Source organism: Myotis daubentonii, chromosome 8 (assembly GCF_963259705.1).
Source record: "Myotis daubentonii chromosome 8, mMyoDau2.1, whole genome shotgun sequence".
NCBI lineage: Eukaryota > Metazoa > Chordata > Mammalia > Chiroptera > Vespertilionidae > Myotis > Myotis daubentonii.
The window spans coordinates 83,325,115-83,447,010 of record NC_081847.1 but is presented as its reverse complement, the minus strand read 5'-3'; the positions used below and the strand labels follow the sequence as shown (position 1 = coordinate 83,447,010).

Below are 121,896 nucleotides of genomic sequence, written 5' to 3'. Positions count from 1 at the left end.
AGCCTAGCCTACCCGCCCACATTTTTACAGCTGGAAACCAGGGAAGGGCCATGTCTTTCCCATCCACATGCAGGTGAGCGATGGGGCCAGGACTAGAGAGCCCTGATTGGTGGATCGAGAGACATAGATGGAAAATGAGGAAAGCGACAGACAGCATCTGGGGTCATCTTACTTGAACAAAAACGAGGGATTTAAACATTCATTAACCTAATGTAAACTACGGACTTTAGTTAATAATAATGTATGGATGTTGGCTCATCAATTGTAACCATGTACCACACTAAGGCAAGATGTGGATAATAGAAGTAACTGGGTGGTGGTGGAGAAGAGACTGTATCAGAACTCTGAACACTCTGCTCAGTTTTCTGTAAGCCCAAAACCGCTCTAAAAAGTGAAGCCTATTACTTTTACAAGTAATTCCTTAATATGGGTTCTATTTGCAGTTGATGAAAGAGAGCCATCCTCCGGTTCACTGACCCACACACGGAGACCAGGCTCTAGGTGCTGAGTGTTGAATTGGGCTCTTCCAAAGGAATAAGAAATCCGTGCCAACCATCGAAATCACATTCCTTCTCCCCTACAGGGAAACGGAGGTGCCCTCCAAGGCAAAACACAAGAGGTTACGTTTGAGGATTGATCAAGAATGGGAACTTTCCCCTTTAAAAACCATAAACCAAAGTTTAGGAAACAGGTTAATTAGATGTTTGGTTCACAGCATGGAACAGATTCTTTGAGAGATAAAGAGGTTGAAGAAAAGAATGCATGAGGCAAGGAGAGGAAGGAGGAGGTGGAGGAGGAAGCAGAGGAAGAAGAAACGGGAGGGGAGGAGGGGAAAGGGAAGCAGGTGAGAGGGAGGGAGGAGGAGGAATGGACGTGGGGAAACAAACATACCTGCTGGGCCTCCGATAATGGACAGAGACCAGGTCTGTGAGAGGCTTTCTCCAGACACACCCGGGTCTGCACAGAAATAAGCACCCTGCACCAATGAGGTGTAGTTAGCAATGCAGGTCATTTTTATTAGTTATAAATAAAGTACAAAAAATCCACCAAAAGTGAATCTAAGCATTTACACGATTCCTAATGTCTCCGCCTTTTCATTGATGCACTATTGCTTTAATATTCATAATAAATATTCTTCTAGCTTTCTGCTATAAAATAGTCTATGTAGCAAAATGTTGCACAGCACAACAGAACAGAACAGCAGGAGGATTACAAAAAAGGACAATCAACACTGAAGATAATCCTTTCACTTACCAGGGGCAACCAAATTACCCCTGGAGGGCCCGGTGAGGCTGGCTCCACAGCTGAGAAATGAGCTGCAGCCAAGGCCAGGGGTGGGGCTGGGGGAGGGGAAGGCTGCGGTGAGGAGTGGGGGGCACAGGCCAGCCAGGGCAAAGGGCCCCTTCCCACTCTGACCCTGCAGAGCAGCGTAAGGCATGTCCGTCCAGGAGCCTTGCCAAGAGGGCAGTGTCTGCCAGGCCCAGCAGTGGTGGTCTGCGCCCGGTGGGGGACTCCACAGGCCCTCTCCAAGGAAAGCAGGAGAACACGGCTCCAGGGCGGAGGCAGAAAGGGAAGCTGGCAGGCAGCAGGCAGGAAGCCCAGGGAACGAGACCCATAGTCCAGCCGGAGCAAGGTTGGGGCTTAGGGACCATGCGCGGCCCAGACACTTCTCCAAGCCTGGCCAGGCAGTGTGGCGAATGGGGCATCCGCTTCCTCCCCCATCAGCACCATCCCAGGGGCCTCACCTGGAGGGTGGGCTGCTCCATTAGGCAAAGGCAGTGATGTCAAGAGGCAAGAGGCAAGATGGGCTGGAAAGGAGGGGAAGGAGGAGAGGAGGGAAGAGGCAGACATGCGGGAGGCACAGGAGTGGATCTCCCACTCTGGGCCAGGCTTCTTCTGGGGGCATGGACCTCCTCTCTCCTTTAGCTCAAAGGCATCTCAGCTCACAGCTGTGCCAGGCTTGGAGGCCACCTCTTCCCCGAACCCTCCCCTAGCACTCCTCCTGGGGCGGTGAGACTGGAGCCCACCCCCATCCACAGCAGCGCCCCTGCCCACAGCCCCCTGGAGCAATGGCAAAGAGTAAAGGGGAGACACTAGGGAGGAGGAACCAAGTGTCTAAAATCTGCGCCCCAATCTGTTGTCAAAGGTGATGCCTCAACAATAAAGTCTCCAAGAGATGCTAGGATGGGGTGCCAATTCTAAACACCATAGTTTGGGGCTCACTCCATCCCCGTAACTAACAAGACATGGATTTCAGCTCACTTTCCAAGTGACCGCCAAGCCTTGTGAAAGCACATGCCCCATATCCAGTGTCCTGCCTCCCCGTCACTCCAGGACGCTGCATATAAAAGGACGGAAACCCTCTGGATAGCTCCTTCGAGCAACTCCAATGGGTACATTCTCTGTCTGCTCTGTTCCTCTCCTCTTCTTTCCTTCCTTCCTTTCTTCTCTCCTGAGAGGGTGACTGAACACAGCGTGATAGTCTCCCACCGGATCTGTGTCATTCTCTCTGAGTCCCAGGGACCCTGGAGACCCTCCAGCTCTCCTCCAGCCCCCCGCCCCCAAACCCAGAAAACTGAGACACAGAGAGGCCAAGGGATTTGTTCAAGGTCACAGAGAAGGTTACAATAGAGCTGGTCTGAAAACCCGAGCCTCCTAATCTCCAGGCCAGCGTTCATTCTAATAAACCAGGCTCCTGCTGGTCATGTCCAAAGGGAACATTCTGGAACCAGAGGGATTTGTAGCCCAGGTGGAGAGAGTGACCTCCAGTGCCCCCAGGGCTTCCTCAGAGGAGGGAGGCAGGGTGGGCTGAGGCGTGGGAAGGGCAAGGGAAGAAGGGCAGACAGGTTAGTGATGAGGAGTCAGGGGGACAAGGGTAGCAAGTGAAAGGATTATCCCAGTCTGCTGACAAGTGCAAATTATATTAATATATGTGCTAAATACAGTCACTATATTGGAGTTTTTCACTAGATCACAGCATACAGAATCAAAGGTTTGCATTTCATATGGAATGTATCCAAAGAGGCCAGCACCACAGTAGGACAGCTTGCAATCACACACCCTGATATTTGGACGAAATAAAGTTCGCGGAATTTTATTTAAAATTTTTTTTTTGTATTCGTAGTTGTTTGTCATCGTACCAATGCATGCAAAGCATTCCACTCCCAGAAACAACGGCAAAATGAGGTAATAGGAGTAATAAAAAAAATTAGTATCCTTTCTAAATAAATAAATTATAATTAAAAATGCAAAACAACTATAAAAATAATTAAATAAGAACCCACGATATCTACAAGTTAGTCATAAATTATGATTGTTAAATATAAGGCATTTAAACTCACAAAACCCTGTAAACTAGCAACGTGCCATGTTTTTTGTTTTTTGTTTTTCATTTTTGTTTTTCTATCAGCTGAAATCGCTCTAGCATTTGCTCTACGCGCGCGCAGGAGATGAAACACGAGGGTGGGGGGCGACCTGACAGACGTTGCTACAGCCCCACGCGGGGAGTGTGTGTCCCGCCGGCCGGCGGGGGGGTTTGGGGGATTTCTTCAGGAAAAAAAAATCTGGTGCTTTTTCTTCACCATTGAAAAAACTGTGCTTGTTCATTAGGCGTAAAGGGTTAAGAATACTTGCACGGAGGCTGGGAACATTTGCAGAAGAGGAGCTAGGGTCCCGCCACAGGTGGTAGGCGAGGGCTGCAGGGCCCAAGGGGGTCCCGGCAAGTGGAGGAGCCCCATGGCCCATCCTCTGTCCGCACAGGCCAGGCTGTGGTGTTGGTTTCGAGATGGGTGTCCTCGGTGGACCCCCTGCGGCCAGGGCTGCGCTGTGGCCAGGAGGCCCAACTTGATCCTGGGGCAGCTCTTGCCCCAGAAGGCACTCATGCGTCTCAGTCAAGAAAGGGTCTGAGTCCCTTGAGTTGAGCAGAAGGAGGAGGACAGGGGGTCTCCTCCTGGAGGTGGTGGGTGTGAGATGCTGATGCCCGAGCCTGCCTCTTCTCCACTTTTCCTGGCTCCTGGACCAAGGGGGAAGGGGTCTCGAGGGAAGAGAAGCACAGACACCCTGAACTCCCTTTTTGGCCAGACAGCTGCCCCGATAAAGGAGCTCGGAGGTGCCTGGGACCCTGTCACCTCCTGTGCCCACCTGCAGGGTAAGAGGGCCCCAAAGAGATGAGGTGACAGAGGCTTTAGGCTCTATCCCCAAAGCTAGTGCTGATCTTTTCCCTCCAGGTGATCCCCACCCACCCCAAGCAATGCCTAAAGTTAGCCTGGGGCACTCGGGAGCCTGCAGACAACTGGGAGGGGGAGGAGACTACATCCCACTCTCAGCCTCTGAAACAGACATCGGTGCCCACAGCAAGTCATTTCAACAGCTCAGTTGGCACACAGCTCTAATGACTTGAATGATGTATTAATGTCAGGGAGGGTCAGAGAATGTGAGTGTTGGAAGGAAATTTAGCAAGCATCTAATCCAACCTCCTCGTGTGGCAGCAGAGGAAACTGAGGCCCAGAGAGAGGAAGGCCGGTTTCTAGCACTACCCACTTTGTCAGTGAAGAGCCAAGAAGGAACCAGGACTCCAGCTCTCACTCCATCTGGCCTTCCCACTGACTCCCTCTACCTACTGGCCTTTCAAACTGGCCTTAGACAGAACAAGAACCCAAGACTATGAGGGGAGTGACCTTCCCTAGACCACCCTGGCTACCTGGGGGTCAAAGCAGGGTGGAGAGAATTCCCAACTTCCAGGGGGAACTAGTAACTAGCTTTCCCCAAAATTCTGCCTCGGAAGTACTTTCCACTTTGTCGGGGTCTCCACCTTTAGCCTTGGAGACACTGTTCACACACTGGAATCAGTGAAGGGGACAAGGTCATGCTCATTGCCATTAACCCAGAATCAGACTATTCACCATTTTTGCACTATTCTTTGTGTCTTAGCTCCTCAGCTACAGTGTAAGCTCCCAGAGGAGCTCATCATGTTCTTTGCTATCGCCTGTCCCAACACCTGCACTGGCAGGCGCTCAGGAAAGATGGCTTAGCCTGCGGAACATCCTTGTGCAACCTCCCACCAGAAGCCACCTCCCCCACTCTGCCTGTAGGTGTCCAGAGTAGCCATCCCTCCACCTGACAGTTCCCATTGTGCTAGAAGGTTCCACCTCAAGCCAAAATCTGCCTCCCAGTCATTTTTACCCATTGGTCCTGGTTTTACCCTTTGTAGCAGCAATGCAGACTCAATTTCCTTAACCTTATGGAATTCCTTCATATATGTGATAAATATCCTGGACCCCCTAGTCTTCTCTTATTGATATGAGGGCATTGGGACTTGGGTGTGGGGTGGGCCTTTGGGGGCAGTGCAAATGAGGGGGGGGAGGAGGGGAGGGGTAAAGGAAGAGGGCAGAATCCCAGCTGAGCTGGGGGTTTCCTCTTATAGATAAAGAAAGTTGGGTTGGGATTGGTGGATTTGGTGGAATTTGGTAGATTTTCCCATCTCCATCCCTCTGTTCTCCCATGTCTCTGCTCTCCTTGAGATTCAGAAAAACTGCAGGGTGGTGCAGAAAGACACACGATATGGTGTCACCTGGAACTTCAGGTCTGCCTCTCCTACCACCACCACCCCCCCCCCCCCCGCCATCCCTACACCCCAAGGAGGTTCCCAAGAGAGAGCGCCAATGTGTGGGCAGATAGTATTAATCCTCACAACAGCTAGGTGAGGTAGAGAAGTGGAAATGGAGATGCACTGTTGTTCTCCTCACTCTAAGGAGAAGGAAACTGAGGCACAGAGAAAGAAAGGGGCTTGCCCAACATTATCAAAGAGTCGTAGAAAGAGCCAGAGGCTAGGGACACAGTGCCTCCCAAACCCAGCCAGCAGGGTCTCAGCCCAGGACCTTCTCCAAGGGTCTCCATCAAGATTTGAGCCATCCCTAAGGAAGGTCAAAGTTCTCCTCAAGGTCCACAGTATTTGGCCTCAGCCCTTGAGTGCTAGCTGAGAGCACTTTGGCCAGGACCAAGTATCCATCACCTATGCTATCTTAGCTTCATCATCTGGTTAATTTTTTGCATAGGGAGGCAGTGGCCAAATTGCCTCTTTGTGACAGGGCATACGCAGGCTGAAAGGAAGAAGTTGGCCTGGTCAGGGGTATCCTGGCTCTGAGGAACCTGGTGGCTACTTTAGTTGAAGGCTGGCCCCTCCCTGGTTCAGTATGGAACCGGGGGGATAGCTGGAGCTCAGTGGATGGGCTCTGGAGCTGGGGATCCCTCCTTCAAGACAGAATTCTTCTCTTACCTGCTCAACCTCTGCCTTCCCAGCTCCACCTGAGCCCCTCAAAGGCCCATCTAAGACCCCCATCTGCTCCTTCTCTAGTCCTCCCCGTTCCCAGATGGCCCCTTCCATGCTCCATGCATTGTAAACATGAGAAAAAAACAAAGCAAAGGGAAAAACCAGAATGGAAAACAAAACAAGGACACCCCCATCCCCCTCCCTGCTTCCCAACCTGGGTGAAAAAAATTATCCTTTTTTCATCGTAAACAAGATTTGGCTTTTTTTTTTTTTTCATTTCTGATTCCTTTTCCCATTTCTCTCTTAAAGATGGGAAGATTTGGGCTGTCGGTTGCTTCGGTCAGGCACCAAAACAAGAAACTCAATGAGAAATATTTGGTGCGAATTCGGTAATAGCGACATGTCCACCACAAGATGACTAGAGCACCACACACAACATTTTTCTTAAGCTAACATGCTCTGGCTGCCATCCACAGAAATAGCTAGAGACCCCTACATGGTTTCTACGTGGTCGAGAGGTATATATACAATCCTTCAAAGGGCAGGATTGAGGGGCCGGTCTATCAGCTAGGACCTTCAGGATCACGTCTAGATTCTCAGCAGCATGGGCCCCCCCTTCCCACCCCTGCTCTGGGCACGGCCAGCTCCCTCCCTCCCGCGCAGCAAGGCAGATGGGGACAGTCACCATTCTGGATGGGTGGGTCCTCCCCCACCCTTCCTTTCCCTCGGACACGGATACCACCAACTCCTCTTTCCACAAAATGTGCTTGCAGGCTTTTCCTCTACGTCAAATGGCTCAGAAGGCAAAGTTTGGCTGCAAGGGCTATGGCCGTGGGGGGACCTGGTGAAGGAAAATGGGGCATCCATTGGCTAATTCCTTCCTCAGCTGTCAGCTCCCAGTTGTGTCTCAATGTCCACCCGGCAGATGGGGCATTTCTTGCTCATGGCGAGCCACTGGTCCACGCAGAGTTGGTGAAAAAGGTGCATACAGGGTAGGCGCCTGGAAGAAAGGGGGAGAGTCAGAGGAATGGCTGAGGGGAAGAACCCCAAGGCTGTGCCAGGAGTTGAGGGATAATAGCTACTCAAGCGACCAGGAGACTCACACCCAGGGCTCCTGGGGGACAGGCCAAAGAGGGTCATGGGAGCTCTGCCATGGAGTGAGGCTGTGGCTGGGATGGGAAATCACGACAGGAAGGAGAACCCCCAAATTCTCCTTCTGCATGCAGCCTTTCAGTGTAGCCTGAAACAAAGCCATGGCTTTGTCTTAGACCCATCCTGGCTGAATATCAGGTTGTTCTCTGAAACTTAGCATCTATAAGTCCATACTCATAGGCACCACACATCTAAAATGTTCCACACCCCATCATCCTAGAACAACCATGAAACACACTTGGCGCACGCGCACGTGCGCACATACACACACACACACACACACACACACACACACACACTCACTCACTCACTCACACTCACACACACAAGCAAGCTCCACCCGACACACAGCACATGACTGATCACCAATACCCACGAGGAAAAGGAGATGGAATCCAAGAGGCTCGCCTCCTACCTCACATCTTCTCCATCCTCCAGCATAGACAGACAAATTGTGCATTTCTCATCAGTGTCTGACTCCTCCCCCTCTTCCTTCTTGCCCTTGCCATTCTGGGGTCTTCTCTGGGAGAAACAAAGGAGGAGCATGTTATCTAGAGCAGACTCACCTGGTGGTCTTGGCCCTTGCAGGCTCTTTCCCCACCTCCCTCCCCCAGTGAGGCAGTCTCTTTGTAAGCTCCTAAGTTATACCTAGACTTCTATGCTCTTCCCAGGCCCTTCTCCCTGCCTAATCTCCACCCCTCCTCCTTGCTGCAGAATATAGAGGGTTAAAGCCAAATGAACTTTATTATCGTTGTTCCAGACAATTCATGTCCCAGGCATAAACTTTACACTGCCCTAGGAGCATAGAGTTTGGAAAGGAATTGGATACCAATGAATCAATCCTTTGCAAAATGTTGGCTGTGCATAAACAGCTTCACCTTTTCTGCTTTCCCTTATCCTGTTTACTCTTCCTTACACCCTTTCCAACCTAGATCCCTGTCTCCAGCCTTCTCCTCCACTTTCAGGTCCAGCATGCTTCATTCATCCATCCATCCACGCATTCATTCATTTAGTTTTCCTTCCTTCCTCCCTCCCTGACTCCTTCTCCCCTCCTTCTGTTCCTTCCATCCATCCTTCCTTCCTTCCTTCCTTCCTTCCTTCCTTCCTTCCTCCCTCTCTCCCTCTCTTCCTTCCTTTATTCCTTCTTCTACTTACAAATGTCTATTATGAGGAGCTGAAGATGGGCTCTGGCTTAACCACAATGAGTATGTTCCTGCTCTAAGATTCTCAATGATTGTCAAGCTTTTAATTCTTAGATTTTTAAATTTTTATTTATTTGTCATCATATCAGACTATATTTTTAGAGCAGTTTTAATTTACATAAAAATTGAACAGAAAATATAGTGTGCTCCCTCTTCCCTCTGCCTCTCAACATATGCAGTTTGCCCTATTATTTCCATCTCGCCTTAGTGTAATGCATTTGTTGCAACTGATGAACCAATAGTGATACACTACTGTTAACTGAAGTCTTCTGGTTTACATTAGGGTTTACTCTTTGTGTTAAATAGCCTTTCGTGTTTTGACAAATGCATATTGTCATGTGTCCACCATTACATACAAAATAGTGTCACTGCCTTAAAAATAGTGTCACTGCCCAGGGGAATCACCTATTCATTCTTTCCTCCCTCTCCTGAGGCCCCTGGCAATAACTGATCTTTTTATTGTCTTTAGTTTTGCTTTTTCCGGAATGGTATGTAGTTGGAATCATACAGTATGCAGCCTTTTTATGCTGGCTTCTTCCACTTTGTAATATGCATTTCCAGTCCTTCATGTCTTTTTATGGCTTAATAGTTCATTTCTTGTTATCATGAAATAATATTCCATTGTATTGAATGAACCACAGTTTGCCCATTCACTTATTGAGGGACATCTTAGTTGCTTTTAAATTTTTTAATTTAATCTAAAAAATTTTAAACTTAGATTCCTGGCAACAATTCTGGAGAATCTACCTCTGTAGGCTTAGGGTAGAGCCTGTGAATATGTGGCTTTAAAAGCTCCCCAGATGCTCTTAATGCTCATGAGAATTGAAAATGCTGCTCTGAATCCTTAGTTGTCCATTTGTCTACATGTGAGACTGGAGTTGGGATTCTATTCTAAGGCAAGTCTTAGCCTTCTGTGTAGGCACTCCCCTTGCTCCCCCCACTCAGATACTAACATTCATTTCCCTGTACACCTTCCTAATATACCAACTCACAAGTCCACATGCACACACATACCCAGCCTCGTCCCTTATTAATAAGAGGCCACCATATCCCCTCCTAGTTACACCTGACAGAGGCAAAGGATAAAACCTGGGAAGGTATTGCTGCTTCAGAGCATCTAATCAGAGAAAAGGCTTCTAGATTTTGGAGTGTGCCCCTCTGTGGACAACCAGGCCAAAGTCAACCTATATCCTCCCCCCCCTCACCCCTACTATACATGCTGGCCTGCTGGATGACTCACCTTCTTGTACTTGTGGGGGAAGGTGAACCTCTCAATGGTGTTCTGTACAGCTCCTCGAGTCACATTTCCCAACCTGTCCTCAAGCTGCAGCAGCTCCTGCAAAGAGAAAAGTGTGGACATGTGCACTCATGTGCAAAGGCACACGTACACATGTGATGAGAAGGAGAGACACTGACAGATGTTAGCAGGAAGCATTCACACAGCCATTCAGAAGAACTAGTCTGAAAGAACAAAATATCTTTACTTGCTCTCATTTTCTTTCTCTTCCTCTCAACCCCAAGGCTCCTCCTGCCCCACTCACTCCCTACCCACCAGCAGGGGAAAAGGAGAGAGGACACGATAAAGGGCAGTGATGAATGATAACAGCTTCTCCACCAACCCCACTGGAGCCAAGCTGGCCAGAGGATTCCCAGACAGAGGGGGCAGGCGTACCTCATAGCTCTCCCGCACAGCAGAGATGTGTCTGCTGGGGTTCAGTCCCTGGAGAGCAAGGAAGTGAAGCTGAGGGTAAGGGTAGTTTCGGATTTCATGGACAACCTGTTGGGGAGAAAATGCCTCAGATAGGATTCAAGCCTTCATGATCCCAGCGCCCGACTCCTCCTCCCATAACCGCCAATCTGCACCCCCTGAGAAACTGTGGCAGAAGTGTCCTTTTTCCTGCTTCTGGTCTCCCTCACTTCCACAAGAACCAAGCCTCTGCTGGGCCAGCCCCAGAACGAATAACAAAATCAATAGGTAACACCTGGCCTGATGGGGCATTTACTCCATGCCAGGTACTGTTCTAAGCCCTTCGGATAGTTAACTAATTTAATGATCTCATCGGATTTGTAATGAGGATGCAATTACCATCCCCATTTTACTGATAGGGTAAATGAGACTCGGGCACATTTAGTAAGTGGCCCAACTTATACAACCAAGCGGCAGAACCACCATTTCAAACCCAGGCAGTTGTGGGGAAGTGGGGGCAGAGTCAGTTCCCTCCCCCTTGACTCCACATTGTCTGACCCAGGTGGGGCAAGTGAGGGCACAACATTTAAGGGGGCATTGTGATCGAGACAAATAATAATTGCAACATTTTTTTAAAAAATCAAAATTAATATAAAATATCTGTAATGAACAAAATGTCAAATTTTTCAATACAGAGAGGATCTGCCCCTGTACTTGTTTGGTGCTGCCTCACTCACCTGGCCCCGACCCAGGTGTGAGTCCGAGGGCCAGGTGTCCAGCATACTAGTAGCTCCTCGTCTTAGTCACTGTATGGCCCTGGCCTGCTACTTAACCTCTCTATGCCTCGGTTTGCTAATCTGTAAAATAGGGATATTACCTCTTCTTGTGGAGTTATCGAGAGGCTTAAATAATTCATTTAAATTGCTTAGAACAGTGCCTGGTATGCAGTAAGTGCTCAATAAGTGCTAGCTTTAATTCTCGGTAAATGGTGCTTTATAACAGGAACCATAGGACCTCAGGGCTGAAAGACTGCTGAGATTACTGGCCCACGCCCCTCATTTTACAGTCAAGGAGACTGAGGTGCTGAGTGGTTAAAGGCAGAGGCAAGGACTGGCAGGCTGGAATTGTGCTTCGGGGAAGCAACGTGAAGAAGCTGCCTGGGAATAAGACGATTTTCAGTCCTTTGCTACATTATTATTGTTGTTGTTAGTTTAATGAAACATCTTCACCTTCATTGCGTGCAGCTTGCAATGCCCCCAAACGGAACCTGATCCTTTTGCAGACTCAGCACCCGGCAGCGAAGAGAAGCCCAGCCCCTGCAGGAAGCTGACTGGATCCGCAGCCAGGCCACCCCTTGGGTCTCTTATGTTCCTCACACCAGTCCTGTGAGATGGGCCAGGCAGGTGTCTTCACCCCATTTCATCCCATTTCACAGGTAAGTGAACTAACACCCAGGCAGGCACTGACGCTGAGAAATGAACTAAGCGCAGTCGTACAGGGTCCAGAGCCCACCCTGCTTGCTCTTAGCCCTGAGCCTTTCCCCACACCTGCAACTACCCCCTTCCACCCTCCATTGCCCACCCAGGCCTTTCAGCAGTACGAGCTTCTCGTGCAACAGGTGCTCTCAAGTCAGGGAGTAAGAGTCGGGAGGGGAGGGGAGCAGTTGGCCTGCCTGGGAGCGAGACACACAGAGGAACAGAGCACAGGGAGTAGGACACCAGGGAGCTGCAGGCCTCAGCCCGCCATGTCCCCCAACAGGCAACAGGAGTCTGTTCCTGGCAGAGCCCCCTCACTCACCATCTGCGTGGAGGAGGAGTTTCTGGGAAAGTGGTGCATTCGAGGCGTCGCTAGGTAATGCTGATAGTGCTGAAGGATGGGCCGCACCTGGAACTGAGCAGGGCTCAAGCTGGCGTCCACACTGAGATCCCTGCGGGGACACGGCCACATGAGCCACGGCGGGTGCGGGGCCAGGGGGGGGGGGAGTACTCAGCCATGGGGTTACCGAAGAGACCTCAGACATCAAGCCCATGGTGGAGAACCAGAATCACAAACAGCCAGAGCTGCAAGAAGCTGGACCTCAGTCACCCGTCCCCTCTCTTTACAGACGGAAATGAGACTCAGAGAAGTAAGAGCTCTGCAAGGTCTGAAGGGGCTAGAACAGCCAAGACCTCATATAACCTTTTGAAACGAGTGCACCTAAGCACCCTTCCAGGACACAGCACGCCCCCTGAGAGAAATGCTAAAAGAAAAATCCAGATAGAGCTGGTCAGGGATGCGGAGCAAAGACAAGGTCCAAATATAGTGGAGGGGGTAGAGGCCATACTTCAACCACTTGGAGCAAACAAGAGAAGAGGACCTCAGTTTCTGTGAGTCGGGACCTGTTACCCTGGACCCCATCCCCACCTCGCTCCTAAAAGTATAGGAAAATTTATTTTACTTAAAAATTGATCCATTAATGCAACTGAAAAGGAACCAGGGCTCCTTGGGGAAATGGATAATTTCAGGTCTGGAGCATAAAATGTGCAAAATGAGATTGAGTGAAACATTTTATCGTAACTGAAAACACTACCAGGGTCATGTCAAAACCATCCAGAAGAGGTGGACACTGGCCAGAGTTTGGACAATTTGCATGTCCATGAGCATAAATACAATAGATTGAAACACATCAGACAGGTACAAATCCACAAGGTGAAGTGACCCTAAAGAAGACTGGTCCCTTTGAAGAATGCTAAGGAACCAACTCTGCATTTTGAAAACTAGTAAATAAAGTGGTGGTGGTGGGGCGGGGCGGTGTGGGGGGCCGACAACCATTTATCTTGTCTTTGTTCTATTAACTGTACTTCAGGGTAGCCAAGTAGTTGATGAAGGGAAATTTCTCTTATAAAATTTTTCTGGCTAATAAATGAGTAAGGAATGATTGAACTCCTTTTTTTATGTCCTAAAGAAATAAAGGATCTGGCAGGCAAGGATCGTCAATGGCTACTAACATCTCAAAAGGAGAGACAACCAGCTTCTGCTGGAAAAAACAACACCACCTTTAAAGTATTTTTGCCAAAAAGTAAGAGCTGGACCAAAATCTGCTCAAACCTTGGCCTGTGGGGAAATAGGACACCGAGGAACATTGTAAGCGATACCACCAGAGTGTGACCAGCAGAATCCAGATCAGGGGAACTACAGAAAAAATACCTGATTTCTGCTTCCAGCCATGATACATCTATAATGTATATATTCCTAGATTTTCTATATATACTAGCCTGGATCCATGAAACAACTCCTGATAAGTATGTCCTTTGGGAAATAAGTTGAACTCTTTTTTTTTCCTTAAATATGTGGGGTGACATTGATCATATAGATTTTAGCTGTAGATTTCTATGATATCAGATCTGTATATTGCACTGTATGCCCGCCATCCAAAGTCAAATCTTCTTCCATCACCCTTCACCCCCTTCACCCCTCAAAAGTTAAATTCTTGGAGCCAGTCAGAAGCAAACTTAGAAATTTAGTAGTCCAGCCCCTGTTCCTTTCTTTCTTTTTCTTTTAAACTTCTCCTGAGGATATTATTCCATTGAATTTTTTTAGAGAGAGTGGAGGGGAAGGAGTTTGGGGAGAGAGAGAGAGAGAGAGAGAAACATTGATGTGTGAGAGACGTATCGATTAGTTGTCTCCTGCATGAGCCCCAACTGGGGCCAGTGGTTGAGCATGCAACTGAGATATGTGCCCTTGACCAGGAATCAAACCTGAAACTCTTCAGTCGGCAGGCCGGCGCTCTAACCACTGAGCAACCGGCCCCTGTTTCTTCAGACCTCTCGTTGGCCTGAAAATTGGCCTTTCCCATGTTCCTTGGCTAGCCAGTTAGCGTCACCAGGGTTTCTGACCCTTGTCCGAGCTTATCCCCTGACCTGCATCGGTGAGGGAGTTCCACGGGGCACCCTCCTGTGGCCGAAACTCTGACTCTTTGCAGTCTCAGGGGACCCAGCCTAGTCAAAGCAGCAAAGACACGTCCAGAGAATTCTGCGAAAGCAAAGTCGCAAGGAACTCGGAGCAGAGTTGCTCCAAATCCAAAAATGCTGGGTGGAGAAGCACCTCGGCCTTCGGGGAAAGGGATGATCTGCCCGGGTTGGGCCTGGAGAGGCTCTGGGATTCCCTCTTCTCATCTCATCAGAAGATGCCTTCCTAACCCCAGGATCCCTGAACAGCGGATGCTGCTCGGACCCCAAAAGAGCCTGGGTCGGGTCTTCGGCCCAGGAGACGTCAGCCCTTGGAGAAGAGGTGCCCGCCGCCTTCCTGCTGTTGCCACTGGCCTGTGAGAACACGGCTGAGTTTTGAAAGGAGTCATAGAAACACCCCAAAGGCCTGAGCCACCGGGTCGCTCAGAACAGTGCCCTGGAGATTTCCATGGACATTGTCTCAAAGCACCAGTTTTATCAGCTGCGTCTAAACATCAGCCTCAACTTTGTCTTCCGCTGCCAGTGGCCTTGGAGCGTGGAGCAGTCTGGTTGCCCCGCTGAACCTTATGTCCTTTGCACGGAGCTTGCTCAGAAAGTGTGAGCCGGGAGGCTGTGAGGCAGAGCTGCCTGCAGCAGGATAGGAGGAGGCTCTTGTCCTCGCCCACCTTCCTTCTCAGGTCCAGGTGCCTGGATGTCTCCGCTGGGCAGGGCCAGGGGTGGGCGGTAGAGCCGGGTGCTGTCTGCACCGGGGGCCAGAGTTGGAACCACAGAGCCAGGATTAAGTCATAGAGGGAGCATGATAAGGATGGAGACGCTAGAGTGGTGGCTCAAGGTCAAGGTCAGGTTACCGGGCCACGGCCAGAAAGGGAGCATGCATCCTGGTTGAGAGAAGCTGCTTGAGTAGAATTAAAATATCCTCAAGGAAGAGGAAAAGGCCGGGGCTAGACAAGGACAGGTGAGGTGTCTTAATTCCTGAAATAATTTAGGGCAGAATTCAGTGGTTTCTGATGCTTCTCTAACGGAAAAGGGGGTGGAGAGGGATTGCAGACACACTCTCCCCACCTCCCCTCCAGGGCTCCTCGAGGAGGTAGGAGTAGCCCTCCTAGAATTCATTTCCTGCCATCTCATTTCCAGACCGCGCTTCTCCTGGCAGGAGAGGCCTCCCTGGAAAAGAGGGGCAGGATGCCATCAGCATGATCACAAAAGGGCCTCTGTCACTCACAGGAAGCTGGCCCTTGTGGAGCAGAGCTAATTACAAGGGGGGAGAAAGGGTCGCCTCCTCCTCTGGAAAGCGCTTCCTACTTGGGAAGTGGGGACTGAACAGGGAGAAAGGGCCCAAGAGTGGGCTCAGGTGGGCTCAGGACGGGCCTCCCAGCGGCCCCTGCTGGGGCACGGACCAGCCTCTGGGCCTCAGTCTTTATGCTTCCCCAGACCAGCAGGGGTCAGGAATGCAGAGGGATTGAAAAGAGGGAGGAAGGGGAGGAGATTTGCTAAATAATCAAAGTGGCCAAGGGCAGTGCCCAGCTGCTCCTCCCGGACTTCTCTCCACGACTCTCACCTGTGTCACCTGTCCAGTCCCACTCGCCACGCAGGACCCCCTGTGTTTGCTCGGACTGCTCAGGGTGTGCAAGGGCTCTGGGTGCCCATGTGGGCCGGATTGAAATAGATTGGGTTGACGGGATGCTGAGGGACAGAATTCAATCCAAACTGCAATTAAATCTCCCTGATTTGAATCTGCTAATTAGAAAAGGCTGCGCTGAAGTCGGCCGTCTGCAATCTGTCTTTACGGGGCGTGTTCAATTTGACAGAATGTACCTGAGAACCAGCAGGGGCCGGGGACAGCAGAGCAGGTTGAAACAACCATTTCCTGTCTTGGGAGCACAGTGGGCCGTCAATCAACCAGCGCTATCCTTCGGAATCATTCCTCGGTGCCCAGGCCTAGGTGCTCCCAGAGCAGCCCTGGACGGAGCCAGTCTGCGTGACTAACTGGCTGAGAAATGACACCACTGCACATCTTTTTGTTTAGTCTATCCTTCCCGTTGAGGTTTTTCTGTTATTTTGTATATATGTTTCTACATTCTTTAAAAAGAAGTTTTTTGCCTCAAAGTTAAGAATAGCACAAAAAATTCCTGGATACCCTTCACCCAGATTCCCCAAGTGGTAACAGTTTACTATTTTACTCTCTTTCTCTCTCTCTCCCTCCCTTCCTATCGCCCCCCCTCACACACACATATACTTCTCTTATGAAATTTTTTTCTGATCTAATTTAAAAATAAGTTTCAGGCATGATGCCCTTTACCTCTAACTACTTCAGGGAACTGCATGAGCTTTTCAAGTGTTTGGGAGTTCAGATCCAACCTGAGTTTAGATCAGCCCTCTCCTGAGCTAGAACAGAGAGTTTGGTGGGACCCAGGATCCAAAACCAAGCAACACTACATCCCAGGGCAACAAAGACCTCCGTCCCATGTGCAGGAAATGGCAGGAAGCCTTCACAGCGGCCCAGCGCCTACACCACCTCAACCCCTCTCCCCAGGTTCTCCCCGGAGTCCTTGCCTCCAATCTGGCTGGCTGTCTCCTTGCTGGCATGCCCTGGGTCTTCTCTGTGGCCTCCTTGAGGTTCACCCTCTCCAGGAAGCCTTCCCTGACTCTTCTTTCTGCCCTCCTCCCAAGCACCACTGCTTCCTAGCCCGCATTGAGCTTAGCAAATGTTTTGTATCTCTGCCCCCACCTCCCCTGCAGGAGCAGGAGCCCTGAGCCTCATCTGGGATCATGGGCGCCCAACCACATCCGAGCTAACTGTCAGGACCAGACCTGGTGAGGACCATTTGGTCCTGAGGGTGGCTGGGGACAGGGGCACAGTCTGGGGCGTGAGGACCAGGCCTCCTGCACCACTCAAGGGAAGGAAACAGAAACTCCATGGGTTGGGGAAGACCACTCACCCTCCATCCCTCTCCCAGGGACCGGAAAGACTCACCAGTCAGTGCCCTCAGCCAAATACCTGGGCTGAGGTGTCTGGAGTTGGTGGCCGAAGTCGAAGCTGGGGTAGAGTCGGTGGGGGTGGACAGACACACGCTCCTGACTCCGCCTGCACCAGAAGGGAAGGAGGCCGATGGCGTCAGGGCTGCCCAGGCCAGCCCAGCTCCCAGCAGCTCTGAGCAGTCCCAGCCAGCCTACAGAGCAGGAGCTCGGCCCCTCGTCCCAAACTCTGAGGAAGCGTCCCAGCTGGACAGCAGCCAGGAACTCAGACATTCCTGATCTGTCGGGCTGCCCACAGTACTGAGGCCTCTTCCTGGGTTTGTCTGCTGCAGGTCACCTGCCCCTCCCAGCTCCCTGTCTCTTCTGCTCCCTCTCCTACTTCCGTTGTCCTTGGTGGGCTGTCTTCAGGACACTCAGATCTGCCTCCTGCAGGCTCTCCCACTCTGTGCACCCTCTGTTCCCCCCTTGACCCTTCTTCACACTCTTCCCAGCTTTGACAGCCCAGGTCAAAGCTACCTCCTACAGGAAGGCCCCCCTGAACAACCCAGTCATGGTGACCCCTCCTCCCTCTGACCCCATACAGCACTCACCCCTTCAGTTAGGGATGCTTATGGCCTTAGAGAGCATCTAGCCAAGAGGTTATCAAAGTGTGCTGCCGCGCCCCTGGGAATCCTCCATAGGGGTTAGGAGCTCAAAACTATGTTCCTAATCCTTCTATGAGGTTATTTCCTTTTTCATTCTCTCACAAGTGAGCACTGGAGATTCCCAGTGACTGTGTGACATGTGATTTGCAACAGAAGCCGACGTGAGAACACAGCTGTCTCCTACTAAGCCAGGCTTTGAAGAGATTTGCAAATATGTTCTAAAAAAGAAAAGGGGTCAATCTTCTTACCACATTAATATATAACTAGTTTTCAAAAATGTATTATTGGTGTTAACATATAATGAGTTTGTGGTTATTTTTAAATGAATTAATAAGTATTTTTTAAATTTCTGTTTTAATTTCTAATACGTATCAATAGTCCTAACCATAAACACAGAAGCTTGAGGACCACTGAGCTAGTCCAACTCTTTCTCGTGACAGTTGAGGCTCGTGAAGGAAGCGATTTGCCCAGGGTTCCCCGGCGCCTTCAGACCTTTAGGCTACTGATGTCTGACTTTACTCTCCATCTGGTTCATAGCCGGTCTCTCCAACAGACCAGGGGCTCTTTGAAGGCAGGGTGGAACCAGCATGTCCTTTGGTTATTCCTTAGGGATCTTGGGTCTTAGAACCAGGTGACCAGGAAGCTAGGGGGGACATGGAGGGTGCCCAGTCAAATCTCCCACAAGGTGCAACCTTCCACGGCAAGCATCAGTGACCACCAGCTGCCCAGCTCCCGTCCCTTACTTACCTGGGCAATGTGACAGGGATGCACACTGGCTACCGAGGGAGCCCTGTGGAGTCCAGGCAGCTCCCACTGCCTGAATGAATCCCTCTCGTCTAACTGAGCAAAAGCGGCCTCGGCACAGACCCACTTAGGGGCTGCGTAGTGACTGCCCTGGGTCCCACCCCAGCCCCACCGGCCACCAGGAAGCACCCACCTGGGGTGCGAGACGAGCCTGCGGTGCTGGGCTTCCAGGAGCTGCTGCTGCAGGAGGTATTGCTGGTGCAGGGCCTGAGGTAGGAAGGAGGGACCTGTGACATCCTGGAACTGCAGGGCGGGCAGCGGGGTCAGGGACTGGTGCAGGGCGCCGCTGTGCTGGTGGGCCGGGGCCATGTGGGCGCTGAGGCCCGGCTGTGACTGCACGGGGTGGGCCAGGGGGAAGTCGGGCGCGAGCTGCTGCGGCTGCAGGGGGCCCAGGTGGAAGTGGCGGCAGGAGGTAGCGTGCGGATGCTGAGACCTTTGAAAGGGGGCACCTGGAGAGGCAAGGACAGAGAGAAGACCCCGTGAGGACCAGCGCTGCATCCCTCCCCCGCAGACGCCGCCACTGCCCCAGGCACCTCCTGCAGCTGCTGAAACTCCGGGCCTTCATGAGGACACAGCAAGGTCATTGCTTTTATGTCCATTTGGTCATCTTTAATACGCCAAGGAAAGGCCCGTGCCTTACATGTTGGCAGAGAGAGGGATGCTTTCTTTAATGAATAGATAAGCATCCTTTAAAAAAATTAACACACTTGTAAAAGGGGTTTTAAGAAAAATCCCTGAGGCAGACTGGCTTTCTTGAGTTAGACTCCTCCCATGCAACCTCTGACCTCACCACCTTTTCCAATAGATGCCACATAGAGAACACTGTGTCTGGCCTCGCCAAGCTCTGAGCTCCCTGAAGCCTTGGCTAGCCAGGACCCCGCCCATGGGAACCCTCGTTTCCAGAGAGAAAACAACCAGAAGGTGTTTTCCATACAGTTTTAAGAGAAAAACTAACCACCCCAATATAATTAAGCAGTATGTTCTAATATTATAATTTATTTAAAAGCAACCATTTCTAGGAATAAGCTGGGCTCAGGCAACATCTAACCGGGCCTCCGTTACTTTGCTAAATAAAATTGAGCTCGATGACAAGCAGGCCTTACAAATTCCCCAGGAGCAAAGCTGTAGCTCCCGGCACTGCAGTCAGGAAGGTTTGCAGAGGCTTCCTGCTAAACACGGCCGGTGCAGCTCCTCCCCAAACCCCGCGGGAATGAGAGCAAAGGGGCAAAGAGCAGACAAACAGACAAGGACAGAGGGAATAGAGAGGTGACAGGAGCAGGCAACAGGTGTCAGCAGATTTTTGGAAGCTGGAAAGCAGATGGGGAGTTAGCAGAGATGAGAAACCAGAAACCAAGTCCTAACCAAAGGGATGGTCAGCAAGAAGGGGGGGCAGGATCTTGGCACGCATTCTGGAAGGTCAGGAATTGGAGGCGGTGGCTACTGTGGAAGGCAGGAGAGAGGGTGGAGCTGAGAACGGGATGACTAGTCATATGAAAGCAGTTTGGGGCTCCTCACCCTGTCACTTTGTGGGGAAGCTGAGCCAGAGAGGCTCCAATAGAGGAGGGCAGGGCGAGGCACAGGCTCAAACTGGAGGGTTAGGCGAACGCCTATGAATGGATCTTTGGAAACCCTGCCTCTTCTGCCACTGGGTTCTGAGAGCTGTCACCCAGGCGCCCCTCCCCTGCACCCTCCAGAGCCTTCGACTGGAAACTGGTCCCAGAAAAAGCTCTAGAGATGCTTCTGGTTGGGAGCACCCAACAAAATGGCTGGGTCCCCAACTGGACACTCTATAATGAAGCCGGGAGACACTCATTCAGGGACCCCCGTCTCTCCGCAGCCCTGTGTCATGTGGGGTCTGCGAAAGTAGCAGATAATCGCTGTTCTATTTGGCCTCCAAGCCCAGAGGAGTGAAGTCCTATGGGTGGAATCTCTGGCCCATGACAAGCCAATGATCAGTGACGTCTGAACAACACTCACATCCCCAAATGCCCCTTCAATAGACAACCTACAATTTTTCCCATTAGAGTTACTCCTTTGGGTTAAAAAATAATCTGCCGATGTCCCCGATTATACTAGAACTAACCATTTATATTTCCCCGGGGCTCAAATGCCATCGATTGCAAGGTTCACCAGGAGCCAAGTGACATTTTTAGGGAGTGGGGAGAAGGAAGGGTCCCCCAGAAACAGATAAACAAAGCACGAAAGTAACACGTCAAGTGTAAGACCCAAATCCGTTTCAGCGCCATGAAGAAAAACACGTGCATCTTAGAATTCAGGAAGTGGATGGTGACTGCTAGCACCCCCTCAGAGCTGGCTGGGAGCAGCACCTACAGGCCGGGGGCCTGAGGGAGGTGGGGCAGGCTGGGGGGGTCCAGGTCAAGCCTCGTGCAGCTGGGGCAGGGAAGCCCACAGGACGAGCCTCGCCTGATGCCCACCTGGCACACGGGACGTAAGAGGTGCTCCACCGGTGCCCGGGCTCGTGGGCAGGGAGCCCAACAGACTGACAGCTGGAGGGTGAGGGATCAGGGGTGGGAAGAAACCACGGGGCTTCGCTGCAGGGAAGGAAAGGGAGGAGCAGAGGCTTGGACCCAGGGCTTCGGGCAGGTGGTGGAGGTGACAGAGACGAGGTCCCGAGTCTCTGGAAGGTTCACTGACAGAGGGGAGATTTGAGTCTAGACCTTCCTAAAGGCCAACTGTCGATGGGAGGGAGAGGGCAGAGCCAGGGAACTAGGGCGTTTAATGAAGCAAGGGTACCTCCCAAGGAGGAGGGCAGTGCAGGACACCCAGAGGACACACAGGCCCATCTGGGGTTTCCTCTGGCCTGGGGATGAGGGGAACGGAGTCAAGGGGTGCCGAGGAGCCCCAAGGGGGCCTGGGCAGGAGCAGAGAGGAGCCAGGCCAAGAAGTCAGAATGTCAGAGACGGTGGCCCAGGCAGAGCCATGAGGCTTAACCAAGGCCTCTCCAGAGCAGAGAGCCTCCTCGGCAGCAGGAATATTCTGGCTATCTTCTCATCTGAACAAGTGCGGTCACCCCCAAGTAAAGGGGCTTCCTTCTCAAGACTCCAGGGCTGAGAGCAACCACCTCTGAGCCCTCGGGTGAAGAGAAAAGGGAGGAACAGGACGCATTGTGGGGCAAGGACAAGGGTGGGCGCCTCCAGCAAAAGGCCGGCCCGGAGTCCCTGTGGCAGGCCCACCCGTCAACCAGGGCCAAATCGGCCCCCTCCTTCCAGGGATGTGGGACCCTGGGAGAGGAGGGTGGGAACCAAACCCTCGGTCTCCAGGGAAGCCAGTCTGGCGTGTCCCATCCTCCCCAGGCAGTTCTCAGGGTGTCAGGTTCCCCACGGTCACTCAGCTCACTGACCCAGCATCACTCTCCCTCACAGGTGGAGGCAGAGCAGGCCTTGGGAAAGGGAGAAGGGTTGGGGGGAGGGCAATGGCCCCAGGATGGTGTGGGAGAGAGGATGGTGGGGGGCAGCTAGCTGGCAGGGACCGGGGACCGAAGGTGCAGGCTTGTCACTGCTAAGCACTTCCTTGAAGCGAGGGCTGGAGGCAGATGTTACTCCTTTCTGAACTCCAGCTCCCAAGTTGTGTAGAAAACCAGCCTTTTGAAAAGCAAATATCTGCCCACAAGAGGCCAGCGAGGGAGCCTCCACCACCAAAGCGGTTTTCAGAGGCAGGCAGAGTGGCCTATATGAGGGCTCTGCCTCGAGGTCAAGGGGTCCCCCTCACCGTCAGCCCTGGACAGGACATCTCACTCTCCAGGCCCCGTTTTCTAGGCATGGGACACACACTGATGGCACCGGGTCACACACCCTCTGACATCTCTCTGCTGCCTGGGGCCACCAACACCTTCAGTCCGGGCCCCTCATCTTCCCGGGAAGGTGTTTGTGAACTGAATGCTGGGACAACCCCGGCTCCCACAGCTGGGCAGCCTGGACCCAGATCTCCTGCCTGTTGAGATTCACTTTCCCACTCTCCTCTCCCAGACCCTAGGGCCTCGCCTGCCTCCAGGCCCACAATGGCCATTCTCTGCCCCCTGGTCTGCTACCCTACAGTCGCATCCAGTCCAACCTCTACTCCCCAGGACAGATCTTAACTCGGGTGTAATCTCCCAGTCAGATAGACTGCCCCCTCCGCTGGACTGGTGGCGTTTGCCTGTGATATTTGGCATTTTATTTGTGGACACATTTTATCTCCAAAAATAAGTGGTTGCCCTAGTCGGCTTGGCTCAGTGGATAGAGCGTCAGCCTTCGGACTGAAGGGTCCCAGGTTCGATTCCGGCCGAGGGCACATGCCTGGGTTGCGGGCTCGTTCCCCAGTAGGGGGTGTGCAGGAGACAGCCAATCAATGATTCTCTCTCATCATTGATGTTTCTATCTCTCTCTCCTTCTCCCTTCCTCTCTGAAATCAATAAAGAAATATATTTTTTTTAAAAAAAATAAGTGGTTAAGGGGGTGCTTTCAGGAGTGCAGTAAATGTCCTTTGTTCTTAGAGGGGCTTAGGAATCTTCCGAGAGGGGAGGGAGGGGGACATGAGAGAATGGAAGAGAGAGGAGAAGGAAAAGGGGGCGGGGGGAGGAAAATGGGCAGGAAGGAAAGAAAAGGAAGAAAGACCTCCATTATCTTAAAAATGTTAAGTATCAGATTATTAGCTCCTCAGGAAATACGGTTCTTCATGGGATCATCAAATATTCCAGCCGAACAAGGCTCAGAGATCGTGCAGCCTTCACCCTACGATGAGGACCCCGGGGCTGGGAAAGGTAGGTGGCTTGCCCAGTGCTCTCGGGTCGTTATGTCTGAGTTGGGGCTGGAGTTCAGGCCTCCTAGGTCCCAGTGCTCTCCCCTCCCCTGCCATTTCAGACCCCCCTTCCTCCAAGCACCCAGGCCCTCATATGCCCACACCCATGTACACGTGGTACTCCCAAAGAGAAGTCCTCCTGCCCAGAAACGGCAGCCAAGGCCCTGGTGGTCCCACCCGCCTCCTCGTTCCCCTCCCAAGCACCCCCAGGAGGAAGCTCGTTCCTGCAGAAGGCAGTTACCATGAACTGGCAAGAGACCAGCGGCCGGGGCCCATGGGGAAGGGATTGGATCTCTCCTGTGGGAGATGCCAAGGAACGGCCGCGGTGAGGAAGAACGCATAGGCTCAGCCCGGCCCGCCTTGGCCAGTGGCCCCAGGTTCCCTCCCTGGCCTAAGAAAATGCCCAGGCCAAGCCCCGGTTTTATGGGGGAGGCCAAGGTGTTTCTAGCCCATTGGGTGTTTCTGTTGCAAGGCAATCCCATGGGGCCCCTAGAAGTCCTCACGCAAAAGGCTGTGTTTAGGCCCTATGTTTCCCAGGGTTTAACTGATGAGAGAGGATGGAAGAAACTTCTGGGGTCCTGGCCCCGATTCCCAGCACCTCGAATTAACACGGACACGGTGAGCTGGACTCTGGTGATGGAGACCAGACTTGTTAGAGGACTCAGTGTCTGATATGAGAACGGGTCAGGTAATAGCTGCAGGCAAAGGGATTCAGCTCATTTTGGTAGATTTGGATCAACATAACGAAGACATTTCTTAGAATGTCACTGTGTTCCCCAAAGTTCTTCATCACTGGGGATGCCCATGCGAGGCCAACTAACTGCCCAGCAGAGGAGTGTGGCTGGGCTAGAACACCTCCAGGTCCCCCTCTAAGCTCACCATGAAATGATACAGATTCACTGCAACAGCCACCTTCTGCCTGATCGTGGTTAGGCCAAAGTGGTCTATGGAGGCACAGAAACACTGGCCTGGGTGATGGAGGAAGGAGGAAGGAGCAAGGTAGCAATGAGAGAGCAAGCCCGAGTACTCAGGGCCCATGTCTGGAGGCCTGAGCACAGGTGCAAGGAGGAGATGCAAGCCACAGGTAGGTGTCTGGAGGCAGACTCCCTGCTCCACTCAGTGTGGCCCCAGGAGCTTCCTCTACCCACTGCACTGACACAGCCCAGAATTCCATTTCCTGCATCTCCTGAGCCTCTCAGGGGCCCACGCTGCCAGCCTGGGACACATGCAAGCTCCATGTGGCTAGATAACCCATCCTTTGTGATCCACCCTGAGGCAGGCTGCTCGGGGAGGCAATACAGGAAAGGTGGGGGAGGGGCATATCGTGGGGAGTCTTGAATGGTGGGACCAGGAGCCTGGGTACACTTCATAAGTTAACTGCTTGACTACAACCCAGACATATCAGAGATGATGACTATGGGGAGTGGGCCATTTGCCCAGAGCCCAGATTCCTAGGCTGTCCTTCCTTGCTTCCTTACCTACTCCAGGTAAATCTGTTTAATCTCATTTGCTACCGTCTGATCAACCCCAGAGGCCTATTCCCTGGCTGGGCTCCTGGGCTGCCTGGGGTCTGCTTTCCTCTCTCCCCATAGTTTGGTTCCCTGACTGATAGATAGAGGACACACAGGCGGAAAGGAAGTGATATGCCCAAAGGGACCCCTCCTACCCAGAGCAGCTTTGTGAATGCTTCCCCAGGGCCAGCCTTTGATCTAAATGAACACGTCCACTTCTTCAAGGAACTGAATTCCGGACTCTCATGACACTGATGTTCCATCCTAAGGAAGCCTCCTTGCCCATGGGCCTGAGACAATTAAACAGCAAACCTCCAGCAAGCAGCACAGGGCCAGTATTTGGCTCCAGTTGCTGTCAGGGTCCAGGGAAGGGAGGAGGTGGTGTCTGCTAGGAAACCCCCGAGAGTAATAGGACAGTCATCCAGGCATTATCCATCCTAGAAGATACCTTTCTCTATCTAATGCCAATGAGGTTTGTAAAAGCATTCCCACCACAGTCAAAAAGCACATTTTATGGCAGGCTCTATGGTCAGAAGACCTCACTCGGTGAAGGCGAGACCTGGCTCGGTCTCATTCACCTATAACCCTGGTGTCCGGCACAGACCTTAAGACATAGCAAAAACGTGCTGGCTGAGTGGATGAATGGATGGATGAGTGAATGGAATGAACAGTTGGACATGTAGGAAGGAGCATCTTGCTAAAGCCTTGGCAGTATGCAAAACAGCTGCCTCCCAGCGATCAGCACTGGTTTGCGGATGGCAGAGGAGCAAATGCAACCAAAGGAGCTGGAAACACTGCTGACAGAAAGACGGGAATTCTTTCAATGAGTGTCGGGGCCCAGTTGCAAGTCCAACATGGACTGGGGTGGCCGAGCCCATGAGATGGTCAGTGCGAATCACAACCCACTACCCCAGAAGTTAAAGCAGTTTCAGAGCCAGAACAGAACCCCCTGACCAAGGAAGGGTGGGGGGTGGTCTGCCTTGCTGATGGCCTTGGTTGTAAACCACGCATAGTTCCTCCCAGCTCATGAGTCAGACATTCTCCTAAGATTCTCTATAAAAACTCAAGTGCGTTTTTTAAAAAAGCCAATCCCCAAACCCCAACAGCTCTCACAAAGTGGTGAGGCACTCACAATAACATTGCTTGGTGCCCCAAACGGGCAGACCGAGTCCAGAAAGCCACTTGGACTGGGCCTCTTGCTCCTGAGGTTTGCAAGACACGTTCCACTTATGCAAAGGCCCTGTGAGCACTGTGGACAGGACCGAGGGTAACATCATCGTCCGCCTCCCGTTTCCCCAGGAGACCTACAAGTTCTCGTGTGCGCCTCTGCCCTGCCAGCCTGGCTCTCAGGGCCACTCTGAACTGCCATGGAAAAGCGTTTAGATGGTGGTTTTTCTCAGGAGCAGTTATGTTTTGGCAAGAAGACATCATGAAGTTCTGATGGTGGGATTTCAGACAGCAGCCAGTGAGTCTGGGCACTGTGGGAGTCCCGGCCTCCCCGGGCCCCTGAAATCAAATCATATCGGTGGGAGGGTATCCATTGCTCTCAGAGGAAGCCAGAGGCAATTAGATTAGATTCCCAACCATTATTGCTCATGGGCACCTCAGTCTAACACCCTGGCGGGTGTGTGTGTGTGTGTGCGTGTGTGTGTGTGTGTGTGTGTGACAGAGAAGGGAGTGAGGGAGGACATCAGATGAAATACTGAGGAGATAGAAAGGCAGGAGAGAGAAGAGAGGGCAGGAAGGAGATAACAAGAGGAAGAGAGGGAAGAGAAGAGGGAGGGGAGAGAAGCTGCCTGAGAAAGGCAGAGCTAGAGGTGTCTCAGAACTGGCCTCATCTGCCCACCTGTACCGGACACTGTAAGACACCCAGGGAGGGGCCTCACAGAGGACAGATGCTTCTCATCCTCCCCTGGACCCAGCCCAGGGCTGGCTGCAGAGATGGGGCTCAGCAAACACCCAGTCCTCACATGTCCCCTCTGTCCCCATCAAGCCCAACATGGTTTAGAGTGAAATGCCAGGCAGGGGAGAGTGCCCAGGGCATGCAGCAATGAGCCACCCAGGGCTCCTTGCCAACAGAAGCACCCTGGCTGGCTTCCTACTCCTGGGATGGACCACAGAGATACATGGTCCAGTAATAGCATTCCAGAGCCAAACATTCTTCAGGAGGAAGTCAGTGGTTTGGATTAAGCATTTCTCTCTCTCTCTCTCTCTCTCTCTCTCTCTCTCTCTCTCTCTCTCTCATTCATGCTTAAGATGCAAATGCCTTCAAGAGAGTAACACATGTTAAATCCATAACGTTCATTGTGGATGAACCTGCAAGGCTTTCTGTCTGTCCAGAGAGAATGGAAAACCATGGAGATGTTGAGTGAGGTGGCCAGGCTGGGAGAGAAAAACTAAATGTGTCCCCTTCATAGCTTTGCTCCAGCATCTGAGAATGAAGATAGCCCAACGTAGTCCTTTTCTCATGTATTGATCACATGTATTAATCAGTCAATTGCATTTTATTTGGAACTTGACTTATCCACTCACCAAATATTTACTGCACACCTATTATGTGCCAGGGACTGTTATAGATGCAACTTTAAGTCAAAAATGCTTGTCCTCATGGGACTATGGTCAAGTTCTGTACTGTCCAGGATAGTCACCATGATGGTTCAGTATGTGAAATGTTGCTAGTCCAAACTGACATGGGCTGCCAGTCTAAAATAGTCACAAAACTTCAAAGACTTAGCACCAACAAAATAATACACACACACACACACACACACACACACACACACACACACCCCAAAACTAACAACTTTGCAAATAACTTATATGTTGAAATTATAAATTTTGGATATGTTGAACTAAATAATACACATTATTAAGCTATATTTCACCTATTTCTTTTTATTTTTTTAATGTGGTTGCTAGAAAATTTTAAATTATATATGTGTCTTACATTATATTTCCATTGAACAGCACTGGTCTAGACAATAAGTAGCTCTATAAGAAGATGTGCCATTTATTGATGATGATGATGAGAGCTGTGGAGACAGCAGAAGCAGGGAGGAAGACCAGTGAGGAGAATGTCTTAACTTTTGGTAGGATGGCCAGGAGAGCCTTCCCAGAAGGTGACTTCTGCGTGAAGAGCTGAAGGAGCATAAAGGTATCAGGGGAAGAGCTTTCCAGGCAGACTGAACTGCAAGTTCAACGGCCCTGTGGTAAGAGGGTGCCTGGCATTTCGAAGAACTTTGGAGGCCAGTGTGGTTGGAGCAGAGGAAGATGCGGGGAGTGGTAGGAGTCTAGGTGAGATAGATGTTGAGGGCTCAGGAGGCCAGATGGTGCAGAACCTCCTTAGCTGTTATAAGATATTAGCTTTTACTCTGAGTGAGATTAGGAGCAAAAGGAGGGCAGCTGAGCAGAGAAGTGACAAGACTTGACTCACTTTGGCTACTGTGTTGAGAATAAGCTAGAGGGATGAAAGGGAAGAAGCAAGAGAGAGATGATAGTTTCTTGGATCCAAAATTTATGTTCAATGGAGTGGTGACCAGATTTGCTGATGGATTGGGCATGGAACAGGAGAGAGAGAGAGGACAAGGACTCCAGAAGAATGGTGTAGTTGACAGCTGGCAAAGTGGCTCCAATTCCTCCCCTCTAGATAGGCACACCCCTTGCAAGGTGACTTTGAAGCTCCTCCCACCAAGAGGCGGGGTCCGTTTCTCCCACCTCTTGAATCTGAGCTTGGTCATGTGACCAACTTTGGCCAGGAAAATGCAGTGGAAGTGAGCTTGGGCCTCCTGTCTCTCTCTCTCTCTCTCTCTCTCTCTCTCTCTCTCTCTCTCTCTCTCTCTCGCCCATATGAACAAGCCCAGGCTAACCTGCTGGAGACTGAGACCATGTGCAACAGAGATGAACTGTCCTAGATGATCATCAAGGATGTAGATGTATGAGTCCAGATAAGACCAGCTTCCCAACTGAATTCTTTGAGCCCAACTCAAATTATCAACCACTGAATTGTGAGCTGAATAAATGGTGGTTGTCTTAAAGCCAGGCTTTGGAGTGATTGTTATATGGAAAAGCTAACTGCCATTTATTGAGGTACAGACTCAATTTTGAGTCATGCTCTTATTGTTTTGAATGTGAGTCTGGATGTCTAGAGAGCAAAATCCTTGTTTTTTTCTCCCTGCAGCATCCATAGCACCCTCAGGAGAGGGCTGGATGGGATGGGGATGCTCACTGCACACTCACTAGGCAGATGGATGGATGACTCCCTAAGCACAGCCATGTCCTTTAGTCACCCTTCCCCCCACAAAGCCAGAGAGCTTTAAATGCCTCTTCTCTCTCTCTTTGCCTGTTAATCCATGAGGGTTTGCAGTTGAACCTCGATTTCCCAGAGCTTTCATCAGCAATAGCTACAGAAAATTTAAACCCACAGTTAGGTGTTTCCTTGAGAATGTGAAACACTGATTTTTGGCCTATTTTGTCCTTGCACACCCAGCCTTTCCCCAGATGTGCTGGCAAATAGACAAATCTATTGTTTTGAGCTTTTCCTCCTCTCCACCCTCATGACATGTTAATTAGCAGAGAAAATGCCAACAGCAAAGTCAAAAGGGCTGAGGACACTCCCCAGCCTTGCGTAGCCAGCTGGTGTCACCCTGGGCACCCTGACTCTTCCATCCAAGGTTGAAGTCCATGTCCAGGGCTTAGGGAACGGTGTCTGCCTCCCTGCTTGTCTTTCCTCTGCCCCAGGTGCTCCCGATCCCTCAGGGTCTTCACTTCTCTGATGCTGGCAGTAATATCAGTGCATCATGTCACCTCTTACAAAGCATCTCCCAAATTCAGCCCCACAAGCGTCCAGCACAGCGAGTTATGGAAACAATTCCCATTTTAGAGATGAAGAAATGGGGGCTCAGAGGGTTAGACAGACTTACCTAATAGCACTTGGCTCAGGGCCAGGAACCTGTAGCCTGGTTTTCTGATTCCAAGCCTGTCTTTCTTGCACTGTCAACACCATCAAAATATGTTCCCAATAAAGGGCCAAGTACACTGAGGAGGAGGGGCCTCTTATGCAAATTGCCGGTAAGGTTACAGTGTTGGGTCTCACATGGGGATCTAACTGGTGTCAGTTAAATCTGGCCAAGGTCCAGGAGAGAGGACACTTTGAAGGGACACAGGGGCTCTCTCAGGCCCTGAAACTGCCCCTGCTCCCATCTCCTGGGACCCAGGTGTCATCTGAAGCCAGTGGGGTGTCCATGAGCCAAGAATAAAGGTTCTTTAGAGGCCCTGCTGGACTTGTGGCTTAGATCTGGCCCTGGTGCCACACACATTCTCCTGCAGCCCTGGTGGGAAAGCATGCTCCCCTTTGCAATACTGTGGAGGCACAAAATGAAGATGTTTATTGGGGCCAAAATGGCCCCTGATTAGCTTACTATGGCCTCTCACATGGCCTTTCCCAGCTACCACTAGGGCAAGGCAACCACGAGGAGCAAGTTCGGGATTGTGTGTGCATGCACACACACCTGAGCATCCACAACCTGTCCCATGACCTGCTGGGAGTAGTCAGGCCAGCTGACACACAGCCCTGGTTTGCCAAGACAATTATTTTTTATTGAATACCTGCTCTATATCCAACACCATATAGGGGGAGGGAGGTATTTTCCCTCAGGGAAGCTGTGGGGTACATCTACCTGGGGAGTCAGGGAAATTGCATTCAATTCCAGTCTTAATCACTCACTTGCTGTGTGGTCTTAGACAAGTAGCCTACCCTCTCTGAACTTCAGCTTCCTGACCTGAAAAATGGGCTTCAGGATATAGCCATGTTTATCTCCAGGATTGTCGTGGATTCAGGTGAGATACCCGGGGGTAAAGTGCTTTGAATATTGCACAGTGACTTATACATATGAGGCCCCATATTAAAGATGTTGCAACAAACATTCACATGAGAGGAACCTGCAGAAGCTGGAATTAAACAGTGTGGTTTCGATTATAGTACATGTGCAGCAAAAGTAAACACGCAGATGATTTCTGGACGGATCCCTGAGATCTGACAACAGTTCCCCTTAAGGAGGGAACCTGGTGGCTGGGGCAGCGGAGGAAGGGGAATATGGTTTTCTCCACATAGATACATCTTTCTGTACCATGTGCATATATTATATGGTTTTAAAAATATATTTAGTAGCTTTAAAAAAATAAAATAATAAAAAATGTAAGTATAGCAAAGTGGAAACTGGTCAGTCTCCAGTGTTGTTCTGTCCCTTCCTCATCCTCCCACCTCCCAGGTTCCCAGGGCCTCCCGCAGCTGTCTCCATCTCCTCTCCCCAAATTTCAACTCCCCCTCTTTCCCCATTAGAAGGTAAGTAAACTGAAATGCAAAGAAAGCAAACAACCTGCTGTCACCCATCCCAGGGCTCGGGCTAACACAAGGTGAATCTGGGGTCAGCTCCAGAGCTCTGTAGAGTCCAAAGCCCGAGTGTGGCCTCTGCTCCACTTAGAACCCATCACTCAGGCCAGAGAAAGTCCCCTGATGTGGAGGGAGCTCGGGCTCCATGGGACAGGCATACTTTGGGGTGAAGAGGGCCTCCCCAGGGCCCCTCAGATGTCACCACATCTGGCTAAGGCTGGGCTTGAGTGATGCTGCTTTTATAGAAGATGCTCTGGGTTGAACTTGAGCAACAGTGCCCTTGGAAAGGGTCGGGCAGCCACCTTATTCTAATCCCACTCCAGAGAGAAGAGGTCCTGGCAGGGTGCCCAGCTGGCAATGTTTGAACCAAACAATTTTGAAAACTGAGTTCAAGACCTGTCATCAGAAGCAACAAACATAAGAGCATGCCACAGAGCCCAGCTCTTCTGGATAAGGCGGGAAGACACCCGGAACCCCTCCAGCTTCTCGGGGGCGGGGAGTGGGGGGGGGGGCTGTGTTGCTTGCAGTTGAAGCATCCCTCATTCTTTGCATCCAAGGCCTTGGGACTTCTGGGGTGTTTTGAGGATCCTCGTCAGGGAGACTGGGAGGATCTGCGAGTGAACTTGGCCAGAAGCTCCCCTTTGAGCCTCTGCGTGCTCCTCTATGACAGAGCACAGTGATGAGCCCACAGGTGTGCCATCTAGAGCAGGAGGGGTTCACTCGGCATTGGCGGCTCATAGCACCTCCATTTCCATGCCAGCTCCAGCCCGAGGTAGCCTTGCCCTTCTCCAAGAGGGGGGGTAGTCAGCACCAGCAGCAATTGCCCTTCCTGTCTTCCCAGGGTCCCTTAGAGGGGGACTATTTCGCAGCCAACCTGTGGCTTAGAGGACCCTCAACCAGAGGCTACCGCCGCCGGGGGACCTGGGACGAGGAAGCACAGCAAGTGAGAAGAAACAAGGAGGCAGCCTCATCAGCAGTGACAGAGCGCTGGCCCCTTGGGAGCCCTCCCCATCCTCCCCACCCTCCCAGGCTGCACGCAGCCTGGGGCTCAACTCCCAGAGAGACATATGACAGGAGGGAGCCTGCTCTCTGCCTGGACTCCCGCTGTCTTCAGAGCCTGACAGGCAGCTGTGAGCGGCTAGGAAGAGTCAGAGGCTGTGTCAGACAGCATACAGGCAGGGACATGTTTGCCTGCAGGCTTAGTGGTGAGCCTCTGGCGCTACCAGGCAACCAAGGGACCGGGGCTGTGGGCTCAGTTCTAGCCAGCACAAACCAGCATATGTCCCTTCCACCCCACAGCCCCTGGAGTCTACCCTTCCCCAAACCAGGTCCTGTGGTTGTGGCAAGATTCATGGGCAGCTGTCCAACGTGAAATCTGATTTTGAAGGATGGGGGTGGGGAGATTTAAACCCTGGGGGGGTGGGGGGACTGCGTTTTGATTCCCCAGACTCATGAGCCATTCTCTCCCGCTGAGCTCAAGATCTGCACTTGGGGAAGAGAGGGCGTTTAAAAATAGCATAACTGGCTTGAATATCTCTGCTCCCAGCCTGCTGCAAGTCATATCCAATTACTCTGCTGACAAGAGGCTCTGAGCCCAGGGAGCCTGGCATCCCAGATGTCATTCCAGGGGGCTGGGCACTGTGGTCCCCCAGCCCCTTCTTCTCCCAGTGGGCATCCAAGGGCCTAGGAGAAAGGAGCAGAAAGACCATGGCCCAGCCCAGGCCATAATTCAGACATGTCTAGCTACTTGGCTGAAACTGGTTTCCTTGAACAACACCCCCACCCCTTTGGTTCACATTGGGTGCACAGCCCCACATATCTGACCCATGCCTGAGATTCCACCCATAGAGCTTCACCCCTTTGGAATGTAAACACCTTTTCAAGATTCCCCACTAACATGCAAGTGACCCTCCCTGGGATGACACTTAATCACAGTTGGGAACACAGTAGAATGCCATCTCCATGAGGCAGTCCCTCTGCTGTCTGGCTCGCTGCTGACACACAGTAAGTAGGTACTTACCCAATGTGTGCTGAGATGAATGGATCCGTAATAAAGGGGACTTGGCAAGAAGCCGCCCATGGCGCCATGCAACCCCCTCTCAATGGCAAGGGTGAGAGATAAGCAGCTGACCCAGAAGCACCCGTCCTATTGGTGGTGGCACATGGCATCATCTCATCAACAAAGGCCAAGCTCAGAGGCCCCTGTCTCTTTCCTTTCTCCACCCAACGCCACGGAGGTTATTTTTCCGCAAACTCGCCCAACCCAAAGCGACTTGCCAGTGACCCCGTTAAGCCAGCAAATGCTAGGGCTGAAGCTCTCTCCTGCAAGGCTTCAGCCCACCTGCTCCATCCAGCTGTCCGTCCCTTTCTGAAACTCTCACAATGATTGGATGCTCAGGGAACACAAACTGAGAGAGTTGTCATGGGGTGGGGGAGGGTCAGGGAGCAGGGGGTGCCTGAAACCATTGGGCACGTTTTGTCTGTCTTGTCTATGACACTTGCCACTTTCCACTCAATGCTTTGTCACCAGGAGCCTTGACTTAGCCACTTCCCCAGGGTGGAGGCAGGGTCTTGGTCATCTGCCACCCACACACAGCCCACACCTGGCACACCCTGGTGCCCAGGAGCTGTTTGATTAATGAGTGTGTGTGTGTGCAAGGTCCTGTAAACATTACAAAGACACGTGTAAAGAATCCAGGGATTACTCGCTGACCAGTTCCATTAACCTGGACAATTGAGGAAATGAGGCATAAAGTGAGTCCACCATGTGCCATGCCAATGACGAGAGTGGGAGGAACGAGCAGCAGCGCTTCCATTCACTGGGCACTGTTTACAATTCCTTTGTGACAGATTTCCATTCGCTTGCCTGGGAGGCCCTCCCCGCAGTGGAGCCCATGGATGGTTCCTGGTGATAGCTCTGAGTGTTTCCAGGCATGGCTCCAGCTCTCGGCCAAGATGTAAGCTCTACCAGCACCTTCCTGGAGTGAAACTGCCATGAGTATCGGGAGCCTTGTTAGGCTAAGCATGAGGATCCTTCAAATGAAGGCCATAGCAGAGCCCTCAATGGTGAGTTTGCCCTTCAGTTTCACTGCCTGAGCAGTTTTGACCTTTGCCACAATACACACAACTGGCTGGCCCCTCCTCCTCTTCTTCTTCTTCCTCCTCTTGCTTCTCCTCCTTCTCCTCCTCCTCCTCCTCCTCCTCCTCCTCCTCCTCCTCCTCCTCCTCTTCCTCCTCCTCTTCCACTCTAACTGTGGGAAGCCAGGTGTGTGTACACAGAAGTGGGAATGATGACAGCTGCTGGCACATCACTGGTAAGACACTGAACACCTGGAGCTCTCTCTCATTCATTCATTGCCATCTCTCTGGTCACGTTTTCTCCTATCACACTGCCTCCTTTTTTCCCCGTAAGTGGGAAATAAACTTTCTCTTGGGGCAGTGGAACCATCAACATTCTTTCTCCCAATCTTAAAGGCTTGTAGTAATAACGATGGCTGGCATTTATATTGTACCCACTGTGTGCCTGGCACAGTTAGGTGCTTCCCATACGTTACCTCCTGTAATCCTCCGGACCAGTGGTGTAGCTATGGTTATTATCCCCACTTACTGACTAGGAAACCAAGGCAGAGAGAGGGCAAGCACCTTGCCCACGGACAAACTTGAAGTAGGAAATGGCCCTGAGGGCCACTAGGCAGTGGATCGAGAACTGAGACTTGAAATAGAAACCACAACTTGCAAAGAGGCCTGTGCAGTGACTCCTAAAACAGATGAAGGACACAGCGCAGACTATCTAAACTCACATTCTTTTAACACCAGCTCACTCACACCCATAGGTTCCAAGATAAGACCACAGACAAATTGGTCTGACAGCAATTATTCCAAACAGGCTTGTGTGTTCTAACGATATGACTTTTCACTGTTCCAGCAACCACTAGTTTACCACTCTGACCAAGACCACGCTGTAGTTAACACCAGCCCCAGACGCCCTAAGTGCCCCCTTTAATGACCCCTCTGGTATGCCCGCAGTTTCCCGCGATGTGTGTTCTCGCTGGCTGTGTTCGGTTGCAGGTGTGTTCCTGGTGGCCTTGGCAGTTGGGCTTTCACAGGATAGGCATCCAGGCAGTCTGCTCTGCGTGCTGAGTGCTTCACCTCTGCTGGCATTGTGGGTGCCATGAGCCAAGCCCTTGCCTGTCAGATCAGCCTGAGCCAGCTCTGGCTCAGGGTAGGAGGGAGGGAGGGGGCAGACCCTCCCTTCGTTTCCTCAGTGCCCTCTTCACTCTTCCCTAAAGCAGAGATGCCTCCTGCTCCCCTTCCCCTGAGTCCGCAGCCTCCCTGGCAGCACCTTTGTCAGCTGCCTCCATGGTTCTCCACTCCCTCCCACCTTTCACGCCTGACTCCCACCACTCCTGCCTCACTGAGCCACATCCAGACCTCCAGACATACTGGAGCTTTTCTGCCTCCAAATATCTCCCCACACTGTTCCCCAATCTGATACATCCCCCCCCCCGACACCTCAACATCCACTGGCAAAGACTTCAAAGCTCGGCCACCATCCCACCTCCCCCAGGAAGGCCTCTCCAGCCCCCTCACTGAGTCCTCGCCTCCCTTCGTTCCTGAAGGTACCACCAGTCCCTGTGCTTCTCCATAAGCAAGGCTTCCCCTGGGAGCCTGTGACATTTGTGATGACGTAACGCCCGTGATGTCACCCAACTTCTTCCCTGTCACCCCCACCGGGATGTACACGCCTCCCAGGCAGGAGTTACCCGATATGCCTCAAGGCCAGCTCCCAGCCAGTGCTTGCCTGCCCTTGACCTTTAAAAGCCAGCCATGAAGAGCAGCTGTGAGTCATTTGTTTCCATGCCAGTCTCTGCTGGAGCCACAGGTCTGGAAATGGCCTCTGCATTAGAAAGGATTAACCTTCCACTTCAAAAAACTAACCTAAACAAGACCTCATCTGCCTGGGGAGACCAGCGGTTCTCAACCTGTGGGTCGCGACCCCTTTGGGAGTCGAACGACCCTTTCACAGGGGTCGCCTAAATACATCCTGCATATCAGATACTTACATGACGATTCATAACAGTAGCAAAATTACAGTTTGTAGTAGCAACGAAAATAATTTTATGGTTGGGTCACAACATGAGGAACTGTATTAAAGGGTCGCGGCATTAGGAAGGTTGAGAACCACTGCTCTAGAAGGAAGTACCAAGGGGTTTACATGGTCCTGTTGGGTGATGGGAGCAGGACTGATTCATAAAGACAGTAGGTACCGAAGAGAGAAGCGCAGTGAACCAGGCAGTGGCCGAGGTGCCTGAGGGAACGTCAGGGGCCTGCGAGGAAGGGAAAGCACTTTCTCCAAAGGGCTGGGAGGGTCTGAAGCCCGGTGGGCGCCTAGGCCAGAGCTGCTCTCCCACCCACCCTCTGGGGCAGGGCGAAGGCTGCTGCTCACGCCCTGCGGAGGGAGGCAGTAGGCCTGTCTCTGATCCCAGGACCTCAAATAGGTCACAAACACAGGGAATTCAAGGCCACTCAGAGGAAGCCCAACTGTATGCAGTAGGATGCAATTTATAGTCTCGATTCCACCCGGGAGGTGGGAGAGGCAGGGGCAAAAGTCAGGTTCCAGAAGGTTTTAGAAAACTTAAATAAGAGCTCCATAAATAGTCTTTTTTAAAGGGGAGCTGGGCTGCTCAGGGACAGAATGATGGTGATGTCAGGAAAGACAACTGCCTTTGCCTCCCCTGTGCCAGGGTGTCCCTACCAGCATCAGGATTGGGGACAAACGGGCCAGTGCTGGAGCTGCCTGCCACCTGCCCTCACTGCCCACCCCGGGTGCCAGCCAGGCCCTGCCTCAGGGTAGGCAGCCCTATGGGGGACAGGATGGGAGCATAAGGGACCTCGTTGCTGTAGGTGGGCCCTGTGCCCGACCCCCTGTGGCCACACTTGTGCTCCGGGCACTGAGAGCTCCCCAGGTCCCGATACTGGTGCTCTAGTCCCTAACGTGCCTCTGCCTGGCAGGCGACCCTGGGCAAGTCAGGCCCTGTCATTGACTACACTCACAGCTATAACCCCAAATCGCTCCAGCCAGCCCCAGACCTTAGGAAGCTCTATGCCTGGCTCTCCCTCATACACTTCAGACCCAACCCACCCAAATCAAATTCGCTTCCCTCCCACCTGCTTCTCCACCGGTCCTGCCCCTGGGTGTTCAGCATTCACCTGAACCCAGGTCCAGGCAGGATCCTGGGAACCTTCCTAGCACTTCCCTCTTGCTGTCTCTATCTTCCACCCTTTCTGTTCAATCCTTCTCCCACTTGTGTTGTTTCTCCCACTTCCCACAACCACTCCTCGCTGACACCACTGCATCCCACTGTCTCTGGTGAGTCTACAGCCCTCACTGTTCCAGCCTGGGTCAAGGCTGAACCCCTCACCAGCTCCACTTCCCTCCTGGTCCACACTGCACTGCACACTCTGGCCCACCACCTTCCAGGCGCCAGCCCATTGACTTATAGCTCCATGGCTCCCAGCAGCTGTGCTGACTACCTCTGGCCACAGGCACCTCACACAGGTGCTGCTGTCATGGGGAGCCCTCAGAGCTGAAGAACTGCTGACTCTCAGCTCAGACACTCTACAAGTCATTCCATTTCTCTGGGTCCCGAGAGCAGCAACCCAGTCTGCCATACTGTACACAACAGAGGTGTTCAAAAACAGAGTAGACTCATTATATGAATCAGATCCTACATTAAAAGGAATTCTATGATGAACCTCACTCTCCCTCCAAAATGGGCTTTGCCATATTGTACTTACAGTCCAGCTCAGCTCCGAGGGCAGTAGAAAGAACACAGATTTTGAAGCTGCACGGAGCTGGACTCGAATTCTGCATGGATCCCAGAGCCATACCAGCTGTGTCACCTTGAGATTCTCACTTAACTTCTCAACCTCAGTTCCTCCAACTTGAAAATAGGGCAACCCAAGTGTGGTGCGGGAGAAAGGATATGATGAGTACTAAATGCATTGCATGTCTGATACAACGTAAGTGCTTAGTACCTATTCGTTTCCCTCTGTCACCCTCTCTCCAGTCCTTGACCTACAAGCATCAAATTACTCAGTGAGAATCCATTAGATTAAGTTAAAAAGAGTAGGGGAGCCGCCCAGCACACTCACTGAGCCTGCCTCTTCCAGCCAGGTGACCTCACGGTGCACACAGGGGACGACCACAGATGTGAGCTGAGGGCGGGGGAGCAGGTCTCGAGGAACCAAGGAGCTCAGCAGAGGCCAGACACTTCAGACCTCAAAGATGACATCCAGGAATTCTAGATTGGAATATAAAACACCTTGCCACATTTCTAATGGCTTTTAAAATGGTTTGTAACCCCTTAAGGGGGAGGGGGAGGGGGCGCAAGAGGAGGCTGATCGTCGCTCAGGGCCAGTGGAGTTCCCTGAAGAATGAGCTCGGTGGCCGGGTGACCCAGGGGGACATGAGGACCGCCAGCGTGTAAGGGAGCTGATGTTCACAGGCGACTGGCACGTTGCACCAGCGCGCATTCAATAAATATCCACTGAAACAAATGAATCCGAAAATTGAAGAGGACTGTTATGAACTGTTTATAGATAAAAATGAGAACTGTAGTCTAGGTAATAGATACTACATGTAGGTAAATTGACCCAATGCCTGTTGATTAATGTCAACCTACAGAAGGGGAGGAGGGAGAGGAAGGGAGAGGGGACAGAGGGGGAGGGAGGAAGGTGGGGAGGGAGCAGGGCCTTCTCCAGGGCACACTAATGGCATCTGCTTAGCTTTGGCCTGGTCCACATTTCCACCAGTTACTTGCCTGAAGATCTATGGTCGGGCTTATCAGATTTAAATAGATTCTAATCTGGGAAGGACAGGCATTTGACTAGGTGACAGATTCTGGCTGCCATGAGATTCCATTGGCCTAGACCAGTGGTCGCAAACTCATTAGTCAACAGAGCCAAATATCAACAATACGATTGAAATTTCTTTTGAGAGCCAAATTTTTTAAACTTAAACTATATTGGTAGGTACATTGTTATTAACTTAATTAGGGTACTCCTAAGGCTTAGGAAGAGCCACACTCAAGGGGCCAAAGAGCCGCATGTGGCTCGCGAGCCTTAGTTTGCCGACCACTGGCCTAGACTTACGGACAAACCAACAAGATGAAATATCACTGCCATAGACGGAGGAGCGAAGACTTAGTTCAGAACCTCTGCCTCAGGGCTGGAGGGGAGGCTGCCTGATGGCCCCTTGGCGAACGTGAGCCATGGGTTTTGAGTGGGACAAGCTCAACAGGAGCCACGGGACAAGACTCGAAAAGACCAACACAATCTTATCACCATTAATTAAGCTCATGGCATTGAGCCCAGAGGAGGTGCTGTCCAACATGGGAAACACAGGAAGGCTCATGCCCGTGGGAGCACTGGGATGTGTCTTCACACGCCAGAAGGCTGTCCCTGGGCAGGGGCACGCATGCGTTCTCTACAGCTCAGGGGATGGAGCTCAGGGTTGCCAGTTAGAAAGTAACACTAAAGTATGCCAGCTACATTTCAATTTCAGATAAATACTGAATACTTTTTAGTATAAACATGTCACAGGAACATATACATATGTAAAAACTCATCGAAGTGTACACTTTAAATAGGTGCAGTTTATTGCGTATCAGCTATACCTCAGTAAGTCTCTTTAGAAAGAGGAGGGAGGAGAGGATTGCTCAAAACATGTGAGGCCTCTCCCTGGGACAGTTCAGGGCAAGCAAGGCCTCTGGGAGTAGCGAGGAGAGGTTTTCTGAGTTTGCATCAGCTCTGTGGTTTTCTATTTATCTTCTGTGTGACTAGGTCTTACCCCACCGTAGAGAGGGGCTAAGCGCTGTGGCCCTCCCACGTGGGCAGCCCCCCACCCTGGCAGGAGGTGCGTGTTGTCAGTTGGACTCCTGGACACAAGATGTGCTTTCCTGCTCTGTTTGGGAACCACAGGAAGAGATGCCTCGAGGTCACCTCACCTCTATCAGCCCATGACGCCAGGAAGGTCCACAGACACTTGAGCGCACCAAGGCTGCCGCGATGGTTGGTGCTCACTTAAAGGGCAGCCCGGAAGCTGGCTCATTGTTGAAGAGCTTTGGTGGGAAGACGGCAGATGGGATGAGCCCCAGCTCCCTTCATTTGTGCCCTCACCCTGGCCTCTCACTCGGGTGTGGTCCCGGCGCAGCCCGGCCCTGAGTAGCAGGGTGGCCAGGGGCAAGTCACTGCCTGTCCAGAAGAGCACGAGGTTTGCTCAGGTCCTTTTGTGCCCTCGCTTCTTGTATCCCTTGTAGAATTTAAATACGAGGAAACTTCATTCTTACTTGAGTGACACTGAGACACGTGAAAAATTCCACAATAAGGAAAAAATGTCCTCAGTGGCACCGGCGGTTGGCAAAACAGAGCATGAGGCGAAGTGCTGCGTGCCGCCCTGTGACCTGGGCTGGAATTCGGTCTGCTGACCCGCAGAGTCCGGTGTGGCCGACATGCCTGAGAACCTGGGAGGCTCCGGGCCTGCCTGGGCTGGTACAACAGGGAAAGGGCTCCCTGGGAAATGGACCATGTCCCCAGGTCCTCACTCTCAGATAGGGCCTGATGGAGCAGCTTTGTCCTCACCTCCGAGCAGGACCAAGCAGGCTCCGGGTATCCGGGCCCAGCCTTCCTGTGCCCTTGCCTCCCCTTAGGTTCCCAGCCCATGACCCATGGCCCTGGGACTCTCGGCCTGCACAGCGACACTATATAGGTGATGCTGCTCCCCATCTCTCCTCTTCCTCATTCCCCCAAAGCATGTGACATGGGATCTTACAAACTGCTCATTAACAGACAGAGGCTCCCTGTTTGATCTGTCAGAGAGGAGACGAGGTCCCAACAGCACTCATCTCATGGGCCAGGAAAAGCCATAGGCCTTCTTAATAAAGCCACAGCTAGTCACCGGGGACCTCTGGCTGCCAGTCCCTCTTCTGGGGGACACAGGCAAATAGGCACTCAGGTCCCTGCCCTTCTGCAAAACGGGCCAAGCCCAAGTACAAAGACTGCACCAGGGACTGCCCACGTGGTCAGAGTACAAGGCTCAGAGGATAGGGGGTACAAAGATGAAGGTCAGAGACATCCGGCCCATTCCTAGAAGTCAGAGCGAAAGAGGGGGACCAGCAGAAATGGAGTCAGTGAAGGCTAAGAGATGGGGGTCCCAGGCTGAGCTGGGGGGTGCCCTAAAAGTCAGAGTTCCCAGCATCCCCAGGGCCTAAGATCAGATCAACCAGGGAGAAAAGGACAGTGAGCACCCACCCCACCTAGCAGCGCTGCGCCGAGGGGATATTTGGGATATTTGACCTCTCCTGTCACCGGGACCAGATCCCTTGATGGTAATAGCTTTAAGGCCTAGTCTCCATAGAGGCCCTGGGAGTGGACTTCATGCTCTCAGTCAACAGCAGGCAGCCAAGCCGAGTCCCCTGCAATTCAAGACCCACAACCCCATGGCATCACCCCAGCTCACTCTCTTCTTCTTTAAGCTTTCCCTGACCTTGCAGTCATGGCCACCCCACCTGACCCTTCATAGGCTACAGTCTGGCATTACTGGCCAGTGGTCTCACCTGTGCCAGATTCTTGTCCCCACCAGTGGTGGGCACCTTGGGGGCAAGGGGCTGGGTTTCTTCTCCTGGACCTGCCACGGCTCCTGGCAAGGGTTCAGGCCACGTGATGCACACCTGACGTTTAACACCTGGTCTCCTGGTATTGGCTGTTCCTTCTACCTGCCTCCTTCCTCCCACCTGCCACCTCCCTGACCACATACACACAAGCACACACACTCCACCCTGCCCTCAGTGACTGACATTGTGATCCCTGCTCTCTGTACCACTGAGAAGCCATGGACACTGTCAGATATTTCTTGATCTGGAAAGAATCCCACTTTCCCGCCCACCCCCGGGCCCCACTCCTGACCCTGGGAAAGGCTGAAGGAAGATGTGACATCTAATGAAGGCCCCTACCCCCCTCCTCCAAGCTGAAGGGCAGGAAAAAGGGATGCCTGGCCCCCTTGGCCAACTCAAAGCCTGGACTTCAGGCCTGGCCCAGGGAGGTGAACCTCGCTGACTCCTGGCAGCAGGCAGCAGGCAGCAGGCAGCTTCCTGTTTCTAAGAATCCGGGGCTTTGAAGGGCTTCTCCCATCCTGGCCGCCCTACACAGAGAGCATTGTGGAGACTCTCAAACTCGGTCTCAGATTTCCCCTCAGAGTTCTTGGGCTTTCAGAGGGAAAGGGAAGCCGGCCGGCTGCGGAGACACCCACTGGATTTGGTTAAGCCCATTGGAAAATTGGCAGAAAATCCACCCAGCCCACCTGGTGCCAAGAACTTGGGAAGTTCCCAGAGGCTCAGGCCTCTGCTGTGCCCTTCCTTGGATGGCCCAGGATGTCACAATATGGGTGTGTTTGCAAGGCCAGCACTGCCACGCTGTCAGGATCCCTGCTCCCCAGCCTCCACCCATCACGCCCCAGCTTCTGTTCACTGAGGACAATCCAATGTCAGGAACACCTGGCAGGTGAGGATGGAGCTGTCTTGGTCTTGGCTGTGAGCTGATGCAGGGGTTAGGACACAACTCTGGATGCCCTGGCCAGGGCTCTTGCTTGTGTCTCTGAAAGAGGACCTTCTGTGGTGAAATCAAGGCACACACCTGCCCACGTTGGGTTCCTGTTTCCTCCCTGTTTCAAGCCTATCCCCCTGCAGGAGGCCATGCTCACCATCCCTAATCCCCTGCACCTAAGTGAAAGCTCATTCCTGGAATTAGGAAATCAGTGAGAGCCTGGTTTGCAGCAAGGTATGCACCCTCCAGGGCAGCAGGAACTAAGGGGAAAGGTTGGAGCAGCCTACGTGAGCTTTCTGTGATGGCAGGAGCCAGCCCCAGTGGAGCCTCTAGCTAGAGCCCAGCCAGGCAGTGCGCACCTTACAGCTCCTAAGACTCCCATCAGCCAACATTCAAGGGCAGAGACAGGTTTTGAACCCAGATCTGTCTGACTCCAGAGCCCAGCTGGGCAAAAGCTGCTAATAGATACTTTCAAGTTCTTCCAATTGTGTCCCAGGAGCTGGGCTGGCAGCCTGCACAGCCTACATTGGCTGTCTCTGAAATCACCTTCTGCTTCAAGAGTCCGCTTTTGGGCAACTGGACCCTGGGATTTCAGAAGTCCTGGGTGGTGGAGACTGGAAGCCCTTCCCCTCCGCCTTTGCCTCCACAATGGCAGTTCCAGGGGTTTCTGTCTGTTTCCATTCAGGACCTAGGACCCCCCACCCCCACCCCCTGGTGGGCCTACTTGCTCTGGACCTCCTCCAATTTTGTGATGTCCTCCTCACTCCCCACTCTCCAGCCCTACACTCGGGTGGCACTGGAAGCACAGCCTCAAGGGGACGTTGGTACCAACGCTTGGATAGGCTCTCCCTGCGAGCCCTGGAATACTGTGAGTTCTGTGCAAATTCCCTGTGCACAGGGCTGAGTGCAGTTTTCATGCTGTATTCACTCCCAAGGCCTCCACTGCCCAAGAACAAACTGCTCTCCTGACTTCCGGGGGCCCTGAGGCACTGCATGGGATTCGGTGGAGGGGCTGGCTCTAATGCAGATCCCCACCCCCACCCTCTGTGGGACTTTCTAGAGGTGGGGTCTGGTTATCTGTCTTTTTCCACACAAGCCTCAGCTGGATACTGAAGTTGAGACTCACAGGTCATCAAGGAACTTGTCTGTTGAACTGGCCAGACCAGAGCCCTGTGCTCACAAGGCATATCAAGATGTCACTGCCATGAGACCGCCAGAAATCCATGTCCCTGACCTGCCTACTCTCCCAGGTCACCTCACCACCTGTCCCCTCCGGCAAGTTGAGGATGAATTAGATGAGCGGTGTGGCAGCTGCTGGTCAGTGCCAGCATCAGCAGCGCCCCAGACATCCGTGTCCTTCCTCTCATGTGCCAGCATTCAGCTGCTCCTCTGCCACCCAAATCCTACTCATCAGAAGGTGGAGGGCTCCCAAAACGACCTAAATCCAGTCTTCTGGGGGCAGAAAGGAAGAAAAGGTGGGAAGAGAAATTACATGTTCCTCTGAGAGCTCCGAGTCCAGGCTCCCATCCACACCCTTTCCATCTACTCCTCACTTAACTGACAGCAATGGGGGCAGGGAACAGGTCGTTTCTGTTTGCTACTCACCCCCTATCTACTTGCTTGGCATGAAATGAATTCTCAGTAATTGTCTGTTGGATGGATGGATGGATGATGGATGGATGAATGATGGATGAATTATTGGTTAGAATAAAAGATGGTTGGTTGGATGGAAGGACGAGAAGAAGGAAGGAAGGAAGGAAGGAAGGAAGGAAGGAAGGAAGGAAGGAAGGAAGGAAGGAAGGAAGGAAGGAAAGAAGGAAGGAAGAATCTAAGGGTCACCCTAGCTAGTTTGGTTTAGTGGATAGAGTGTTGGCCTGCAGACTGAAGGGTCCCAGGTTTGATTCCAGTCAAGGGCACATGCCTGGGTTGCAGACTCGATTCCCAAAAGGAGGTGTGCAGGAGGCAGCCGATCAATGATTCTTTCTCATCATTGATGTTTCTATCTCTCTCTCCCTCTCCCTTCCTATCTGAAATCAATAAAAATATATTTTTTAAAAAAAGAATCTAAGGGTCAAGACATGAGATGCCATAGAAACAGGCCTGAATGCTAGTTCTGGCCTCAATACTTAGAAGACAATTGATATTAACCCCTCTGAGTCACTGCTTCCTATCGAACAATGATGGTTATACCTGCCCCAGCTCTATCAGAGCAGGAGTTTGTGTCTCAAATAGGGTGACTATACATATGGTGTACTTGGTAAACCATCAGATTGTATAAATGTCAGAGACAATGGTGATGATGATGACAATGAGGATGAGTAAAGAGACCCAGGGGTGTCAGAGCCTACAGATCCTTGAACATGGATGAGGAAGCCTTTCACGCAGCCTGCCTTGCCAGTGTGGCCACTGGGGCAATCAGGAGAAGGAGGAGAGACCCTGGTACTGTGGGTACCTGGCAGCACTCCCTCTCACCCATGAGAGCATTCCCTCTGAACTGATGGGTCAAGCATGTGCTGCCAAGGCCCATGAGGCAAAGCCACTGAGAGGGACCTGGCAGCTCCCCCTGTGGACACGGGTCCAAGAAGCCCATGTCAGAGCTGGCAGACACCGCCAGGAGTCATCTAGCCCCACCCCCTCATTTATGGAGACAATATTACAGTCTTCTTGGCAAGTATTATAAAGGCAACTCCTCCAGCCCAGACACCTCACGGGCTCAGCTGAAATACTTATCACTTACAGAGGGGATAAAAATCACTCTTCCAAGAAGGAAAACACTGATTTAATAATTAATTACCTCCAGTGGGCCCTGCCAACACTGCAAAAGTGGATCAAGAGGGTGGGGAGTGAGTGGCAGAGAGCTCTGGAAAGAGGTGGTGGGTGCTCAGCTCACACTGCAGAGGGTGAGAGCTGACACATTCAGATGAGGGGCCATGGGCTTGCACTTAGATTTTTCTCTGTGCATTTTTAAACAAGGCTTGTTTCTCCTTCCACACATCAGCAGAGAGGAGCTGAATCTGGGGGATTTAGAGGCTCCAGGGGCAGTTCTCTATCCACTAGGGTCAGTAGAGCCAAAGCAGAAAGCTCCAGTCTCAGCCTCAACACCCTGTGCATCACCTTCCTCTCCAGAACCCCCCCCTTCCCCCCCCACACACACAGCATCTTCCCCGTGTCCAGGGCCTCTAGCCAAGACACTCTGTCATAGTCATTCGTACCCAATTGGGAAGGTGTGCCCCCACTTTCACGTCCCAAGAGAACACTCCACGTAGCTCTCATTTCTGTGCAATTTGATTTAAGGCCCAGGAAGCAACCCTGTAATTGCTGGGGTAGAAGGGGCTTCTGCTGGCCCCTGACATCACATCGCCCTGGCAACCGCAGTCTCTAACCCAAGAGATGAGAGCTGGCACCAGCATGGTGAGCAGGACCCCGGAGAACATATGCCAGTGCTGGTTGGACTACGTCCCATTGGGACTGTAAAAGGTTTGCCAACCAAGAGGTTGAAGAGAGCCCTGGAAGCCACCCTGGGAATCTCAGAGTGGGAGGGAGTGGGTCCCTACCTGTGCATGTGCTGTCTGTGCCGGGCACAAAGATGTCCCCGGGGCTGAAGCAACCGTGGGTGTGCCCTGGCTCCGGCTGCGTCTGCCAGGGGTAAGCAGAGCCATTTTCTAATTCGGGCAGAGGTGTGGAATGGACTAGCCTTGGTCCCACGTGAGGAGTGGAAGGTAAGGATGGCCCCTTTCCACAGTGGCCATGCTGCTTCACGAAGCATTGCATGAGTGGGTTTGCTTATGGGGGTGTTATTATGTGTGTGGTGTGGTGGGGACAATGCAAGGAAACAGCCGTGGATTTGGGAGAGGATAGGAAATAGGGCCGCAGGTGTTTCAAGAAGGAAGAGGCTCTCAAGCCCCAGCGCTGGGCAGAGCCCTGAGGGAGAGCCCCTGTGAGGAAAGGAAATGGAATCCCACACACATGCACACACACATCAGCCTGCAGGGAGCCCCGGATGAGTCTTGGGCACCCCCACCCTCTGGGACTCATGTCCATCATAAACGGCCCAGGTGGTTCTAATAACCGCAGCAGGGTTCTGGCTTAGGGGAGGGGTCAACCAGGTAAGTGAAAGCAGGGCCAGAGTGGGCGGTGGCCTTGGACTTAAATCCCTGCGATGCTATCGGTCCTGGGCTCTCTCTGGCTGGAATCCCTCGGTCTCACCTCCTGACTACTTCTGGCTGCTGTGAAGAGAAAGATCCAAAACTTTGACATAAGGCACGAAGAAGACTGGGCATCCTTTCAAAGCCACACTAGAGCACCGTCTGATAGTCCTGCCGCAGAGCCATCTGGCTTCCTGGGGCAACGTGACTGCCTGCCTTACTCCTGATGACTGGTACGGACAGCCCAGTCTCTGTAAAGTTAGACATTATCCTGGAAAATTGATAAGGCGCAAATGATTTTTGTCCAGTGGAGAATATAACACCAAAGGGTATGGCCTGATTACCTGCTGCACATTAACTGGCTTTGAATCTAATGTAGCAATCTTCGCTCAGCATTCTTTTTCCTCCATTAACGTGTCTGTGTATATATAATCTTGAAATTCCTCTTGACTAACATCCTGCTGGCTCCCTCATTAATGACTTAGATAAATATTTGACTCATGCTCACTATATATTTGTAGGAGAATTATGTTTTTAACATTTTGAAAATGTGATGCTGTCTTCAGCCCCCAAAACTGACCGTCTCCCGCAGCCACTGTCTGTCCCTGCCTGGGCTGGACCCTCGGCCGGACCCTCGGCCGGACCCTCGGCCGGACCCTGGCCTCGCTCGGTGAGAGGAAGGAGGACATGAGCTGGGTCCCATGACCTAGCCACGCTGGCCTGGCCGGCTGGGCATGGTTGAGGTTCCAGATCTGGGGGCCGGAGATGGAGACACCTCACTGCACTTCACCAGGAGGAAGCCTCAGGCTTTCTGTCCCTGCGGTCACAGGTCGCAGGTCACACCAGGGCCATGCCTGGGCTGTGGTGACATCAAAGGAGATGGATAATGGATGGAGGTGGTTGGAAAAGCTGGAAATGAAGGAAGACGTGCAAGTGTCAAGAGAGCCTGCCGCATTCGTGGGTGAGAGAAATTTTACCTTCAGCAGTAGGTGAAATAAACAATGGGAAAGCAAGAGACTGACGTTAGATGAATGTAATCATTAATTAATTTGCAAATATTAAATGACATATAAGGGGAAAGACTCTTTTAAAAATTTCATCTCTGGAATCCACAGGTTTGCAGAAACCAAACTCCGCAGGGACTCTGAGCTCTGAGGACAGTCTGAAGCCGGAGCCTGCAGTGGGGCCCTGGGGCCCTGGCGGCATCGGTCCAGGGTGGCCTCCTGCCACGCTCCCTGTCTGCCCCAGCTGCAGCCCTGAAGGTCCCTGCCACCATGCGGCCTGCCCTTCTCAGGAGAAGGGCAAACAATGGTCCAGGAGGGGTCTGTGCCACCAGGGACCCAGCTGCTTGCTCAGCTGCAAAAAATTGTGCTTGAAATCCTCGCAGTCTCTCATTTAAAAACCAATCCTCCCAAAGCCGCCTGGCTCTGCAGAGTAAGGCGGTGCTCAGGAGAGCCTGCCCCGGCCACAGCTCTCTCCCAGCGCCTCTGGAAGCTCAGGCAGGGCCTTGAGGAGCACCTTGCCTGTGAGGCCTGCGGAGATGGGGGTGAGAGGGGGGCGGCGGGCGCGCAGGTATGACAGGTGTTGGCACTGAGTTCTGGGGCAGAGAGCCAGGGAGAAATGCATCTCTCCAAAAATACCTTCTCATGGGTGGTCCCTGGAATCCTGCCACCGGTGTTTGTTTTGTTCCTGGGAATCTTAAAGGATGCTTTTCCTCCAGGAGGCCTCTCTGGAAATAGGAGGACCCTGAGAGGGCCCTAACATTGATGCAGCTGGGAGCCCAAGGAGCACTGGGCCAGGGGCAGCCTGAGCAGCGATGTGGGAACTTAGGCCCAGCGATGAGCAGAGAACACAGCACTGCCTGGGCCCGACTCCCTCTTTCCTGGGGCTGGACCTGCCCTTGGACCTGAGGGGAAGAGTCTGGCTCCTCAGAGACAAGTCTGGTGGAAAGCTGGCATTGGTGTGGATGACAGAGGATGTGCCTGGCCTTGTCCTCAAGCTGGGCTAGCAGTAACAGCGCCCCTCCTCACTTTAGGGGAGGGCAGGGTGATAGTAGTGTCCCATTTTACAGATGGGGAGACTGAGACCCAGGAAACTGTAGAACCCAAGGCTGCCCCACACTCACACCTCCACTCTCACACATGGCCAGAGGAACCTAAGGGTCAAAGATGTTTTCTCCAATGGACTCATTTCTGAGGGAAAGAAACCCAAGCCGGGCTGGGGTCACCTTCCTTGCAGGTCTCCTTCCGTTCCCGCCCTTCCTTCCCTACCATGGAGCTGGCTTTGGGGTTTGCTGAGACTTTGGGAGGAGAGTGTGACGGGACCTGACCCAGGAGGGCAGCCCTCACCTTCTGGCCCCTCTTTTCCGTTATCTGGTGGGGGCCACTCACGGGCACCCAGGCCAGGGCATGCGGGATGGGTTCCCAGAGACGGGGAGTTGGGGCCTCAGAAGTCACCAGGCCAGCTCCCACCCACCTTTAAAAAGAAAAAAAGTCACTTCTGGAATCCACAGGTTTGCAGAAACCCAAACCCAGCAGGGGCTCTGAGCTCTGCTGAGGGTCCCCCGCTGCCTCAGCACCAGCAGCGCACATAGCATTGCCCTGAGGCAGCAGGTTCAGAAGCCTGGGGACTGAGGAAAGACAGGCCCCCAGGGCAGGATGCAAGCGCCACATGGGCGCCGCTATGACTATTACCACTGGTGTTGGCCTTGATGGTGTGGTTGTCCGAGTCCCTGTTACTTTTACTGGCTTCTCAGCGAAACCTGGAGCAAGTTCCTTGGGACTCCTTCAGGCGATGCCTCTGCACACCCAACCCAAACCAACGGGGGAGAGAGAGAGAGACAGCCCCAGGGACACCCTGCTCTGGGCCCCCAGCCCGGGCAGCGCCGGACTGGCCACTTAAGACCCCGTCCCCTCCCAAAGGTGCACACACAGTGACTCAGGCTTCCTTTGTGGTCCCTTCTCCCTTTCCTTGGGGGTCACCACATCAAAGACGGCAGAGCCGAGAGGCAGTGGGAAGCCCCTCCAGCCCCGCTTTCCTACTTTATGGAGGCAGAAACTGAGGCCCAGAGGCAGGGGAGGAGAGGGAGGCAGAGGTCCAAGGCTCTGCACCTGCCCCTTGCAGGTGGGAGGGAGAGTGAGCTGTTTTTAAAAAGCTTTTAGCCCAGCAGTACAGGTCACTGATGGAGAGAACTCAAGACCAAGGGTTGGGGATATTTCACGGTCAGGGTGACCTTCCCCTTTGGACCTTGCCTCTTGTCTCTGCTCTCTTCCATTTGAGAGGAGGTCAGAGGGCGGGGCTGGTGGCAGGAACTTCCCAGTGGGCCTGGCCCCCAGGGCAGGATGACCCTCCTGTGGTTAGAAGGTTAGAAGCCAGTACTCACAGGCAACCTCTCTTGAAGGGAACTTGAGACAGGCCCTTTGCCTCAGCTCCTCCTGCCTGTGCTCTGTGGGTTCTGAAGTCACATCCTTTACGTTCCGCAAGCTCATTGGCTCCCCGGGGTGGCTGGCAACACCGTGGCCGCCTCTGGAGAGGCCGTACCTTTGCGGTCAGCAGGGAGGGCCTGGGCAGGGAAAAGAACTTGAAAGGTGGCCTAAAGGGGGAACCTTGCTCTGTGGGGCCTGGTGGAAAGAGACGGGGCCGGGAGGAAAAGATGAGGACCAGAGCTGTTGTCCAGATCACTGTGTGACCTCAGACAGGTCACTCAACTTCTCTGGGCTACTCCCTCATCTGTAAAATGGACAGGGTTCGTTTTGGTTTTGTTTATTTGTTTGTTTTTTGGGGGGAGGGGGGTCTCAGAATCAGAGACCAGCACTTCGCCTGTGAGATTGATTTGCTTTCTTAAATTTCAAGTTACATTTGAAGGAGAGGGTTCTATGTTCGTCAAAGTGGGGTCAACAAGCTTAAAAACCTCTGGACTCGATTCCCCCAGAAGAGGAATGAGGGTTTTCTTTTCCTTGATTGACTGAAGGACTTGCCAGGACCATAGCATTCCCACCTGCTCTCTTTCATCCCAAGGCAGAATCAGGGGACAGGGTGGGAGCGGGGAACTGGGGGCTCTCAGTGCGGACAATGAAGCCCCAAAGCCTTTCTTTTCCTTCACCACCTCCCCCAGACCATGAGTCCTGGGGAGCAGAGGCAGCTGCTGTCCTTTGGCGCCGCCTGCCCGCCCTACTCCAGCCCCAACTAGGAGCAGGTGAGCCCCATGTGGGCCCTGGGATCCACATCCTGCCTCTCCATTCCTGCACTGCCTCCCGCATGCAGCCACCATCACCTACTGCAGTCCTCCCGCCCCAGATATTCCTCTCGGGTGCCTTATCATGCCACAGCCCACCCTCTTTGCCCTAGACATGGTGGTGGCCTGAACATCCTAAATATACCAGGCACTTATTGGCTCATTGGTACTCCTTTGACCCTGAGTGCTCTCAACTTTTCGTTATTAAACTCCTACTCATCCCACAATGCCCCAGTCAAACGCCAGCCCCTCCCTAAAGCCTTCGTCTATCTCCCTTGCATCTGCCCTAAAGCAAAATTAGTTTCACCCTCCCCTCACCTGGCATACATTTGGATCATAGCGCCTTCATACATGTTTTCCTCTCTACTCAATACCCTCTGGCCAGCTCCCCACCTCAACCTCCTGGCAAAATACCTCTGTCCTTCTAGTCACATCTCCTACATCGCTTCCTAGCCCCAGATCTGAGCAAGCAACCCTCCTGTGAGCTCCTGTGACACCTCCATGCACAGCCATTTTGGAGCACTGTTGATACTGCCTGCCTCTTAAAAAATAGACTTCTTTTTTAGAGCACTTTTTGGTTCGATATTGCCTTTTATTTGTCTGCCTCCCTCACCGCACTGAAAGCTCCTTATTCAGCGTGAGTCTAGCACATAGCAGGTTCCAATAAATGCTGGAGGGGAGGAAGGGAGGGATGGCACTCACTGTCTCAAATTTCCAGTCTCAGTTTTATGAAACTTTATTCTTTTCATTAAGGACTGTTTACTAAAGATGTAATTAAATGGGATGCATTTATACCTCCTTAAGATCTTTCATAGAAATGTGTCCACAATGTAAAATAACCGTTGGCAGTCCATGCGCTGACTTGAGGCTAAGCTGCCGTGCTTATCTTGTGCATTGTCACCTCATTCCAGGGGCCTGGGCGCTCCCGAGGGCAGGGCCTTGGTTTGGGTTTTGCATCTTTGAGATCCTCCCCACCCTCCACATAAAAAAATCTTTAACTGATGTTCACTGAATGAACTTCAAATGAACTGAACTGAGGCCCCCAAAGAAATTCCTTCCCAAGTCACAGGCCATAATTCTGCAACACCCTGCAAATTTTGGTCTAATATTCCAGAGCACACGTGGGCCTTGGGCTCCCATCTGGGAAGTTTCAAAAGACGCTGCCCCGCCCCCGCCCCTCAAATAAAACTATCTCCCTGTGCCTCTGCTCCACCTCTTTACTCACCAGGAGCAAAGTTCAATGCCAGGAGTGCCTGGTCTGGGCTGTGACCTCTCCCACATCCCACCTGTGTTGTCCTGGGCATGCTTCTTAGCCACCCTGAACCTCAGTTTCCTTGTCCAGAAAATGGGCATACTAACACTTACCTCACAGAGATTCTGGACACAGAGAAGCCAGCCAGCTAATGTCCTTTCCTCCCTCTTGTGTGTTGATTTTAGAAAGGACTTAAGGTGGACAGGAAGGATGGGTGATGGTTTTGCTGTTTAAAAGCCAGGGGCCTAACGGCAGGTACAAAGAAATTTAGTTATTTATTAAATAAAATAATTTTAAAAGAAACAAAAGCCCTCTTGCTGGTGTGCAAGCTGCCTGAGCCCCAGTTTTCTTGATGTGAGAAGGCCTCCTCAGGGGGCCCCTTGGTGGGGGGCGGGGGGACCAGGATGACAACAGTGCCCTGCCTGGCCTGCTCACCCTGCTCACGCAGGGAAGAAAAGAACACCAGGAGTAATTAGAAACACGAGGGGCTTGAGTTTGCCATGGGAACCACAGCACGGGGGCCATATCCCTTTGTGGGAGCTACTGTCCATCTGCTCTGGGAAGGCAGGCAGCTGCTGGAGCGCTCAGGGGCACGGGGCTGGGGGCACGGGACTGGGGGCTGGGGGCTGGGGGCTGAGGGCTGGGGCTGGGGCTGGGGCTGGGGGCTGGGGGCTGGGGCCTGGGGGCTGGGGCTGAGGGCTGGGGGCTGGGGTCTGGGGTCTGGGCCTGAGGGCTGGGGGCTGGAGGCTGGGCCTGGGGGCTGGGGGCTGGGGGCTGGAGACTGGGCCTGGGGGCTGGGGCTGAGGCGGCAGGAGCAGGCCTGCCTCAGAGCTTCCCCAGGGCCTGATGCAGATGACAATTCCCCCCATCCCTTGAATGCTGGAGCGGGTCCAGTCTGGCAAGAACCAGAGAGGGCTGTTCGCACACGTGTCTGCTCTGGGGAGATTGGCAGTCGGTCATGGAGCCCATGGAGCCTGTTGGGGTGCTTGGCCCCAGCCTCGGCGTCACAGGGCTTTACCAAGCCCTCCAGCCCTCGACACTGTGCTCACTCTTATCACCGCATCACCTGGGATTGGGTCATCAAAGGCAAGAGACACCATCTCAGTGACCTACTCTCAGAGAGGCACCAATCAGGCCAGTCCTCCAAGGCCACTGGGAGTCAGGAGGCCCAGACAGAGCCCACCACTCTCTGGGCCAGTCCAGCCCAGTCCCTCACCCTGCTGGGCCTCGCTTTCCTCATCTGCCTGGCAGGCCAGCTGCCTTCACAGTGGTTGTCGGGAGGTAAGAAAGCTGCATGACGCTCTGTGGGAACGTGCGTTGTGACTGGGCCTGGCCTTCGGCTGGCATCGTCTTTCCCCAGAGGCTGAGCATTGGCCGTGCTAGACTAAGAACCACAGTATGAGGCTCACGTTCTGCAGGAGACCACACCCTGGCGGGGCCTGGTGAGTGGGGCCGGAGGCTTGGGGCAAGTAATGATGAGTGGGCCCTCTGTCCACTCATCACTTTTGGAGTTTTTAAGTCCACACCCTCCTACCTACACACACACACACACACACACACACACACACACACACACACGGCTTCCTTTCAGAGCAGGAAGCCCCCTTCCCCCAGTGGGGCTGATGGTGCCATTGGGAGGCTGTGGGAAGAGAAGGGAGAGTGGAGCGGCGCTGGGGTGAGAAATCTCATTTTCCCCGGGCCCCAGGAGGCCTCCTGGACAGCACGCAGCCCTTACATAACAGCACTGCAGTGTGGTCAGATAAAGGGCGCGTGTGGATTCTGTCCCTCTCCTGATGTGCAGGGTTTAACAAGGGTGGATAAAACAGCCCGGCAGAGGCAACGGAACCTTTGTTCCTGTCGCCAGAGCAAGAGAAGGTTGGGTCCCTAGCCCTGCCTCCCCTCCACCATCCTAACAGGAGAACTCTAACCCTTCAGGCCAGCCCTTCCCAGGACTACACCTGCCTGTTACCAGGGTAACATCAGCTAGTTCTACAGATGGCGGCCCTCTCTCCTAGGACCGAAACAAGCTAGAATGTGGGGTAAGCTGGGAGTGAGCCTGAGTGCCCACACAGGGGATAATGGAGTGACCATGATGTCCTGATGCACAGAGCCCAGGCTGTGCTGTGCACTGGACCTCCAAGCAGGGCAGGGGCGAGTCTATGGCTCCCAGCACCAAGGCAGAAAGAAATGAAGTGGCTTGACTAAGGATGCCCAGTGAGTGAATGGCGGGATCAACACTACAATGAGCTCCCCCACTGTCCAATCAGAGCTCTTGATCAGGGCCCCATTGAGAGCTGGTGGCTTCTCGAGTGCCCCTGGAGTTGGCATTGCTGAAGCATGGCACACAGTCCAGGCTTCAAGGGCCTGCCAGCCAACCCACAGCCCACCAGCACTGCCCTGGTGGTGCACTCCCGTGTAGATACCAGTCCCTTTGTTTCCCCTCAAGGAACTCTGCCTTGTCCGCAGGATGCCTGACATGGCCCATCCAGGACTCTGTACCCAGCTCTCAGAAATGACATGTGCTCAAGTCCAGCTCATTGTGCATCAGAATTTAATAAACAGCTGTTGGTTGAATGGATATGAGTAGCCAAACATAAGGACATAGAGGTTCAAAAAGGTTAAGTGGCTTGTCCAACATCACACAGGAGTGAAGGGCAGAGCAGGGTGTCAATGCAAGCATTCTGGCTCCAGGCTGTAATTCCAGCCACCGTGCTGGACTTGGCACAGCTCGCCCTACTTCTTCATTCACAGCCAGGACCTGGTGCAAGTAAGTGCTTCTGGACCTACTGTGTGACTGAGAAGACTGAACTCCATGGAGTTGTCCTGAAGACAACTGCATAACTGAGCACTTCCGGAGGAGGGCCCGCTGGCTTCTGCCGATGAGGACAACACTCATGGCAAACCTTCACATGGCGACCTGGGTGCCCCAGGCCCACGAGGAAGCTGGGGCGCTCATGGGCTTCTTTCTGCACCTCTACCCATGACTAGGTCCTGTCCTGCAGTCTTAGCTTCCCACCTCATGGCCCAAGTTTAGGATAGTGATTGGGTGGGGCACAGGGTGGTAAAGGAGATGGAAGAGTTAATGGTTTAACCAACATCTTTTATTCTCTGTTCTGGACCTCACACCCCAAGACAACCTCAGCCAACATCAAGCAGGTGCAATCTGCATCTTTAAGAGGAACTCACTTAGTGAACTACCAATGAACTTTTCCGGGAAGGGATTTCTTTGCACAAACACATGGGCTCATGGAGGACCAGGGAAACAGACAAGGCCTCGCATAGTCATTTTCCACTACCAGACTGTATCACAATTACCTCCATAGGTTCTCACTCAGTAGATCTGGGGAGGGGCCCAGAAATCTTCATGTTTACTAAGCTCCCCAGGTAAGGGCACTGCCAAGGGGACCACACTGGCCTCAGGTAGCTCTCAATCCAAGCAAGTCATCAAAATCCCACAGGGAAGTGATTAAAAATATAGATGCCTGCCCCCAACCCAGACCAGCTCCGGTAAATATCAAGGAGTAGAGCCCAGTGATCTGAATTGCTTAAAGCACTGAAGTGATGCCAACGCTTAAGAAGGCTTGACAACCAAACCTCTAACCTGATATTCAAGGGAGCTGAAGTCTGGTCTTGACCGAGCACAGTCACAGAAGGCTGTGGGGAAACTAAGGCTTCTTTGGTAAAGTGTGTTGCCAGAGGTCATGCTAACACAACTTGCTCCATGCTTTGGGAAAAGTGGGTTTTGAGGCCCAGGTTGGGGGCTGCCTTTTCACTGAAACTGCCTGACTATGAGGACACCAGGCAAAGGGTCCAATAGACCCACCTGTCATTCAAAGACCAATTCTCCCCTGCCTCGAAGAGGGTCAGTCCAAGGCTGGCACCAATGCATGGAACGGAGAGCCACTTTCCTCCAAGTAGGAGCCCATTTCCCTTCCAGGTTGCTACTATGGACAAATTGTCCTCTGCCAATTGTGCTGAACATTAATACAATCCTCTAATTTGAGCTCAGATCCAGAAAATCCCTGAATTGCTGAATTTTAAAGCAGAAGGAGACCTCAGGGGTCATCTGGCCAACATCTGGAGACGGTTGAACCAGTTGAATAGGAAGCTAAATCCCTAAAGGTCCTTGGAAAAGCCCCAAAACTCGGCGCCTGTAAGAAGAGATCCCACATCCCCCAGCAGATGGGCAGCCTGGAAGGAGCCTTTCATCCGCCCAACCCCAGTGTCTTCCTGTTGTGTTTGCTTTATAAGGTCCACAGTGTTGTTTTGCTTTGGTGATTTATTTCCTTTTTCTTGGAAATTAAGTATATGATGAATTTCCTCTTGGTGTGAATCCCAGAAGCCCAACAGGAGAGGACTGGGCCCTAAGCCAGTTTCAGAAAATCCATTCTTTCCAGCAGGACACAGAGGGCCTTTTGCTAGACTTGCATTTTCGCTCTCTAAGACTGTTTCACTTCCTCTCATTTCCCTAACCCCTAGCACAGCACCTGACATATAGCGGACAATTCACAGGTGTGAATGAATGAATAAGTGAGTGAATGAATGAGTGAATTCACCTAATCTCGAGACTAGGAAGGGTAGAGAAAGGTCTCAAGACAAAACTACACTTGAGCCATTCCAGAAAGGAAAACTTTCTTCCAGTTTAGAAACTTCAGAAATCCTACTATCCAGCATTTAATAACCACTGTGCTATTAAGAAGTTCTGGAATCTTCCAGAAGGCACTGATGGGCTCTCCCACCTAAAGAGCATAAGGAAACCAGGAAGCCATTCTCCATGGCCTGCACCACGTTCTCAGGGGCTTATTATAAAGTGAACTATGGGGCCTGAGGGGGGCATTTGGGAAAAACACGATGCCCTCTGGGACTGGGCAAGGCTTGGGACGGAGGAGGGCGGGACACTGTCAGTTGCTCCCAGCCCATCTCTCTCTAATGTTCCAAAGAGCATATGCCTGTGTCACAGGAGTTAGTTCTTAATTAGACCCCAACTTGTACTGACCCTCCATTACTTGTTCACAAGCTATGATGTTTCCTTTGCAAATGATTTTAACTTCCTTCACGGCGACCACCTTGCTGGGAACCTCTCCTGCAGTCACTCCTCTCCTTTGCCCACATCCTACGCTCTCAGGAAAATCTAGCCACAAAGTTAGAGGTCCCCGTTACTAAGTGAAAACCCAAAAGTGAAGTGAGATGTCCAAGGTCACAAAACGAGGAGGTGCCCTGGCCAGATTTCATACTCGGGACCCTGCATACCAAGAGCCAGCATCCTGCCCTGGTTGGTGTTGCTTAGTAGGTTGGGCATCGTCCTGTGCACCAAAATGTTGCTTGTTTGATTCCTGGTCAGGGCACATGCTCAGGTTGCAGGCTCAGTCCCTGGTAGGGGGAGTGCAGGAGTTATCCAGTGTTTCACTCTCACATTGATGTTTCTCTCTCTCCCTCTCCCTTCCTCTCTAAAAATCAATAAAAAAAAATTTTAAAACTTTTTAAAAAAAAAAAAAAGAGCCAGCGTCCTTGTGAAGAAATAATGACATGTGTTCACTCAGCATAGAAAAGGCTTCTCCAAGGACTTCTGGACACAGATATAGGTCATCCCAGAGCAGAACCCTTGGACCCTTGACCCTATGTGATCCTGAGTCAGAGGTAAGGGGTGATTGACACAGAACTTGGGTTTCTGAAGAGCCCATATGGGAGCCTCAAGGCCTGGGCTTGGACCACCTGCCATCTAGGCTCCTGCTGCCCAAATCCTCCTCACATCTCACCCAGGTCTGGATCCAACTCCACTCCGCCTCCTCTAATGAGAAGGTGGGAAGCTGCCTGGAGAGGACATGGCTGGAGAAGCAGGGGAAGGAGACGGAGTCGGGATATCTCGGAAAAACCAGAGACTCATAGGGTGTTCGAAGCAAGGGGAGTCCCAGAGACCTCCAGCCCACACACGTTCTCTTGTCAGAGAGAGAAACAGATCCCAGAGAGCCTGGGAGGGACTCAGCTGGGACCTGAGAGCCCAACTCTCCTGCATCCTGGGCCAGGCTCCTCCACCATCTGAACTACCCTGAAGTTCCAGGAATCCTGGCCAATCTATCAGCTGCTTCCAGAAGCCTTCAGCCTGTAGCACTCAGAGGAGCTGGGAGGAGCCCTTGAGGTTCGGTTCTCCTGGTGCTGCTATGCTCCCAGGGGCCATGTGTCCTCAGCAAAGGCCATCCTCAGCCAGCACACTTCAGAGCAGACCTAGGATAACCCTTTGCAACCACCAAAGGACACTCCATGGTGCCTCCAGCCTCTCTTTGGCCACCTCTAGGGAAAGAAAATCGAATTGTAAACCAGTCCTAAAATCTAGGCATCAAGCCATGGATGGAGGAAGGTTTCTTACAATGAGGGTTGGGGAGTGGCCTGAAGTCACATGCCCAGGGGTCACCTCACCTTTGTAGAAGGCAGACATCACCTAGTAAGGTCCTCTCTAAGCCCCACAAACTGAGCCCCTCAGCGGTTACTGAAAGAAAGTATTCTGTGTCCTGGGAGCCTTTCTTTGAAGCTTCGCTAGGCCACACCAAAGCACATCTTGGCTACCTGTGGAGGGTTTTTGACCTGAGCAAACTTCTCCTGGTTGGGGAGGAAGTGCATGGGGAGGGAATGAAGAGCGCACAATCCTGGGGGACTTTTGTCCCTAAGAGAGTGGCTCAGGGAGCAGTGCCTGGGCCTCAAGCCCTCTGAGAGGTAAGCCTGGAAGTCATATTCTCATTGGTGGGCCCAGCTATTTCCTGTGACCTCTTTAATTCCACTCAGAAAGTCCACCGAGACCCATGACAAAGAGGCATGTCCCTGCCCTCAAGGACCTTACAGCCAGGCTGGGGGACAAGGCCAGCTCACTGTGACAATGCGAGTCACTGCGCCTCTACCAGCCCATCAGCGCCCACAGGCTTGACTGCAACTTGACAACCTGCTCATCCCCATGTCCCCTCCCCAGGGCCCACGACAGGGCTATATACAGGGCAGGCATCAACCACACGTGGGAGGGGGCTTGCAGGGATGAATAGGGTGAATCCTGATTCATGGACACCTTGAGTCCAGGACCAGCAAAGGCCCTGGGAGAAGCCAGGCCCAGGCATCTCTTGCAGGCATTGCAGCTCCTGTGAAAGCCAGAGCTTCGCAAACAAAGGCAGACCTGGCTGGGGACACTGTGGCATGTTCCTTTCAATATTTTTAACGCCTAAAATAGAGCCATCTATTCTGCCAGGGTAGAAGACTTGGCCTTTGCTTCCTCTGCAGCCAAAGGAGGTGGAGGAATTTAAAAATGCTCACCTCAGGGCCACGTTCCAAGCCCAGAAAAGGTGTTTTCTTGGCTGACACCACAGCAAAGCCACATTTACTCAGACTCCTCTGATTTAGAATGTGTCGTAACTCCCATTCATTTGGTCGACTAATATTTATGGAGCATTTACCATGTGTCAGCCCTAGGCCAGGTGCTGGGGATTCAGCAGTCAACAAATCAGGCAAAACCTATGTCCTGTGACCTTCCATTCCGGTGGCAGCGGAGGCTGGCCTTGGCTTAACTCTACACTCTTTCTGAGGCATGGAAAGATCTCTATAGACTCCATACAAGAGCCCTGGGGTCTAGCTTGCCCTTTGCCACTGTCTCATCCTCTGATTTCCCCCTTCAAGACTCAGTCTCCACCTCGCTAAAGGGAGGGGCTGAGTGAACACATCTCCATAGTCCTCCAGACTCTCGTACGCTGTGCTTCGGTGACTTAAAGAGAAGAACCAGTGGGGACTGTTGAAAAGGAAAACTTGTCAAGCACTTTGAACACATCTACCTACCAGTAAGTACAATTGAGCTTGGTGTGGTTGTCACATATCTCTTTAATTTGTTCGCCCAAGCAGGTTCCCATAATTTCGTGGGCCAAGGCTGAGTTACCCTGTGTCTGTAAGTAACAAAGCTTCGAGGCTCTCACTGGTTCAGACGAGTTAGGCGTGGCTGAGCCACCATCTATTTGGGTGGCTTCCATGCTGCTCTTCAGGGTTTTCAAAAACAGAGCATGAGTCACAAGGAGGATGGCCAGGATAGAGCTACAACCTTGCTAATGGGTGGGCCAAATTCCTGGGGCCTGTAGGACCTCTCCACATCCCACCCCCACCCCCAACTCACTCCTGGAAGGCAAGCATATGAGGAAAATTCCTTTTAGGAGCACCCCGAGGCTGGCTCTGAGACGGTAAACCCAGGCTTAAGGAATCTGTGGTAGAAACCAGGGGGAAACCTGGCTTCCTTAGGAATACATCCCAAGGGCCCATGGGGTGCACCGCATGGCACGGTGGATAAAAGACTGGCATCGGAGAGGGAAGCCACCGCCCCTGAACCCTTGTCACCTTGGACCTGCTCCCAAGCCCAGAGCCTGGGGCCTACTGATTAAAACCCCTATTTTTCAGTGGGGACTAAGTGGGAGATGTGCCTTCGGCAGGCCAATTGCAGCCGAATTTGAGCTCCATTTTGCTTGCAATCTGTAAATGCCTTTGAAATCCTCCAGGGACATAAATGAGCTACTATCTTCAAAGCTGCCCTATTTCTTAATTTCTTTAAGTGGGGAAACGGGGCATGAAGTAGATAATAGGATCATGGAAATTTCAGCTAACAGAGATCTTCGAGAGCATCTCACCCAACCCCCTCATTTGCTCGTGCAGGAGACAAAAGCTGGGGAGGGTTAGAGATTCATTCACCCAGGAGTCCGCACAAGCAGGGGAGGGAGGCCTCCAGGGCCTCCTAGCTGCACCTGGAGAGGGGCAGGCCTTTGCACCTGGGCCACCACCCTACGGTGAGGCAGGCTCTTCCCCAGTCAGCCTGCTTCTCTCTCCTTCCACAATCATGTATATTTAATAACTGTCCTGAGCATGCCATGAACAGGCATCAAGAGGACCAAGTGGAATAAGCATGACAGTCCTTGACAGGGTCCAGAGAAGGCTGTGGAGAGCCACCAGGTGGCCGGCACAAGGGAGGGGGCCCTGCTTTCACCATCTGCCTTTTAATGGTGTATTGTGTGCCTATAATGCCCAGTCAAATATTAACATATACACATATAGAGGGTGTCCCCCAACATGTGTAAAGGCAGTGCTTATTAAAATACATTTCACTTTCAAAATTGAGCTATCAGTTGTTTAAGCGTGCATGCATTTTTGGGGACACCCTATATATCTATTACATACACATATACCTACACACATATGATTTATCATTATAAATGTATGAAATTAATATTTTTCTTCTTTTTTAGAACAGCTAGACCACAGGCATGGAATTGAAATTTCGCTTTGGAGAGCAAGGGTGAGAGTTCATCTTTTGCTTTCGTTATCCCATCTGGAGCTGGGGAGAGCCAGCTCAGAGCAGCTGAGGACTTCTCTTGGGAGACCAAGAAGCTATTGCCTAATCCAAGGGGACTGCAGCAGTGTGGGGTGCAGGGGTAAGACCCTTTCTACCGGACATCAAGGAAACACACTCACACCCCAGCTTTGCCACCAGCCAGTGGTGTGAATCGGAGCTAGACCTCTCCCCTTCCCGGCTATTTCCCACCAGCTGCTCGCTAAGGGGCCGGCTGGTCTTCAACTTTCTCTAGTTGCCTAGACTTTCCTTAAGATGCAATGTCCCGTGGAAGCCCACTCTGACAGCCGATGGGAGGTCACCTGCTGTGGGCTCTGGCCCTGGCCCTGGGCTCTGCCTCCTCCACCGCTCTGTGGTCCCGGGCATCCCGGTGGTGTGAGAAGGGCTGGGGGATCTGGGCCTCTGCAGGGACAAGATCTGAGGGGTTGGCTGTCAGGTGCCTCTCCTCTTGCTGTGGATTCTTTACATCAAAAGAACATATATGCATATAGGCATAGCCCATGGACACAGAAAATAGTGTGGGGAAGGCCTGGGGTGGGGCAGGGGTGAGGTGGAGGGGGGTAAAGGAGGGAAAAATGGGGGACATCTGTAATACTGTCAACAATACATTTTTAAATATATATATTTATTTCTTGCATGCTCTGAGCAGACCCTCTCTAGGCACTGGGGACACAGTGATGAGCAAGGCGGGTGTTGTTCATCCCAACTACAGGTTTCTCCCTGTGTGGGACACGGAGGAGATAGAAAAGGAAGCTGGTTAGTGTGGGCATAGGAGGAGAGGAAGGGTTATTGCGGGTGTTTGGAACACGTGATTGAGGCTAGAGACTCTGGACTAAGGGGGCATGTGTGAACTCATCACAGGAGCCCGGGTGACAGTCACCATACCTGAAGGCCACAGCCAGCGGGAGCTGGGAAAGGTTGCAGAGGAAGGCTGAGAACACTCCACAGCCCCATCGCTTCCTTCAGGAGAGAGGAGTTACCTTCAGAATCGCTGTGGCCTCGTTTTACTGGTCTGCGTTCTGGAAGGGGCTCTGAGGAGGTCGCGGAGCCTCTTTCCTATGCAGTGTGCGCTTTGTGCATTCCTGCCTCTGCCATCTTCCACTCACTCACTGGCACATGCTCTGCCCTCCTCCCCAGGCGTGATCCTCTCCTTGGATTGAGCTGTTCCCCTTCCTGAAGCCTGCCCTGCCCTGCCCACCCAGCCTGCAGGGACCACATGCCTTCCCTGAATCCTCGCAGCCCTCACAGGCTGTCCTGATCCCTGGGACTGCAGGTCTCATCCTTGATGTGTGTTGAGTTGTGTCCCCTCCCCACAAAAAAAGATACCTTCAAGTCCCAACCCCCATACCTGCGAATGTGACCTTATTTGGAAGCAGGATTCTTTGTAAATGTCACCAAGTTAAGATGAGTGGGTTAGAGTGAGCCCTCATGCAATGACTGGTGTTCCTATGAGAAGGCCATGTGGAGACAGAGAGACAGCAGGGAGGATGCCATGTGATGACAGAGGCAGAGACTTGGGTGATATGTCTACAAGCCAAGGAACTCCAAGGATTGCCAGCAACCACCGGAAGCTAGAAGAGGCGGGAAGGAGTCTTGCCTAGAGACTTCAGAGGGAGCACGGCCCTGTTAGCACCTGGATTCCAGACTCCCAGCCTCCAGACTGTGAGAGAATAGATCTCTATTGTGTGAAGCCACCCAGCTTGTGGTAATGTGCTATGGCAGCCTTAGGAAACCTAATTACAGATAATGTCTTGGTGGCCTAACTGGATGGTGATGCCCAAACATCAGGGGTCTCTTACTCCCCTCTGTACCCCAGGTATCAAGTGAGAAATGATGGAGAGGGTCCTGAGACCCCTCCCCACCCCCCAAGGATTCCTTCAGAGTCACCCAGATTCTGACAGGTAGTTGGAAAGTCTTCATCCCATCCACACCCATCTCCTCCAGCACAGCCCAAGATGAGTGTCCCTGACACTCTCTCTCCTGACATTCTGTTCCGCTTGTGCCTGACCTTTGTCACATTTCACAATTACGCATGTATTTGTGGGTCATTTGGTCCCTCCCAGTCACCTCCATTAGACTGTGAGTGACGAGACAGGAACATGTGGGTTCTGTTCACCCCAACATGCACAATGTCTAGCACAGTGCTTGACCCAGGAAGAGCATGACCAGTAGTCACCTCCGGGGAGGGACCTGGGGGCGAAGGTGAAGTGGGTGGGGGAGCAGGAGATAAACTATTCAGCGATGAGTCTTCCATACTGCCTACATTTTCCCTCATGTTTAATGACATAACAACCAGCCTGTATCTAAATTACATAAAAATACAGATTTCTACCCCAGAGAGTAGCTCTGCTGTGGGACATGGGAATGAGTTTTTGCAAGCTTCCCAGGTAATCCAATGATGGGATAAGAACTGGTCCAAGCTAGGTGTCCCCACGTGAAGTCAACGCTGCAGCTCAAGGCACAGAACATTGCCTTTCCAACCCAGGCTCTGTCTGGCCCGGTAGGAAGTTGCTCTAGTCTTTGGGATATCAGTTTCCCCTTGAGTGTAAAACCTCTATCATGTGCACCGTGATCAGATGCAACCAAGGTCTAGAATGAAGGCAGAGGGTCGGGGAGAAGAGGTGACACTATGAGAAGATGCAATGCCGTTGAGAAGGGCCTGGAGGGGGGGAGCCCTAGAAGGGGGTGCTGAGATCCCAGGACCCTCCTGACCCTCAGTTGTCTGTGTCTTGTTCACTGCTGCGTGTCAGTACCTAGAACACACCTGAAACAGGGTCAACCAGTCAAGTAGCATTTGTGGAATGAGTGAATGAATGAATGAATGAATGCAAGGAAGATTAAGCCATCTCTTTGTTAGCTTCTGCACAGGTCCTAGCACAGAGTAGGAACTTTATCATTATTTAAGTAATAAAGGGGTGAATGAGGAAGAATGGTGGAGATATAGATCTGGGCTTGCATTGAGCCAGCCTCATCCTAGCTTAGAGCCAAGGGCCATGGCAACCCTGCCAAGGATGAGCCCTGTGGCCTAGGCCCAGCAGCTGCCCATGACTCCACCCACCACAGAGACCCTTCTGTGTCATCATCATCATCTATGTAAGTCGGATACCCCAACATGGTGGCCTGAACTGGGTATTTACAGTAGGTGCTGGGGTCCTACAGGCACAGTGGGGCCATGCAAAGCCCCGGATCACAAGTGCAATGTTGGGTTTAGAGAAGGTCTTGGGGGGACATCTGGGCACACAAGGGGTGGGGAGGTGCCAGGAGGCTACACAGGCACTAAATGCAGGGGCAGCAGAGGCCCCGGGAAGGGCTGTCCCAGGGAACTGGGGTGCCATGGCTGCTACAGGAGAAGGAGGGGTCAGCATTCCAGAAGGGTCGCCTGAGTGTCTGGAAGATTGGTGGTCCTCAGATAGGTATAGAAAGGAGGCTAGGACAGCTTGGTTTGGAGAGAGAGAGAAAGTTAAGGAAGTTAGCATTTGTTCTAGAATATTAACTCTGGAGCATGTCTGAAGCTTTTTAGACAGCAAGTATCCCCTGCGATCCTCACCAGGCCCTGAAAAGTGAGCAGAAAGAGGGTGCTCCTCCCATTGGACCAGCCAGAGGCCCCAGAGAGGTTAACAGGTTAACAAGGATGGCCCCCATTAGAGGCTCACTGGACTCTCATCTCCCTCTTTGCTGACTTCTGGTCCTCCTGGATGTGTTCATTCTCCTGAGACCTTGGATGTGAGGGGCTGAGAAATGTTAAAAACAGATGAAGGGAAATGTGACCTCTACAGACTTATCCGTGGTCCCCCGAGTATTGTGAATAGGGTATATAAAAAAAAAAGGCAAATCTCCAGCTTAAGAGGCCAGCAGTTGTACAGTGCACCATCACTTTATGAACCAGTTAAAGAGTTTTTAAAAGACAATTAAAACTAGGACACACAGGTATTTATAAGGTACATCCCAGTTTCCGATGAGAAATGTGAAAGTGTGTGCATCTTAGACGCTCACGACGCTGTGGCAGACAGTAGAGAGCTTCTTCGAAAGCCCTGGAGAGTCTCAGGCAGAGACCCTGGAGATGTCCTAACCAGCTACTGGACTCTTGTAAAGATTCCTCCTGCTCGACCTCTAAGATATAAGGGGCCCCGTGTTCCCATAGCACTGTTAGATTTCAGCGCCTACACACCCTGATCACACTGTGTCTCATGCATGAGAAAACTCATCTTTACAGCCCAAAGGGACAGAAGCCCTCACATCTCAGTGACCCCTGATAGTTTACAAACTTATGTCAGTTAATTTCCACCCTAACCCTTGGAGGCAGGTCCTATTTTTGCCTGCTCTTGCCCTTCAACACACACCAGTGAGTCTGGGAGCTGCCATCTGAGCCCAGCCCCCAAGCCTGGACCCTGAAAGGCTTCCTCCTCATCACAGCTGCTCCCCTAAGATGTGCACCCCCACCTCCTGCAGGTGCCTCTGCTAACCAGCATGCCCCTCCCTGGGCCTTCCCCAGACATGGAGACTTTGTGGCTTCTGCCCTCCTGGTCCAGGAATGAGAATGGAGAATGGTGAGGAAGGGGGTTTGGTCTTTATCCCAGCTTAGTGCCTTTGGCCAAGTCCATTCCTCTCTCTGGGCCTCTGTTTCCTGGATGATGGGCTGGATACCTCTGGGGTCCCTTCCAGCCCTGTCATTCCAGGCTTTCCATACAATCCCTGAGAGCCAGGTCTTGCTGAACACTGGGAATCCCTGGGACTCGTGCCCCAGTCCCAGGTCTCTGGGCCTTCAATATAGGACATTTGTTTCTGGTTAATGTTTCTGGACACACATCTCATTTCCTTCACCAGAGGGAGGACCCAAGGCAGGAACATGGGGCAGGGGTCATAACACTGGCTTAAGGAGCCAGAGTCCTGGTCCTCTACCCACCAGCAGGACCTGAATCCCTGGTCCTCTACCATGACTCCTTGGACCCATCACTTCCACTCTGATTCTCAGAGTCTACCCCCATGCCTGCAAAAAATACCTGTAGAAGGATGGTGCAGAATTAAGGAATCTTCAGGCGATGTTCCTTACCAGTGGCAGTGGGGTAAGGGACAGGGAGCAAACTAGTATTCATTGAGTACCCATGCTTGTCAGGCTAAAAGCCATATGTATCCCATACTCACCCAGCAACCTGACCCAGAGCCTGTGTTCTTGACCCCTAGGCCATCCTGCCTCTGTGGCAGCTCCCATTCCCTGCTCCAGACATTGTTCCAAAACTAGACTCACCCAACAACCCAGGGGGCAGGGTCATGATTACATCCCCATCTCAGATGAGAAACGGAAGCACCAAGAGGTCAAATACTTTGCCCAGGACACACAACTTCTGTTGAGGGTCTACTGTACACCACACCCTGAGCTGGGCATGCATACTCATCGTCTCATTCCAAGCCCTAACATCCTACTATATTCTTATGGACAAGATGGGAAATGAGACCTAGTCACCAGAACAACAAGGATGTATAACTAAATGAAAAAGCACATCCATCCACATAGGTTGGTGGTTTGACACCAGCTTGTAGGGTGGCTGGTGGCTTCTCAATTCCCACCCTGGGGCTCTGCCCTAGCCTGTTAGTGAAGCCATCAAGGGCATGCTAGCCCCATCCACCACAGCACTAAACCGAGAGCGCAGACAGGACAGTCTGTAACTAGGATCAACATAAGGCTTGGCGTATGGTTCCTAGGAACCAACTGAGGCAAGAAAAAACAAAAAAACTAGTTGTCTCCCAATATCTGTTCTCTTTTTCTGAGGTAATAGAACACCCAAATTTAGCTGGACACGTGTCCTTCCAGAATACGGACTACATTTCCCAACCTCCTTTGCAGCCATGCAAGGCTCATGTGGCCTACTTCTGGTAAATGGGGTGTGAATAAGAGTGACTCCTACAGCATTGTGTCATGATTATTTTGCCCTTTCCCTTCTTCCTCCATCCTGCTGCTTGGAAAGTGGACGTGGGGTGAACTGTCCTGTACCATGCAGGAAAGGGGCACGCTCTGAGGAGGGTGGAGCAACAAGAGAGGAAGCACCTGAATCCCTGACATCAAGTACCTGCCTGCCCACACCTGCCCAGGATCACTAAGTTGGTACCCCCTGCAAGTCTCCTTTGAGTCTCTGTCACCAGAGTCCAACTGATACCCTACCTAGTAAACCAGCTGTACTAGACAAGGATGTAAGCATCTCCATAGAAAGGTATCAGATTCAAGAGCTCTGGTCCCCATGAATTAAGTTTGATGACTGGGTGAAGTATGCCCAAAACATCTGATGCAAACTTAGGCTACATGAATAGAAATGTATTCTCAATAAGGGAAGGGTGTCTGGTAGTGGCTACCTTCCCACAGAAAGGGCTTTGACCAACTGAGGTTCATCAAGGCGAGTGTCCTGGATGGGACCCGCGACACCCCAGAAGAAGGGACTGGGGATGCTTGGCCTGATGTATTCGCCAAAGGGCCCAACAGAGCCCTCCCTGCAAAGGCTGCCGAGAGGCAAACCAATGGTGAAAAGGCCAGGGTCTGGGAGGCAGAGGACATAAAGCTGTCATCCTGGGACAGGCCCAGGGGCAAGGTTGTCATCCATGGGCCACTGACCTACATCAGTGCAGGACAGGGGTTATGCATTGAGTCAGGCCCTCCTGCCCCACAACTACCTCGACCACTGGCCTGCAGTGACAGGGTCAGCCAGGTACGAGTGGAGAAGGATCCGCTGCCTTCTGCTCCAGAGGCGCCCAGGAAAACACACCCACCCTCAAAGGAAGACTGCTTAGATGCACGGAGCAAGAGGACCCCTTTCGTTACCACCTAAAATTCTTGTGGACCCCGTCCCAGCACACACAGGTAGTTTCACTGTCAGCATGCGATTCACAGCTGGTCATAGAAGGGACCTCGTGACGTATGAGCTGGAGTGAAACCCCAGCTGAAAACTGCCTCTTGCAACTGAAAACTGCCTCTTGCAACTTTTCCGTTTTCTTATCCTTCAATCGGGTTTTCACAAAGGTCACCAAGATCAACATAATGTGACAGAGACGATGCTTATAAGGTGCCCCGTGTGACAGTCAGAAACTAAGGCTTCTTTCCTGCTTGGAGGGAGGGCTCACAGCTGGCGGGGGAGGGGTGGGGACACTGTGGGGGAGGGACGGGGAGCTCTGTGGTGGAAAGAGACCACTTTTGCAAACTTGCCCATTTGCTCAAGACGCAACCTCATTCTTTGCCAGCCCTTCTCCCGTCCCTTTCTCTTCTGGCATCTGGGAAAGGGAGCCTGTGCTTACAGCAGGGGAACCTGAAGGGTACAAGTCAGGCCTGTGCCCAGCCCTCCCTGCCCTCATAGAGCAAGACTGTCATCGTGCCAACAAGAAAATAAATAAATAACATTTTAAAAACTTAAAAAGTTGTGTGTGTTGTGTGTTTTTTTTAAGACTCATTGAGGCAGGAGTGTGCCAGGCAGGTGTCCTCTGAGAAAACTCTAGACTCAGGGAAGTCCCAAGCCCCACCCCCAGAGGTGATGCCGGTCTGGAAGGCTGAGAGAAACTGGCTTTTAACAGGCTTCCAGGTGATTCTTACTTGGTGTAGACTCGAGAGTTTGAAGCTCCTTGGCCAGGTGACGTCCCAGGGTCCCTCTCCCAGCACGGATGTTGGTGGGCACCTGCCATCAACTGTCCGGGTCCGCAGACCCGCCCACCTGCCAAGACGCCCTCTCCGCACAGGGTGCCCGAGCCGGGAGCTCCGGGCCTCTGGTCTCAGCGCCACTGGTGCCACCCGTGATTTATGGCCGTGCCTCCCACACATGCTCCGCGAGCAGGAGCACCCAGCGCACTGAGCACAAATTAAATCCAGCCCGCCTCGCCTCCCAGGTAATGGGCCCATCTGATGATAGAAGAGCTTATAAACAGCTATCGTCAAATTAATCTCAATGTCGGAGAAATAATAGCGGCCGTAAATAAGACTGAGTGTGCCCGGCTCAACAGCTTGTTAGGACACTTTATAAAACGGGAGGGCAACATTAATATTACACCGTCTCTTTAATTCCTCCAGCCACCTGGTGCAGAGGCTGAGCACTGGCTGAGGAGTCTCCCAGGTGGCAGGACCGCTGCTCAGGGCACAAGAGGGAACCCCAGACAAGCAGGGCTGCTGGCCATTTCCCAGCCTCACCCCCTTCTTCTTTCACCTCAGCCCAAACTGACCCCATAATTGATGCAGGATTCTCAGGGTTGAGGGGACACCAGCCAAGCTCACTCCTCCCCATGCCCCCCAGGCAGGCCCCCCCACCTCAGTGTCCTCCCCTCTCTCACTTCCTACTAACATGGAACTCACCCTTCAACCCTAACTTGAGAACCACCTCCTCCACCAAGCTCTCCAAACCACAGCGTCCCAAAGGGACTTTGTAATGTCTGTTTCATCCATCACCAGATGGTTACTGTGGAGACTGTGATAAATCAGCTGTGCCTCCCTCATGAGCCCAGACAGACACTGCCCCACCTGGGCCTGTGCAGACAGCAGAGCCCTTGGGATGGTGACAATTGGGTGCTACTGGCCTGGGTCCCTAAATTTGTATTTCCTAAGATAATGTGCATAGGAATTATGGCATGTACCTGTGTGCACATCTATGTGTGAGCAGCATATGATTAAGTGTGTGTACATATTTCCACCTGTGAATGTGAGTATGTATATATTATGTTCTGATCTACTGTGTACAGATAGTAATGAGTATATCATACATGTCTGTTGGTAGTATAAGGATGTGAATTACATGGGAGTTGTGTGGAGATGGGTGTGTGTCAGGGATGGGCAACTGGGTGCACTATTCTGTGAACATGGAGTGCTACATGGACCATGTGCAGTATGTCAAATGTAGCTGGGGGTTAAAGGGCATGGGGGCTCCCAGCTGGTAGGGAGAAAGCCCACCCCCAAGGAATCTGGGTACGGTCAAGAATAAAAGGCGGAAGGGAAGTACTGAGCAGAATGGGGCTTTAGTAGAAGGCCACACCTTCCAATGGCCGAGAGCTCCCTCCAGGGCCACCTCAGCTTCCCAGCCTCTGGCAGGGACCGCCCTGGCTGGCCAGCAAGTGTGTCACTGAGAGTGAGTGACTGGCTCACCACTGACCTCTGACCCGAGAGTCTTCTCTGGAGCAGCAAGAGATGGCATTTCCAGTTGGAAGACCAGGTGAGGGGGCCTTCAAGACAGGCGGTCACCACCTGATAAGCCACCTTTGATGGCCTTCCTCACAGTCTCTATTTCCTCTCAGTATAAGAGAGTTGCTCTGGGCCAGTCTTGAGATAGATGACCCAGGTCCCAAGCCAGCATTTCCCAAACTCTGCTCCATGCACCAAGTTCAAAGCCTGTTTCTAGGAGACACACACACACACACACACACACACACACACACACACACCCCAAGTTCTGTGCTCAGATAGCTTGGAAAAATGCAGAACCAAAGGAATTTCTTTATTGTGGGACTTATCAGAGCCTTTACTGTGCTAATATGAATTGGGATTCTCCAAGATAGGGGTATAGTGTGTAGCATTTCCCAAGTTTTGGACCATGTGACTCTTTTGCACAACAACTTTTAACAGCTCAAGGGGTCCTGATATTAGGTTGGACAGTGTGGAAAACGCTGCCTCAGGCCCCTACTTCCAGGGTCAGCTCAACACCCTTACCCACTGCATCCTCTAGATCTCCTAGACACTACAAACCCCTCCTGCGAGCTCCTCCCAGACTTCCCAGCAGTAGCCATGATAACTCCATTGTTGTTGTTGTTGTTGTTGTTGTTGTTATTATGCCTCCTCATTGTTTCATAGGGGTCTGTCAAGACTCCAGCCTTGTTTTCTAGGTCTTCAAGGGCAATGCCCAGGTCTCACCCTTAGCCCTCAGCTCAGGACACTTGGCTCTGGGTAGATTGTGTGCACTTTGTTTTTGACAAAAGCCAACCAACCAGCAGCAATGTTGATCAACAGGCAACACTGCTATGCTGACAATGAGGCTCCCTCTCAGGACATCAGCCTCCTCCCATGCCCCCTCTGCAGTATTCTGCTTCTCAGTCCACCCTGTGTCCCCGTAGCCCCTCTGCCTGCAACACCCAGGTCAACCCCACGCATCCTTGAAGACTCAGCTCATCATCAGGCCCTCGGGGCACCCAACCCCTCCGGGCACCACCCTCCCCAGACAGCTGAGAGAGCACCAGCCCACACTTGGAGCATACTTCCTGACTGTTCATGTGTCTGTTTCCCACCAGACTGAGTCTCTTTAGGGCAGATAAAGCGCTTAGGAGAGTGCCAAGCACAGAGCAAGTGTGACAGGAGTGTTTGCTGTTGCTATTATCCCCAGGTCTCCAGTGCCCGGCACAGTGTCTGGTCCAGTGCAGATACTCAGTGCACATCTGTTAGATGAGTTGAACAAATCCATGATCAAAGCTGAGCCTCATTATAACCCTGTTGGGGGTTACTAGGATTGTTCCTATTTTACAGGTGAGAACACTGAGGCTCAGTGAAGTTTTTCCTTTCCCTTTGTTCCCCTTACCAACTTCAAAATTCCTCTGAGGAGCAGGCAGGGGATTCTGCACGTAGAAACTCCCTGGTAGGGAGCCACATACAGTAAGAGTAGCCCTGTGCTCAGTGCCAGATGTCATGGTGGGCGCATTACATCTGCCATCTCACTTGATCCTCACACAGCCTGGCAGATAAGAATGAGTACCCCAATCTGGAGGAAATAGAACCAATGCCCCAAGAGGGATGTCCATTCCAGAGGGAAGTCATGATACCCCACAGCCAGCCTCACCCTCTGCACCTCTCTCTCAAGGGACAGTGTGTGGACACCCTGGGAGCACTCGGGCAGTGTGGCTGGGCAGAGGGGTGTGAGAGCAGACAGAGAGTTCCAGGGGCAATGGCTAGGGCCAGGGGGCTGGCAGGGAGGGAGGGACTGGAATGGGTGGGATGACAATGAAATGAGATGGCCCAATGCTCCAGAAAACAAAACAAAAAAACAACAACAGAAAAATCAGACTAGGTGACAGCCACAGGACTACAAACATTCATCTCTTGGATCAGATCTGGGCCTGCAGGGGAAAAGGTGGAGGGAGCAGGCTGACCTGATAGCCTCCCCCCGACCCCACACCCCATCTGCCCCAACTCCTCCAGGCAGCAGAGCTACAGATCTCCCCCTCGGGGAACAGCACCAGTTCTGCCTCCTCTGGGAGGCCCTCCTGATTTCCCCCGGCTTCAGTGACCTCTCTCCCCATCCCATGTGCCAACCCCGGCCAGCTGTTTCCAGGCTGTGCTACACTTTCTGGTCAGCGTGACCTGTAGCTTAGTCCGTGTGTGCTTCACCCACTTCAGGGGTGCTCGAGGTCTCCCCAGCTAAGCTGTGTGCCAGGAGCTATCTGTGCCTCCGCTGCCCACAGCCCACAGTAGATGTTCAGTAAATTCCTATGCAATGTAGCTAAGACATACCCGGCCCTTTCCTGTCTGTCCCCTGTGCACTCGTTCCCTTAGAACCCCTCCGACTGTTCCAGGTACAAACAGGGATGTGTGTTCCGAGGGGCAGGGCAAGCTGGGAATGGCCATCCTTTGCAAGGCACCTCCCAGGATTTTGTGTGCCTTGTACTCTATCATAACTCTCTTTCATCCTCTCCTCCCATAATACTAATGATAGTTTTAATAATGATTATCTCCATTTTTCTGATGAAGAGACTGAGGTTCAGAGAGGTCCAAAGTCACCCGGCTTGTAGGTCGTAAGGCCAGGAGTTGAACCCAAGACTGTCCGTTGCCAAAGGGTGTACATTTCTTGTAAATGCTTAGTCTCCCCTAACCGTCCTCGGGGAGCCCCAGGAAGTGCAGCCTGGTCAGGGAGCAGGCCTCAAACTCCAAGGGCCCGAGTTTCTGTTTGGGGAGATGAAAATGTTTTGGAAACAGAAAATGGTGATGGTGGCACAACATTGCGATGTACTTAAATGCCCCTGAATCGTACACGATAAAAGGAGCTTAAATGGCAAACTGCATGCCAGATAGATTTCACCACAGAGAAGAGAGGAGTCCAGAGTACCAGGCAGCCTTTGCTGGGCGTCGCCCACCGGAGGGCCCCCCTCACACACCCGTTCACAGGGCTCCTCTCCATCACTGACCTTCCCCTGGGACCCTCGCTCCCAGTCCTGGCCCTGGCTCTCTAGACTCCAGATACAAGTGGATCGGCACCACCGCTTCTCCCTCTGCCCAGTTAAAGCCCACGCTGCCTTCAGCCTCGCCCAGAAAGTGCCCTTGTCCACCCCTGTGGGGCTGCTGGAGCTCAGACTGCTTCGGAGCTGGCTTGGCGACTCCAGCCACTGGACAGACTTGAGTTTCTAGCACCCAGAGCGCTCCTCACACTTCCCTACAAGTGCCTGGATGTCACAGGGGGGGCGACACGACCCCGTCCCCCAGCCCCTAGCCGTGGGGGCATGGCTGCCACTGGCCTTCCCGAATGAATATGTCATCGAAGTTCCATGTTTTCATCAAAAGTTCATGCAAAATTTGCAACTGGTGACGTAAGAGTTCCTTGTTTAGCTTAATATAAAAACCTCCTTTCCCCCAAATTTAGCAGTAAAACAGGAAGCCAGGCTGTGTTTACCCTGTGGGGTGGCGAGGCTCTTTTTAGCCCTGAGCAGAGGTTCTGCTCACCGTCTGTGTGTCGCACCCCTGGCCAGTCCCTGCTCTGGTCTGGATACGCCCACCCACCTTGTCAGCACAGGGCAGGACTCGGCAGGTATGGGCACAGACTGGTGAGTACCCACAAGATGAGGGGCACCTGCCGAGGAGCAGGAGCGAGACAGCAGAGCAGGTCTCTAACTTCCTCCTCCCACCTTCCCACCCTTTCTGCTCCTTCTTGTCCCTCCCACCCACCCCCGCAGAGGAAGCTTGCACTGGTCAGGGACCCGGTGGGATGGGATGGGATGGGACAGAACAGGAAAACGCCACCCCGGGTTCACGTTTGGGCTTCTCCTCTCCCTTCTCCATTACACTCGCAGCTCGCTCCCAGGTGAGGGCAGGTTGGCTGGTGTTCCCTTCCCCCACATGGCCTCTCCTCCCCTCCCCCTCCCCTTGGCCCATTCCTCTTGGTGAGAAGACAGCTGGATTCCTGGGTCCTGGGCCCAGGCTCTCTCCATGGCCTCTTGCTGCCCTTCCCACGCTGCCCTGTTCCCTGGGCAAGCCCACCTGGGCAGCCTCAGTATCTCCTCAGCCAAAGGAAGTCAGGCAGGAGCTGCCTCCCTCAGAGCGGCTGAGCGCCGCCCTCCCCCTTTCCCTGCCTGGAGGCCTGACCTCCATCTATGACTGGGGAGGTGGGGTGGGGAGGAGGGGTGAGTCCACCAAAGGTGAGGCCAAGGCCAAGGCCAAGGCCAGGACCTACCCACCCTGGTGTCCAAAGGGGCTCCAGTGCATGCCAACCGAATCGGGCTCTGACCAGCTCATTTTGTCTCTCTCCCTGGGCACCGATTTGGACACACACACTGCTGGGCAGTGGGTGGCCTGTGCAGGGAGCCTTGAAAAGGGGAGCCAGCCTGTGGGCCCCGGTCTTCCCCTGTGACAGCCTCACCTTCGCCAGGCAGATTTCTCAGCTCTGGTCAGCAGCAGCAGGCCTCACAGGTGGGGGCCTCAGAGGTGAGGGTGTAGCTCTGACAGGCCCTGCGCCTCCCCCTCAGTGCGTTCCAGCCCCCCTCCAGGAGTGCCATGGAGGCTGAGGACCCCCTGGAAGGGCCACCCTTTGACTTAAGGAGAGCCAGTGTCTCCAGCCCTGGGGCTGGTGGGGGACACATTAACCCATCAGTGCCCACACGGTTTGGGAGCAGCAGCAGTTGTTCTAGGAGCGGGGTGGTCCTGGGGAACAGGAGCCCTGTGGGCCCCCGAGAGGCAAGGAGGGGGTGGCATGGAGGCCTGGCAGCTGCGGGAGGAGAGGAGAGGAGAGCAGGAGCAAGGCAAGCCGCCGGGGGAGGGGGGTTGTCTGAGAGTGCCTCCCCCTCCCCACCCACTCACAGCCCGGGAGGGGGAGCAGCAGCTGTTCAAAGCTTCCTGCCCTTCCTTGAGACAGGTGTTGGCTGAATTCTCACTTCCTCCCAGCCCGAGAGCTCCTCTCACCCCCTCCACCCGCAGCCTGGTGCTGAGTCAGCAGCACACTCACTTCCCTCCCAGGCTCCCGGGGGCCAGTGCTGCACTGCCACCGCCGCCTGGGACAAGCCTTCACGTGGTGGCTTCCTGGAGGGCTGGCAGTCTCCCCCAGCCCCGCGGGGGCACCCCTCGGGACAACCTCTAAAGCCAGGGCCGCATCAGGAAGCAATGATTCTCAGGGAGCTTCTTGCTCAGAGGCCAGACCAGAGCGGCAGGGCCAGGAAGCAGGACTGACCCTAAGCTTGGGCCCCGTGGGGTCTGTGCTCACGGCTCTGCCACAGGCACCAGGGTAACTGCTGCTCCCCTGCCCTCCAGGGCACAGCAGCCAGCGGAAGGGTACGTGCCCATCCACTGGGAGCTAAAGAGCGGGAGGGTAGGGGAGAAGGGGAGGCAAAAAGAACGGAAATATTATTCTCATCAAGAGGAAATCACAGCTTGTTGGAGCAGGAAGGGGCAATTAGGCCAATTCTGTCCCTGGGCAGATAGGAAGCGCAAGCACCGAGCAGTCAGACTCGGCCACGGGTTATAGGAGGGCAGGGCTAGAAGGGGGGCTGTTCCCACGGTACTGGGTGGCCTATCAGGGGGGCTACCGCTGTGAATAATGCGCCTCATTATTGTTACTGTGGCCTTTGGTTGGCTTCTCGCTCTGCTTCCTATGCCCTGGGCACAGAGTGCCCTTTCACTGATGGGGAAACTGAGGCCCGGGGGGGGGACGTGGACTTGCTCAAGATCACAGGGGAAGTTTGTGGCAGAACAAAGACCCGCACCCAGGTCTCAGAAGAGTTTATCCAGATCTCCTTCCCTCCCCAAGCTCTCTCTTATCTGCCCTCCCCTCCACCTGTCTGGGCCTGCCTGGAAGGGGCTGAGGGTGGGCAGAGAGGCAGGGGTGCGTCAGACCTGTTCCGCTAACCACCTCCTCACAAACAGCCCGAGGGAGGTGGTAGGCAGATCAGCTCAGAGTGGCCCTGCAACCCAGGCCATTTGAGTACCTCAGAAGCCACGGAGCCTGAGGGCAGAGCCACCATCAGGTGGAATATTATGCAGCCATATCTATAATAATAAAAGCATAATATGCTAATTAGACCAGACGTCCTTCCTTCCGGACAAAGCCACAGCAGGCAGAGGCCCCTGGCCACAGTAGCAGCGGGCTGGGGGCTGTGGCAGCGGCGGTGGCCAGGGCCAAGGCCCTTGCATGAACTTCATGCATCGTGCCTCTAGTATATATATATGTATGTATATATGGTGCTTGTGAAAATAGCCTAGCAAAACATGAAAAGGAAGGCTTATGCTTACACAGTTCTGCTTACTTCCTCTTACATAAGGCCCCTTGTGTCAATCTTCCTTCCCATCCTTCACATCTCTGGTTTGGGCTCTGTCACCCCTGGGAGTCTGTCATGGCCTCCGCCCTGGCCTCTGCCCCCTGGGATCACCCCTGTGTCATCGGCTGCCAAAATAAGTGGTTGAAACAGAACTCTTCCCAGAGGGCTTCCAGCGACTAACGGAGCAAATCCATGCTCTACCGGGGCTTCCAGAGACAACGTCTCTTCCAGCATCTCTTCCAGACTTTTCTCCCCATTCTCTGGACCTCTGCTGCTTAATTCCTGGAGTTGTGCTCTAAAGAGAATCATTCAAAGACAGGCCAATGGTCCCAGGGCCTCCTGGAGCTGTGCCATGTGACAGGGCTGAACATGTACCCCTCCACACACACATGCACACACACACCTCCCTCCTCATATACACTTTCTGCTCTTGCCTACCAGAGCCACTGGCCTTGGCCACGGTCTCACTCATACCTTCCCCATCCCCCACCAGGAGCTCCTCCCTCCTGTACACACACCACTCTTTGATGCATATCTCAACCTCACCTCCTCAGCAAGGTCATCTCTGACTTTATTTGATCCCTGAGGCTAGTAAACGCTTGTGGGGAATGGGGGCCCCAGCTCTGTGCCAGGGCCTTTAAATAGTGACAACCCCATCAGGTAGGTATGATGATGGTCATTATTCAGTTGGTGCTCAGAGCAGTGGCCTCAGTTCACCCTTCCAGGTCAAGACGGGGCTACTCCTCAAGCCTGAATTGCTCCAAGCTCTTTGCACCTCACCAGTCAAGTGCCCAAATCTTCTGCCCTCCATTTGGGCACTTAGGCACATAACGTCTTAGACAGAACCGGATTTTCTGAGCATTCATCTCCCAGCCTCAGCATGAGCCTCAGGAGGGCAGGCGCCAGGTCTTACCTTGTGCTCATATCCCCTTTTGGTTGGCCCCAAGTAGGTATTCAATAAACCCTCATTAACTAAATGAACCAACAAGTGAGTGAATGAATGACTGAACGCATGAAGGTACAGGCAATGTAAGTGGTTCAGATGTGGGGTTATGAATGTTGGCTTTTCGCTCTGAAGTCATCTAGAAAACCTGAGTCTCTCCAGATAAGCCCTCTCCCCTAGCTGCCCTCCCTCCCAATTCTCTTGGAATTATATCAGTTCATCTGTGGCTAAAGCGTACCAGAAACTAATAAATACTCACTCACATTCCTATTATGTTAACCCAGGAATTTTTAAAGAGCTGTTTAGATCCATAGAAAAACCGAGGCACAAGGCTCTTGTACACTGTGCGACAGCGGCTGAGTAGGACTGAGGCATCCACGGTCAGCCCTGAACTGGAGTCGAGGGCCTGTGTCTCCTGTGCAGGAAAGGGGCCCCACACTGCCCCTGGGTCCTGCAAGAGCTGTTGCTTCCCTAGCCCAGGAAACCATTCGGTTTTCCAGCGTGACACTGCAGCCTGCTTATTTAAAGATGGGAAAGATGTTGGGGGAGGGAGGTTGCGGGGAGGGGGGGGGGGGAGGGCGGTGTAAGAAGTGAGCAAACTGCAAAAGAAAGAGAGGTGGCCCAGTCTCTGTCATCTGCATATTAGGGCATGGAGATTCTTGGTGGCCTTTTCCCCTAACTTTGAATGCCATCACCAGTATTTGCTGGTTTATGGGAAACTATTATTTAAGACAACTCATCAATTAAGTGGGCCTCATCTGATGCTAGTTTTAAGAGAGAAGTTCTCTTGTTCAGAAAGGGGAGCTGTGAACAAGAGCCGTGCTCCCTCTTGTTACAGATGGCTTTTCCAAAACCCTGGAGTCAAAAGTTATTAAAACAGATCTATGTCAGATGGCTGGGGGGGTGGGTATAAAGTACATTGGCTTTGTAATGATTGGATCATCCAGTTGGAGGAGGGGTGGGAGGCTACTTCAGATGACTGTGTTTATTCCGGCGATCTGGGTGAAATGCAGGATGCATTTGATAAGATGCTAAAACATGACTTCCCATTAACCCACTAACTTGCCATACTATGACTGGGTTACTAAACCACCTTTGAAATGCCTTGATCGACTAATTCTGACACACAGGACACTAATTCAGAAAAATAAAATCTTGGAGTTGGTCAATATTGATCCAATCAGCCACAGCTCCCTAGGACAAAAATGCTGGGGGTCCCCTGATTTGCAGTTTTATTATAGTTGAGGGGTGGTTTATTTTATTTCTTAAACTAGGTACAAAATTTAAAGTTTCGTGTAAAGCAAAATGAAAGGAGAAGGAGGAGGAGGGGGAGGAGGGGGGGGAAAGAAAGAAAAATCCTGGAAGACCTGCATCTCTCTCCTTGTACAACTACAGCCTGAGCTCCACCGGGGACTTCCGTGTGTGTCCATGTGTCACAGTAAATCAGCTCAGCTTTCCCACTCGGGCTGGGAGAGCAGGAGAACAAAGGGCTGGAGCCACAAGGGCAGCCGTGGGGGAGAGGAGTCCCCCCGGCCACAGAGGCGGCCAAGAAGCCCTGTGGTCAGGCGCGGGTGCGCCGGCCCAGGAAGGAAGGCTGGCAGAAGGGCAGAGGCAAACCCGAGAGCCAGCCCAGAGGAGAGAGGAGGCGTCATGTCAGCCCAAGGATAAGCGACCCCCAAATGATGACCCTTTAAAGGCACCGGGAATTTCTTTAATCAACTGATTTCCTTGGTGTCTAAAACACCTCGTTTAGCCAGGCTTGTTCTGGGCTGAAATTGAATAGGTATAATTGACAAATGCTTGAATTTGGGTTCCACTGGGGGGTCGGGGAGTGGACAGGGGTTGGGGGTGGGGGGGAATACCTCTCCACTGGCTTCTCAAATGGAATTATGGAGAAAGATGCATTTTAAGGCCTCTTCTTCCAATTCAATTTCCAGGTAGGTCCTGGCTTCCCTCTCGATCCCCGCCCCCTTTCCCCAGCACACACACACACACAATGCCAAGAGATCTGGCTTGCTTTCTCAGGAGAGGCACTAGGGCCACAGATGAGACAGCTGTCAGGGGCTAGGCTATAATCAGCTTTAACTGGCTCCCAGCCCGCAGAGGGCATGGACCCCCTTATTCCTCTGCTAACGGGTCAGGCTGCTGGCCCTGGGATGAACGCAGGGGTGACCAAATTGGCTTCCGTTTCAAACATCCTCCTTCTGCAAGATCTGCCTGCAAATCTTCCATTATCGCCAGTCCCCAAAATGTAGATATGCACACCGAAGAGGGCACTTTAAAATTCCAGATCATGACTCCAGCCTCATGGGACATGTCACCCGCCCCTCCACCCCCAGAATGGTTTTGAAGGACAGTAAATCAATGAGACAGTAAAAGGCAAAGTTAAAACACAACTGAAAATGAGTTTTCCAGGCAAGTCTGAAATGCTACACGATTGCTAGTTAAGAACAGTATCCCTTTTCTCAGCTTCAGTGTTATAGCCCCTTCTCTTCACCAGCATCACAAACCGAGTGCCGGGTAACTTGGGAACCAAGATGAAATGTGGAGGCTCCTAGCTGCACAGGTGGCCCAAGATAGGGGTTCTCTCTACGTGGTTGAGCTGTTCAGGTGTGACAGGACCACCGACCCTCCCATCCCCTCAGAGGTCTATTGTAAAAAGATATGGACTGGGTGGGATTAAGGTCACCATATCTGCACCACAAAACAAAAGAAAAAAGTTTAAAAAAAAAAAGGCATTCACTCGAGTCTTACAATGGGAGGTGGGAGTGGTGGGTGGGTGAGGGTGGGGAGAGAAAAGCGAGGGGGGATCTCTAAACAGCGGGATACGACAATAAATGGGAAAACAGCAAGAGAAAAAGCACACTAGGTTAATATAGGAAACTAGTTCTTTATTGAGAGATTGTATATTAGTATTAGTGGATTCTGTGTGTAACAATGTTGTCATGCACACAATACAAAAAAAAAGAAGAAAAAAAAAAAAAAGAAAGGGCTGGGTCCACCATGCTTCGAAGGGCAACAGAACAAAAGCAGCGTACAATGAGCAGATGGCCCGGGCTACACGACCACAGTGCGGTTCAGCAGGGTAACATCTCTAACCGAGCGCTGTACATTGTCAACTGGGGGATGGAAAAAAATACAGATCATGCTTTAGTTTTAGTACAAGAAAAGGTGAAAAAGATACACAACCAAAAGGATATCTGGTACAGAAAAAAATTACCCACAAAATAAGAACAGGAAGTAATTCAGCACAGCAGAACACGCTATCCCTGTTTAATGGAAAACCATTTTGCTGGGGATTCCTTTTTGGTTCTTCTTTTCTCCCCGCCCCCCACCCCCACCCCAACCCCCCCGAACTTTCCTTTCAGATTGCCACATGGCAATCTAGGGGGGCCACTCGTGACTTTATTTTGGAAGGGCCCTTGAAGTAGGGGCCTTATTCTTTCATTATTGTTCCGTTTTGTTTCAAGCAGGTCTGGCCAGGGAGGCCGCAGAAGAGAGCCGGCTATTAAAGGGGCAGCTCTGATGGCCAAGGCAGATGTCCAAAGATGCTCTTGACATTTTACAGTTAAACAATTAAGACACCATGGGCCATGGCTCCCCCTTAAGCCAGGGACCTCGCTGCACCCAATTTTCAGAGGCCATGGAGGAGCAGCAACTATCATTTCATCAAAGGTTTTCATAGGTATAGTTTCACTTATTTTTTGCCTCCGACTAAATGTGATCTGTTCACTTAGGCCTGGGTGCTGCCAGAAAGGTAGCTGACGGTCACCCAGATAAGTGGGAAATGGGGTGCAATGGCCTCCAAGCCAAGGCAAGGCAAAAGGAATCCACTTAACAGGGATTTACAGTGCAATGTACTTGGCTAAACAAGATGAAGATACAAAAATGGTTATTTCTCTACACCTATTCTGAAATGGCCTACATCCTACATTACTACAATGGAAACTAAAAAGAACAGATTTAAGCTTGCAGGCTGTCTAATAGTTTTACAAGAAGATTGTGGTTTAGGACCTTGTTGGGTTAAGCATTAGTATCCGCTATCAGAAGGTCATGAATTCTTATCACACTGTGCTCAATTTCACCCACAGCCCAGTCATCCTCAGCCCTTGAATTTCCTGTGGGCGGGTTTGCATGAAAGTAAACTTTGACCTAAGGGCAGGATTTTTTCTGTTGGATTTTTTTTTTTTGGGGGGGGGGGTGAGTGAAGGGAGGGGGTCATTAAAATTAAAATTTAAAGACCGCTGAGCAATTTGAATTTCAAAACATGGACTCGGCATCCTGCAATGGTATTTAGAGATCGGTGGTATTAATGAGGATGATAATGATTTAATCAGGATAATTATACTTTCAGGCTCAACATCCTTCTTAATCATTTTTTAATTTCTGCCTAGTGTAACGTTCCACACTCGTTTTCAGAGGAAATGCCAAGTAATAAAACATAATTGTGATTTGGGGGAGGGGGGTTGGCATTTCAAGGGAGACCTCATCCAGCCCCCCATTCCAATTCCTCACACACCCACTCCCCACCACCACTCCCCCAGTGCTAGGCTGGCCTGAGATAGGGGATACTGCCGCTTAAATAGCAATGCTTCCTCAGATGGAGACAGGAGATGGTTAAGAGGGGTGTCACAATACAGCTAAATGCGGAGGCAGAGGGTCACAGCGCACACAGCAGCGAGTTGACCATTCACTGAGCTACACAATGAAGAAAAAAAAAAGATTTGATAAATGCAGAATGTCATCATTCTATCATCACACAAAAAAACTGCGGTTCAAACAGGCCTAAGAGGGTCAACCTTGCCTTTTAGGTTCTGGGGAGAGGCGTGGGGTTGGGGACAGCTGGGCTGGAAGAAAGGGGGCTGGGCTTTCATCTTCTCGCCCAATCGGGCCCCTGGGGCGCACTAAGGCGCTGGCCCCTCGACCCCCCCCCCCCCACTGGGTCTTGGTGGAGCAGCCCGGTAGCTAAGGGAGGGAAGACATCATCGAAGACATCTTGGTGTGAGTGGGGAGGGGAGAGGCGGGCCTTTGCCAGAGGGATTTAAGCAGACGTGGAGTGGGAGAGGACAGAAGAAACATTTCCAAGAAGAGAAATGTGAGTCCAGAAGCAGAATACAAAAAGAATAAAAAGTGAATCTAAATGCATCCCGGATTTGCTTTGGGAGGTGGGGATTTATTTTATTATTATTAAAAGAGGATGGAAGAAATGTGGGGAGAGGGAAATCAAGCTACTGTAGCAGAATGTGAGGGAAAGGGGTGTGGGGAAGGGGACCGTGCAAACACACCCCATATATCACAGTTAAAAACAAAGCCGGCGCTGGCCTGCTGCTCGGTCAACGCCTGCCGGGCAGCGGCCAGGCGGGGCAGCTCACCACCTCGACCTCACACACAGCAACACCCAAGGGCCCGGCACCGGCTCTGGCTGGGCCCAGAGGTGCACAACAGTGCACGGCTGACTCTCCGAGGCGCGCACACTCTTGCACACACACACTCACACGCACACACCCAAGCATTTCGAACCCGTGAATACAACTGTCATACAAAGGCAATGGGGGGTAAAGGGGGTAGCACAAGGGCAAAATACAGAAAGGGTTAGAGGGAGAAAAGGATGGGCCGGGAAATCATGCAAATGCCCAAGAGAGGGCTGGGGGCTGGGGCATGGGATGGGGCCAAGACCAGATCCCAGATACCCAGCCATCCGTATCAGTGGCCAAAAAAATAAAATACAAACAACACAAAACACACATGTACCTTAAAAAAAAAAAGCACATCACAGGAAACCAAGTATGTTTACACACACACACACACACACACACACACGATCCCACGCACACGCGCGCACACAGGCATGTATCTCCGTCTTGCGATCACACAGGGCTAGGAATCAGGGGAAGGGGCTGTGACTGGGGGGATTGCGATCGCCGCAAAGAATAAAAAATGGGGCTGGGAGGGAGGGACTCAAATTCGCCAAACCCTAACTTCACTACAAAAGCTCCCACAAGGGCGGCCGCCCCCTCGCTCAGGGGTACCCCCCAAAAGGGAGAGGGGAGAAGCCACCGCTCGCCCTGCGTCCCGCGGGTGTGCCCTGAGCCCCCCGCCGCCCCAGTGCCCGCCCCCGCCCCGGTGCCCGCGGCGATCCACGCTCCGAAGCGGACCCCGAAAGGAAAAAGCGATACCTCTGTTTCGCACAGAGCCAAACACTGGAAGCACGAGATAGCCGACGTGGACCAGGACCATCCTGGCTCCTCGCGCGGCGGCGGCTGCTGCGCGCGGGCCCTTTGTGGCGCGGCTCCCGGGCGCGGGCGCGGGCGGCGGCGGGGCTGCGGGAGCCGCCGGGGCGGGAGGCGGAGCGCGGGGCGCGGGCGGCGGCGGGGCGGCGGCTGGCGGGGAGACAGATGGCCCATGGAAAGGCTCCCTTCCCGGCCCCTCTCGACATTCAAAGGCGCTGGGGCCGCAGCTGCCGCCACACAAAGGCGCGCGCAGCCAATGGGAGCGGAGCGCAGCGCGGCGCGGCCTCGCCGGAACCGCGGGGGACAGCGGGGACCGCGGGCGCGCGGGTGGCGGGGGGAGGGGGGAGGGAGGGATGACGGCGGAGAGGGAGCGGGCGGCCAATCGCGGTGGCCCGTGGCCCAGAGCGAAGGGGTGGGGCGGGGGTCAGCCCCGGGGGACGCGTGGAGCCCAGCGCGGATCCCCGGTCGCCTGCAGCCCAGAGCACACGCGCGTGAAGCGCCCTGCACACAGAATCGGGCGGCGTGCACATGCACCCTGCACGCACCGAGAGGAACGTGCACTCAGACATGTGGAGGTGCGTTCGTGCGTGCGAAGAGACAGGCACGAGCGCACCAAATGCACACGACCCGGAGGTCCTTGCACACTACACGCGGGTCACTCGGGGACTTGGGCTCGTGGAGGCTGGCGCACGTGCCGCGCCTGACTGCGGACACGAGTGGAGCTGGTACGCGAGCCAGCAGCCGCACACAGAGCCCAGGCACTGTCACACAGACATGTGCACACCAAAAGCCTTGTTCATGCAGGAGCCGTGCGTGCCAAGAACACATTCCCAAAGACACACAGAGGAGAACACAATGCAGATATGTGCACAGTGCAGATATGTATGCTCCGTGCCTGCCGCACAAAGCGGGCAGTAATCATTTGTTGAACTGAAACCCACTCATCCACCAAGCTATGTGCACACATTCTATGCAGAGACATAGCCCAGAAAACCCAGTCATTCAACCAACATTCGCCCCACTCTCACACAGACACAGCCAGCCATGTGCACAGACACGCCCACTTCCCCAGCAGGCAGGTATACACAGGATGTTAGGGGAACTCAGCTCTTCTTGGCTCTTCAGATTCACACGTGGAGGCATAGCCACACTGTCGCATGTGGTCTGTGGCTGGCCCTCCAGGTACAAGCAAGAGAGAAGCAAAATGCTCACCCTGCAGCCCTGTTGTCCAGCGGACTGCTAAGACTGTTCCCGCCCCCAGCACACCTGCCGTGAAAACTCCCCACATGACCCCCAGATCAAGCCTGCAGAAAGACAGAGGCCATTGCCTGCACTGGGGCTTGTCTTCAAAACCCCGTGGCTCCTTTATTTAATGAATCCGGCACAAACTAGATGGTAAAATTGCAGAATGTGGGACTGGGAGAAACCCAATTCGTCCCAAGCTGGCCCCCTTTCAGAGATGAGGAGGAGGACCATTCACTGAAGACATCTGTGCTGTGTCAGGGCGAAGGACTGATGCCGATCCTCCTGGGACCCCAACCCTTGCAGCCCAGACGGGGCCTCTAAAATGTAAATGCAATCACCATGCCTGCCAGGTGCAGAGATGGGCGACAGCTTGGGGTGCTGGGGAAGGGGCACCTAGGAGGCCCCATAGTGGGTGGGAGGTAGGGAGGGCAGGTGGGGTTGACTGCAGCAAAGTGACTTCTAAGTTGAGACTTGAAGAATGAAGAACAGGAGAAGTGAGGTGAGGCAAAGGAAAAATGACAGCCTGGCTTTGTCGAGACAGTAACCGTATTCCCAGCAGCGACAGCAGGGCAAGATCTCAGTGCACATCTTCTTTTCACAAACCCATATATCCCCTTCCCCACCCTCAACACCCCCCGCTGACCCTAGAGAGCTCAGGGAGGAGGGCAGCCAGGGGAGACTTCCCAAGCCTCACTCCAGAAGACCATTTCAACCGGGTCCTGCCAGCAACTCTTTCCTTTTTCCATTATCTGTCAAATAAACACAATGCCACCACTGATAAGAATTTTAAAAATGAAAAGACTGAATGCCTGGCTACTAGGAACTGTTTCCTGTTCTATTTCAGGCTTTGTCAATATGCATGTATATCAAATCCATCGCCATAATCTGCATAGTTTCATCCTGCTTTTTCCACTTAAAAATTTACCAGAAATGTTCCTGTCCTTCTACATGATTATCTTCATAATTTTCATTTTAAGTGTTTTCATAGTATTGCAACAAGTGAGTGTACCGTGAAATTACCTAATTATACTCTATTCTTAGACACTTAATTTGCTCCCAATTTTCCATCAGACAAAAGCAATCATCCAGGAACAGATCAGCACCGTAAAACTAGGGAACTCCACCTGCTAACTGTATCCTTCATGTTCACACGTCAGAGAAACACAAAGACAGAGGCCCACATCCACCAGTATACCCACATTCACACACAGGCACGCGCCTCCTGCTAAGAGGGAATTATGGTGGATTAGGAAGGGGAGTTTTCTTTTTAAGGAAATATTGGGTAAACACCTACCAGTCCTCAGCCTCAGTGCACTGATCTGTCTAATGGGGGTAATGCTAATCCCTGTCAAACCTTCCTAAAGGTTCATTGTGTGGATCAAATGAGAAGATAGCCAAGGAGGCTGTAAGCAGTACAGAGAATACTAAAAACATAAACACAATGGTGTCTCCAAGAATGAAACGATGACTATCTTACCCACCCCTTATTTAACAAATGAGGAGACTGGGGCTCAGAAATGGGGTTATCAACAAGGTCACAACCATGCTTAGCTGAGTTAGAACTGGAATCCACATTTCCTAGCACACGGCCTAGTATTACTCTTACTTTCCATTTCCTTCCATCGTGCTGAGATGACCGCGTTCTATCCACCCTCCCATTAGTCAAAGCCCACAGAAGTACAGTAAAGCAGATTCCTGAGAACAGAAAGATCTGTAGGAATACCCCAACCATCAGGGTATTTCCTTTGTATGCTCTTCCTGCCAAAGCCAACACCTAGAGCATATGTGCAGGCTTAGCATGTAAAACTCAGTAAAAAGTATAAAAAATGAAAGGTGAAGGTCAATCTATAATTCCTGATCCAAAATGGAGACCATGACCTTGTAAGGTAGAAATGTCACTGTCACCCGAACCGTGACCCACACTTTGATGCCTCTGTCTCCACCCTGGCCACCTGCAGAAAGGGTCCTGTAGAACATCATGTTTATGGAGCCCAGAAGCATTTGTTTCAAGAGCTACTTTGGCCCTAGCCTGTTTGGCTCAGTGGGTAGAGCTTGTGGACTGAAGGATCCCAGGGTCAATTCTGGCCAATGGCACATGTGGGCTCTATCCCCAGTGCGGAGCATTCAGGAGGCAACCAATCAATGATTCTCTCTCATCATTGATGTTTCTATCTCTCCCTCTCCCTTCCTCTCTGAAATCAATTATATATATATATATATATATATATATATATATATATATATATATATATATATATACACACACACACACACACTTATTAGAGGCCCGGTGCACAAAATTCATGCACAGGGTTGGGATACCCTCAGCCCAACCTGCACCCTCTCCAATCCAGGACCCCTTGGGGGATGTCTGACTGCAGGTTTAGGCCAGGATCAGGCCTAAACTGGCAGTCAGACATCCCTCTCACAATCCAGGACTGCTGGGTCCTAACTGCTCACCTGCCTGCCTGATCACTCCTAACTGTCTCTGCCTGGTGACCTTATTGCCCCTAACTGCCCCTCTCTGCTGGCCTGGTCACCCCTCACTGCCCCCCTGCCAACCTGGTCACCCCTCACTGCCACCCCTGCCGGCCTGGTCGCCCCACACAGCCTGCTGCTCAGTCATTTGGTTGTCCCTCACTAACCCCCCTGCTGGCCTTGTTGCCCTACTCAGCCTGTTCGGTCATCCATTCGGTTGTTTCGGATGTGATGGCCCCTGGCTCTTTATATATATAGATTTTTTAATTTTTATTTTTTTAAATAACTACTTTGGAGCCAAACATCAGATCTGGGGTAAGACCACCGTTATCCTTTAATCAACAAATGGAAATAAATCAAGCACACCAGTCATGTAGACATCAAAAATTTTTCCAAGACTAAGGACAAAATTCTTGCTTTTCTCCAGGTTGTGTTGGCATCAGGTAGATACAGCTTTCAAAATCTGTGCAAAACAGCTGTGCTACAATCAGTGTGATTGGTGTCACAACAGCCCTCTGCTAAATGTGGTGGTGATGGCATGGGTTGGGGGAGTGTCTAGTTGCAGCCTGATGCAGAAGAGTCACGGCCCCAGACACTGACAATCACAGGGCATAATCACAAGAAAATGAAGAGGATTCAAGAGGGGCTGCCCATAACCAAGGATGACGGGGAGTTAGACAGAAGTCAAAGTGGCACAGTAGGAGAGGGCCCTAAAGTGTGGGTCCATTTCTAACAGCCTGAGAATGGGGAAACATTGAGTCAAGGAGGCAAAACATGTGCAAAGGCCCAGAAGTAAAGTAGGAGAAGGAATTGGAAAGGGGGGCAAGAAGGAGAGACAGAGAAGAGGAGGAAAAGGGAGGGGAGGAGGGTGAGAGGAAGAAAGAAGAGGAGGGGGAGAAAAGGGAGGCAAGAAGGAGAAGAGGGAGGGGGAAGGAACATGAGGAACGGTAGCTTGGGCTGACTGAGGCTGCAGGAGAGAGTTCCATGCCCTGTGCTGAACTGGAAATTTGGGAGGTAGGACGGACAGCAGCAGTGAGGACTGGACCATGTACTCGAGTGTTCCCTGCACACTCACGGAGCAGAGCCCTGTGTGCCAGGAACTGTCTCGGTGCTGAAACAGGTTTGGTCACAGGAAATGGAGAAGAACCGGGGCCCATGATCCTGCTCCACTGTAATAGAGAAAATGCCTGAGCACCTGCTGTCCAGGTTTAAATGCTGAAGATCTCAGACCCCCTGACAGTGAGGCGGGGCCCTGTGACTGGGCCCTGGGAAAGGGATGAAAGCAGGAATGGTGAAGGATGCCTTTCTTAGAAAACAGAGCTGGTTTCGAGGATGCTAGGAAATCATTGGAAAACAAACAACTGGTAAACAGAAAGAATCAAGCATGTATCTTGCCTTTCCTTCTACGAACGCCATTTCAGGATAATGAATATTTGGTGAGGGGACGTTTGTCTTTATAGAAGTATCCTATATAATAAAAGGCTAATAAGCAAATCAACCGAACAGCAGAATGACTGGTCACTATGATGCACACTGACCACCAGGGGGCAGATGCTCAACGCAGGAGCTGCCCCCTGGTGGTCAGTGCACTCCCATAGGGGGAGTGTCACTCAGTCAGAAACCCTGAGCTGGGCTCACAGCTGCCTCTCCCGCCTCCGAGGCAGCGCTAAGAATGTCTGACTGATGACTTAGATAGGGAGCAGGCCTAAGCCATCAGTCAGACATCCCCCAAGGGCTCCTGGACTGCGAGAGGGCACAGGCTGGGCTGAGGGGACCCCCCTCCCCCCAAATTTGGTGCACCGGGCCTCTAGTTGACTAGTAAATGAAGAAAAAATGATATAATGAAAATACTTTAATGAAATGATAGTTCTAGGCAATGACCATCAATAGTTAATATCATCAAAAGAGAAACCCTGGGACATGACTTGCTTCCTAAGAGAAGAACGGGCAAGCACCTATGAAGTAGTCCTTCCAGAAAAGGGAACCTGAACCTAATCAAACCTCTAGATTGAATTCCCAATTCAGAGAAAGCACAGGAAACAGAGACATACATTAAAAGATACTATTGGAGTGCACTTAGCAAAATCCAGATCATGGAGACTTTATGGGAAAAACATTTTCTTCAAAAATATAAATTATAAGGGGGGAAAAGGAGATGGTGGGGGAATTTAGAGAGACACAAGAGGCATGTCAACCAAAAGCAACATTCAGACTTTTGTGAAATATGATTAGAACAAATAAGCTACAAAAATAATTGGGGAAGCCCTGGCCAGTGTAGCTCAGTTGGTTGAGCACTGTTCCATGCACCAAAAGGCCACTCATTCAGTTCTCGGTCAGGGCACATAGCCAGGTTGTGGGTTCAATCCCCCATCGAGGTGCACGTGGGGGGCAACCAATCCATGTTTCTCTCTCACATCGATTTCTCTCTCTCTTTCTCTTCCTCTTCCTTCCTCTCTCTCTAAAAAATCAATAAAAACCCATTTTAAAAAGTAATTGAGGAAATGCAAACACTGACTGGATATTAATTATATTAAGGAAATGTTGGCTTTTATAGATGGGATAATGGTATTGTGTTTATGTTTACACAATATTGCAGATGCTTTACAGATTATAGTAATTGATGTCTGGAAGTTTCTTACCTCTCCCAGGCGAGGGGTATAGATGAAACTAGGTTGGTGTTGAGTTTATAATTGTTGACATTAGATGAAGGATACATGAGGGTTCGTTATATTATTCTCTCTACTTTTGTTTTTGTGATGGCTAGTTTTATGTGTCAACTTGACTGGGCTAAGGGATGCCCAGAGAGCTGGTAAAACATTATTTCTGGGTGTGTCTGTGAGGATGCTTCTGGAAGTAATGAACAAATGAATATAGACTGAGTAAAGAAACACCTCACCCATGGGGGTGGGTGTCATCCGATCCACTGAGGACCTGTGTAGAACGAAAAGGCAGAGGAGCCCGGCCGGCATGGCTCAGTGATAGAGCGTCAACCTATGAACCAGGAGGTCATGGTTCAATTCCCAGTCAGGGCACATTCCTGGGCTCGATCCCCAGTGGGGGCTGTGCAGGAAGCAGCCCATCAATGATTCTCTCTCATCACTGATGTTTCTCTCGCTCTCTCCCTCTTCATTCCTCTTCGAAATCAATTAAGAATATATTTCTTTTTAAAAGACAGAGGAAGGGTGAATTCACTCTCTCTGCTTGAGCTGGGACATCCACCTTCTGCCCTTGGCCGTGGTGCTCCTGGCCCTTGGGCCTTCACACTCAGACTGGGACTGAGGCCATGGCTTCCTGGTCCTAGGGCCTCCTTGGACTGGAGCTCCACGGTCTGCTCTCCTCGTTCTCCAGCGTGCAGACAGCAGACCTTGGGACTTCTCAGTTTCCATAATCGTGTAAGCCAATCCCTTATAATGAATCTCCTCTGTGTATCTATACACATGCCCCATTGGTTCTGTATCTCTGGAGAACCTTGACTAATACAGTTTACATTTGAAATTCTTCAAAAAGAAAAGTAAAAACGAAAACACAGCAAGACAGCTGGCATGCATCCGTGCTCTCTGCAGGGACACAGAAAGCTATTTCCTCGGGGCGGGCAAGTTAGAAAACGGTGCTTCTTCCTCGTATTCCCCACAGTCCTGGGCTGGGAGCTCGGCTGAATTTCCACTCCCACCCACCCCTCGGATTGTCTCTACTTGCTGCGTGGAGGGCTCGGAACCAGACTGCTCCGGCTGCAACTTTCCCATGAGAGAGAAATAAACTCCTATCTTGGCTGAACCACTGTGGGAAGACTGTATCTAGTTAGGTGGATAGGTTAGCTCTTGCTGCAAAGATAGTACATAATAAATAGTTGTAGAATCGCAGAGGCACACAATAGGCACATATTCTCACAGACCTGCACAGAGGCAGCTGGTGGTTCTGCTTCTCAGGCCGGTCTGTGGGCGGCTGGGCGGCTCTGCTCCACATGTCTGTCATCCTCCTTGGTCCGGCCAGGACACGCTCCTCTCCAGCAGGGCCAGTGGAAACTCGCTAAGGCGAGCCAGTGATGCAGCTTACGCAGAAGCTCGGAGAAGCCAAGGCCGGCCCGGGGTGAGTTAAGGAAACAGTGAGTGGTTTTATTTGATGGGAATCATGTGTGGAGCACAGGAGCCTTCCGAGCAAAGGAGTGAGCTGATCAGAAAGAGTAATCTATGCACAAAACGAATGGGGTGAGGGTAGACTCTAGGGGCGGGGAAATCAGGGGGATCCACCATGGGGTGGGGTTGAAGGTCAGACTAGGAAAGGCACATTGATCCTGATTGCAGGGGTGCGAAGGAGGAACAGAGGACACGCCTGATATTTTTCACGGAAAAGAATATTCTGTGAGCATTGCTCCCTTTAGGAGGATATAGATTCCAAAGGTGGTCTCCACACCCAATTGTTCCGAAATCCAAAGTGATTATACATGCTCATTTGAAAAGTTACAATTTACTCTTATTCACTTTGTAATAATCTCACTCTGACTCTTACTAACTTCTCCACATTTTCTCCAGTTTTGCTCTTAATAGAGGTGAGGCAGTTGTTTATATTTATAAATCAACTCAAATGTAACTATCACCAGAGCAAACATGGGTGGGCTTGAAGAACTGCAATGGTGCCACAGAGTGCTAGCGGCCCCCATTTTCTGTCCTCCCCATCTTCTTTGATTAGATAACCTCTGACTTTTAATTGGATATATGGGCACCTGAAATAAAGACTACATTTCCCAGATTCCTTTGAGCCATGACAAAGATCTAACCAATGGGATGTAAGCAAAAGTCATGTGTGACTCCCAAAAGGTGTCTTGAAGGCAAGGAGGTGTGCCCTTCTCTGCCTCCTTATTGTTTATACTAACTGGAAGGTGGATATGAGGGCAGGGGCTGGAGCAGCCACAGAGGACCATAGTGGAAAGTCCATAGCGAACCTCATGCAGAAGGTAGAGAAGCAAGTTGGGAAGAGCCTGGATATTGGATGATTTCATAAAGCCACTCTACCAGCTCCAGGCGCCTCTCCTTGACTCCTTTAAAGTAGAAAAGAATTAAATGTCTATCTCGCTGAAATCATTGTTATTTTGCAACTTTCTCCCACTTTTTCCACTTGCCACCAGGTGTAAAATCACCACACGACCCCTGATTTCTGCTTATGTGGGCACAAGACAATGTGACATGTCTGGGCTATGAGTCAGGGCTTTGTTCAGGTGGCAATGTGTCTGTTGTAAGTTCCTAAGTAGGGGTACTACTTTCATGTGCATCAAGAGGCAACGAGAAAGGGAAAAGCGGGGGGGAAAGTGGCCCAAATGTAGTCAACAAATGTTAAGGGCAGATCGAACAAACTGGATGTGACAGATGAATGACAGCCTGTTCTTGTCAGCAATGGGGACACTATGACTTTATCTCAGCTCCTTAGCTCCCTCATTCTTCTTCCTTGGCAGTGGGTGTGGGTGAGGGGTGGAAATCCACGTGGGGGCAAAGGGCAATCCCTAGATTCACGATCCTTAGGTGCTGGTTCTCATACTTCCGTGTGCAGAGAATCACACGGGGAATTTGCTTAGAAGGTGGATCCCCAGGTCCCAGCCCCTGAGATGCTGATTCAAGCCCTACCTCCACCCAGGCAGATCCCATATAGATGGTGTGGAAAACACAGCTGGAAGATCTCAACTGTTGCACTGTGACTTGCTCTCCACCATATGCCCAGCACCCAGCACCTGGCACGCTGTCGGCCCTGGCGGCTGCTCAGTGCCTATCTGTTGGCAATGGGGAGCCGCCATGCGATCTTGAGCAGGAGAGTGACTTCAAAAACACTCCCACTCCTACTGGCTCTGCTGCCCCGAGCCTGCTGAGGGAGAACCAAAAGGAATGTCTAATCCAGTGATGTCGAACCTATGACACACGTGTCAGAGGTGACACGCGAACTCATTTCTTTGGTTGATTTTTCTTTGTTAAATGGCATTTAAGTATATAAAATAAATATCAAAAATATAAGTCTTTGTTTTACTATGGTTGCAAATATCAAAAAATTTCTATATGTGACACGGCACCAGAGTTAAGTTAGGGTTTTTCAAAATGCTGACACGCCGAGCTCAAAAGGTTCACCATCACTGGTAATCCAACAGGAACTGAGGAGTTTCTTAAAAAAAAAAAAAAAAAAAAAAAAATTCTCAGGACAGCATTTTGATCCTCAGCCTACTTTCTCCCTTTGTAGCCAGTATCTCATTGGCCTGCAATGAACTCTGTGTCGGCATTAGGTGATTCATCCTTTGGAGATGGGGCCTGAGAAGACCTGGAGGAGAGAGACGGGGTGTGGAGGGGAGGCAGAGTTTAGGGCCAAGGCCTCACGTGTGCAGAGCTTCCTATAGTGTCCACTGGCCTTCCCCATGGGGCTCCTCCTTCCTCCCTGCAGGGGCATGGTGACTGTGCTTGTCCTCATTTCACGGCTGCGGAAACTGAGGCTTTGAGAGAGTAGGTCACTTTATCCAAGTCAAGGGCAAAAATTCACAACCAGGCATGCCTCCTAGGCCTGGTCATTCCACCATGGGACACAGCTCATGGTGGTTCAAGTGCATTTATGCACGAGCGCCTCCCCCCCACACACACACACACACACACACACATCCAAGAGCCCAGTCTTCCCACAGCTCAAGATGAGCATGGGCAACCCTCCTTCGCATGTTCACCACGTCAGCTGACTTTGTCACCCTTTCCCCTCTCCTGAGTCTCTTGTCCCCACTTCTCTGGGTGGTCTCCATGCCTTGGGTCAGACTCCAAAGTCAGTTTCAAGTCTTAGCCAGGCCAAGGGGTGGATTTGAGAGGCCCACTGGTCCTTAAGGTAAGGAAAGGGGAGAGAGAGGCTTAGGGCAGAGGCCTGGTCTCTACCCCGTAAGGGGCCTGGAGGGAGGTAGGAAGAGGTCAGAGCCAGCAGACCTCCTGGGGATGTTCCCCTGCCACTTCCTGGCAGGTCACAATCTGGCAGCCCCAGGACGGCCAAGGCAGATGTGGTCCAGCCCTCACCGCACACTGTGTTCAGGCAGCATCATTAGGGCTGGATTGATGGTTGATTACCAATAATAACTGCTCCAAAGCAAAGCCAGATGGGGAGTGTTCAAACTGAATGAAGAAGGAAATGAGCTGCCATCCACAGGGAGGATGGCTTCATGGGGGGCCTTGGATCAGAGACTCTCAGACCCAGAAGACACGGTTCACAAAAGCCAGTCCATCCCTGACTGAGGAAGGGAATCTTCATTGTAGCCTCACCCACAAGTAGTCACTCAGCCTTTGCAAAAATACTCAAGGTGACAAAGGGCTCCTCCCCTCATGTTCTGTCCTCCCGGGTCCCATCTGCCCATCTGCACATTGAGGAGGTCATCCAAATGCTCTCCAGAGGCCCTGCCTCTTCTAACACTCTCCACCCTCAGATGCTTAACCCTTGTGGGCATCTGACCCAGAAGGCTGTACTTAACTGGGGTTACAGCTCAGGGAGCTCTGAAGTGTCTAGCCAGAGGTCTGCAACATCTTCCTCCTAGGAGCTTACAAACAAGGCTGGAGAGTGAGTCCCAGCTTCCTACACAGCCCCAGGGTGGGGTGGGGGGGTGCAGTGAGACACCTGGAAACCCCTGAGGTGAGAGCAAGGGGCCTGAGCCACTTCCTGGCGGGTCACAGAGGTGGGGGCTTCCTGTGTATGGCTGCTTAGCCAACAGAGCTGTGGTGGTGTTTGATTTTTGTGTCAAGCACTTCACTCCACCACCGAATCCCACTCCCTATGGTCTTAGTCCCTACCTGGACTCACACATCTCATTTCACTACCTGCCTGCCCCTGAGGGTGCTAGAATTTGCCATTCCTGGTTCATCCCTCTGCCAGGATGCCCTCCCAGCTTGACACCTGCGCCTGCTGGCCCTCTCCTCACCTGCCCCAGCATGAGGCAAACCAGCCCGGGTTCTTATTTTGCCTGAGTTCAAATCCCTTCGCTGGCCTTGCTTCCTCCAGGCCCGGCCTGTCTGTATCATTTTGTTTCCTTACATTGTCTGCTGCATGGTACAGACATTCTCAACCTGGGAAAAACCTGAGCCTCACATTTTTGTTTTGTTTTGTTTTATTTTATTGTAGTCAAATATACATAACCTCAAAGTTACATTTTGACCGTTTTTTTAGTACATCCACATGAATTACTTTCACATTAACATTAAGTGCATTCACAATGTTGTGCAACCATTACTACCATTTCCCAAGCTTTCGCATCACCTCAAACAGAAACTCTGTACCCATTAAGCACCCCATCTCCCCTTCACCCCCAACCCCAGGCGACCTCTAATCTACTTTGTGTCTCTATGCATTTGCCAATTCCAGGCACCTCATGTAAGTGGAATCATACAACCTTTGACCTTTTGTGACTGGCTTATTTAACTTATCATAATGTCCTCAAGGCTCATCCACACGATAGCCTGTGTCAGAATTTCCCTCCTTTTTAGGGCTGAATATTATTCCATTGTATAAATAGGCAACATTTTGTTTATCCAGCCATCTGTGGACAGACATCTGTGTTGCTTCCACACTTTGGCGATTGTGAATGAGGCTGCAATGAATGTGGGTGCACAAGTACCTCTTTGAGTCCCTATTTCGATTCTTCAGGGCCATTATACCTAGGAAGAGGATTGCTGGGTCAAATAGTAATTGTACCCTAAGCTTGCTAAGGAGCCACCAAACTATTTTCCTGAGCCTTACTTTTAAATCCACAAAATAGCCCCTTTACTGTGACCCTTCAGTCTCCAGCTCTCTCCCCATCTCCTGTAACAAAACAAGCAGGCCCTCCTGTGGGCTCCCAGGCATCTATGTATATGACCATGCAGCCCTCTCACATTGACCTCTGGTCATTGTTTGCTGGTATCTAGGCTATGAGTGCCCTGAGGCAGGGACAGGGTCTTCTCTAGCCTCGTGTTCCCAGAGCCAGGAGGTGTGCTCTTGGCTCAGGGTAAGCCAATGAGGAAATGAATCCACACTTATTTGAAGGCTGAGTGATCAGTTGCTCATTGACTCACTGACTAGCTGCCTGGCCGACTGACTAACTGAACAAACACCGCACTCTCCCTATGATCTCTGCCAAATCATATCCTTTTATTCTTGGCTGGAAAGGGGACACTCATTATCTGAATACCTGTGAAGTGATTAAGTGTGGGCTCAGGATCCAATCCTTACTAGCTGTGCTGCCATGAAAAAGTTTTGGAAGCTCTCTGAGCCTCAATTTCTTCATCAGTATAATGGGGATAATACCACTACCTACCACAAGTGGCTGGTGTGCCAATCTATATACATAAAAGCCTAAGTGACCGGCCAGTAGCTATGATGTGCACTGACCACCACAGGGCAGATGCTCGGTGCAGTAGTGGAAACCACAGGCATGGAAACATGGAACAGACTGATGAATCTCAGAGGGATGGGGGGAGGGGAGAGGGCGGGAAGAGATTAACCAAAGATATGGATACTAGAGGCCCGGTGCACAGATTCGTGCACCGGTGGGGTCCATCAGCCTGGCCTGCCGGGATCAGGTGAAACCGGCTCTCTGAAATCCCCAGAGGGGTCCCAGATTTCGAGAGGTGCAGGCCAGGCCGAGGGACCCCACCGGTGCACAAATCCGTGCACCGGGCCTCTAGTTGAATATAACATGCTTAGCACAATGCCCGTACATGGCCTGATATACTCAGTGGTAGCATCAGGAGAATCCGGCTTAGTCTCTTTCTACTTGATGCCTCCTACACCTTTCTGGTTTCTTTTTGACACAGGGCAATGGGATTGCTGTGACTGGCTTTAACAGCTCATGATCTACCTGGGGTTGACCCAACAACCAATATTCTTTTAGGCAGGAAGAGAGGCCATGGCTGTGGAGTGGGTACCAAGAGTGTCCCATGAATTGGGAGAGACACAGGCAAGCAGACTATAGCCTCCAACATACAGGAGGACACTGTCATCAGTAAGGAGTTGGTCTCACAGATAAGAGTGAGCCCAGTTCTGAAGAGAAGGAACCTGAGCCCCAAAACGATCAGGCTTCAGAAGGCAAACATTTAAATAAAGACCAGAAAGAACAATGCCTTTCCAGGGTGTGGTGCATCCTCCCTGCCATCACAGCACCTGGACACATGGACATGCAGGCAACTGGATTGCCCACCCAACTGCTGGATTGGGTTGTCCTTGGCCTTGCCTGGCTGGACTCCATGCCCCCTCACACAGAGAACCGACTGGTCCATCTCAGATCCCTGTGAAGGAACCATAGGTCTTTGAGGCTCTGAGAGGCCTGGGAGGGGTGGAGGTGGGGGCTCTGTCCCTGGGGAACCTGTTCCTGCCTCCCAGCTGCCGCCATTTGAGAAGCAGCCCAGCAGGGGCCTAACTGTCTGCCAGGCCACGGAGGTGACGTGAACAGGACTGAGGCCTCTAACAGGATCTGACCTCTCGGTGGGATAATCAGGGCATAGTGGGAGGTCAGGCAAAAGTGACAGATTGAATCACACACCTGGGTTTGTTCCCTTCCACAATTCACTAAACTAATTTGAAAAAACTTTTTTAAAAACTTAAACCTACAAGGTCAGGGAAGACAGGAGATAATATTGCAGCAACAAATTGGGGGGCTTGGGGGCGGGGAGCTGGAAAGCAAATGGACAAGAGGTAACTGGAAATGTGCAGCCCAAGGGAGCTGAATCCTAAGTCAATGAGAGAAAAACCGAGAAAGGATTCGATTCCACTACCGAATCCTCCGAGGGCTCAAGAGCTGCCTGCTAGGGCAGTGGTCGGCAAACCGTGGCTCGCGAGCCACATGCGGCTCTTTGGCCCCTTGAGTGTGGCTGTTCCACAAAATACCATGTGCAGGCACGCACATACAGGGCGAATGAAACTTCGTGGCCCATGTGCAGAAGTCAGTTTTCGGAAAGGAGATAGACGAAATAAGTATACAAGACGAGTATGGATGGGAGAGTGGGAAGGGGTCGACCTCAGCGAACCTCAATCAGATTGAGGACGTTTTTAGCAAAGGCCAGCTTAGCAGTACCCTAATTAAGTTAATAACAATGTACCTACCTATATAGTTTAAGTTTAAAAAATTTGGCTCTCAAAAGAAATTTCAATCATTGTACTGTTGATATTTGGCTCTGTTGACTAATGAGTTTGCCGGCCACTGTGCTAGGGTATCCTTGGAACTGGGAGTAAGGAGCTGCTGAAAATTAGGAGATTTGAGCAGCACTCCACCGTGCTGGGCATCTGGCCCCTTCTCCATCAGTGCAGGGAGTCTGTAGGTTTATCTTCTACGGAAGATAAAATGGAGTCTTTGGGCAGGGGATTAATTAGTGCCCCCACCCCAAGTTCTCTCCAACTTAGCCTCCACAACACTGGCACCCGACATTTGCCCTCCAGACAGGAGATCAGAAAAGAACCCTCTGGGCATTTGACCATCCAAAAGAAAAGACCTAAATAATGGCACTGACTTCGTCCTGGCAGGGTATCTCATTTGGTTACAGTTGTCCCATGCACATACAAGAATCAACCAGTGAATGCATAATTAAGTGGAACAACAAATTGATGTGTTCTCTCTCGCTCTCTCTCTCTCTCTCTCTCTCTCTCTCTCTCCTCCCCCAACTTCCTCTCTTTAAAAAATTAATTTTAAAAAAGGCATTGACCCCGAGGTTCCCCAGCAAAGGGCCCACCAAAATCATCCTATAGTGAAGCTTAAAGTCAAAGTGCCCCACTCACCACTCAGTCTCCCATCATCGCTTTGGTCCCTCCTCACCATCACCACTCTCTGTCCTAAGCAAACACCCAAAGGCTACCAGGCTTCCCAGAAAATCCTCCCTAATAGAGACCAAATGACCTGGAGGCAGCAGACACTGTGCAGGAAGAAGAAAAAAACAAATTTTAAGACCATTAATATCCCAGAGAAATAAGGGCAAATGCTGCACACTAAGTACAGAATGTTATTTTAAAAAGAAACATTTAGAGAACAAAAAAAACGGGTTCTTGGAAATAAAAACTAAAAAAAAAAACATGAGAGCAGACATGTGAAACAGTGAAGGGTTGGAAGATCAAGTTGAGGAAATCTCCCAGAAGGAGACAAAGAGACAAATACAAGGAAACCCAGGAGCTCCAGCGTGGTGCTGGGGGCGGGGGGCGTGGGGGAGCAGGCGGGGGGAGCGCTGGAGACACACAGAGCAAATGGAGATGATTAAACGATTCTCGAAACCACCCGGAAGAGCATGAGTTATAGGGCTGTTGTAATCACGGGTCCTTCTGGGTCTTCACCTCTGATGTGCACCAGGGTTCAAGGAGAATTACACAACCCGTGTAAGTGGTGAGGAAGAGTCTTTACTGGAAAAAGATAAAGAAAAACACACACATGTAAGAAGAGACATGAAGACAAGGGCTGGGAATCCCTGACTCTCAATCATGCCCTGGAGAAGCGTGTTGGGGACAGGGTACTGCTGGGCCACAGTGTGAGTCTGGTTCCAGTGGAGGGACCCCCGGCCTCACCAAGGGTCTCCCTTTTACAAGCAACTGCAGGAAAGCAGCCTTGTCAAGGGGGTACTAGCAGGCTCCTGGGCCCCAGGCAGATGGGATTCAGGGTACCTGACGTTTCCAGTTGCTGGGTAATGCCAAGTGCCCAGCACCCGGTGACCTTGGAGTCTGTGGGAATTTGTAGATGCCCCACTAGGCAAGGGTGGGAGAAAGGAGGCTGGTGGCCCTGTAGGAAGCTAAGCTTAGGTGTAGTTCCCTGAGGTCTAGCTGGCTTATGTCTAGGCAACCCAGGGTCTTTTTAATAATTCGGCACCATGCAGACTGAATAGCCCACTGAGCCTCCAGAGTAATGGCTAAAAACAGTCCCATTCCAACGCACATCACTGGAAATTTTCAGGACACTGAGGACAAGGGGAAACCTTTCAGACTTCCAGGGAGAAAAGCGCAGGTCCCTACGAGGGGTCAGTGACCCCAATGGACTTGAACCTCTCAGCATCCATAGTAGTAGAGAAGACGATGAAGCAAGGCCCTCCTCATTCTAAAAGAATAGATAACCCAGAATTCTCTATCCAGACAAATTATCAATGAAGTTGGGCCCAGCTGGCGTGCCTCCGGGTTCAGCATCGACCTATGAACCAGGAGGTCATAGTTCAATTCCCAGTCAGGGCACAGGCCCGGGTTGCGGGCTCCATCCCCAGTGTGCACCAGGGTTCAAGGAGAATTACACAACCACTCCAGACCCTTTTTTAAGAAACTACAAATTGTTCACCACTAAAACCAAGAAAGATGGATGCAGGAAACAGGAGATCCAAAAGCCAAATGAATTTCGTGGCGGACGATGGAGCGAGGCCTCGGAGGACAGTCAGTCCAGACTGGAGGGATCATAATCATGCCCTCTGCTGTTAGACCACACTGTTCGTCTGAAAATGTGCTTTACCAATGCAAGGGAGGAAACCAAGGAAGAGAAAGCCATGAGATCCAGGACACACCGACCCCCGACCCAAAAGAAAGGGAAAGGGAATTATAAAAATGACCGCAGAGTGAAGTCCCAGGATGACAACTGGATGGCAGAGAGAACAGCAAGTCTGGACTGGAGGGAAATGAAAGTCTCCAGCAGGGGCACCTCCAGGGGAAAAGCAACTGGAAATGGCAGATTACCTCCTAGGACTGACCTTATGGAAAATTCTACTGTGGGAAGGATATGCAATGGGTGCAAAGAAAGTTGAGCAGATGAAAACAATGATTAACTTCAGGAAAAACAAAAGCAAAAAATAAACAATAGCATGCATTACAATGTTCAGCTGTGAATAATTTTTAAGCATAATAGGCATAATAACTAGACTCTGAATGTTGATTTAAACAAAAGTTGTAAAATAGCCATATTGGCAGGATGGGTGAGGGGAAGGAGAGGGAATACTGGTGTAAGAGCACCAAGCCTCATCTATCACAATAAGACATGAATCGATAATGCCTGTCATCAAACAACCAAAAGATGGCAAACAGCATAGGTATATCCTTCAGAGATATAGGAATCGGAAAATTCTAGAAGAGATAGGTAATAGAGTCTGGTGGTTGCCTCATAGGAAGAGAACTGGATAGAGCAGGGAATTAACCATCACATCTACACTAATAAAAGAGAAAAATGGTAATTGGCATACGACGATACCCTTTTCATTGGCTAATCAGGGCTATATGCAAATTAACTGCCAACTAAGATCGGCAGTTAACTGCCAACAAGATGGCGGTTAATTTGCATATGTAGGCACAATGCAGGGAGGCGAAAGGGAAAGCAGGAAGAAGCCCCCTGCCACTGACAGTGATTGGAAACCCAGGGGGGAGCTAAGAGCTGGGGGGCAGGGCAAAGGCGGCCCTGGGGCCGCCTTTGCCCTGCCCCCCAGCCATGATCGGAGAATCAGGTGCCTTTTCCGCCCTGGCCAGTGATAGCAGGAAGTAGGGGTGGAGCCAGCGATGGGAGCTGGGCACGGTCGAAGCTGGCAGTCCCAGGAGCTAGGGGTCCCTTGCCTAGGCCTAAAGCGGAGCCCACGATCGCGGGGCCGCTGCAGCTGTGGGTCAACGCTGCCCGGGCCGGACGCCTCAGCCAGAGGCGTCCTGCAGGGGCAGGGGCGGAGCCCGCGCGATCGCGGCGCCCCCCGCTGCCACTGCAGGTCCCCACTGCCCGGGCCGGACGCCTAGGCCAGAAGCATCAGGCCTGGGCAAGGGGCCGATCCTGCGATTGGAGGGTGATGGGGGTCAACGCCTGAGGGCTCCCAGTATGTGAGAGGGGGCAGGCTGGGCTGAGGGACACTCCCCCCCGCCCCCCACACACACCCAGTGCACGAATTTCGTGCACCGGGCCCCTAGTTATGTCATAAGCCTTTTAGTACTCTTTAACTTTTAAAAATGTGTGTGTATATCAGCTGTACTTTTAAAACTAGTTAAACAAATACAAGCATAGCAATATGTAAGGCTGGGCTTGGGAATTGTTCCAATGTTTGATTTGACCAACTGACTGACTTGTAAACACTGTAAAGACTCACAGATTTGCTCTTATTTAATAGCTTTGGGTCTGTGAGTCTCCCCAAGAGGGTGAATGTTCCCAACACACACAATAAGCATTTGTGGAGGGAATGAATGAACCGAAAAGCCAGGTAGCCACCCGAAGTAAAGCATAACGTACTCATAAGAACCCAATGGATGCTGGTACTGTATTGTGTCACAGAAGCCATCCGTTAGGGCCAAGGCAAAGATGACTGCACAAGAGCAGGCAACTTCTTGGTGAGGGATGGTTGGGACCCAGGAAAGCCCCCCTCTCTATAGGAAGTCTTTTGGTCCCAATTCCAGACCTACATGAAACAACTGACTCCATGGCATGGGTGCCAGGTACACAGGAGCTGGGGCTTTGTTAGTTGGTCTCCTCTGGTAGAAAGAAACCAAGACTCACCTAAGCCACTTAAGAAAAGCGACATGATGATCAGGAAATGTGAGGCATGAGACAGGACACACAGGGAGGCAGTTTCCTCATAAGAAAGCTGGTCTAGATGACTGGAGAATGAGAGGTCACATGAAGGGGGACTGAGCCACCCCAGCCAACTGCCAGACACATGAGCAAGGCTGTTGTGGACCTTCTATCTTGGTCAACCTCCATTGAATGCAGGTGCATGAGGGAGCTAGGTGAGAAAGCAGAAGAGCTGCCAGCCAACCCACAGAATCATGAGAGATAATCGAACATTATTTTTTCACAACACACAATTTTTGGATGGTTTGTTCCATGGCAATAGAGAACTGTTATATCAAGCTAGTTGCCACTTGGGGCAACTGGAGCTCGACCCTGTGGGGAGCTCTGGGAGACTCTGTAGGACATGCCACAGAGAGCTGGGGTGTTTATTCACCAAGTCTCCATCCATCGTAGTTTGAGAGCTGCTTTCAGGGGCATGAACTCTCTAGCACTTCTGGTTTGTCCTGCACACAGACCACGCCTGTCCCTGTGGCCAGAACTCTACACATTGTCCCATTAAACAGAATGCAAGGGAGTCTGGCCGGGGCACTGACAGAGCCTCCTACAGTGTTTTTTGTTTGTTGTTGTTTTTAAGAAACTTATTTCCTGTTTAATCAGCCAGTAACTGTCTGTTGCTTGCACCCTGGAACTCTGGCTGATGAGTATATATCTCTATTCCAGTCCTTCCTGCCTCCCAGCTGACCTGGCCCCTCTCTATTCCACAGTCCAAATTCTGAAGGCAGCCAAGTGGATGGCTCTCCATACCTCCATCGCTCCTGATGGGCTGAGCTCTTCCAGCCAGGTGGTCACCACGTGGCCTGCACATAGGCCGCCTGCAGTCTGGGACCTGCCTGGACCATTCAGGGTTCAGTTACTTCCCTGAGCATGGCCATTGAGTGTGTGCAGGCACCCTGACTGATCTGCTCCAACGAGGTGAGGAGAGGTATTTGTGTGTGAATTCCTACCTCTGCCCTGTCTCACTGTGGGGACTTGGCCCATTGTTCCCCAATTCAGAACCTCTGGGGCATGGAGCCCTCTGTCCACCCACCATGGGGGAGAAGTAAGGAGTTCCTGGTATGCAAAATAGTTGTCCCACCTCCCAGCTCCCCAAGTAGCTCCCAGCCTCCTGATGCCATTTAGAAGTGAGATACATACCTGAACTCCAGAGCCAGGTTCCCACAAACCCCCCTTTAAATATTGACCAAGTGCAGTTAACATTGCACTGTTAATGATAAACTTCAGGAACATTATGAGTTAAACAGAAATTTGTGGGCTGGCCTGAGAAACCAACCACCATTTATAACTTGGTTTCTATGGGGAAATGCACTGAGTTCCAAACAACTAGTCCGCATAGAGATCTCTGGAACACTGCCTGGTCACAACGTTGGGAACTGTAGGTGGCTGCTCGGTATACCCAATTAGCGTGGTCATTGTGAGTAGTTAATGGTGGGCTCTCCCTCCAGGCTCGGAGAGCCTGGAAGAAAGGTGTGGGATGCTCTGGGCAACCTTATGCAGTACCCCACCGTTCCTTCTGCAGGGGACAGCTGATGGCCACCCAGGGTGACATTCCTGACAGTCTCTCTTACATGTTCCCCAGGCCAAGAAGCTTCACAAACAGAAGGTATGTAGGGCCAACAATTCTTTCTCATATTGAGCTGAAATCTGCCCTCCCCTTCCTCCCACCCTGACTCCACCCCTGCAATTTCTACTCATCCTTCAAACCTGGCTCAGGTTTTAAGTTCTCTGTGAAACCTTCCCTAACCCCCATCTTCCTCCATGTCAGTTAAGTAATGTTAGCTGCCTCAAATGTTTTAGACTGTATCCTTCCTTGTCATAGTGGGGGTCTTAGTCAGCTCAGACCAAATACCACAGACTGGGTAGCTTAAACAACAAGCATTTACTAGTACTTCTCACAATTCTGGAAGCTGGGAAGTCCTGTGATCTAGTGCTGGCAGGTTCCGTATCTGGTGACTTCCTGGTTCGTAGACAATTGTTTTCTCACTGGGCTCACACAGCAGAGAGATCATCTCTCTCATGTCTCCTCTTATACGGTCACTAATCTCATTCACCAGGGGTGCACCCTTACAATCTAATTACCCCCCAAAGGCCCCACCTCCTAACACCATCACATTGAGGTTAAGACTTCAACATATGAATTGGGGGCACAGGTACTCAGTCCACACACAGCAGTGGGTGTTTCTAGCTAGCACTTCCCATCTGGTGATTTCGGGTCCCAGTCTCCTGCCAACCTGCCAACCTCCTCTTGGCAGGTGGGAAGGAGAGCAAGGAGAAGACATACCTGCTTCTTAACAGCCAACACTTATCTGGGAAGTGAGCCACCACTTCTATTCAGTGCCATTGTCAAGAACTAGTCGCATGCCTCCATCCAGATGAAGAGAGAGGAAAGATCTGAAAATGTTATCCAAAGCTAGCCAGGCATTTCTAGTGACAACTATAGACCAAGGAAGCAGAAGCACAAAGTTTTGATGGACATCAAGTTGTCTGTCTTCCTCTCTCTGTCACTGTATTTCTCTCTCTCTCTCTCTCTCTCTCTCTCTCTCTCTCTCTCTCTCTTTCTCTCTCTCCCTCCCTCTCTCTCTCCCTTAAACCTGCTATCAGCTGGTTCATAATTCCCAGCCAGTCTGCATGTGTTAAGCAGTACACTGAGCTCAGACTCACTGAAGCAAAAGACCTGGCCAATCTCCTGAACTCACCCAGGTGTCCCAGAGGTCACAGGACACAATGGGGAGGGAAAGATTAATGCTCCCAGAATTCCTTCCTCCAGCGGGCGACACAATAGAAACAGAAGCCTTATTGACTACCTGCAAATGGACAAACTTGAGAATGGCCCTGAGAACTCCCCATCCCTAAAATGTTCCCTATTGTCAGATTCCAGCAATTCCGCCCTTAGAGCAGCCCAGCATGGAGAATGGCCAAACAGTAATAATCACTCACATTTACTGGACTCCTACTACGTGCCAGCATTGTTCTGAGAACTTGACACTGTTAACTTGACCGCCACTCTTCCACCCCATGACTGAGCTCTATATTACAGACAAGGGGCACTTGGAGGCACTGGGGTTAAATCACTTGCCCAAGATCACAGAACCAGGATGTGGAGGAGCTGGGCTACAACCCCAAACTCTGGCTGCAGAGCCAGGTTCTTCTAACCACCAGACCCTCAGGCCTTAGCACTTCATTGTAAAGCCATCCTAACTCCCCTCCACTCCAGGGAAGGTGGAAAGGGGAGGGAGCGTGAAGGTGGGAGGCTAGGCTGAGTTCCTCACTGGGCCTGGGTGTCATGTAGAGAGCAGCATTCATGGGCCCTGCAGTTCAGGGCTCTGGGCCCCCCCCCCGTCCCCTGACCAGTAGGTGACCTGTGACGAGAGCACAAAGAGCAGCAGGAGCCTGGGGGCCCCCTCCCATGAGGGGATCCCTAGGCAGGGAAGGGGAAGCTGACCCAGGCTAGAAATGCCTAGTGGCTTTTCTGCTGGGGCTGGCAGCAAATCTCCCAGCCCAAGTGCCATCAGGAATGATGCATGGTCACTCCATAAGGTCATCGGGGACCCAGGTTCCTACTGGTTTCTCTCTTTTTTTTTTTTTTTTTTTTGCACATCTTCAGTGGACACAGTCTATACCCAAGGTTGCCCCATGGACTAAGATAAGTACCAGGAAGCAGGAAGAAGGAAGGCCACACCTCCACCATGAGTCACTTCTTTTTAAGAAGCTTTTCCAGGAGTTCCACATCCCACCTCTATTGCATCTCACAGATAGAAGCTGGGCTCCTGGCCACATCTAACTACAAGGGAAGCTGGGAAATGTAGTCTTTCAACTGGGCACGCTGCTCAGGGTTCTGTAACTAGGGAAGAGGGCGGGATGGATATTGGCCAGGCCATCTTCAGCCTCTGCCACACCATCTCTAAAGCCACTGCATTCAGTGAAGCCTTGCCCACCCACTCCCAACGGCCGGTGGTCTCAGCTCCCTATGCCACCTTGCAGTCTGCATCTAAGCCTTTTATTTTCCGATTCCCATCACCAGCTGTTTTAAAGATGCCTTATTGCTGTGTAAATGTTTTCTACCACAAGATATCAAAGTCTGTGGAATGCAACTAAAGTAGGACTTTGAGAGAAAGTTATAACACTAAATGTTTTTATTAAGAAAGAGAATCTCAAATTGGTAGTCTACGTTTTCACCTTAATAAACTAGAGGGGGGAAAAGAGCAAATTAACCCAAAGCAAGCACAAGAAAAGACATAATAAAGAGCAGAAATCCATAAAACCAAAAACAGAAAAACAATAGATAAGATCGGTGGACCCAAAAGGTGATTTTTGAACAGATCAATAAAAAAAATGATAAACCTTTAGGGTTTGATCATAGTGAAAACCTGTACCTCTTGGGCTTTCACTAGACCCTTGGTGCCCTTCCCAGCATTCAGCGTGCATTACCCTGTTTAATACCGTGATCCTCTGAGGCTGGGACTCTTTCCCCGGTTTTATAGATCAGGCCTGGAGGCTCAGCGAGCCTGCATATTGCCTGTGGCCACACGGGTGATGGATGTGAGGCCCCCGGGCATGCAGGCCGGCCAGCACTGGAGCTCCAGCTCTGGGGAAAGTAGGAGGTGAGTCAGAAGAGCACGGCTGGAAATGTGTGGAGAAAGAAGACAGCCCCTGGAAATGCAAATGCAAACACTTCCCAGCCATCTCTTAACTTCTCCTGTTTTCTTGGTACCAGTTGAGATGTAAAGGAAAATGAAGTTTATTTGGGATTCTTTCTCTTCTTCCTTCCCTTCCTTTACCCTCCCTTCTTTCCTTCTTTCCCTCCTTCCAGGGGTCTGCTTCCCCCATCAGGGAATCCGGATGGGGTCTCTCAGTGGCTTCAGTCACAGAAAGTTGCCTAGTAAAAGCTGCTGCAGGGCATCATAGATCTTAGGCGTATCTATGCAGGAACCTCAGACGTTAAGAGTATGATGAGCATAATGGAGGACCACTACTCCTCCAGTGGGGAGGGGTGCGAGGGCTGCCCTAAGATGGGTCCCCAGGAACTGGGTAGAATATGTGAAATTCCACCCTGCGCTTGAGGCAGCCTTCCCTACCCCCAGTTAAAACTACAAGTGCCCTGGGAGGGGAAGCTTTGTAATCAAGTCCAGGAAAAAACAAGTTTACGAGATCCTCTTAAAAGTGATGAAAGGAGGGGCCAGGCTGAGTGGAGGCTGAGGGGAGGAAGGGAAGGTCCTCTGGGGAAACAGATGCCTGTGGTCAAGAGAGACAAGGCCCCAGATGGGGAGGTTAGAGGTGGTCTGACTTCATCTCCCCTGCTCCCTCTTTGGGCTCCTGACCAGTCCTGCTGACCCTGCTTCCACCCCCTCCCTGGTGCTGGCCAGAGCGGATTAGGCCTCTCTCTCCAGCTCCCAGGGCCATCCTCAGAGCCACAGCTGCTTACACAGCTGCTCCTCCTCACAGCTGGGCCAGGGCTCCAGTGGCTCAGAGCTCCCGGAGAGACCCTTTGGAGCCTGGAGCCCTACCTTCTCCCTGCACAGGGCTGACACCCATGAGAGGGCCCAGGAGGTGGGAGGTGGAGGGTGACCTCTGTTGCATGAGAGCAATGCAGTTTGGAGGCAGCCGCTGGGAGATGCAGAGCTTCTGGAGAGATGTGTCCTTATAGCCTCCTGGCTCACTCTGCTGTAATAAATTATGTCAACCCAGTGGCTTAAAACGGAGCCATTCAATTCCCTCACAGTGCTAGATGCTAGAAGTCCAAGATCACGGTGCCAACAGGGAGGTACTCCCTCCAGAAGATCTAGGAGAAAATCTGTCCTTGCCTCTTCCAGCTTCTGGTGGCTCCAGGTGCTCCTTGGCTTGTGGCCACATCACTCCCATCTCTGCCTGTGTCTTCACCCGGCCTCCTCGGGGTCCCTGGGTCTTCTGTCCTCTTCTGTCTCTCTAAGGACCCCTGCCATTGGGTTGAGGGCCCCCTTGGGTAACCCAGGATGATCTCATCTCAGGATCCTTAACTTAATTACATCTTCAAAGACCCCTTTTCCAAAAAAGTTCATATTCACAAGTTCTGATGGTTGACTGTATCTTTTGAGGAGCCCCTGTGCAACCTGCTGCCCCCACCCACTCCCATGGGCCCCTCAGAACCCGCTGCCTTCATTTCCAGTGGATCCTCCAAAGGCAGGTGACCTTTCCTACCACTTTGCCGGGGGCAGGTGCCCCGGGTGTCCCCTTCCATTCTCACAGGTGTGAGAGACAAACTCCCTGGTGACACTGCGCAAAAGTCAGACTCCTCCCGGGACACACTGATACTCTGTGTCACTCCACCATCCTGTGCCACGCCTGGCAGCAAGGCAAGTCCCACTCCCTCTGAGCTCCCTTCCTCTCCATTCCCTCCTGGCACCTGAGGGAGGAAATCCAGGTCTGGCTGCAGTCCCTGAGTTGGTGCAAATGCTAAGGCGCATGTCCAAATGCCCCACTCTTATGACAGTCCAGGGGAAACTAAGCTAGTTTAAGGTCCAGGGCAGCCTCATGATGGGAGGAGACCCAGGGAGGACAGGGGAGATGAGGAGTTTTTATTAGTGACCAGGGCAGTGGCTTCCATGCTGTGTTCTGAGACTGAGTGGAGTTCCCTCAGGGGCAGGGATGGGAGGGCGGGGGGGGGGGGGGTCCAACCACCCCACTTCAATCAGAGCACCTCTTTATTGTTTTGCTAACGGGGGTTCTAACAGCAACAATGTACATGAACATCCCTGGGGAGGACAGCAGGTGCCTCCCTATCCCCACCCTGACACTGCACCTGGCCCAGCCCTGCTGGTGGGCAGCCAGGTACCTGAGCATCTAGACCAGACCACCTGTCTCTTTCATTTGCAGAAGAATTGGCTGAATGGTCCCTGACCTTGTTTGACTACTGAGAGCTTCTGAGCCACTGAGAGCCTCTGTCCGGATTCCCTGGCGGGGGAAGCAGACCCCTGGAAGGAGGGAAAGAAGAAAGGAAGGGAGGGAGGAAGGGAGAGAAGGAAGAAACAGAATGGTCAGCGCACATGGAGAAAGTTTCTCCCTGAGCAGGGCTGACTCCCTCTTGGAGGAGTTGAGGGGAGGCCAGGAGTTACAGTAAGAAGTGGCCCCATCCCACTCAACAGTAACCCACTGGCTTCTCCAATGTGGTCCTCTCCTCCCCCTCACTGCCCACAAGCAACACCCACTGGCAAGGGGGAGCCCCACTCACTGCCCTCGAGAAAGGCCTCATTCTCTCTCCAGGGTCCCTTGTGCCCTCCCCCTGGTTAAGTTACAACCCCTGGAGCATGCTGGGAAGCTTCTCCTATTTGTCACACCACTTGCACAGATGTCCCCTCGGCCTATCACACACACCAGCGAGGCAGGGAATTATTCTAAAGATGTGGCAACGGAGGCACCAAGAAGAGAAAGTCCCATGGCCTGGCCAGGGAGGAATGACAAAGTACAATCCGGAATCCTTAGTTCTTCATTCATTCAACATTTGGAAGAGGCGGTGGGCAAGGACAAGATTTCAGAGTTTGGCAGACCTGGGCTCAGGCTATCCCCAAAATAACCGGTAGCATGACCTTGGGCAAGTAATGTGACCTCACTGAGCCCCAGTCTCCTCATCAGTAAAGTGGGAACAGAGGAGGTTCTGTCTCAGTGTTGTGGAGATTAGATGAGGGAATGATGAAAAGTCTCAGCACAGTGTCCATTGTTATGGTTTAAGGCAGTGGTTCTCAACCTTCCTAATGCCACGACCCTTTAATACAGTTCCTCATGTTGTGGCGACCCCCAATTTCATTGTTACAAATTGAACATAATTAAAGCATAGTGATTAATCACAAAACAATATGTAATTATATATGTGTTTTCCGATGGTCTTAGGCGACCCCTGTGAAAGGGTCGTTCGACCCCCAAAGGGGTCGCGACCCACAGGTTGAGAACTGCTGGTTTAAGGGCTTGTGCTTTGTGTGTGTGTGTGTGTGTGTGTGTGTGTGGTGTGTGTGTGTGTGTGTGTGTGTGTGCGCACGCATACTTTAATTTTGAAATGATTCCAAACTTATTTAGGAAAGGTTGCAAGAAGACTTCGGTATGGATGTCCTAAGAACAAGAATATTCTTGTATGTAATCACAGTATAGTTATCAAATCTGGAGAATGTGGCCCGTTGCGTGTTCCCTAGTACGTTCAGCCCATCTCTTGATGTTTAAGTGGTTTCCTATATTCTGATCACAGATCATGCTGCCATGATCCCAGCATCCTCATGTACGTCCATACTGTTGAGGTGCACAGTCAGGGTAAGTTCCTGCATGGGCTTCCTGGGTGGAAGGGAACATGTACTTGTGGTTTTCTTGGGTGTTAATTCTCCATGGGTGCTGTTGTGCATCCCCATCAATGATACCTAAGATGGCCTATCTCCCCGCAACCTTGTCAAGCAAGAGCTTGTCAAGCTATTGACTGTTTGCCAATCTTAGGAATGAGAAATGGTATCTCAGTGTAGTTTTACTACACTGAGCAATTCTCTCAATATTTTTATATGTATAAGGGCTATTTTAATTATTGTGTGTGTGTAGGAATTGCCTATTCATATCTTTTGCCCATTTGTCTATAGAGTTTTAAATGTTTTTTTCTTCAGTTTTTAAATGTTCTTTATATGTGATGGTATCTCCTTTTATTGTGACTGTGTAGCTTCTATCTCCTCTGTGCAAGCCACCATACTAAGGGTTCTACATTTGGAGCAGTCAAGTTTAGAAGAAGAGAAGAGTTTGACACATCATCCTCAAAGTTGTAATAGAGACACGAAAAGGTAGGAGAAACATTGCTGCCTGTGGAATCCAGGAAGGCTTCACAGAGGAGGTCACCTTTAGGAAGCCATCAGAACTGTAAAACATAGAAAGACAAACAAATGCAGGTGGGAAAGAGTGGGGAATAGAAGGAGGTGGACCGGGCTCCAGGGTCTTTTCCAGTACGTCTGACACATTTACTTACAGACTATGCTCAGACTCCCCCACCCAGCCCTCTTTCTGGGCCACTCCTGCCAGCCGCTACAAGTACTCTTACCTACCCAAGTTGGTTAGACTAGTGGGAGTGGGCTCAGCTGTTGCAAGCACAACTGGCCTTGCTGTCTTGTTTGTGGGCCTGAAGACATTTGTGTTTGTGAGAGAGAGAATGAGAAAGAGCAAGAGAAAGCGTGCATGAGTCATATGCCCAGGAGCACCCAAGAGAAATGTAATCCATTACCACAAGGTCATGTTTCCTCCATGTGCCTGCAACCTGTGGGTTTGCAGTTAAAATTAGCTCTCGCCTTTCCTCTGCCAGCGGAGACTCCCACCGCCCCAGGCTGTGGAGGAGTCACATTCTTGTCTCCCTGCCTCTCTACCAGGAAAGGAAGGGGGCTCATGGACCGGCTGGCTGGGCCGGGAGGGTCGGACCTGTCAGAGGCTTTTCCTGAAATGGCCAGGGAGGGCTTCCGGGCAGACATCGAGATTTGAACCAGACTGTGAAAGTTGAGTGGAACTTAGAGAAGCTGGAAAGGCCGTGGGGAGTGTGAGCGACATAAGGGAAAAACAGGGATCCCGCACTCGGCACAGTGTGTGCATTGAGGAAGGGCCATAGCAGCTATGGGGACATAGGTTGAGAGAGACCCCAGAGAGATGGGATGTGTGCAGCTGCAGACCTAGAAAGGCTGGAGTATAGTGAGGACAGGGAAACTGCTGTGATAAACACACCCCAGATACACAGAGGCTTGAACACAATAGAAATCCAAGACACAGTCCAAAGCTCGCCAGGGAACCGCTCTCTTCCATGTGGTGATGCAGGCACCCAGGTTCATTCCCTTTTGTGGCTCCACCATCCGTAACCAAAGGCCTTATTGCATGCAACTGCCTGCTAGAAAGAGAACCTGGAGGAGGCACGCAGCAGTGCTTAAAAGCACCAGCCTAGAAGTGACACGTGTCATTTCCACTCACACTCTAGGAGGTGGTGGCCACCCCTTCAGGTTCTTGGGACCCTGAACCCTTTTCCTTTCATGGGCCCTGTTGGAGTCATAATACCCCGGGCCCTTCCCTTGATGACCATGGCCTCTGCAAAGCTGAGCCTGCTCTCCAGAGTCTTGTCCTGGGGTTTGCTGGAATGGACCTCCACATTTTCTGGTGAACAGAACTGCAAACTGGGGCTCTCATCATTGGCAATTTTGGACCCTGACCACCCCCGACATGCACACATGACACAGGAGTGAGTGCAAACTGACCAGCGCAACAGGACACCCAGCCTACCTTCCACATGTGCACTAGGGATCCAACTCCTGCAGAGCTGGGGAACATTGCCCAGCCCCCAGCAGCAGCCCAGTTCTTGGCTCATTCCCTTTCAATGGTGCTGAGAAAGGCTCCTTAAGGGAGTGTGCCGGGGAGAATGGTCTTACCTGTTCCCTACAGATCCAGGGATCCCATCAGCTGCCCCTGCTTCCAGAGAATATTTTTCCTGCTCAGCCTCATCCTCTGGCTGTTTGCCTCTGGCTTCTAGCACTCACCGCCTTCAGGAAGTCTGCTGGATTAACACCCCCTGACCACAACCTACCAGGCAAAGCCTCAGTGAGAGCTCATACATTTGGTTCATGTTTGATCTATGGAAGGTTCCAGCATCATTTGGGCTCCAGGAATCCTCTCCCTCATCCTATAAAAACCCTGGGTCCGTCATGACTGGAGGCTCAACCAACAGGAAGTCAGTCCTGCAGTCAACGCTGGGTTGCTGTGGCGACCCAGCACTGACTGCTGAGGAGGCTGCGAATCAGGCCTGGAGAGAGGCCTGAAGAGAGAAGCAGGGTCTGATCCATAGCCTCTGTGGCAGCTATTGATCAGCACTTGCCTCTCTCTTTCTCTCCAGCAGCCGCGCCTCCATTTCTCTCCAGGCCTCCACCAAGGCTGCTGATCAGGCCTTGTTGATAGGCCCCGAGATGCTGACTGGCATAGAAACTGGCCAATCAGAACCAAATCTGGGTGAACTGTGAGGAATCAATGGCTGCTAGGAGGCAGAGCTTTTGATGCTGACTGGCATAGGAACCAACCAATCAGAACCAAATCCTGGTGAACTGTGAGGAGTCAATGGCTGCTAGGAGGCAGAGCTTTTGACGCTGACTGGCATAGAAACTGACCAGTCAGAACCAAATTGGCCAGCAGAGGAGGGCAGTTGGGGGCAAGATCAGGCCTGCAGGAGAGGGCAGTTGGGGGCAATTGGGCTGGCAGGAGAGCAGTTAGGTGTTGATCAGGCTGGCAGGGCAGCGGTTAGGGGGTGATCAGGCTGTCAGGCAGAAGCAGTTGGGCCTAAACCGGCAGTCAGACATCCCCCAAGGGGTCCCAGATTGGAGAGGGTGCAGGCTGGGCGAGGGTCACCCCCCCCCCCCCCCCAGTGCAAGAAATTCTAGTCCTATCTAATAAAAGAGAAACATGGTAATTAGCCGTACATCCGTTACCCTTCCCATTGGCTAATCAGGGCGATATGCAAATTAACTGCCAGCCAAGATGGCGGCCGGCAGCCAGGCTACTGACACGAACAGGAGGCTTGCTTGCTTCAGTGACGGAGAACTCCAACATTCCCCGACTACCGCTGCTGGGCTCTGAGCTGCTAAGAAACATTCTTACAAATATAGAAGCTAAACAAAACCCCAGAAACCTGTTTTCAGTCAGCCGGGATCTCAGAGCTGGAGTCACATCAAAGTTTCAAATACAGAAATTAAACAAAGCCAGAAACCTGCTTTCAGCAGTGAGGTCTCACAGCTAAAGCCGGCTCTCAGCTCCAGAGACAGCCATAAATCCAAGAATGAAGGAAAAAAGGAGCGGTTGGGAGCTACAGTCACCGCCAGCCTGAAAGCAGCCCTTAGCCCTTCACCCAGACTGGCCAGGCACCCCAGTGGGGACCCCCACCCTGAAGGGGGTGTGACCAGATGCAAACAGCCATCATCGCCTCATCCAGGCTGGCCAGGCACCCAAGCGGGACCCCTACCCTGATCCAGGACACCCTTCAGGGCAAACCAGCCAGCCCCCACCCATGCACCAGGCCTCTATCCTATATAGTAAAAGGGTAATATGCCTCCAAGCACCAGGATCAGCGGAGCCATGAGGCCTCCCGGCACCGGGATCAGTGTGACAGGGGGCAGCTCACAAACCCCCTGATCGCCCTGCCGCTCTGTGTGTGACAGGGGGCGGGGCCACAACCTTCCTATCCACCCTGCTCTGTTCGTGACAGGGGAAGGCACCCCAACCCCCTGATCAGCCCTGCTCTGTTCCTGATGAGGGGAGCTCCCCAACCCCCTGATCGGCCTGCGGCTCTGTGTGTGACAGGGTGCGGCCCCCCAATCCCCCCATGGGCCCTGCCTTGAGTGTGACAGGGGGCGGCGCCCCAACCTCCCAATCAGCCCTACCCTGAGCATGACTGAGGGTGGCATCACAACGTCCTGATCCATCCTGCTCTGTGCATGACAGGGGGCGGCGCCCCAACTCCCCAGTCGGCCCTGCTCTGAGCCTGACCAGGGGCTGCGGGGCAGGCACCTAGGGATTGGGCTTGCCCTCTGCCACCCGGGCCTAAGCCAGCAGGTCGTTATCTCCCGAGGGGTCCCAGACTGTGAGAGGGCACAAGTGGGGCTGAGGGACACCACCCCGCTCCCGCCAGTGCACAAATTTTTGTGCACCGGGCCTCTAGTTATAATATAATTCTCTAGAGCAGAGTGTGCACAACTCTCCACTCTCATTCTTTCTTTTTCCACCTGGTTCAGGTCCCACTGTGAAATGGCTCTGTACCTTCAGCTGTTCAAAGTCTGAATCTCACAATAGCTCGGTCAAATGCACCGATGTGGGGACAGTGTGGCCAGTGGGCACCCACCTGTGGTTGGTTCTGCGTTGCTCCTTTCTTCCTATACACAGAGAGGTACTTCCTCTGTTTTTAACTATGTTTCTTTTTTTAATATATTTTTATTGATTTCAGAGAGGAAGGGAGAGGAGAGAGAGATAGAAACATCAATGATCTGCTGCCTCCTGCACACTCTACATTGGGGACCGAGCCTGCAACCCAGGCATGTGCCCTGACTGGGAATCAAACCGTAACCTCCTGGTTCACAGGTCAATGCTCAACCACAGAGCCATGCAGGCTAAGCTTTAACTATGTTTTAAAGAGAACACTGTATCTGTTCTTTGTCCTTTGTTCTGTAAGCCTTGAAATGGCTTTTGGACAACATAAAAAAAAAATGATGCCCTAAGGAAATTATTAATCAATACATTTCTCTTTTTTGAAAATTATATGTGTTTTCAAAAATAAACTCAAAATGGATAAAAGACTTAAACGTAAGACGGGAAACCATAAAAATACTAGAGGAATCCACAGGCAGCGAAATCACAAACATATGCCAAAGGAATTTCTTCTCTGATAATGCTCCTAGGGCAATGGAAACTAAAGAGAAAATAAACAAATGGGACTACATCAAAATAAAAAGCTTTTGCATAGCAAAGGAAACCATCAACAAAACAACAAGAAGACCCACTACATGGGAGAACATATTTGCCAATGATACCACCGATAAGGGTTTAATTTCCAACATTTACAGGGATCTCATGAAACTTAACAAAAGGGGAGAACCAAGATGGCGGCATAGGTTAACGCCGGAGTTTGCTGCTTTGAACAACTACTTCAAAAGTAAAACTAAAAGACGGAAGGGACATCACCCAGAACCACAGGAACGCTGGCTGAGTGGAAGTCCTACAACTAGGAGGAAAGAGAAACGCATACGGACACTCAGAGGAGGCGCAGTGCTGAAGTCAAATTCTGAGGTGCAGAGTGTGCGGAGCGGGCTGGCGGCGGAGGGCGCGGTTGTTGTTTTCAATCGGGAGGGAGTCGCAGACTCTGAGCTCCAGATACAGGCGAGTCTTTAGGGACCCAGACTCAAACGGAAGAAGCGGGACTGTCTGGCTTCGGTCAGAGCGAGTGCAGCTTTCTCTCCGAGCTTTGCAGCGGGTGCTGGGACTCAGAGAGGCAGAGCCCCTGGGGACAGGACTGAGAGCCGCCATAACTGCTCTCTCCGGCCCACCCTGTTGATCCTGTGCGACCCGCCCCGCCCAAGCCCTGCACAGAGGCATTTGCCGGATAGCCTCAGGCAAAGGCTAGATTAGCACCTCCCTAGAGGACAGAAGTTCTCTCACTGCTGACACAGCTGATTCTCATAGCCACTTGGCCTGGAGGTCAAACCCTCCCTGGAATTAGCTACAACAATCAAGATTTATCTATAAGACTGCGAACAAAGACCGCTAGGGGGTGCACCAAGGAAGCATAACAAAATGCGGAGACAAAGAAACAGGACAAAATTGTCAATGGAAGAAATAGAGTTCAGAACCACACTTTTAAGGTCTCTCAAGAACTGTTTAGAAGCTGCCGATAAACTTAATGAGATCTACACGAAAACTAATAAGACCCTCGATCTTATATTGGGGAACCAACTAGAAATTAAGCACACACAGACTGAAATAACGAATATTATACAGACGCCCGACAGCAGACCAGAAGAGCGCAAGAATCAAGTCAATGATTTGAAATGCAAGGAAGCAAAAAACATCCAACCGGAAAAGCAAAATGAAAAAAGAATCCAAAAATGCGAGGATAGTGTAAGGAGCCTCTGGGACAGCTTCAAGCGTACCAACATCAGAATTATAGGGGTGCCAGAAGATGAGAGAGAGCAAGATATTGAAAACCTATTTGAAGAAATAATGACAGAAAACTTCCCCCACCTGGTGAAAGAAATGGACTTACAGGTCCAAGAAGCGCGGAGAACCCCAAACAAAAGGAATCCAAAGAGGACCACACCAAGACACATCATAATTAAAATGCCAAGAGCAAAAGATAAAGAGAGAATCTTAAAAACAGCAAGAGAAAGAAACTCAGTTACTTACAAGGGAATACCCATACGACTGTCAGCTGATTTCTCAACAGAAACTTTGCAGGCCAGAAGGGAGTGGCAAGAAATATTCAAAGTGATGAATACCAAGAACCTACAACCAAGATTACTTTATCCAGCAAAGCTATCATTCAGAATTGAAGGTCAGATAAAGAGCTTCACAGATAAGGAAAAGCTAAAGGAGTTCATCACCACCAAACCAGGATTATATGAAATGCTGAAAGGTATCCTTTAAGAAGAGGAAGAGGAAGAGGAAGAAAAAGGTAAAGATACAAATTATGAACAACAAATATGCATCTATCAACAAGTGAAGCTAAGAATCAAGTGAATAAATAATCTGATGAACAGAATAAACTGTTGATTATAATAGAATCAGGGACATAGAAAGGGAATGGACTGACATTCTTGGGGGGGGAAAGGGGTGTGGGAGATGCGGGAAGAGACTGGACAAAAATCGTGCACCTATGGACGAGGACAGTGGGTGGGGAGTGAGGGCGGAGGGTGGGGCGGGAACTGGGAGGAGGGGAGTTATGGGGGGGAAAAAAAGAGGAACAAATGTAATAATCTGAACAATAAAGATTTAATTTAAAAAAAAAAAAAAGAAACTTAACAAAAGGAAGATAAACAATCCAATAAAAAAATGGGCAACGGACCTAGATAGACACTTTTTGAAAGAGGACATACAGAAGGCCGAAAGACATATGAAAACATGCTCAAAGTCACTAATTATACGAGAGATGCAAATCAAAACGACAATGCGTTATCATCTCACACCTGTCAGAATGGCTATCGTCAACAAATCAACAAACAACAAGTGTTGGAGAGGATGTGGAGAAAAAGGAACCCTTCTGCACTGCTGGTGGGAATGCAGACTGGTGCAGCCACTGTGGAGAACAGTATGGAGCTACCTCAAAAAACTAAAAATGGAACTCCCATTTGACCCAGTGATCCCACTACTAGGAATATATCCCAAGAAACCAGAAACGCCAATCAGAAAGGATATTTGCACCCCTATGTTCATAGCAGCACAATTCACCATAGCTAAGATTTGGAAACAGCCTAAGTGCCCATCAGCAGATGAATGGATTAGAAAACTGTGGTACATATACACAATGGAATACTATGCTGCGGTAAAAAAAAAAAAAAAAAAAAAAAAAGGAACTCTTGCCTTTTGCAACAGCATGGACGGAACTGGAGAGCATTATGCTAAGTGAAATAAGCCAGTCAGAGAAAGATAAATACCACATGATCTCACTCATTTGTGGATTATAGAGAACAACATAGACTGATGAAAAGGGACAGACCCAAAGACTGAGAAACAGCGATCAGGCTATCAATCCCCAGAAGGAAAGTAGGGGAGGGCAGGGGTAAGGGGAAGAGATCAACCAAAGGACTTATATACATGTATATAAGCCAAACCAATGGACATGGACAACAGGGGGATGGGAGCATGAGTGTGCGGGGCGGGGGGGGGGGGGGGGGGGGGAGGGGAGTTCGGGGGTTAATGGGGGGGATGAGGACACATTTGTAATACCTTAACTAATAATAAAAAAAAGAAAATTATATGTGTTTTATGATTTCACATGAAAATATACATGTTAAATAAATCCAATCTTTATTCCCATAAGAAACATTCAGAGGTGGTTTGTAAAGACTTTTTCTTCCTCCCTTTTTTCCTTCCTCCCTCCCCCTCCCTCTCCTCCCTCTCCTTCTCTGTCTCCCCTCCGACCCCCCATAGGGCACTATCATGTTTCATATTTTGTTCCAGGAGCAGGGAACATGCTTGTTGGGGCCACTTACCACTTTAATTGATGTGAATGGATTGTGTTATGGATCTCACTCTCTGACACCTTTCCCTGGGCTCTGTTTTTTGCTCCTCCATTCAGCTGTCTGTGCATCAAATCTGTTACTTCTGACTAGGGAGGCAGCCGACATATCTGAGGGTAGAACAGGGAGGCTGGTGGCCAGCACACGGCACTGCGAGGGCCAGGGGTTTGAGTTATCGGCAAGTGCACAGCCTCAAGGCCCTCAAACATTAGATCTGTCTAATCTGATCTTCAGCAGGGCCCATGGGTTCATGTCCATCAATTAAGCTTGGATTAACTTTAGAGGTGTTGTCCTTATTGGGGATGGGGACAGGGGAGACTGGGGGTGTCCGGCAGGCAGGGAAAAGGAGGGAGTGAAGGTAGGGACAGGAGGCATACTATGGGGACGGGGGGGGGGGGGGGGGGGCACGTGGCACGCGCAGGGTCGGCTCATGTCATCAGCTCAGTTGGGCTCTGGGCACTTCCTGTTTGCCCCTGATCCCTGGGCAGGGGAGGCAGGAGTGTTGGTGTTAGAGCTCCGTGTTGGACCCCTTCTCCCCAGCTCCCAGGAACAGGGAACAGAACCATCCAGAGAAGGGCTATGGACCCCAGGGTTTGGGGCATAGTGTGCCTGGCCCTGGGTCCATGCCCAAGTGTCCAGGAGTCAGCCTGGCCGGGTGGGCAGCAAAGAAGGCCCCTCCTCAGCCCCCACTGCTCGCCTGCCACGGCCCAGCAGGGGCTGGACAGAGATCAGAGTTCAGGTGCTGACTCTGCCCCACTGGCTTCGGGAGGGGAGGGTGGGGAGAGGCCTTGTGTGGCTGCGGAGACCTCCTGATAGAATGTCTGTGCTTCTCAAACTGTTTCCCCAGCCCTAGGGTCCTGCAACGGCATCTCAAGGAGGATGCCAACCCCCAGTCTGCCCCAGTCTGAGCACTGGAGTGAGAGCATTTAAACGTTCTCAACCTTCCTAATGCCGCGACCCTTTAATACAGTTCTTCATGTTGTGGTGACCCCAATTCATTGTTAAAAATTGAACATAATTAAAGCATAGTGATTAATCACAAAAACAATATGCAATTATATATGTGTTTTCCGATGGTTTTAAGCGACCCCTGTGAAGGAGTCACGACCCACAGGTTGAGAACCACTGATTAAAGAAAGGGCCTGCTGTCACCTGAAAACCACTCCAAGGCATTGCCCTGTCTTAAGTGAAATGCAATCCTTAACACCTTCATGAAGATGAGTTTATTAAACCCCTTTTCTCCTGACTGGGCACCTTGGTAGTGTGAGGGCCTGAGCACCTGGGGATGGGCTCCCAGGGTGGAGGCCAAGGGGAGGCTGGGGACCTGAGAGACG

The 121,896-nt window shown here is 51.6% G+C and overlaps 1 protein-coding gene across 1 annotated transcript; it reads right to left on the bottom strand.

Moving 5' to 3' along the window:
- Window positions 1-990: 990 nt before the first annotated feature.
- ARK2C (arkadia (RNF111) C-terminal like ring finger ubiquitin ligase 2C) lies at window positions 991-84,919 on the bottom strand. The gene is made up of 8 exons (XM_059707221.1): window positions 84,542-84,919; window positions 18,814-19,129; window positions 17,231-17,341; window positions 12,107-12,236; window positions 10,295-10,399; window positions 9,863-9,958; window positions 7,836-7,942; window positions 991-7,268 (listed from the first exon to the last, which is right to left on the bottom strand). Exons 1-8 carry the CDS (start codon window positions 84,600-84,602, stop codon window positions 7,151-7,153), a joined length of 1,044 nt encoding a protein of 347 aa, XP_059563204.1. The 5' UTR covers window positions 84,603-84,919; the 3' UTR covers window positions 991-7,150.
- Window positions 84,920-121,896: the final 36,977 nt, after the last annotated feature.

Coding starts and splice junctions, on each gene's coding strand:
- ARK2C (XM_059707221.1), bottom strand. CDS start 84,602: ATGGTCCTGGTCCACGTCGGCTATCTCGTGCTTCCAGTGTTTGGCTCT. Junction 10,400..12,106: donor ACTCCTCCTCCACGCAGATG/GTGAGTGAGGGG, acceptor TCTCCCCAACAG/GTTGTCCATGAAATCCGAAA. Junction 7,943..9,862: donor TCCCCCACAAGTACAAGAAG/GTGAGTCATCCA, acceptor TGTTTCTCCCAG/AGAAGACCCCAGAATGGCAA.